This window comes from Brassica napus, chromosome A9, assembly GCF_020379485.1.
Source record: "Brassica napus cultivar Da-Ae chromosome A9, Da-Ae, whole genome shotgun sequence".
Taxonomy (NCBI): domain Eukaryota; kingdom Viridiplantae; phylum Streptophyta; class Magnoliopsida; order Brassicales; family Brassicaceae; genus Brassica; species Brassica napus.
This window is the reverse complement of record NC_063442.1, coordinates 202,914-330,602: the sequence shown is the minus strand read 5'-3', so window position 1 is coordinate 330,602 and position 127,689 is coordinate 202,914. Positions and strand designations below refer to the sequence as shown.

The window sequence follows — 127,689 nt, the reverse complement described above, 5'->3', positions numbered from 1 at the left end:
CCATAAAAATCTGGTGTTTTGCTTGTCCGTCGCCCGTTCAGCTGATATCCTGTTTTAAACCGAATATTTTTCCATTATTTGTGAAATGCCTCCATTCCTATCCACCAATTGGAGTCTTACTCAAAGGAAGACTTTCAATAATTTGAGCGTCCTGGGTCCACCACCAAATCCCGAGGTTACTTGCGACTTCCAATTCGTGAAATTGGATCATCAAAGAGTCCACTGTGACTCATAATATAGAGTGTGTTATATACTGACCATATAATCTTTAGTATTATTTTAAAATTTATAGCTATATTCTACATTTATATTATGTACGCTAAACTCTCTTCCTGGTGCATAAGCATCGTTCAATTTTTTTATAATATTATTTAGTAATTTCATATACTCCCTAATTTAATAGACTAACCATTATAAATCGCTATTCTCTAGAGAAATGAAAACAACAAAGGTTCCAAACCTCTTTGACCATCACAATATGTTAGTACGGATGAAACTATGATTAACAATATTGTTTTATTTTTTGATTTTTTTCCCAAAATTCATGTGTTAACTCTACGAATATTGATTTTACGTTAAACACTCTTATATTGAAGCCTAAACCTTTTAGTGTTGTTTTAACATTTCTAACCACATTCTACATTTCTATTAATGTACGTTAAACTATCTTTCATGGTATATGGGAATCATTAAAATTTTTATCAATTAATTTAGTGAAACTTCATAATTCTCCCTAAATCGGTGGAATAACCGCTATAAATCGTTATTTTCTTGAAAAACGGACACAGCAAAAGCTCCAAACATCTTTCAACATCATCATATGTAGTGCATGATGCAACTATGCATTAAAATAATATTGTCATATTTTTTGAAACTTTCTCAAAATCTATGTGTTAACCCCTATAAAAATATTGAATTTTGGTAAATGATTTATATACTGAACCATATAATCTTTAGTGTTGTTTTAGAATTTTTAACTATATTCGACATTTATATTAATGTATGCTAAACTCTCTTTCATGGTACATGAGCATCGTTCAATTTTTTTTTAATTAACTTAGTAATATTTCATATACTCCCTAAATTAGTGGACTAACCATTATAAAATAGTTATTCTCTAGAGAAATGAAAACAACAAAGGTTCCAAACCTCTTTGACCATCACAATATGTTAGTACAGAAAGCAACTATGCATTAAAACAATATTTTATATTTTCTGAATTTTTCCCAAAATCCATGTGTTAACCCCTACAAAAATAGTGAGTTTTTCGCTAAAAACTCCATATACTGAAACCTAAAATTTTAGTGTTGTTTTAAAATTTCTAACCACATTATACATTTCTTATACTGTACGTTAAACTCTCTTTCATGGTATATGGGAATCATTATAATTTTTTATCAATTAATTTAGTGAAACTTTATAATACTCTCTAAATCGGTGGAATAACCACTATAAAATCGTTATTTTCTTGAAAAATGGAGACAACAAAGCTCCAACCACTTTTAACATCATCATATGTTTGTGCATGATGCAACTATGCATCAAAACAATATTGTCATTTTTTTGAAATTTTATCAAAATCTATGTGTTAACCCCTTACAAAAATATTAAATTTTGGTAAGTGCTTTATATACTGAACCATATAATCTTTAGTATTGTTTTAAAATTTCTAAGCACATTCCACATTTGTATTAATGTATGCTAAACTCTCTTTTATGATACATGATCATTTTTCAATTTTTTTATAAATTAATTTAGTAAAATTTCATATACTCCCTAAATTAGTAGACTAACCGTTATAAAATCCCTATTCTCAAGAGAAATAAAGACAACAAAGGTTCCAAACCTCTTTGACCATCACCATATATTATCACATGAGGTAATTATGTATTAAAGCAATATTGTTATATTTTTTGAATTTTTCTCAAAATTTATATGTCCCTACGAAAATATTGAGTTTTACGTTAAACGCTCTATATACTGAAGCCTAAACATTTTAGTGTTATTTTAAAATTTCTAACCATATTCTACGTTTGTATTAATGTATGTTAAACTCTCTTTCATGGTATATGGGAATCATTATAACTTTTTATCATTAATTTAGTGAAACTTCATAATACTCACTAAATCGGTAGAATAACCATTATAAAATCTTTATTTTCTAGAAAAAGGAGACAACAAAGGCTCCAAACCTCTTTCAACATCATCATATATTAGTGCATGATGCAACTACGCTTTAAAACAATATTTTCATATTTTTAAAATTTTCTCAAAATCTATGTGTTAACCCCTACAAAAATATTGAATTTTGGTAAATGCTTTATATACTAAACCATATAATCTCTAGTATTGTTTTGAAATTTCTAACCACGTTCTACATTTGTATTAATGTATGTTAAACTCTTTTATGATACATGATCATCGTTCAATTTTTTATAAATTAATTTAGTAAAATTTTATATACTTTGTAAATTAGTAGACTAATCGTTATAAAATCGCTATTCTCTAGAGAAATAAAGACAACAAAGGTTCCAAACCTCTTTGATCATCACCATATATTAGGACAGGAGGTAACTATGCATTAGAGCAATATTGTTTTATTTTTGAATTTTTCTCAAAATCTATGTGTCTACGAAAATATTGAGTTTTACGTTAAACGCTCTATATACTGAAACTTATACTTTTTATTGTTTTTCTAAATTTTCTAATGACATCCTAAATTTGTATTAATGTATGTTAAACTCTGAGAATCGTTCTAATTTTTTATCAATTAATTAATAAAATTTCATAATATTATCTAAATCACTGGAATAATCATTACAAAATCGCTATTTTATTGAAAAACGGATACAACAAAGGATCTAAACCTGTTTCAACATCATCATATATTAGTGTAGGATGCAACTATGCTTTAAAAAAATATTGTCATATTTTTTGAAAATTTCTCAAAATTTGTGTTAACCTCTACAAAAATATTGAATTTTGGTAAATGCTTTATATACCGAACCCTATAATCTTTAGTGTTCTTTTAAAATTTCTAACAACATTCTACATTCGTATTAATGTATGCTAAATTAATGGACTAGCCTTTATAAAATCGCTATTTCTAGAGAAATGGAGACAACAAAGGTTTCAAACCTCTTTGACCATCACCATATATTAGTACAGGAGGCAACTATGCATTAAAGCAATATTGTTATAACTTTTGAATTTTTCTCAAAATCTATGTGTTAACGCTACAAAAATATTGATTTTTTATGTTAAACGCTCTATATACTGAAGCCTAAACTTTTTTAGTGAAATACTGCAAGTCCAACACCGATTCCTTAGATAAGAAAAAAGGATTTGTAGCTCCAGTGCTCTGCCAAATAGCCGCAGCATCCGCCATCGTATACATATTCTACTGTCCTCGCCAGTGGACTCCAACGTCTCTTCCCTCAAAGTTTGGTTACTTCGCCGGTATATTAGATATATAATGGTCACAAAGGCGTTCAGGTATGCTGCAGTTTGTAAATCGTTTAATTGATATGAGCAATAGGGAGTTTAAAGGCCAACTTTTCGAAACGAAGGGGAAGGTGGTACTTCGGCGTTTTCTGGTGGTCTTTCAAAACAAGTCCATCAAGAAAAGGATCAAACAAGGGCCCAATGATCAACCTGAAACCACTTGATGTTCTCGAGAGTCTCTCTAATACTGTTTATCTTAACTGTTTATTTGTTTCTATTGTCTGAAATCTTTTAATGGTTTTTGCAGTTGGATGCTCATTTTGTGGAATGTTGGCAGCACAGAGATTATGGTAATGAAAGGTATTATATACTCAAACAACATCAAAGAAGCCAAGTATAACAAAGGCAGTCAAGTCGTCATCATTGCCTTACCCGCTTATTCCCTTCTTAAGGAGCTTCTACGCTATATCAAATCCAGTTCCATCGGTTTGTTGCTCAGTACCTTGCAATATGGTTACACGAACCGTATCTTTAGAGATTCTCTGAATCATAAATGTTGTGCGTTTTCATGTAGATGACAGTGTAAGGGAGGTAACTACAAATAATCTTCCCAAAAGACCATCTTTGATTGGTTTTCAACTCCGTTTCTTATCATTAAATACCAGGCTGAAGCAGAAACCTATCTGAAGAAGAAGAGTATCTTGGAAAGTTGGTATTGCTGTTTGGAGATTAAGAGAGACTTAAAAGCTCTAATTATCTTCATTTGACAGGAACTAAGAAAAGCTGAGCTTCACAACTAAGCTTGCAGGTAAGCATATAATAAAAAACTTCACATGTAAATAAATGTCGTTTCGCTTTAACCTGTGTTCGGTTTTGTTTCAAAGGCTTCAAGGATGCCCAAATCAATATCAAGATATCCAACATTCAGAAGACATTTTAACCACATGGAACTTTGGAAAAACTTTAAGTTATGTTTGGTTGCCGTAGGTTGTATGTATATATGATATGGGTTTTATTCGAGATAGATTTTTTTGCAAGTTGCTATCTAATGTATGATGGCTTTGGTGGAAATAGGATTCTTGCAGGTTTCTTATTATTGTCATGATACAATTCATTTGGCTTTGGCTGAAGAAATCCAACGTCTTAAAGAATAATTTATAAAATAATGTAGATGGGTATGTTGTGGGATATTGAAGATGTGTCAACTGATAATTTTTGTCCCTTTAAAACCACTAATGCTAATAAATTCTGTATTTAATAATGTAATTGGATAGTTTTTTTTTGTTTTAGTTAAATGTATACCACTCCGATAGAAAACTAATTAATTTTGTTTATAATCTCCACTTAGAAAACATACTTCCTCTGTTTCTTAAAAAAATGTCATTTAGAATTTTATTTTTGTGCCGTTAAGTATTTTCAATGCGGAATTTTAAACAAATTTTTATTTTTAACTTTATTGTGTTAGTGAATTAATTAAAAGGCAAAAATTTTAGTGTGTAAACAAAAAATAAAATATAATTTTAAGTGATTTCTTAATTCGTGAAAGAATTTCCGGTGTCACTTTTATTAAATACAAGAAGTATATTTATGTTTTACAAAGCTTTACCTATGATGAAAACAAAAAAGGTTACTATTTAAATGGACAGATATATAGAAATTTCATATAAATGCTAATCTGTAACTACAAAAGCACTTACCAATTTCTTAACATTTTTCAAATTTTTTTACGAATCTTTGACTACAAAAATAAACAAACAATTAGTTACGTTATCATAAATAAAGACACTGTCCTCATAGCAAATTAAATTTAAACTTCTGTGTATGGCCATACGGTATTACGGTTTACACATAGCTCGACAACTTCACATTCACTGACAACGATCTAATAAAAACCGATGACACCACCACTGGGAAAATCAGACACACCCTACCCTCGCAATATATTCATAAATTGATATGATTAACAAATTTTAAATTACCACAGAGGCCGAACATGAACGGAAACCAACCAAAGTTTTTTTTTTGCTGAAACCAACCAAAGTTTCCCCAGATCAGCCTGTAAATTATTAAAAATTCATCAAAAACTTCAACAAATCCACAAATCCACTTGAAATCTGACCTACAACATCATCATCACGGTTAGATCACCTCATATAACCAAAAAAAAAAATCTTGAATGCCCCACCAAATTTTCCTCAAATGAATAAATAATTCCAAAACAATAACATAACAACATTCAAATCTCCCAGAAGAAGCTCACTTAAAACATTCCTCAACCAGTAGAAAGGGAAGCATGGAAACCAATTATCAGAGAGCATCTAAAGAGTTCAGTTCTAAAAACTCATGTCCTGCAACTACGATTTAAAAAAAAAAAATTAAGGGTTTCAACTTCAACACCAGCTTCTACCATCCCAGTTCATTACTATGATAAGAAGTTCAAATCATAAGTGACTAAAAACACTTATTAAACATATAATCAACAAATTCATTCCAACATCCTTAATCAATAGCCCATCATATAATCTCAGCCCACCAACTTCCAACACTACCGTGGAAGAACTCAATTATTGGACCACAACATGAAAACTCTAACCACCACACTAGCTTAGCACATATATAAGTCATTCGTATCTCTTTACAAAACAACCTAAGTTCAGAAGTGGCAATCGATAATGGAATAAAAGTGCCATCATTGACCTTAAAAACTTAACAAGTATATATAATTTTGACATTATCCTTATCAATGGTCATGTTAGCCATTGCCACACTAGCACCTCTCCATACTTGCATTTAAAACACTAGCTCCTCTCTTTCTTTCAAATATTGCTAAAGTATATTCCTCAAAATTTTAATTTGCAATTTTAACAAAATTACAAACATCATCGTAAATTTTATAGAAAAAAAATGAAGAAACAACACACAAACACATGCAAAAAACAATTCATCAAAACAAACCTCCCCCGAGCCCTATTGTTTACAAACAACATTAGGCTACAAGTTTTCAACATCCTTATACTATACAGAATATTAAAAATTGGCAAATATCATAGCAAATACTGTTTCACTATTGGGAAATATCAGAGTTTTTGCTTAGTATTTTCCACAATTTCCTAGTAACATTCCCCCTTCTTTCATCAGTCCCCTCTCTATGACCTTAAAGACAACCCTAAGCCAAAACATTTACTATGTTACACCCACTATATTTACGATATACACATTACATAAAACTTTACACTAGCATGCCAAACACATAAAATACAACCATATCAAAAGCTCTATATCTATTGACAATGAACATTATCCAACAAAATCATAAATTATAAACCGAACAACCTGCGCGAAACGCGGACAAACCTCTAGCTAATATAATATTATTGATCACAATGATGGGTGTTTTGCTTTGATGATGTTAAGCGAATCAAAGTAATGGTGTTTTTCAAAGGTGGAATACATAAAGAACACAAAAACTTGTGAAATTATGAAGAGTTTTTATCTTTCTATGTTTGCCTCAAAATTTTTTTTTTATCTATTTTCTTTTAAGACTTCTTTAATAGCAACTTTGGAATGTGACTCTCTTCAAAATTTACAGCTTGTGGGGGATAAACACCGAAGGAATTCTGTTGAAGAACCAAATTAAAACCGTTTTGGACCATTTGAAAACTGTCTTTTAATTATCACCACATATGCTTGAGTCAAATCTATTGTGCCTAACCTCATGCATCACATCAACTCAAAATTCCAATATACTAACACATTTGTAAAAATGGAAGTAAATTACTTTCTTTAGTCCCAAGAAAGCATAAATAATTTGTTTTTTTATTCTCAAAAGCTAATAAAAAGTAAACATATCTGCCTACAGTTCACAATAGTATGTCTTATACTAGGCGACCATGGCGGGTGCAGCTGCTAAGGCTTTTGCTGCTCTTATTTTCGTTTCTGTTGGAGACTGGGATCTGCAGGCAGACCAACCGGAGTAGACTCAATCTTGTGTGAAGTAGTTCGTGGGTTTTTAGGAGGCTTAAGCGGTTCTTTTTCTAAACCGGGTGGTCGAATGTCCGGTACAATCTCATCTGCCGGAGTCTTGGGATTCGCTACATCATCCAAACCCTACAACAAAAAACATATCACAATTAATAATTAATAATCTTGTTGGTTAAGTGAGTATAGTTATGTTTTAAGACCTACCTCTAAATTTTTTTAGCATGATTGGTAATAAAAACAAAATTTTAAGAAACAATCTACATTTTTTGTTGTGACAATGTAAAGTCAAATTAAAGTGTAATTAATGACAGAAAATGTAAATAAAAGATGGATGATACTTCGGGGTCTGTTGGGAAAAGACTAGGCTCGTCTCCATCGTTACGACCATGGATATCAGGATCAGCAGTTCGACCGGAAGAAGCTAGTCTCTTGGCGAGAAGAGGACGACTGAGAGACGAACGAGACGCTGCATTAAGAGCTCGTGAAGAGAGCATTATATCTGACTATGTTTCGTTATCTCTGAATGGATTTAATTAGAACAATAAGGAGTGTAGTTTTTTTAAATACACAAAATAGCACAATGCTAAACCCTAATTTCCCGGGGAAAGACACACTATGACCATGATAATAACCTCTAATGTATCCTATCTTTAAGGCCAACCCAGAAGCCATCAAAGTTGGATTTGTATGTAAGTTTGACTATAACTCCGCTCTCGTTTTAGAATCTAAGACCTATTCAAGCTCCTGTGTTTTCTACAAAATGATTTACGTCTTAACTGAATCCATATTTATGATTTAGTTAGGCATTTACAAACATTATATAAGTTTAATAATAAAGCAAACAAATGAATTGTTGATATATCGTGAAATTTGGTACCATTCAAAAGAATTAGTTAGCTTTGGGAGTTCGTCATTCTTAGGTCTATGGGACGGTAATGAACAAGCCTATATATACGAAGTGGTTTAAATCTGTTAAGCCCAATTTTGTCCGAGACAAAAGTGAGTTGAACCAATTCAAGAGTTTATTGGACACGAGAGTTTATAGGTATCATAAATGTATATATTTTATTGGACACAGATTCGGCCGAAACAAATCCTCACTTCTGCAAAGTAAATTAATAACAGAATTGGTCGACAGGAAGCAAATGAATGTATTTTAGAAATTTAGTATTATTGCAAACAATTCGTACAAATTAACCATCGACTAGAAACACTCAAACACACTAATTAAATTTATAAAATAAACAAATAGATGATATGTTTTCTTGCAGATTAAATGTTTCGATATAATTAAAGACAAAGACATACCCTAAGAACCTTCCAGTGTGATAAACATGCACATCTCTATGCATGTATAAACCATACGTTCATGACATATAATATGCTTCATCGCTAGACCGTCATCGTCCCTTTGCCTTTGCAACGTCCTGTATAAGCCTGATTTTGCATCCTCATTTGCTCGTAAAATCTCTCAATAAACTCCTCCGCTTTCACGTCAATCATCTCATCACCTCCATCAACGTCACGATAGCAATCCTCATCATCATCATCATCTTCATCTTCATCAAGACAGTCCATATCACGCAACGACTTTGCCGATCCATATCCGGAGATTCCCGAAGAGCAAGAAGAAGACGTCGCCGTGAAAACCTCTACCATCTCTGATAGCCGATCGTCATTACTCGCTGGAGGTTTCTCCTTCACCGGAGAAGCCGGTGGCATTATCGTAATATTAGACGGTGGCTGCATGGTAATCTTATCGTTTTTCAACTGCTGAAAGGACTCAACAACTCGCCGCCAAAACCCATTTCTAAACGGCTTTGTCATCCTACGACGGCGAAGCATGTACAAAACTACACCAATCACGTGCATGCCACGTGATCTTTTCTTCTTCATCTTGTTCTTGATCTCTTCTTCTCTACCATTGATCTGGTTTTTGACTTCCATGGTGAACAAAAGAGATTCAAGAAGGGGTGGGGTGGTTTCCCTGCAATGAGCAGGGAAGAGAGATTTGAAAGAAGAGCCCAAGGAGAAAGGTTTTGTTCTTGATGTCTATTTATATGAAAATAAATACAAGGGTGTAATTTAGTAATTTAAAATATTAGGGGTGAAAAGTATAAGTATTAAATAGTTTAGGGTTTAACGGTGGAAGTAAAAGCTGTCTTTTAAGAAGCTTTCACGTCATAACTAGAAAAGACAGCGCTCTCCATGCGGTAGTTACGTGAAGAGGAAGTTAAGGAAAAGAAATACAGCTAAACGCAAACTCAATTAATGCCTATACTAATTATTCTAGAAATTACTAAATTAGTTACTTAAAAACGCTAGTTAAATCTGTTATTTTTCCCTAATAAACATTTCATGATCGATCAATTTAATTAAGAATTTTTTAAAAGATTATAATTAATAATTATTATTGATTTTACATAAATGATTAATGAGGGAACCCTAAATTGGTATAGTCACTTGCACGAAGGAATAGCCTCAAAACATGGTTCCATGCAAATGGCACTAAGTTCCAATATTTCGCATATATATCACTCTATTCACAATTGGATTTTTCTCTCAAGTTGGTCGGATTATGCGGAAACATTTATTTATATATATTCCACCGCAATTGTCTTACATTTCAATGTTTCTTGTACACGAACAAACTTCAACACATCAATATACCAAAGTCCAAAATTACTTCAGCTTATACGACATGATCTAGTAACTACACTGTCTACACATGGATTTGTAAAGAAAAGTAGGCCATTAATTAGTCTTGTTACCTTGTAATTGTTGTTGTTTCGATATAATTGACTCTTTCAACAAAACAATAAAGACACAAGTTCAAACAATATTATACTATCAAACAAATTAAATAAGAACTGCAACACATATTGATAGATTTTTCTCTACATTTTGAATATTATCAAACAAACGTATAATACGTAGAATAAATCTAAATTAGAATAGTCCATGTTTTATTCTCCTTCTAAAAAAAGTAAATAGTAAACACTAACTCCAAGTATACAGATGATATAATTGGTCTCCACGTTGGTGCAAACGCTCTGATGGCGTGGGAGAAAGTGAGAGCTGGTCAGAAGTTTGCAAACGTTGCAAAGAGGTTCACGTGGGACCAAGGGGCCATAAAGCTCGGCTATGTGGTGCGTTCAAATATGAGAGCTATCAGAACAACCATGACCCGGTTTCTTAACCGGATTTTGGATCTGACCGGTCGGTCAAGCAATCGATGACGTGTGTCACCCCCTTAGAAGCGAAGACCGTTTTGGTGAGCTTGCATTGAAGAAGTGTAGGTGCCGTTCGCTTTACGTCGCTGCGTGTGAAGCTGACATATTCAACCGTGGAAAATTCAACAATGTTTGCTAACGACTAAGAACAGTGGTACTACTATGTTTAGTGGGTGTTTTAGACAAAACCAAAGGATTTGGATTGCATAATGGAGAAACTGACAACGACAGATACATATATTATATTCAGACATAAAGAAAAGTATGCTCTCATCATAGTCTCTCCTTGTGCTTGACTTTGACTTTAATCATGATCAGTTTCTCCATCTTCTTGCTTTTGTTAGTCCTCTCTTAAGTTCAACGATAATCATTTGAGTTATGGGTTCACTGAAGAAGGAAGGAGAGATGGAGCAGATCGGAGACGAGTTTACGGAGGCGATACTGTACGTCAATGGCGTTCGTAGAGTGTTACCTGATGGCCTTGCTCATATGACACTTCTTGAATACCTCCGAGGTGTGTATATTACATGATAATCACTTTACTCTTGTATTTTTGGTCTTTGGTTTCCGATAAAGTTCTAGTGTTTGGGAATGAGTAAATGGTTAAAAAGTACTCAACAAGTTCAGTTTTCAAATCAACTTTAGAGATGCAAAGACTTGAATTGTGGGATTTTTTTTATTTTGGTTTCATCCATATTAGTTTAAATATGAATTGTATACATCTCAGTAAAGACTATATGCTTAAAAGTTTTTATATAATTTGCTAAAAGCATTTCTTGTTACCTGTAGGTTTAGGACTGACTGGGACAAAGCTGGGGTGCGGTGAAGGTGGTTGTGGGGCTTGCACGGTGATGGTCTCTAATTATGACAGAACATCAAACAAATGCATGTGCGTCTCTTTCTCTCTATATGTTGGTTGAGTTAAGCCCTTCTTGTTGATTCTTTCTCCAACAGAGATTTTTATAATTGCAGACACTATGCTGTCAACGCTTGTTTAGCACCTCTCTATTCCGTAGAAGGAATGCATGTAATATCCATTGAGGGAGTTGGTCATCGCAAACACGGCTTGCACCCACTTCAGGTAGATGCTTTTTTTTTTTTGGTTCTAGTTTCCGGAGAATCTATGATGTCCACCTGATATGATCCTTACTCCCTCTCCAAGGAGTCATTGGCATCTTCTCATGGTTCACAATGTGGGTTTTGCACTCCCGGGTTCGTCATGTCCATGTATGCGTTACTGAGGTCTAATAAAACCCCACCTTCTGAAGAGGAGATCGAAGAGTCTCTCGCAGGAAACTTATGTCGCTGTACTGGTTACAGACCCATTGTTGATGCCTTTCGGGTTTTCGCAAAAACTAATGATGCTCTATACAGTGGCTTATCTTCACTTAGCCTCCAAGACGGTTCAAGTATTTGCCCATCTACTGGTAAACCTTGTTCATGTGGTGACGGTAGATTCCAGCCCATCTCTTATAGTGATACAGATGGGGCTAAGTATACGGAGAAGGAGCTTATCTTCCCTCCTGAGCTTTTACTGAGGAAGTTAGCTCCTCTGAAGTTGAGAGGAGATGGAGGGATGATATGGTACAGACCCGTGAGACTTCAGTACTTGCTCCATCTCAAGGCAAAACATCCTGAAGCAAAGCTACTGGTAGGTAACACTGAGGTGGGAATCGAAATGAGGCTGAAGAGGTTACAGTATCAGGTGTTGATATGCGTTGGTCAAGTCCCAGAACTTAACACAGTGAATGTTAATGACAATGGTGTAGAGATTGGTTCAGCTTTGAGACTTTCTGAGCTCCTGAAACTATTCAGGAAGGTTGTAAAGGAGCGTCCTGCACATGAGACATCAGCTTGCAAGGCTTTTATTGAGCAGCTGAAGTGGTTTGCTGGGACACAGATAAGAAACGTTGCTTCCGTTGGTGGGAACATATGTACAGCTAGTCCTATATCTGATCTAAACCCTCTTTGGATGGCTTCAAGAGCAGAGTTCAAGATAATCAACTGCTACGGAGACGTTAGGTCGGTACGTGCAAGAGATTTCTTCAGTGGCTACCGTAAAGTGGATATGGAGAGCAACGAGATCTTGTTGTCAGTGTTGATACCGTGGACGAGGCCTTTGGAGTATGTGAAAGAGTTTAAACAGGCCCACCGTAGAGAGGATGATATAGCTATCGTCAACGGTGGAATGCGTGTGTTTCTCGAAGAGAGAGGTGGAGAGCTGTTCGTTTCTGAAGCAATAGTTGCTTTTGGTGGTGTGGCTCCGGTTACTTTGCGTGCAAGAAAGACTGAGGAGTTTCTGATTGGAAAGAGTTGGAGCAAAGGTCTTCTTCAAGATGCGTTGAAGGTTATACAAAGTGATGTGTTAATTGATGAAGACGCTCCTGGTGGTATGGTGGAGTTTCGGAAGTCTCTAGTCCTAAGCTTCTTCTTTAAGTTCTTCTTATGGGTTACTCATCATTTACGCGATGTAAAGCAAGCTTTAGAGACTTTCCCACCCTCTTATACGTCAGCTGTGCAATCGTTTGCTCGGCCATGTAGAGCTGGAAGACAAGACTATGAGACAGTAAGACAAGGAACAGCTGTTGGCTTGCCGGAAGTCCATCTTTCAGCAAGAATGCAGGTATGTTGGCAGGGGCAGGCCCTGAGATTTTGAAGGGGTATAGACGATTTAGTAAAGATTTTAATAGTTTGAGGACCTAGAATATTTTTTTACAAAAATTTGGAGGCCTATATATAATTTTTTAAAAACATTTGGGGGCCTGAGGCTAATGTTCCATCCAATGTTCTGGTTATTTTCTTAGCCACGCTAGATCAAGTGGTGTGACATATGTCTTGTTGATTGATATATGTGATAAGAGTAGACAAGAGAAAGATGCTTGAGTGTAAGTAAAGTCGTTATTTCCAGCATAACACAATGTCTCAACTCTTCAACACTCTTGAACTTTCATGTAGGTCACAGGGGAAGCAGAATATACTGATGATACTCCAGTGCCTCCTAATACCTTGCATGCTGCTTTAGTGCTAAGCAAAATGCCACATGCTCGCATAATTTCTATTGATGATTCAGAATCCAAATCTTCACCTGGTTTTGCTGGTCTGTTTCTTGCCAAAGACGTTCCAGCAGATAATAAGATTGGACCTGTGGTAGCTGATGAAGAATTATTTGCTACAGATGTGGTCACATGTGTGGGACAAGTAAGAAGACTTGAAACTTTTTCTTTCTTAGCTTTTTATTAAACTGTGTCTGGATTTTTTCAGGTCATTGGTGTGGTTGTTGCGGATACACATGAAAATGCAAAAGCTGCAGCAGGAAAAGTTGAAGTTGAGTATGAAGAGTTACCAGCAATATTATCAATCAAGGAGGCTATTGCTACTAAAAGTTTCCACCCAAACACAGAGAAAATGCTAAAGAAAGGAGATGTAGAGATATGCTTTCAGTCAGGTCAGTGCGATAGGATAATAGAAGGAGAGGTTCAAATGGGCAGCCAGGAACACTTTTACATGGAGCCTCATGGTAGTTTGGTTTGGACAAGTGATGGAGGGAACGAAGTTCATATGATCTCATCCACTCAAGTAAGCATACAACCAGTAGATAGCCCTTAGGTCACTGTAGTTTATATTAACTAATTATGATTTTAAATGAAAAAACGTTTTTTTTCTGCTTGATTTAAATATATGTAGGATCCTCATAGGCACCAGCTATATGTTTCTCATGTTCTTGGACTTCCAATGTCTAAAGTGGTATGCAAAACCAAAAGAATTGGTGGTGGCTTTGGTGGCAAGGAAACGAGATCAGCCTTCATAGCTGCTGCTGCTTCTGTTCCTTCCTACCTATTGAACCGACCAGTGAAACTCATACTGGACAGAGACGTGGACATGATGATATCTGGTCACCGTCATAGTTTTGTTGGAAAGTACAAGGTAGGTATCTTCCCCTCTTGTTTCCATTTTTTGGACTCACCAAAAAAAAAATCATTTTAATTGTTTTTCTGCTAAATTTACAGGTTGGGTTTACAAATGAAGGAAAAGTTTTGGCGTATGACCTTGAAATCTACAACAACGGTGGAAACTCTTTGGATCTTTCCCAAGCTGTTCTTGAGATTGCAATGTTTAACTCTGATAATGTCTATGAGATCCCACATGTGAGGATCAGAGGCAACGTTTGCTTTACTAACTATCCTAGCAACACTGCTTTCCGAGGCTTTGGAGGTCCACAAGGAATGCTTATAACTGAAAACTGGATCCAGAGAATCGCTGCTGAACTTGATAGAAGCCCTGAAGAAATCAAAGTGAGTTGAATGTATCCTGAAAGTTTGTAGGTATATATGTTTCTCATGTTTTGATGCTTTCTTGGGTTTTACTTTAGGAGAAAAACTTTCAAGTGGAAGGCTCTATCACACATTACTCTCAGACTCTTCAGCATTGCACACTGCATCAGCTCTGGAAGGAGCTGAAACTATCTTGCAACTTTCTAAAGGCTCGTAGAGATGTCGACGAGTTTAATAGCCACAACCGGTGGAAAAAGCGTGGTGTGGCTATGGTTCCCACAAAATTTGGCGTTTCATTTACCAAAACGTTCATGAACCAGGTAAGTCAGTCTTGCACTCCTATTTCTTGCACTCCTATTTCTTGCGAAGCAAGAAACAAAGTTTTTGTTTACTTATAAATTTGATTATCCGGTGTTAGGCCGGTGCACTTGTTCATGTGTACACAGACGGTACTGTTTTGGTGACACATGGAGGTGTAGAGATGGGTCAAGGATTGCACACAAAGGTTGCTCAAGTTGCTGCGTCTGCCTTTAACATTCCCCTTAGTTCCGTTTTTGTATCAGAGACAAGCACCGACAAGGTCACATTTATTTTAAATATATCAAAGCTAAAGAGTTGAGATATAACTATTTTTAATTCTCTATATCTTGATAGGTTCCAAATGCGTCACCAACCGCTGCTTCTCTGAGCTCAGACATGTACGGGGCTGCGGTTTTGGACGCTTGTGAGCAGATTAAAGCACGAATGGACCCTGTTGCCTCTAAGCTCAGTTTCAACTCCTTTGCTGAGGTAACTCTTGTTGAATCCATGAAACATTTTTTTGCATTTTTGTTGAATAAAACTCTCTTCATTTTGACTTGTTATGTAGCTGGCAAGCGCATGCTATTTTCAACGAATAGACCTCTCGGCTCATGGGTTTTACATTGTTCCCGACGTTGGCTTTGACTGGATCTCTGGTAAAGGAGACCCATTCAGATATTACACCTATGGAGCTGCGTTTGCGGAAGTTGAGATCGATACGTTAACCGGTGACTTTCACACAAGAACGGTCGATATAAAGTTGGACCTCGGATATTCTCTTAACCCAGCCATAGATATTGGACAAGTACTTGAAACAAAACCACTTGAAATCATTAAGACAAGAGTGTTGTGTTTGTGTCTGAACTCTGAACATGTTTTGCAGATAGAAGGAGCATTTGTACAAGGGTTAGGATGGGTAGCTCTAGAAGAAGTGAAATGGGGAGATGCAGCTCATAAATGGATTAAACCGGGGAATCTAGTCACTTGCGGACCTGGAAACTACAAGATACCTTCCATTAACGACATTCCATTCAACTTCAATGTTTCTCTTCTCAAGGTATATATATGTAACAATAAAAAACTTTGTGACTTTACTTGGAAGGCAAGAAACTTACCCAAGATGTTTTTTTTCTATTAGGGGAATCCAAACTCAAAGGGGATACATTCGTCCAAAGCGGTTGGCGAGCCTCCGTTTTTCCTGGCATCATCGGTTTTATTTGCGATTAAAGATGCAGTCAAAGCGGCTCGAGCCGAGGTGGGTCTTGGCAGCGAATGGTTCCCTTTGGACACTCCTGCTACTCCAGAACGTATCAGGATGGCTTGTTTCGATGAGTTTACTTGTCCGTTTGTGAGTTCAGATTTCTGCCCTGAGCTTAGTGTTTGAGACATGAGGAGGTGTAAACTCACAGGTTTTCCAGACATAAGCAATAACTTATGTACCAAGTTGTGTTTGAGGCGTTTGCTTAGGTGACCAAAATCACTTAAGTGCTCTTTTGAATAATGTATATCGTAAAGTCTCATCCCTTACGTTACGAATATATCATGTGACCCCTCATCCCTTGTATTCCATTCTATTTGACAAGATGAAACCTGCAGTAGTTGCAACTTGGACAATCATTATGAAGCAAATTGTAAAGAGACTCAGAACTGGCTCTCTCAGTCAATTACTAACCGTTACTATCACTCACATTTACTTATTTATATGATTATGCTCTCCACATATACCTTGGAATAGCTGTTTATTCAATATTCAATAAACTTATGTAAAAGCTAGAGCACTTATAATTCTCACTTGCAACCATTCCATATAATGATGAAAGTTGTACGAAAAGAATTTCCCATTACACTATATACAATAGTCACAATTTTTCAACATCCTAAATTACACTTTTTACATTCCACATCATCTCTTTCTTCCACATAATAATTCAACAACCATCTAACTTTTTTCATCTGTAATGGTTTTTTTTTTTGATAATCCAGGTAATCCGGACACCTCAGAAGTAACCCGACTAGCGCCTAAGTGCACCTCCGCAGAAAACATCCTAGAAGACCGTTTTTTCATCTCATTTTAATCGACGGTGTACATCTACAATGGTTTTTTATCATTGTTCTTCTTGTAACTTCACCTTGGATATGCGCTGTGTTCTGAACCCACCACCACAATCTCTTGTTGATTTGAAAGCTCATGGTCACCAACTCACCCTCCTTCCAAGACTCTTTTCTTTTTCATGTAATGCTTGTGGGCTGAAAGGAGACCGAAGCCCCTACATGTGTGTTCAATGTGATTTCATGATCCATCAAGACTGTCTTGGTCTTCCACGTGTCATTAACATCAATCGGCATAATCACCGTGTTTCTCGTACTTCGATTCTTGGTGTTGTGAATTCTGTGTGCGGAGTTTGTCGCAAGAAGGTGGATTGGACTTGTGGTGGGTTTTCTTGTCAAAGGTGTCCTGGCTATGTCGTTCATTCTAAATGTGCTACTAGAGAGGATGTGTGGAACGGAAAAGAACTCGAAGGAGTACCTGAAGAAGACGAAGATGTAGAACCATATGTGGTGGTAGATGAAAACACAATACAACATTTCAGCCACAAAGAGCATTACCTAAGGCTCCACAGGAATGGTGTTCTCTATGAGGATAACAAGTGGTGTAGTGCATGCACCCATCCCATCGGTCTCCAATCCTTTTATGACTGTATGGATTGTGATTTTTCTCTCCATCATAAATGTGCTGAATGTCCTAAAAAGAAATGGCATGTGCTACACAATGAACAGCTTACTTTAGTTACGAACAAGGAGCTACGTGTCTTCAGTTGTGATGCTTGCAATCGAACGTCCAATGGTTTCATGTACAAAGATGGTGATAAGAAGTTAGATGTCTTGTGCGGTTCAATTTCGGAGCCATTTGTCCATCCAAGTCATCCCGAACATCCCTTATATTACATTCCAACAGGAGAACTATGCGATGGTTGCAGCAACATAGAACGTCGGATGCTTAGGTGCGTTGAAGGTGATTGTGAATATGTATTGGGTTTCAAATGTGCCACTCTACCACAAGTGGTAAAGCACAGAATAGATGATCATCCTCTCTCACTATGCTATGGCGAGAAAAAGGCAAGTGGTAAATACTGGTGTGACATTTGTGAGGAAAGAACCTATCCAAATAACTGGTTCTACACGTGTAAAGATCAGCGGGCTAGTTTGCATACAGAATGTGTGCTCGGAGACTTTGAAGGGCTCATGCCAAGAAGCGTAGCAAAGTTGTGGGGCGAATCATATGAGGTGGAGCTCAATAATAGTGTAACTCGCCCATTTTGCAGCAGGTGTAAGTCTCGTTGCATGTACCCTATCAAACTCAAGTTGCTTGGAACCTCAGGAACATACGCTTGCTCTTATTTTTGCTCATCTTAATTAATTTCGAGAGGTCTATAGATATAAATCATTAAAACTATAAAGTGTAATAAAGTACGCCATGAGGCAAGATATTTATTCGTTTTAGAATTTCTTGTATTCTTCCTTGGACAAGTTCACTTCCATTATGAGTTGATATCCCTAATGTACTTATCATACCCATAATGTTTGTTATAACAGAAGGCGTGCTGTTTTCTTTAAAATTATAGGTAACAGATTCTTGAGAAATAATAATAAAAATCACTGTGACCTTTTGAAATTCTGGTGCTTGACTCAGCCTTGCCAACAATCGCTAGTCAAAAATCACTACAAATTTATATTACACCTATGGAGCTGCATTTGCAGTAGTTGAGATCAATACATTAACTGGTAACTATCATACAAGAACAGTCGATGTAAAGTTGGACCTGGGATATTGGACAAGTACTCACTCTTCTCTTTGAAACAAAAACAAAATCACTTGAAATCTTAACAAAAGAGTGTTGTCTTTATGTCTGAAATCTCACCATGTTGCAGATAGAAGGGGCATTTGTGCAAGGGTTAGGATGGGTAGCTATAGAAGAAGTTAAATGGGGAGATGCAGCTCTAAAATGGATTAAACCGGGATTCCCTTCAACTTATAGGTTTCTCTTCTCAAGGTATATAAAAAGCACACACCCAAAGCTTTGTTACTTTACTTGCAAGTCAAGAAACTGACCCAAGATACCTTGGTCAAAAACAGTTGGTGAGCCTCCGTTTTCTTTGCGATTAAAGATGCGATCAAAGCGGCTAGAGCCGAGGTGGGTCTTGGCAGGAAATGGTTCAATCTGGACACTCCTGCCACCCCGGAGCGTATATTAGGATGGCTTGTTTCGATGAGTTTACTTCTCCTTTTGTGAGTTTAGATTTCAGCCCTAAGCTTAGTGTTTGAGACATGAGGATGGTAGACTCACAGGTTACCAATGATGGAGAGAGATATCTTAATTATCTAGATTATTATTTATTCTGGTGTTTATCTTAATTAGTTATAATTATCTTAAGGATTTTTAATAGTTTTAAGATTATTTGGTTTTCATATAAATAGGCGTCTATGCCTAGAGTTGTATTCAGATTATTGTTATTGATATTTTATAAAAGAGAGGTTTGAAACTCTTTATTCCTTGTTTTCGGCTAGATCATAGGTGATCTCAACGAATTTAAGAAGACATTGATCTTAGGCATTCTTAGACTAAATAAGATCTTTGTGATTATCCTAGTTTTCCGGGTATTCTCAGAATCAACGGATCTCTAGTTCTATCTTATAAGGCTTCCGCTACATCAGGTGGTATCAGAGCTGGTGTTTTGGTTTCTTAATCAAAACTCGAGTCTGGAATCATGTTGAATGGGAACATTTATTTTATTTTTTTCGCAAAAAAAAACTTGTTTTCTAAAAGTGAAGAAATCGTTTATATCGATATTGTTGGCGATCCTATATTCGATATCTATGATGATGCTGTTATGGAAGAGAAAGACGCTCATGTTAAAAGTTCTATTTGTGACGATGATGAAAACAATTTCATCAAAATTGCAAGGATGAGCGATGGACATGTGGTGGATGTTTGGGAAGATGGATTCGCTTCTACCAAGAATCTCCATGTCATATCGACAAAAGAAGATGTCACGTATATATTCAACAGCACTAGAAGCCAATCAGATGTCTCCTTAGAGTTGTGGAATAAAACGGGAGGTTTCATGCAGATTATGGAAATTTTGGCTAAAGGCAATACGTGTCTTATAATTTGTCTGGAGAGGAATAATAAGAAGGTCAAGAGATACCAATGGAAGAGTCGCAAAAGAATAAGATTTCGTGTGAAAATTTTAAGTCTCAAAGGTTTTGAGGTTGAAGACCACGGTTAAGATTCGAGGACGAATCTTTCCAACCCGGAGAGAATGATGGAGAGAGATATTTGGATATATCCAAATATCTTAATTATCTAGAGTATTATTTATTCTGGTGTTTATCTTAATTAGTTATAATTATCTTAAGGATTTTTAATAGTTTTAAAATTATTTGGTTTTCATATAAATAGGCGTCTATGCCTAGAGTTGTATTCAGATTATTGTTATTGATATTTTATAAAAGAGAGGTTTGAAACTCTTTATTCCTTGTTTTCGGCTAGATCATAGGTGATCTCAACGAATTTAAGAAGACATTAATCTTAGGCATTCTTAGACTAAATAAGATTTTTGTGATTATCCTAGTTTTCCGGGTATTCTCAGAATCAACGGATCTCTAGTCCTATCCCTAAAAGCTTCCGCTACATCAAGCAAGCAGTAACTTCTGTACCAAGTAGTGTTTGAGACTTTGCTTATGTGACCAAAATCACTGTTTTTTTTTTGTTTGTTTTTTAAAACACAATCAAAATCACTGTCTATTCCGAAATACATGTAACTGATTGTGAATTTTTTGAATTATATATATTTTGTAAAGTCTCAAAGCCCATTCTCCCTTACGTTACGATATATTATGTGACGCATCATCATCCTTTGTATTACATTCCACAATACAAAGATGAAACCAGCAGTGGTTACAACTTCGACAGTATTATGAAGCAAAGTGTAAGGAGTTTTGGCGCACAGAGAAACTGACAACTGACTCTCTCAGTCAATTACATAATCAATCATGTTTACTTATTGGAATAGCTCTTTATTCTTTTTTTTTGAACACAACATACTTTCATTCAATCTCAACTCGTTCGGTTACAATAAACAGAGGGAATAAACCATCCTCTTTGATTAAAATGATAAACTACAATCACAAAAGCAGATAAGTAGGATAGTTCTTCATAGAAGATGACAGCGAATTCAAGACCAAGCTCAAATGCGTCGATAAAACCTTCACGACCGGAAAGCTGAGAAATAGTCACAAGTGACGTTAACATCCAATCTTCACCTCGGAGAATCGCCGAAACGAAACCCGTTGCATCTTCAGGCCCCAAACGAACCGCTACGCAAGATAGCAAAACGGATATAGATATGGATGGACACTTCCATTTAATGTTTGGAAGGGAAACACTCCTTAACAAGGAGGTAGTGGTTTGCTTCTCCAAGGAGAAGGCTGCTAGTGATGATGAAGTCGAACTCGATGAATCCACCGGCAAATGAGTGAATAATAAACTTTTCGCACAAGAGAGATAAGACCATATTTGCACATCTGTTTTGGTAAAGACCCCAAGGAGATAAGAAACCTGACCTCTTCGGAAAGATGACAGTACAGCGGTTGAAGTGCAGCGACGGGTGACTGGATGGGATACATTTGGTGAGTGGTGAGTCATCGGCTCAGGCCTCAGACCAACAGATGGAGAGATGAGACACAGCGTAGGAAGATAGCTAAAGCTTTTCCTATTTTTCCTATTTCGGTGCGGAGATGGCGGCGGATCTGGCTTGTGAGGCTCAACTTGGAGAGGATGAATGGCTTCAACCCCAACAAGGGGTGGGTATTCGTCGAGGGGGAGGTGAGCATAGCAGCACGATGATGGTGATGGAAAACGGGAACTGAAACCGGCGAGAATCTCGACGGGTTGGGGAATCCCCCATGAAAAGTCAGATCCAGTGGAACCAGATCTGTAGTGAGACAGCCAAGATCTGCGACTCACAAGGACAAGCTTTCTACGGAGAGGAAACTTGGCGTGAGCAGAGATGTTGACAGAGACAGAGAACCAGGTCGGAGGGCTAACGTAAACGGTGGAAACGAAACGGAAACGAGAAAGATGAGAAGAGCTAAAACGGAGGACCCGACGCCGGTGGCCAGAGGGCTCACCGGCGTCGAGAGGCGGCGGCTGCAATCGAGTCTCGATACTCGTGTCTGGGAGCTCTAGGGCGAACTTACTTTTTATTCTTCTTCATTTTTGTTGAATAGCTCTTTATTCAATATTCAATAAACTAATACAAAAGCTAGAGCGAAAAGAATTTCCCATTAATTGTATTTGTCGGTTTCTGTCCTAAATATAGTTAACTAATCAACCATGATAATTGAGAAGTACTTTAATTATTATTGAATGACCACCAAAAGTAAAAAAGTAAGTCTATAAGAACGCCTCTCAGACTAACCATCTAACCTAGCTTTGAAATTTTATGCAACTTTGGGATTTAGCCATCTTCTTCCCCTCTCTTCGTATACGACCACCAAATGGAATCTGAGGGAGGAGTGTTGTTACCATTGTTTCACGAGCATCCTATGATGCCTTGGAATGATCTGAGGAGAGGTGATTGTTGTGGAAGATATGAATCACAGAGTGACGGCTACTATTGTAAACTCTGTGTCTTTTTCGTCCACAAGAAATGTGGCAACAACGAGCTCTCTCAATTCATCGACCACCCATCTCACCCCAATCACACTCTCCAGCTTCGACTTGATAAAGGAGGTAACATATGTGATTTATGTGGTTGGAAAATCGCAAAGCTATGCTATCGTTGTCAGATGTGTGACTGCGACTTGGATCTACACTGTGCCAAGTACCCACCACCAGATGTTATTGACAATTTTGAGACTCACCCCCACAAGCTCACACTTGTCAAGGATAAGACCATCTTCAACTGTTCTGCTAAATGCGGGAAGGCTAGTGTTGGACTTACTTACAAATGTGATGAATGCGATGTAGCCTTCCACGTGGATTGTGTATGGCACCCAGCAACAGATCATCCGACAGAGGTAAACCATCCTTACCACTCCTTGCATCCTCTTAAGCTCCTCACAGGTCCGCCACCGGACTATTCTGATGGTAAATGTCGTCTTTGCGGAACAGAGATTGACAAAGAATTGTTTTATCATTGTTCTTCTTGCAACTTCACACTGGATATGCCTTGTGTTTTGAACCCACCACAAAAAACTCTTGTTGATCCGAAAGTGCATGATCACCAACTCACCCTTCTTCCACGACTCGATTCTTTTACTTGTAATGCTTGTGGTCTGAAGGGAGATCGAAGCCCTTACGCATGTTTTGATTGTGGTTTCATGATCCATCAAGACTGTCTTGCCCTTCCACGTGTCATTAACATCAACCGGCATGATCACCGTGTTTCTCGTACTTCGGTTCTTGGTGACGCTGCTATGAATTCTGTGTGCGGAGTTTGTCGCAAAAAGGTGGATTGGACATGTGGAGGGTTTTATTGTAAGAGGTGTCCTGGCTATGTCTTTCATTCTAAATGTGCTACCAGAAATGATGTGTGGAACGGGAAAGAACTCGAAGGAGTACCCGAAGAAGAAGAAGGTACAGAACCATATGTGGTAATAGATGAAAACACAATACAACATTTCAGCCACAAAGAGCATTACCTAAGACGAATCCATGGGAATGGTGTTTTGTATGAGAATAACAAACGATGCAGCGCATGCATCCATCCCATCGGTCTCCAATCCTTTTATGGATGTATGGATTGTCATTTTTCTCTCCATCAGAAGTGTGCTGAATGTCCTAAAAAGAAAAGGCATGTACTACACAATGAACGGCTCACTTTAGTTACAAACAAGGAGCTAGAAGTCTTCAGTTGTGATGCTTGCTATCGAAGGTCCAATGGTTTCATGTACAAGGATGGGGGTAAGGAGTTTGATGTCTTGTGCGGTTCAATTTCTGAGCCATTTGTCCATCCAAGTCATCCCCAACATCCCTTATATTACATTCCAACAGAAGAAGTAGAAATATGCAATGGTTGCAACAGCAAGGAAGATTATGTGCTCAGGTGCATTGAAGATGATTGTAGATTTGTATTGTGCTTCAAATGCGCCACTCTACCACAAGTGGTGAAGCACAGAGTAGACGATCATCCTCTCTCACTGTGCTATGGCGAAGAGGAAGAGGCAAGTGGTAAATATTGGTGTGATATTTGTGAGAGAGAAACCAATCCAAAGGAATGGTTCTACACTTGTAAAGATCAGCGGGCTAGTTTGCATACAGAATGTGTGCTCGGAGACTCTGCAGGGCTCATGCCAAGAAGTATAGCAGAGATTTGGTGCAAATCGTTTGAGGTGGAGCTCAATAATAGTGTAACTCGTCCGTTTTGCAAGGGGCCGTGTAAGGATCGTTGCAAGTACCCTATCTACTTCAAGTTGCTTGGAAGAACCTCAGAGACATACCTTTGCTCCGTTTCTTGCATATTTTGGTTTCGTTGATGAGGAAAGATGTTTATTCGTTTAAGTTTCTTATATTCTTCCTTGGACAAGTTCACTTCCATTATGAATTTGATGATCTCTATCGAACTTATTTTTATTTTATTTTAAAAATGTGAGCTGTTTTCTTATAAATTTATAGGTAACAGATTCTTGAGGACTAAAAGAACAATCACTGTGAATCATAGTGTAACCGAGTGTTGTTGTCCTACACATCACCATTCTTTGTGTTGTCTCTGCCTATTCAAACATGGAAGAAAGATGTGTCTCTCTTCTCTTGGGTAGAAAATGATTGTTTATCAAAGCATTTCTCTATAAACTATTATAGAAGGAAATCGTGAAGTTAATTACCCTGGAAATTGGAACTCTTTTACTCCTTTTGTGAGTTAAGTGTTTGAGACTTTTCAGTTTCATCAGGTGGTAAACTTTACAGATCGACACCAAAATCACAGGTTTCCCCGACATAAACGGTAACTTCTGTGTCAAGCCACGACACAAAAGTGATGTATATCCTTCAACTTAGGTCATGCTCATCAAAATAGTTGCAAGTATAATGTGAAAAAAAATCTATAAGGCTATCCTGAAAGAAACCCTTGGATTACAGACTTTACAGTCTTCCTGCATATGAACAAAGAAAAAACAAAAAAAAAAGAGAGTAGAATACTTTAACTAGCTAGCATGAGCGAACAAAATTCATGTTGTACTTAAGAAAGAGAGAACTATTTGGATCCCTTCAAGTTTGGCAAGAGACTTAGCGAAAGTTATAGGAATCATGAAGCAGGCAATAATTAAGAATAAGAAGATTGTTCAGCAGATAATAAGATTTCAATTGATGACTCGAAATCCAAACTTTCACCTGGTTTTGCTGGTCTGTTTCTTGCCAAAGACGTTCCAGCAGATAATAAGATTGGACCTGTTGTTGCCGATGAAGAACTATTTGCTACAGACGTGGTCACGTGTGTGGGACAAGTAAGACTCACTTTTCACTTTCTTTCTTAGCTTTTCATTAAACGGCATGTGATTCTTGCAGGTCATTGGTGTGGTTGTTGCGGATACACATGAGAATGCAAAAGCTGCAGCATGAAAAGTTGAAGTTGAGTATGAAGAGTTACCAGCAATATTATCAATCAAGGAGGCTATTGCCGCTGAAAGTTTTCATCCAAATACAGAGAAAATGCTAAGGAAAGGAGATGTAGAGCTATGCTTTCAGTCAGGTCAGTGCGATAAGATAATAGAAGGAGAGGTTCAAATGGGCAGCCAGGAACACTTCTACATGGAGCCTCATGGTAGTTTGGTTTGGACAAGTGATGGAGGCAATGAAGTTCATATGATCTCATCCACTCAAGTAAGCATACTATTTAGCTTCTTCTTTTTCTTTCAGCAACCCATTTAAACTAGATCAAGTGTTGGTCAGGCAAGCCGACTATTTAGCATTTATATCATCTAAAATCTCATTGGTTCCACTCTATGACCAGTAGATATTAACTAACTATGATTTTAAATCAATAATGTTTGTTCTGCTTGATTTAAATATATGTAGGATCCTCATAGGCACCAGCAATATGTTTCACATGTTCTTGGACTTCCAATGTCTAAAGTGGTATGCAAAACCAAAAGAATTGGTGGTGGCTTTGGTGGCAAGGAAACGAGATCAGCCTTCATAGCTGCTGCAGCTTCTGTTCCTTCCTACCTTTTGAACCGACCAGTGAAACTCATACTGGACAGAGATGTGGACATGATGATATCTGGTCACCGTCATAGTTTTGTTGGAAAGTACAAGGTATCATCATCCTCTGTGGTTATTAGATAAAACATTTCCTTTTAAATTGTTACTCTGCTAAAATTTACAGGTTGGGTTTACTAATGATGGGAAAGTATTGGCGTATGACCTTGAAGTCTAGAACAATGGTGGAAACTCTTTGGATCTTTCCGAAGCTGTTCTTGAGATTGCAATGTTTAACTCTGATAATGTCTATGAGATCCCACATGTGAGGATCAGAGGGAACGTTTGCTTTACTAACTATCCTAGCAACACTGCTTTCCTAGGCTTTGGAGGTCCACAAGGAATGCTTATAATTGAAAACTGGATCCAGAGAATCGCAGCTGAACTTGATAGAAGCCCTGAAGAAATGTGTAACTCGCCCATTTTGCATTTGGTGTAGGCCTCGTTGCATGTACCCTATCTACTTCAAGTTCCTTGGAAACTCAGCGGAATACATTTGCTCTATTGATTGCCCTTATATTTTATTGGAGAGTTCTCTAGCGAGATAAATCATTAAAACTGTAATGTAATAAAGTATGCCATGGAGGCAAGATGTTTATACGTTTTAGTTTCTTATATTATTCCTTGGACAAGTTCACTTTTATTATGAGTTGACCTAATGTATTGTATCTTATATCCTTAGGTTTGTTATAACAAAAAAGGCTAGCTGTTTTTTTGTATTTACATTTCGATAGTGCTGAATGTCTTAAAAATAAATGGCATGTGGCCATGTGCTACACAATGAACAACTTGTCTCGTTGACAAAAAAAAAAGAACAACTTGTCTTAGTTACGATCGAGGTTGGTTTCTCATATCTGTACTCATATTTTAATCATTGAAAGAGAATACAGCAACCAGCAGGTTAAGGTGATTGCAGTCAATGCTTTAAATCTCATAGTGACGGTACTATTGTAAACGCTGTGATATTTCGTGAACAAGGTGTTCCAGCAGATAATATGATTGGAACTGCTGTTGCCGACGTAGAACTATTTGCTACAGAAATGGTCACATGTGTGGGACAAGTAAGAGGATTTGAAACGTCAGTTTTCACTTCTTATTTTTTACTATCTTTTTCATAAACCGCATTTGGTAGCAAATGGTTCCCTTTGTACACTCCTGCCACTCCGGAGCGTATCAGGATGGCTTGTTTCAATGAGTTTATTACTTCTCCTTTTGTGAGTTTAGATATCAGCCCTAAGCTTAGTGTTTGAGACTTTTAGTTTCATCAAGAGAGTAAACTTTTACGATCGACATTTCGTGTGACACTAAAATGTAAAATCACAGGGTTCCAGACATAAGCCGTAGCTTCTGTCCCAAGTAAATATAGTTAACTAATGAACAATGATAATTATTTAAATAGTTATCGAATGGCCACCAAAAGTCAGATATGAAAAGTAAATCTATTATTATTTTATAGGAACTCCTTTGCCAGTTGCCACCATCCCTCCCATGTAATGGACAAGTTCTACGTTAGTTGTATTGTCAGGTTCTGTCCTAATAAATGATAGTTAACTAATCAACAATGATAACTATTTTAAAATGTCGACCAAAAAGTCAGATACGAGAAGTAAGTCTATTCATTGTTTTATAAGAAGGCCTTTGAGATTTACGATCTAATCTAGCGTTCAAACTTGATCTTACTTTCAGATTACCCATCTTTTTTTTTGAGATTACCCATCTTCTTCCCTTCTTTCCCTTTATCTCTTCATATACGAGAGCAAAATGGAATCTGAGGGAGTCTCGTTGCCATTTATCCACGAGCATCCTATGAAGCCTTTCAATGATCTGAGGAAAGGTGACTGTTGTCAACGTTTTGTATCGCAGAGTGATGGCTACTATTGCAAAACCTGTGATTTTTTCTTGCACAAGGAATGTGGCGACGAGCTCTCTGAGTTCATCGACCACCCATCTCATCCCAATCACACTCTCCAGCTTCGACATGATAAAGGAGGTAACATATGTGGTTTATGTGGAAGGGGAATCGTGAATCTATGCTATCGTTGTGAGATGTGTGACTTTGACGTGGACCTTGACTGTGCCAAGTACCCACCACCAGATGTTATTGACAATTTCGAGACGCACCGCCACAAGCTCCCACTTTTCAAGGAACACTGTAATTTTAAGTGCACTGCTAAATGCGGGAAGGGTGATTATGATGAGTTTCCATACATATGTGATGAATGCGATGTAGCCTTCCATGTGTATTGTGTATGGCACCCAGAAGCATCAGAGCTAAATTACTCACCAGAGGTAAACCACTCTTACCACTCCTTGCATCCTCTTAAGCTCCTCACTGGTGAACCACCAGAATATTCTGATGGTAAATGTCGTCTTTGCGGAACAGAAATTGGTGAATTTTTTTATCATTGTTCATTTTGTAACTTCACTGTGGATTTGCCTTGTGTTTTAAATCCACCACAAAAATCTCTTGTTGATCCGAAGGCTCATGATCACCAACTCACCCTTCTTCCAAGACTCGATTCTTTTACATGTAATGCTTGCGGTCTAAAGGGAGATCGAAGCCCTTACACATGCTTTGATTGTGGTTTCATGATCCATCAAGACTGTCTTGGCCTTCCGCGTGTCATTAACATCAATCGCCAAAATGTTGTTGCTGATTCCTTAGCTAAAGAAGCTTTATGTATGGTTGAGGGTGTTATGACACTCACCTAACTCTTTGCATGAAATTTAATGAAAGTTGTGTTAATGACACGCTGAGAAATAAGAGCATCAACTTAGGGTACAACATGCATATCCCAAGAATAAAATTGGTAAAGTACCTCTTTCTGCTGCTGGAGACGTTTCAAATAAGTAGACTGTTTTCTGCGGAGCTCCATGGAGAGGCTCTGAAGATCTGTTGCAAGAGAACGCTGTCAAAAAACAGTATGTCAAGTCCATAGGAGATCCCCACTAACACATGTACACAGAACAAACTCAAACCAAATAATAGTTAATTTAAAAGGATAAAAACCACACTTTACTTCATACATTTGCTAACTGATGATACTAACTCTCAACTAGATTGGTAATGGCAACTAGATAGGTCAAGTCCATTGGAGAGCCCTACTAACACATGTAGACAGAACTTTAACCTCAAGCTACAAACTCAAAACATATAATAAACCTAACTGATGATAATGTCAACTAGACCGGTAACGAAAATATTTTCTCATCTGAGATATAGTTTAACCAAAATTCCTCTAGAATCTACATGGCCATACACTCTTTAACCTTAACAAGCTCAAAAAGAAAGAAGTCCAGCAATTACCTGCACATTTTTCCTGAGATTAGATTCTTCTGAAGGCCCTCCTCCTCTAGTAGATAAATTGTGCAACCTCTTCTCTGACTTCCTCAACAAATCGGTGATTTCATGAGTGATCATCTCAACAGCACGTTGATCCCCTTTGTTATCTCCAAAGGTAGGCATTAGAGCCTTTGAATGAGCCTTAACTAGCTCACCCATCTTGTCTCGCACCTTCTGTATATTAAATGTGATCTCCTAAGAATCATCCACCCAAGCTGGTGGCAGACCAATTGTGAACGCATCATCGCTACTGCAAAAAACAACATTCACAAATAACAATAAAGTTTGCATTTTTATTCAAACCAATCAAGAAAGTTTGCACTAATCTTCTGCAGAACCCGTGGAATACAGTCTTGCCGTCTAGAATCCGATTGCTCGCAGCTGATAAGAGCCTTGAACAAGAAGGAACCGATATCGGAGCTTCATGGCATGCTCTCAGACATAGCTAGTCTGAGCTCCTCACCTTCCCTCTCTGTATCTTTTGCTTGGATCCCTAGAAATCAAAATGTTGTGGCCGATTATCTAGCTAAAACAGCTCTTTGTATGGTTGATGCCTTTATGGCTCCCACCTAACTCTCTGGTTTTTAAATTAATGCAAGTTGTGTTCAAAAAAAAAAAAAAAAATTGTATTTTTATTTCAAATCACAGCAAGAAACAATTCAACTGGATCATCAAGAACAAGAACCCAGAAACTACCTTGAAGGACCAGGATCATTGGTGCTCAAAGGAGCATAAGAGGAGTGGTTGGACCGAGCAAAAGAGCCACTAACCATTTCGATCACCGGACCACCGAACGAATCGGATGAAGGAGCGCGCGCGCTCTTACACGCAACTCTGTGTTTCCTGTACACCGTTGTTCGGTTCCTCGTCGCCATCAATAGCCAAATCAAACTTAAACACAAGAGAGATTGATAAAGAATTGTTTTATCATTGTTATTCTTGTAACTTCACCGTGTTCATCTACTTTTTATCAATGTACGTAATGTGACTTCATTATCCATGGAGACTGTTTTTCCTTCCAAGACTATTGTTTGTCCTAATGTTTTCAGCTCTACGTTTTCTACAAGATCTTCCTTTGAGAACGAAGAGCACAGTAACCGTCAGTCTTACATTTAAAATGCTTGGTAGAAATGATATCTCAACAATAAAAGGACCCAAAGTAAAGGTTTGTTATAAAAAAAAGTCTGATTGATATGTTTCATATATTATCCCGGGTTTGAAACTCTGGACTCAATGAATCAGAACATGCTCGAGGAAAGATTTGACGACAATGAACCAGAATTATTTCTCAGCTGATCGTCTATCTAAATAACAAAAGTTATGCATATCCTTCAACTTAGGTCATGGTCATCAAAATAGTTGCAACTATAATGAGAAAAAAATCTGTAAGGCTATCCTGAAAGAGGCAAATGCTGCCAGAACTATAGCTTCTTGAGCGTCCACCATCTTTCTTCGTTACGGTTATGCAGCTGATAAGTGACAATACTACGCATTTGGAGAAAAAACAAAAAGAAAACCAGAAAAGTAAAAGAGAAAACAAAGCGGACAACCCCACCTTAAGCATAGGGAACCTTTTCTTTATCGAAATATGAAAACAAAGAAACTTGAGAGGGGATAATGTTTGAGTGGCCAGAGAAAGAGATATAGCTTTGAGAAAACACACCATTATTCAAGAGATCTATCTCCATTATTCAATCTTTCCTTCTTCTTCTTCATCTTCTTTAGTATAATAGAGAGAGCAAAATGGAATTTGAGGGAGGAGTGTTGTTACCATTGTTTCACGAGCATCCTATGACGCCTTGGAATGATCATCATATGAGGAAAGGTGATTGTTGTGATTGCTTTGAACCTCAGAGTGATGGCTACTATTGTAAACTCTGTGATTTCTTCGTGCACAAGAAGTGTGGCGACGAGCTGTCTGAATTCATCATCGACCACCCATCTCACCCCGATCACACTCTCCGGCTTCAAGAAAAACGAGAAGATCACGTATGCTATATATGTGATAGTAAAATCCAGAATCTATCCTATCGTTGCGAGATGTGTGACTTCCACATGGATCTACACTGTGCCAAGTACCCACCACCAGATGTTATTGAAAATTTTGAGATGCATCCCCACAAGCTCACATTTGTCAAGGAACTGAGCGCCTTCCACTGTTCTGCAAAATGCGGGAAGACTTCTGCATATGCTGCAGGATTTTCTTGTGGATTTTATTACCAATGTAATGAATGTGATGCTGTAGCCTTTCATGTGGAATGTGTATGGCACCCAGCAGCACTAGAGCACTCAACAGAGGTAAACCACCCTTATCACTCCTTGCATCCTCTTAAGCTATTCAAGGGTCCACCACCTGACTATTCTGATGGTAAATGTCGTCTTTGCGGAAGAAAGGTTGATAAAGAATTGTTTTATCATTGTTCTTCTTGTAACTTCACCTTGGATTGGCGTTGTGTTGTGAATCCGCCACCACAATCTCTTTTGAACTTGAAAGCTCATGATCACCAACTCAAGCTTCTTCCAAGACTGCTTTCATTCACATGTAATGCTTGTGGGCTCAAGGGAGATCGAAGCCCTTACATGTGTGTTCAATGTGATTTCATGATCCATCAAGGCTGTCTTGGTCTTCCTCGTGTCATTAACATCAATCGACATGATCACCGTGTTTCTCGTACTTTGCTTCTTGGTGATGGTGCTATGAATTCTGTATGCGAAGTTTGTCACAAGAAGGTGGACTGGACTTGTGGAGGATTTTCTTGTCAGACGTGCCCTAACTATGTTGTTCATTCTAAATGTGCTACCAGATATGATGTTTGGAACATGAAAGAGCTTGAAGGAGTACCTGAAGAAGAAGAAGATATAGAACCATATGTGGTGATAGACGACAACACAATACAACATTTCAGCCACAAAGAGCATTACCTCATATTCAATGAGAATGGTGTTTTGTATGAGGATAAAAAACGATGCAGCGCATGCACCCATCCCATTGGTCTCCAATCCTTTTATGTCTGTATGGATTGTGATTTTTCTCTCCATCAGTGCTGTGCTAAATGTCCTAAAAAGAAAAGGCATGTGTTACACAATGAACGGCTCACTTTAGTCACAAACAAGGAGCTAGAGGTCTTCGATTGTGTTGCTTGCAATCGAACGTCCAATGGATTCATGTACAAGGATCGGTATACGAAGTTGGATGTCTTGTGCGGTTCAGTTTCTGAGCCATTTGAACGTCATCACCACCATCCCTTATATTACACTTTCGTATTATCTGACAATTCCATTGAAGAGACGGGAATATGCAATGGTTGCAACAATAAGGAATATCGTCTACTCAAGTGCATTGAAGATGATTGTGGATTTGTAATATGCTTCAAATGTGCCACTCTACCACAAGTGGTAAAGCACAGAGTAGATGATCATCCTCTCTCACTATGCTATGTGGAAGAAGAAGAGGCAAGTGGTAAATACTGGTGTGACATCTGTGAGAGAGAAACCGATCCAAAGAAATGGTTCTACACGTGTAAAGATCACTTGGCTAGTTTGCATACAAAATGTGTGCTCGGAGACACTGCAGGACTCATGCCAAGAAGCGTACCACAGTTGTTGGGCATACCGCATGAGGTGGTGCTGAATAATAGTGTAACTCGCCCATTTTGCATTCGGTGCAAGTCTCGTTGCATGTACCCTATCTACCTCAAGGTGCTTGGGTCCCCAGATATATGCTTTTGCTCTGTTGAGTGCTCTCTTGTTTACGTTTGATATGGGAAGAGGTAGAGCGAAATGAACAATCATAACTACAAAGTGTAATAAATATTAATAAGCCATGGAGGCAAAGCATAGGTTGATGACTATATTCTCTCACTATGCTATGGAGAAAAGGAAAATGGCAAATACTGGTGTGACATTTGGTAAGAAAGATACCATCATACCAATCCAAAGAACTGGTTCTACACGTGTGTGCTCGGAGACACTAGGTGGCTCATGCCAGGGAACACGCTGAAGTATTTTGGCATACCATTTGAGGTACATCACGTCCATTTTTGGCATACCATTGCAATACGCTATCATCTTAAAGGTCTGGTACATACATTTGCTCTGTGAGATGAATTAACAAGCTTCTCTTTGGGGTCCATGCTATAATCAACCTCTCTCACAATTTCAAGAGTAATCTGCAATAGTAACTAAGGTTGAAAAAGATTATAAGCATTTTGATTAGACAAGCGGAAGCGAGTATACAAGTTTGTAATCTACTTTTTATCAATGTACGTAATGTGACTTCATTATCCATGGAAATATTTGAAACAGCTGAAACGATGTCTATATAATGATACATCCAAGAAAGACAGTGACGACAATGAACCAGAATTATTTCTCAGCTGATCGTCTATCTAAATAACAAAAGTGATGCATATCCTTCAACTTAGGTCATGGTCATCAAAATAGTTGCAACTATAATGAGAAAAAAATCTGAAAGAGGCAAATGCTGCCAGAACTATAGCTTCTTGAGCGTCCACCATCTTTCTTCGTTACGGTTATGCAGCTGATAAGTGACAATACTACGCATTTGGAGAAAAAGCAAAAAGAAAACCAGAAAAGTAAAAGAGAAAACAAAGCGGACAACCCCACCTTAAGCATAGGGAACCTTTTCTTTATCGAAATATGAAAACAAAGAAACTTGAGAGGGGATAATGTTTGAGTGGCCAGAGAAAGAGATGTCCACACTGTTCAACCTCATGACTTCTTCTTTTTCTTAATACACGTATTCAACCCCTTCCTCTTTCTTCATCTTCTTTAGTATACGAGAGAGAGAGAGAGAGCAAATGGAATCTGAGGGAGTGTGGTTACCATTTCACGAGCATCCTATGATGCCTTGGAATGATCTGAGGAGAGGTGATTGTTGTGGGAGATATGAATCACAGAGTGACGGCTACTTTTGTAAACTCTGTGTCTTTTTCGTCCACAAGAAATGTGGCAACGAAGAGATCTCTGAATTCATCGACCACCCATCTCACCCCGGGCACACTCTCGAGCTTCAACATGAATCAAGTAACAGATGTGATTTTTGTCGTTGGAAAATCTCAAAGCTATTCTACCGTTGTGACATGTGTGACTTTGACTTGGATCTACACTGTGCCAAGCAACAACCACCAAATGTTATTGACAATTTTGAGACCCATCCCCACAAGCTCATACTTCTCAAGAAAGGGACTAAGTTCGACTGTTCTGCTAAATGCGGGAAGGCTAGTGGTGGACTTCCTTACAAATGTGATGAATGCGATGTATCCTTCCACGTGGATTGTGTATGGCACCCAGCAACAAAGCTAAATTACTCACCAGAGGTAAACCACCCTTACCACTCCTTGCATCCTCTTAAGCTCCTCACAGGTCCACCACCGGACTATTCTGATGGTAAATGTCGTCTTTGCGGAACAGAGATTGGTGAATATTTTTATCATTGTTCTTCTTGTAACTTCACTGTGGATTTCCATTGTGTTCTTAATCCACCACAAAAATCTCTTGTTGATCCGAAAGTGCATGATCACCAACTCACCCTTCTTCCAAGACTCGATTCTTTTACTTGTAATGCTTGTGGTCTAAAGGGAGATCGAAGCCCTTACGCATGTTTTGATTGTGGTTTCATGATCCATCAAGATTGTCTTGGCCTTCCACGTGTCATCAACATCAACCGGCATGATCACCGTGTTTCTCGTACTTCCGTTCTTGGTGACGCTGCTATGAATTCTGTGTGCGGAGTTTGTCGCAAGAAGGTGGATTGGACTTGTGGTGGGTTTTTGTGTAAGAGGTGTCCTGGCTATGTCGTTCATTCTAAATGTGCTACCAGAAAAGATGTGTGGAATGGGGAAGAACTAGAAGGAGTACCTGAAGAAGAAGAAGATACAGAACCATATGTGGTGATAGATGAAAACACTATACATCATTTCAGTCACGAAGAGCATCACCTAAGACGAATCCATGGGAATGGTATTATGTATGAGGAGAACAAAAGATGCAGCGCATGCACCCATCCCATCGGTCTCCAATCCTTTTATGACTGTATGGATTGTGATTTTTCTCTACATCAGAATTGTGCTGAATGTCCTAAAAGGAGACGACATGTACTACACAATGAACGGCTCACTTTAGTTACAAACAAGGACCTAGAAGTCTTCAGTTGTGATGCTTGCTATCAAAGGTCCAACGGTTTCATGTACAAGGATGAAGATAAGGAGTTTGATGTCTTGTGCGGTTCAATTTCTGAGCCATTTTTCCATCCAAGTCATCCCCAACATCCCTTATATTACATTCCAACAGAAGAAGTAGAAATATGCAATGGTTGCAACTTGAAGGAATCACATGTCCTCAGGTGCATTGAAGGTGATTGTGGATTTGCATTGGGATTCAAATGCGCCACTCTACCACAAGTGGTGAAGAATAGAGTAGACGATCATCCTCTCTCACTGTGCTATGGCGAAGAAGAGGAGGCAAGTGGTAAATATTGGTGTGACATCTGCGAGAAAGAAACCGATTCAAAGGAATGGTTCTACACTTGTAAAGATCAGCGGGCTAGTTTGCATACAAGGTGTGTGCTCGGAGACTCGACAGGGCTCATGCCAAGAAGTTTAGCAAAGATTTGGGGCAAATCGTGTGAGGTGGGGCTCAATGATAGTGTAACTCGTCCGTTTTGCAAGGGGCGGTGTAAGGATCGTTGCAAGTACCCTATCTACTTCAAGTTGCTTGGAAGAACCTCAGAGACATACCTTTGCTCCGTTTCTTGCACATATTGGTTTCGTTGATGAGGAAAGATGTTTTATTCGTTCAAGTTTCTTATATTCTTCCTTGGACAAGTTCACTTCCATTATGAATTTGATGATCTCTATCGAACTTATTTTTATTTTATTTTAAAAAGGTGAGCTGGTTTCTTATAAATTTATAGGTAACAGATTCTTGAGTATTTAAAGAACAATCACTGTGAATCATAGTGTAACCGAGTGTTGTTGTCCTACACATCACCATTCTTTGTGTTATCTCTGCCTATTCAAACATGGAAGAAAGATGTATCTCTCTTCTCTTGGGTAGAAAATGATTGCTTATCAAAGCATTTTTCAGTAAACTATTATAGAAGGAAATCGTGAAATCAAAGCAGAATATACTGATGCCCCAGTGCCTCCTAATACGATGCATGCTGCCTTAGTGCTAAGCAAAATGCCACATGCTCGCATATTTTCAATATACTCGAAATCCAAATCTTCACGTGGTTTTGCTGGTATGTTTCTTGCCAAATACGGTCCAGCAGATAATAAGATTGGACCTGTGGTAGCTGATGAAGAATTATTTGCTACAGATGTGGTCACATGTGTGGGACAAGTAAGAAGACTTGAAACTTTTTATTTCTTAGATTATCGCTAAACTGTGTCTGGATTTTTTCAGGTCATTGGTGTGGTTGTTGCGGATACACATGAAAATGCTATATTACCAGCAATATTATCAATCAAGGAGGCTATTGCTGCTAAAAGTTTCCACCCAAACACAGAGAAAATGCTAAGGAAAGGAGATGTAGAGCTATGCTTTCAGTCAGGTCAGTGCGATAGGATAATAAAAGGAGAGGTTCAAATGGGCAGCCAGGAACACTTTTACATGGAGCCCATGGTAGTTTGGTCTGGACAAGTGATGGTGGCAACGAAGTTCATATGATTTCATCCACTCAAGTAACCATAATATTTAGTATTTACAACATCATCTAAAATGTTATTGTTATCACTCTACAACAAGTTGATAGCCCTAAGGTCTCTATAGGTTATAATGTTATATCAACTAATTATGATTTTAAATGAAAAATGTTTTTTTTTTCTGCTTGATTTAAATATATGTAGGATCCTCATAGGCACCAGCAATATGTTTCACATGTTCTTGGCCTTCCATTGTCTAAAGTGGTGTGCAAAACTAAAAGAATTGTGGTGGTGGCTTTGGTGGCAAGGACACGAGATCAGCCTTCATAGCTGCTGCAGCTTCTGTTCCTTCCTACCTATTGAACCGACCCGTGAAACTCATACTGGACAGAGATGTGGACATGATGATATCTGGTCACCGTCATAGTTTTGTTGGAAAGTACAAGGTAGGTATCTTCCCCTCTTGTTTCCATTTTTTGGACTCACAAAACATTTCATTTTAATTGTTATTATGCTAAATTTACAGGTTGGGTTTACAAATGAAGGAAAAGTTTTGGCGTATGACCTTGAAATCTACAACAACGGTGGAAACTCTTTGGATCTTTCCCAAGCTGTTCTTGAGATTGCAATGTTTAACTCTGATAATGTCTATGAGATCCCACATGTGAGGATCAGAGGGAACGTTTGCTTTACTAACTATCCTAGCAACACTGCTTTCCGAGGCTTTGGAGGTCCACAAGGCATGCTTATAACCGAAAACTGGATCCAGAGAATCGCAGCTGAACTTGATAGAAGCCCTGAAGAAATCATTATGTTCCTGAAAGTTCATAGGAATTTTTTCTCATGTTTTGATGTTTTCTTGCGTGTCAATTTAGGAGATGAACTTTCAAGTGGAAGGCTCTATCACACATTACTCTCAGTGTATTCAGCATTGCACACTGCATCAGCTCTGGAAGGAGCTGAAAGTGTCTTGCAACTTTCTAAAGGCTCGTAGAGAAGTCGACGATTTTAATAGCCACAACCGGTGGAAAAAGCGTGGTGTGGCTATGGTTCCTACAAAGTTTGGCGTTTCATTTACCAAAAAGTTCATGAACCAGGTAAGAAACAGTCCACTTTGCACTGCCATTTCTTGCGAAGCAAGAAACAGAGTTTTTGTTACTTATCCATTTTTTATTTTGGGTGTTAGGCAGGTGCTCTTGTTCATGTGTACACAGACGGCACTGTTTTGGTGACACATGGAGGTGTAGAGATGGGTCAAGGATTGCATACGAAGGTTGCCCAAGTTGCTGCTTCTGCCTTTAACATTCCCCTTAGTTCCGTTTTTGTATCAGAGACGAGCACCGACAAGGTAATATTTATAATATAAAGTGTTAAGAAATAAGATGTAACTATGTTTCAGGCACAAAACTGTTCGTTGCTAGATATCTTCGTAGGTTCCAAATGCGTCACCAACCGCTGCTTCTATGAGCTCTGACATGTACGGTGCTGCGGTTTTGGACGCTTGTGAGCAGATTAAAGCACGAATGGAACCTGTTGGTTCTAAACTCAGTTTCAACTCTTTTGCTGAGGTAACTCTAGTTGAATCCATGAAAGATTCTTTGCATTTTGGATGAATAAAACTCTCTTCATTTTGACTTGTTATGTAGCTGGCAAGCGCATGCTATTTTCAACGAATAGACCGGGCAATCTACTCACTTGTGGACCTGGAAACTACAAGATACCTTCCATTACCTGAAAAGTTGTACGAAAAGTATTTCCCATTAGTTGTAGTTGTTGGTTTCTGTCCTAAATATAGTCAACTAATCAACCATGATAACTATTTTAATTGTTATTGAATGACCACCAAAAAGTAAAAAGTAAGTCTCTCAGTCAATTGCATATATAATCAATCACGTTTTACTTATTGATAAGATCAGGGCTCTCAACATATACCTTTGGAATAGCTGTTTATTCAATATTCAATAAACTAATACAAAAGCTAGAGCACTTACAAAATCTCACTTGTTCCCATCCCATATAATAATGAAATGTTGTACGAAAAGTATTTCCCATTAGTTGTAGTTGTTGGTTTCTGTCCTAAATATAGTTAACTAATCAACCATGATAACTATTTTAATTGTTATTGAATGACCACCAAAAGTAAAAGCAAGTCTATATCATTTTATAAGAATGCCTTTGAGACTAACGATCTAACATAGCTTTGAAATTTTGATCTAACTTTGAGATTTACCCATCTTCTTCCCCTATCTTTTTGTATACTGACTACCAAATGGAGTCTGAGGGAGTGTCGTTATCATTGATCCACGAGCATCCTATGATGCTCGTGTAGTTGTGCAAGTGTAGTAAGTAGAGAAGTCTACTATAAAGTGTATGTGTGCATGATGTTGTAAGGTATCCAATTCTAATAAAGAAAAAGACTTGGAGAGAAGTAACAATGTAGACAACTAAAACTTACTCTCTTCTCTCTACAAGAACAACAAACGTAAAGAGAGAGTAAAGAGAGTGCGAGCTTGTGTGATGATGATACACAAGTGATAACAATGAGAGTGAGAAAGAGAAGAGCTGGCCATGCATGAGAGTGGTCAAAACGAACAAGAGCAACAATATCAACAGGAACCATTTTTATCAAAATATAAAAACAAAGAAACTTGAGAGGGGATAGCGTTTGAGTGGCCAGAGAAAGAGATGCCCACACTGTTCAACCTCATGACTTCTTCTTTTTCTTAATACACGTATTCAACCCCTTCCTCTTTCTTCATCTTCTTTAGTATACGAGAGAGAGAGCAAATGGAATCTGAGGGAGTGTGGTTACCATTTCACGAGCATCCTATGATGCCTTGGAATGATCTGAGGAGAGGTGATTGTTGTGGGAGATATGAATCACAGAGTGACGGCTACTATTGTAAAATCTGTGACTTTTTCGTCCACAAGAAATGTGGCAACAACGAGCTCTCTGAATTCATCGACCACCCATCTCACCCCAATCACACTCTCCAGCTTCGACATGATACAGGAGGTAACATATGTGATTTATGTTCAAGGGAAATCGTGAATCTATGCTATCGTTGTGAGATGTGCGACTTTGATGTGGACCTTGACTGTGCCAAGTACCCACCACCAAATGTTATTGACAATTTCGAGATGCACCCCCACAAGCTCATACTTCTCAAGGAACAGACTGAGTTCCACTGTTCTGCTAAATGCGGGAAGGCCGGTGGTGGACTTCCTTACAAATGTGATGAGTGCGATGTAGCCTTCCACGTGGATTGTGTATGGCACCCAGTAACAGATCATCCGACAGAGGTAAACCATTCTTACCACTCATTGCATCCTCTTAAGCTCCTCACGGGGGAACCACCATACTATTCTGATGGAAAATGTCGTCTTTGCGGAAGAGAGGTTGATAAAGAATTGTTTTATCATTGTTCTTCTTGCAACTTCACACTGGATATGCCTTGTGTTTTGAACCCACCACAAAAATCTCTTGTTGATCCGAAAGTGCATGATCACCAACTCACCCTTCTTCCAAGACTCGATTCTTTTACTTGTAATGCTTGTGGTCTAAAGGGAGATCGAAGCCCTTACACATGCTTTGATTGTGGTTTCATGATCCATCAAGACTGTCTTGGCCTTCCACGTGTCATTAACATCAATCGCCATGATCACCGTGTTTATCGTACTTCCGTTCTTGGTGTTGTGGACTCTGTATGCAGAGTTTGTCGCAAGAAGGTGGACTGGACTTATGGTGGGTTTTCTTGTAAGAGGTGTCCTGGCTATGTTGTTCATTCTAAATGTGCCACCAGGGGTGATGTGTGGAATGGAAAAGAACTCGAAGGAGTACCTGAAGAAGAAGAAGATATAGAACCATATGTGGTGATAGATGACAACACAATACATCATTTCAGCCACAAAGAGCATTACCTAAGACGAATCCATGGGAATGGTGTTCTCTATGAGGATAACAAGTGGTGTAGTGCATGCACCCATCCCATCGGTTTCCAATCCTTTTATGACTGTATGGATTGTGATTTTTCTCTCCATCATAAATGTGCTGAATGTCCTAAAAAGAAATGGCATGTGCTACACAATGAACGGCTCACTTTAGTTACAAACAAGGAGCTAGAAGTCTTCAATTGCTATGCTTGTCATCAAGAGTCCAATGGTTTCATGTACAAGCATGGGAATAGGAAACTAGATGTTTTGTGCGGTTCAATTTCCGAGCCATTTGTCCATCCAGGTCATCCCCACCATCCCTTATATCACATTCCCGTAGAAGGTGAAACCATATGCAATGGTTGCAAGGGATATATATATAGGACGGACATCAGTTGCATTGAAGGTGATTGTGGATTTCTATTGTGCTTCCAGTGTGCCACTCTACCACAAGTGGTAAAGCACCGAGTACATGATCATCCTCTCTCACTATGCTATGGCGAAGAAGACGTGAGTGGTAAATACTGGTGTGACATTTGTGAGAAAGAAACCGATCCAAACAACTGGTTCTACACATGCAAAGATCAACAAGCTATTTTGCATACAAAGTGTGTGCTTGGAGACTCTGGAAGGCTCATGCCAGGAAGCGTAGCAAAAGTGTGGAGCAATTGCTATAAGGTGGTTCTCAATAATAGTGTAACTCGCCCATTTTGCAGACAGTGTAAGTCTCATTGCAAGTACCCTATCTACCTCAAGTTGCTTGGAACCTCAGAGAAATACATTTGCTGCTCTTTCTTATGCGCATATGTATGGGGATGAATCATTAAAATTGTAAGGTAATAAAGTATGCCATGGAGGCAAGATGTTTATAAGTTTTAGTTTCTTATATTTTTCCTTGGACAAGTTCACTTTTATTATGAGTTGATCTTCCTAATGTATGTATCTTATCCATAAGGTTTTGTTATAACAAAAGGCTGGCTAGCTGTTTTCTTAAAAACTATAGGTAATAGATTTCTTGAGGACTGAAAGAACCATCACTGTGAAACAGTGTATAACGAGTGTTGTCACACATATATCACCATCATTTGTTCTCTTTGCGATTAAAGATGCGATCAAAGCGGCTCGAGCCGAGGTGGGTCTTGGCAGGAAATGGTTCCCTTTGGTAACTCCTGCGACTCCAGAACGTATCAGGATAGCTTGTTTCGATGAGTTTACTTCTCCTTTTGTGAGTTTTGATTTCTGCCCTAAGCTTAGTGTTTGAGACATGAGGAGGGTGATCTCACAGGGTTTCCCGACATAAGCACTACTGCTGCACCAAGTGTGTTTGAGACTTTTGCTTATGTGACCAAAATCACTGTCTGTTCGAGAACATATACAAGTACTGTTTTGAATTATATATACACCTTGTAATTACATTCCACTAGACAGATGAAACTGAGAACTGACTATGAAACTAAGAACTGACTCTCCCTCACTAAATTACATAGCCGTTAGTATCAATCATATTTACTTCTATTTTTAATATATATAAAACATTTACTTTTTTTTATACGATTAGGCTTTCCACATATACCGTGGAATAGCTGTTAATTCAATCTTCAATATACTATTACAACATCTAGAGCACCTTAGAACAGCTGTGTATTTAATATTCATTATACAATGTACAAATGCAACAGCTAGAGCTCCTTGGGATAGCTGTGTTTTCAATATTCAATATACAATATACAAATGCAACAGCTAGAGCAATTATTACTGTCACTCGCCACCATACAAGTTCAACGGAAAAAAAAAATATTTTCCCATAGGTGTATTACCAGTTTATGTCCAAAATATAGTTAAATAATCAACAACGATAACTATTTTAAAAATGACCAGCAAGGTTCGATATGAATACGTAAGTCTCTATTATTTTATTAAGAACGCCTATTGTGTGACTAACAATCTAACCTAGCCTTAAACTTTGATCTAACTTTGATATTATCCATCTTCTTCCCCTTAGATCTTTGTATACTAGAGAGAAAAATGGAATCTGAGGGAGTGTTGTTACCATTGATCCACGAGCATCCTATGATGCCTTGGAATGATCTGAGGAGAGGTGATTGTTGTGGACGATATGTATCTCAGAGTGATGGCTACTATTGTAAACTCTGTGACTTTTTCGTGCACAAGAAATGCGGTGACGACATCCCTGATTTCATGGACCACCCATCTCATCCTGGTCACACTCTCCAGCCTCGATCTGATCCAGGTAACTTTTGCAATTTGTGTGGATTGATGATTTTGAATCTATACTATCGTTGTGAGATGTGTGACTTCGATGTGGATCCGTACTGTGCAAAGTACCCACCACCGGATTTTATTGACAATTTCGAGAGGCACCCCCACAAGCTTACACTTGACAAGGAACGTATGGAGTTTTCTATTGACTGTTCTGGTGAATGCAAGAAGCCTAATGATGGGTTTTCATATGAATGTGATGAATGTTATGAGTCCTTCCATGTTGATTGTGTATGGCACCCAACAGAAGTGCTAAATTACTCACCAGAGGTAAACCACCCTTACCACTCCCTCCATCCTCTTAAGCTCCTCACGGGTGAACCACCAGAGTATTCTGATGGTAAATGTCGTCTTTGCGGTGAAATGGTTGAAAGAAATTTTTATCATTGTTCTTCTTGTAACTTTACCTTGGATCTGCCTTGTGTTTTGAACCCACCACAAAAATCTCTTGTTGATCCGAAAGTGCATGATCACCAACTCACCCTTCTTCCACGACTCGATTCTTTTACTTGTAATGCTTGTGGTCTGAAGGGAGATCGAAGCCCTTACGCATGTTTTGACTGTGGTTTTATGATCCATCAAGACTGTCTTGACCTTCCACGTGTCATTAACATCAACCGGCATGATCACCGTGTTTCTCGTACTTCCGTTCTTGGTGACGCTGCTATGAATTCGGTCTGTGGAGTTTGTCGCAAGAAGGTGGACTGGACTTGTGGTGGGTTTTCTTGTAAGAGGTGTCCTGGCTATGTCGTTCATTCTAAATGTGCTACCAGGGACGATGTGTGGAACGGGGAAGAACTAGAAGAAGTACATGAAGAAGAAGAAGATACAGAACCATATGTGGTGATAGATGACAACACAATACAGCATTTCAGCCACAAAGAGCATTACCTAAGACGAATCCATGGGAATGGTGTTCTGTACGAGGAGAAGAAACGATGCAGCGCATGTACCCATCCCATCGGTCTCCATTCCTTTTATGGCTGTATTGATTGTGATTTTTATCTACATCAGAAGTGTGCTGAATGTCCTAAAACGAAACGGCATGTGCTACACAATGACCGGCTCACTTTAGTTACAAACGAGGAGCTAGCTGACTTCTTGTGTAAGGGTTGTGATCTAAAATACAATGGTTTCATGTACAAGCATGGGGATATTGAGTTGGATGTCTTGTGTGGTTCAATTTCTGAGCCATTTGTCCATCCAAGTCATCCCCACCATCCCTTATACTACATGCCCACAGAAGATAGGGAAATATGCAATGGTTGCAACAGAAAGGAACTTCGTGTGCTCAGGTGCATTGAAATTGATTGTGTATTTGTTTTGGACTTCAAATGCGCCACTCTACCCCAAGTGGTGAAGCACAGAGTAGACGATCATCCTCTCTCACTGTGCTATGGCGAAGAAGAAGAGGCAAGTGGTAAATATTGGTGTGACATTTGTGAGAGAGAAACCAATCCAAAGGAATGGTTCTACACTTGTAAAGATCAGCGGGCTAGTTTGCATACAAAGTGTGTGCTCGGAGACTTAGCAAGATTCATGCCAAGAAGTGTAGTAAAGTTTCAGAATCGATCGTTTGAGGTGGTGCTCAATAAAAGTGTAACTCGCCCATTTTGCAGCAAGTGTAAGTCTCGTTGCATTTACCCTATCATCCTCAAGTTGCTTGGAATCTCAGAGACCTCCTTTTGCTCTTTTGAGTGCGCAGTTTTATTTTATTGGTTCGGGGAGAAATAGCGATATAAATGGTTAAAACTATAAAGTGTAATAAAGTATGTCCATGAGGCAAGATGTTTATTCGTTTCAGTTTCTTATATTTTCTATTGGACAAGTTCATTTCCATTATGATCTCTCTAATGTGTGTTATCGTACCCATAAGATTTCTTATAAGGTTTAGTCTCTATCTTATCCATAAGGTTTGTTACAACAAAAGGCTAGCTAGCTGTTTTCTTAAAAACTATAGGTAATAGATCTCTTTACGACTGAAAGAACAATCACTGTGAAACAGTGTATAACGATTGTTGTTACTCATATCACCATCATTCTTTCTCTTTGTGTTGTCTCCGCCTATCCAAAACATCAAAGAAAGATATGTTTATCTTCTCTTGGCTAGACAATCTGTTGTAATCACACAAGTGTAGTATTTTACATTTTGATAGTGCTGAATGTCTTAAAAAGAAATGGCCTGTGCTACACAATGAACAACTTGTCTTAGTTACGATCTAGATTGGTTTCTCATATCTGTAGTCATCTTTTTATCAATATCAATGAAAGCTTTCATTTTCTCTGCTGCTGTGTTCATCTACGTGACTTTATTATCCATGGAAAAATGATACCAAGAAAAAGACATGGTAAGGTTTGTAAATAACAAAAGGGCAGCTGTTGTGACTAAAACAATACATTCTTGAGAATTAAAAGGACAATCATTATGAAGCAAAGTATAAGGAGTATCATCGCACATTTCACCATTGCTCCTTCTCTTTGTGTTCTCTCCGCCTATTCAACCATACAAAAGACATGTCTCTGTGAGTTCTCTACCATCTCACAATAAAAAAGAACTTATATAGTTTTTGGTAAAGAATCAAACCTTCTGTAGTTGCTTATAGCCTTCCCCGACAGATGTAGAAACATTTTGGATATTGTAGTCTATCCGATCAACTATTGTGCCCTGATTGACACAAGAACACAATAAACTCATTGACACTTGAGAGAGAGCAAAAACAACAAAAAAAAAAACTTTGTATCCACTTTAGGTATATTTTTATATGCCTTAATGAGTTAAGATTGGAACCTGATCAATCACAAGAGCTGATAAGTCTTTCATTATCTGTGCAAGATCATTCACTGACCCCAACACCTACAAGGTAAATCTCAAGTTCATCACCACTGAAATGTAGAATCAAGCAACTTCTTTAAAAACGGTAAGAGTAATAGTATACCTGCTGTATTTCTCTTTCCCTTTCCGCTGAGACATGTTGCCCTTCCTTCAACGTGACTGTCTGGTGTTCATCAAAACCCTATAAATTTGTTGAGACAGTGTCAAGGGAAGGCAATGATATTTGATTAGGAAAACTAAACTGCTCTAGCTTGATAATTACAATGATATATAAGAACTTACCATGCCACCAAGTTCTTCGTCTTCATCCATTCTTGACATCTTTCCATTCATGTTAAACTCCAAATCTACTCCATCCTGACCCTTTGATTTGAGAAGCCAAAAATAAACAAGAGCATCAACTTAGGGTACAACATGCATATACTAAGAAAAAAAAGTAAAATACCTCTTTCTGCTGCTGGAGACGTTTCAAATAAGTAGACTGTTTTCTGCGGAGCTCCATGGAGAGGCTCTGAAGATCTGTTGCAAGAGAACGCTGTCAAAAAACAGTGTGTCAACGAGTAGGTCAAGTCCATTAGAGATCCCCACTAACAGATGCACACATATCTTTAACCTCAAGCTACAAACTCAGAACATATAATAAACCTAACTGGTGATAATGTCAACTAGAATGGTAATGAGAATATTTTCTCATATGAGATATAGTTTAACCCAAATTCCTCTAGAATATTCATAGATTCTCTACATGGTCACACACTCCTTATCCATAACAAGCTTTCAATATCAAAGAAGTTCAGCAATTACCTGCACATTTTTCCTGAGATTAGATTCTTCTGAAGGCCCTCCTCCTCTACTAGATAAATTGTGTAACCTCTTCTCTGACTTCCTCAACAGATCCGTGATTTCATGAGTGATCATCTCCACTACACGCTGATCCCCTTTGTTATCTCCAAACGTAGGCATTAGAGCCTTTGAATGAGCCTTTGCTAGCTCACCCATCTTGTCTCTCACCTTCTGTATATTAAAAGTGATCTCCTCAGAGTCGTCCACCCAAGCTGGTGGCAGACCAATTGTGAACGCATCATCATTGCTACTGCAAGAAAAAAAATTCACAAATAACAATAAAGTTTGCATTTTTATTCAAACCAATCAAGAAAGTTTGTATTTTTATTCAAACCCATCAAGAAAGTTTGCATTTTTATTCATACCCATCAAGAAACAAATCAATTCAATCATCAAATTTGCATTTTTGTTCAAACCCATCAACAAATTTTGCATTTTTATTCAAACCCATGAAGAAAGTTTGTATTTTTATTTCAAACCCCATCAAGAAACAATTCAATTGGATCATCAAAGAACAAGAACACAGAAACTACCTTGAGGGACCAGGATCATTGGTGCTCAAAGGAGCATAAGAGGAGTGGTTGGACCGAGCAAAAGAGCCGCTAACCATTTCGATCACCGGACCACCGAACGAATCGGATAAAGGAGCTCGCGCGCTCTTACACGCATCTCTATGTTTTCTGTACACCGTCGTTCGGTTCCTCGTCGCCATCAAAGCCAAACCAAACTCCAAACACGAGATCGGGTTTTTATGAGCTTCGAATTTCACGGACTTGTGTCGTCGGAAGAAAAGTAATGAATCTGAATCGCAAACCGTTCTCTGGTTTAGCGCGTGGCTGTAGACTTAACGTAGACGGAGAGTTATTTGGGCTTTTAGCTGTTAATTGGGCCTTTTGGGAGATCAAGTGGTAGACGTTTGAAGTCAGTGACGCACTCACTTTCTCCCTGGCCAGTGGTGCCGGGCATTGGGCTTTCGGTTCTATTCGGTTTATTCGGTTTTTGGATTATCCGGATTAAAGTGTTTAAGAACTGTCCTGAACTGGACATTTTCTTGATCGGTTCAGATAATGTCGAGTCCAGATTGGGTTTCTATTTTGTATAAAATCCGAAGTGAACATAATTATAAATTATAAATTTTAAAAACCAAAAAATCCCGAAAACTTAAGTTAAATCCAAAAAAAAAAACGAAAACAATTTCGGGTAGTTTGAGTATTTTAGATATTTTTATTTATAAATTATATTTTAGAGATATTAAAATTAAAAATAATTAATATTTTTAATATATTCAAAATATTTGGTTTTCGGTTCGATCCGGTTCAGTTTCTGTTTTTTAGAAATATAGAAACCGTTCGGGTTTTGTAATTTTTGATCCAGTTTCGATCTCAGTTTTGTCGGTTTAGTTCCGGACCTTCTGGTTCGGTTTTCGGGTTTCAGATAATATGTCGAGGACTATCCTTGCTGAGGTTATTCTGTTATCTGCAAACCATTAATGGGCTTATACTATGATGGGCCTAACTGTTACGACGTCGTTTCCATCTAGGTTTTCTTGGGCCGAAGTGAGTATCAGAGAGTGTTTCTAACTTCATCGTCGTCTTCGTTCAAGATTGAGTCAAGGTTTATGCAGCAAATTGCAAAACCCTAGAATCAACCCCCTTTCATTTTCAACAACTCAGAAAGTCAAAACCTTTAGCGATGAGCAGCTTCAACGGAGACGATTTCAAGGGCCTCCGAATAACCCAGCTCGACGATGACGACGAAGAACAAGCTCCAGTGGAACCAATAAACGTCGACGAATTCGATGATGATGACGACGACGACGAAGATGACGAAGAAGAGCCTGTGATATTGGGTTTCGTCGAGAGTCCCAAGTTCCCATGGTCAAGTCTCAGACAACTCTTCCCTAACTTAGCAGGCGGTGTTCCGGTACTAATCTTTCATTATTCTCAAACTCAATCAAAGCTTGTCTTTTTATGTTCTTAGGTTTTGATTCTTTGGGTTGATACAGGCGTGGTTGGATCCAGTTAATTTACCATCAGGGAAGTCTATTCTATGTGACTTATGTGAAGAGCCTCTCCAATTTGTACTTCAGGTTTGTGAGTTTCATTACAAAACTATACTTCCTCCAATTTCATTAAGATAGATTTTTTAGAAGAAAAAGTTGTTTCAGAAAAATAAGATTTTTTTTTATGTTTACTGTAAAAAAAAATTGTAGACTTCAAGAAAATGAATTGAGGTTGTTGCATTACTATTGTTAGTTTTTTAGAAAAAAAATAAGTTTTGTTTCAGAAAAATAACCTTTTTTTATGTTTACTGTAAAAAAAATGTAGACTTCAAGAAAATGAATTACTATTGTTAAAAGCTGTTGAAAATTGTTTAAAATGATGCATTTAGGATAGTTATGTAATGTGTTTTTTTAATGTGTGAAAACTCTAGAAAATACTATTGTATTTGTTTAAAACTTTAAATGTTGTTTGGTCGGGGTTTATTGATGGGGTTGGAGGATAAATTTGGCAGCTTTATGCTCCGTTAACGGAAAAGGAGTCAGCTTTTCACCGGACGTTGTTTCTCTTCATGTGTCCATCCATGTCTTGTCTCCTCCGTGATCAACATGAACAATGGAAACGTGCCCCCGAGAAACCTATGCGGAGGTAGAAAGAAATTAACACTCTTTCATTACATTACGTATCTTATCTTTGTGTTTGTTTGTTTATAATTTGTTTGTTTGTTTCTGAAGTGTGAAGGTGTTTCGTTGCCAATTGCCTCGCGTTAATCCGTTTTACTCGAGTGAGGCTCCGAAACACGATGGAACTGACCAGCCCTTGGGACCTGGAGGTAAAACTTATAAACTGATTGATGATAGTTTTGACTCAATTTGATTATGTTTTGTTTCTCTTTAGCTCCTCTATGCACTTGGTGTGGAACATGGAAAGGAGATAAAGTGTGTGGAGGCTGCAAGACAGCTCGATATTGTTCACCTAAACACCAGGTGTGTGTGTGTGTGTGTGTGCATGGTTTGTTATTATTGTTTTGCTATAAAGAGACTAAAAAGCTAAAAAAATAATTAAAGGTTTTTTTTTTCGATTCAAAAATAGTTGAGTGGTTCATTAAAAATATATTTTTAACGATTTTTGTTTTCGAATCTCCAGGCCCTGCATTGGCACAGGGCTCATAAAATTGAATGTCAACAGCTTCGTACCGTTCTCGAAACATCTGACTCAGTCGATAATGGAGTTTCTCTTACTCAAGTGCAGAAAGGTTTGCTAAACACACAAAACCTTTCTTGTTTAGCTAACTTTTATGTAAACTAGTGATATCAATATTTATTCGGGTTTTGTGCAGCTGCGAGTAAGAGTCTATGGAAAGAGTTTGTACTGATCAATGAGGATGAAAGTGAGTACGATACAGAGATGTCAGAAACTGATGAAGTTGCTCAACCTATGGTGGTCTCAAAGAGAGAAGTTGACGACCAAATGAAATCTGTGATGAAGGATTTTGAGGTTACAATGTTACTTTGCTTGCATCTATTTTTGCAAACTGCTAAAAACTGATTCTCAGTTGCGTGTTTTGTACAGGGAGATGCTGATAAGAATAGTTGGGTTAATTTCCAGCAACGTGTAGACAAAGCACCTGAACAAGTTGTAAGGTAGTGATTCAATCGCAGAACCTTTTGATGTTTTGTCCTATGATTCTCTCATATGATCAATGTGTGAAAGTACATTTTTTTGATACAGATACTGCAGGAGCTCTGAAGCAAAACCTCTTTGGCCGATGGCAAGTGGACGAGTCTCTAAATCTGAGGTTCCCAATTGCAAATCTTGTGGTGGTCCTCGTTGTTTCGAGTTTCAGGTAACCTTGTATTAGTCTTGTCTTAGTACTCTTCTTTATAAACCAGTGTTCTTGATCATTTTAGTGGTGTTTTTTTCAGGCAATGCCACAGCTACTGTTCTTCTTCGGGGGGAGCAATGAGAGGGAATCTCTGGATTGGGCAACAATAGTGGTGTACACGTGTGAGAACTCGTGTGACTCGAGTTTAAGTTACAATGAAGAGTTTGTCTGGGTTCAAGTCTATAGTCAAACAACTTAGGAGGCATCGCATCATCTCTTCTGTTGCAGCGAAAGTTTTGTTCTTAACTGGATCATTTGTTAAATTCTCATGTGTTATATACACTGGTTCGTTTCTTTTGTTTGTTATAAAAAGATTTTGATATTTAAAATCCCTTTGACTGAAGTTGAAATTAGGCGATTTCACAACATATAAAGAGTTAAATTATGATGTGATTAGAACAACAAAAGGATCTTCTTATACAATAAAGTAGACTTGTCTCTCTCCTTAGGCTGCCACCTCATCCTTTAGCATGGGGCAAAAGGGGACACGTGTTTCATTCTTAATCTAGTAGGCAATATTATTTTCCCTGCGTTTTACTAGCCAGGCCAGATTTTGGTAATTGATTTAATTATAAGGCCCTTACTTTGTTTGCATACAGGCCCACCAGTATGTAGGTTTCATCGACGGTTGAGATGCAAACCAGAACAACCGTGTCTCTTGAGATCACATTGCTTCTGCATTTACATGATTCACACCATTCCTCCCACTTTCTCTTGCACTAAATCGACATCACCATCCTCCAAAATAACCGATTAAATATCAGTCTGTGTGAGGGTGAGTAAGTTTAGATAGAAATCCTCCAACCTGTTGCTGCGTTTTTTCCCAGGCATCAGCAACATGCTTCATCAGACGAAACATAAACATGGTGGCAGATTTGGCAGAGGCCTATCCAAAATCTCCGCTTCGATGCACGATGATCCTATCAAAAGCTTGAGCAATGCGAGCGTTAAGGATTTTGCAGTGAGTGAATACGTTCATCGTGGTTTCAAAAAAGGTGTGATGTGTAAGAGAGCTGAGATATCCGTTGCTAGCTTACCTATAACACAAATCCAATGGAATTGCAGTCAATTAGATTGAAACCATAAGAATATATTTTTAAAAGACTTATTAAAATCCTGAATTATGTTTTCCTTTAATCTGATTAGTTTTCTTCTATTTTCAGGAATATCCCATGAGGAACGTTGGTATGACATTAAACATTGACGCTTAAAAATATCTGGTTTGTGAATTATTGATTGGGACTTCTAAACATTACAGATGCAAATCCTTATGCAATTGGACAAGTGATTCAGTAAGAAGAATTCTACTAAAATTAAATGTGGAAACAAAGCTGAGACATACTCAAGCAAGAATGATGTTAGAATGAAGAGAATCTCATCATGAATTTTTCGAGACTCTTGTGAAGATCAGAGGAAGAAATAATCAAAAGTTGCTACGGTTTCGGTGTGAAGAACATCTATCGAGAGCAAATCAGCCAAAAAAAGAATTTCTTAAGAAGAAAAGAGGATTAAAGGGATCTTTACATTTTCAAATATTTGTAGTTTTTCTTTGTGATGATTATATCTTTAAACTGTATATCAGCTTCCGCTGAGAAACTCTGGTGTCGACCAAAAGCTGGCTCATTGACTCAACGTAGAAAAGCTGACAAATCAAGTAAGCTGGTTAGAAGTTTCTCCATCGGGTTTCAAGCTCTCAGTGGATTGGCTTTCTGCAAGTTAGGATTCAAAATCATATCAAAAAGTAGACAAACAGTTTTGTTGTAAACAATCTAATTGTGTTTTGAATATCATTAGCAGAGATGATAAAAGAGTCCAGCACCAGATTGTACTCCTTACAGACCAATTGGAGACGATTATTTATGGAATCACTTAAGAACCATACCAAACATCAAGATGTATTATCAAACAGGTAATGGAGCAGCAGCTCCGAAGCTGGTCATCAGTGAAGAAGAATATGATCAAATCGCACAAGCCTTATTCATCAGCCTAAGAAACTGTTAACAAAGGCCGTAAGCAACAACTCTTCAATTCTCCCATACCATCAATTCCTCTCATCCCTTACTTATTAATACAGAAGCATTTAAAAAGAAAAACCTTTATTTTGTAAATTATTTACAAGACTGCCATTTTGCTGATGTGTCGAGCTTACAGTCCTTCTCACTCAAGTTATTTGAAAACCCTTTCATTACTAGAAGATTTACAACTAATGCCACTGGCCTAAATAATATCAACCGACGTGATTTACTAAAATAAAGCGATAGTTTAATGTTCACACTTACTAACCGCAATTGATTAAAGGGATCCCTTGATTAAAACATACCAAATAATTTGATCAAACCAATGCCATTGTCAACTAACGGTGTGCTCCATGCATCCATATTACATGTCGTACCTACAATATCACAATTTGATTTTTGATCAAACTCAGAGCCATTTAGAACGATAGAGCACTTAAAAACTAGGGATCATATTCGAAAGCTTTAACGAACGTGGTACAAAACACGTTCCTTTAATTTATTACTGTAAGGGTCTTATGTGACAGAGCTCCATGATTCTGTTGCCCACTGTTTCAGCCATTTTTTTTATGAACTACTCTGGTCTGGGTAGTTCATAAATCTCTTAATCTCTTGGCTCTGCTCTTATTTTTCACCATGAGGTGACTATCCCAATTTAAAATGTGAAAGCTTTAAAAAAAACTATTTAGCTGAACTATGAACTAATTGCATGGATTACTTTAAACCAATTTGACCCGATGTTTGATTTGGTTATTGATTTTTAACAGATGTCTACTTTAGATTTTCCATGAACAAATATGTTCTAAGGGGTACATACATGATCTATGGGATATGGTAATGAGATTCATAACTCTCACGAAAGGAACGATGTATTAATGTGAAAAATGTGTAAATATTAAATTTTATAACCGGTATTGAATTATTCAGAAATTTTCAACATTTGGAATGTTAAATAAATAAGTAAACCATGATTGCCTAACTCAACATTATATTTAATCATATCATTAGATGCCATGTATAAGTGAAAGTTTCCTCTATTGTTATTTCTAATTATGAATCATTTAGGCCGAAATTTACTCCTTAATGTAAGAAATATTTGCATATTAACTGCTAAGAAATGACGCCTAGCTTTCTCATCAAGGCTCAAGAGTACTATATATACACTCAATTCTCGGCCTGTAAAGACCACAAATACTAGAAACCTTAAGACCTATCATGCAAAGAAACAAGAAGCTTTTCTATTTTTTCTACTTTCAGTTACAATTATGTCATATTATTATCAACGTTTTTGAATTCAAAAAGCTATGTTCTTTAGGCAATTCGATTTGCTAAATAAATATGTACCCCGACGCATTTAAAATCTTATCGAACATGCTCTCTATCCAAATACTAAGCATGTGGTTTGTGTTACGTGTTTTAAAATTTACTAACTCTACACAATTGTTATTCCTTATTATTGGTTTTATTAATTCACAATTTTTTTATGTAACCGTGAGAACTTTCGATAAAATAAAATAATATGTTTACCCTGCGCAAGGCGCATGTCTCAACCTAGTTAACTCTTATTATGCCACAACTAACTATTTTTCTTCTTTAGATTCTCAGTTGCGTGGAATCAGACAAAAAAAAATATGGTTCAATGGTACATCGATAACCGCATGGGAAAAATAAATATAGTTCGCAAGAACAAGTCAAATTCGATGTCAAGAAATTTAGAGCCATCATTGAGGTAAATCTAAAGTTCTCTTATAAGTTAGATCATTTCACATTATACAACACAACATATCCACCCTACAAAACTTGATATGTAAATAAGCGAATCTTATAGTGTTAGCCAGTGAGCAAGATGCCCAAGTAGAAACAAGGAGAAAATTTTCGCAGAGGGATGTGAGGTCTCGGCTGTTGCTCCCAGTTACGTGATCAAAGTGATGTTATGAAGTTTTAGGATACATTTGTAGTTCTAACTAAAAGTCTACTCAAAACCATGTGTTATATCATTTTGAAACTATTTTATTTGATTTTTCTAACTTTTCGCAAGTATAGGTTCAGTGAGCAAAATCAAACAGATATAGAAGCAAATTCTTAACTAAAGATGTATTTTTTAAAAAATTTCCTCCTGATTCAGTTTCCCCCTAAAGAATCATAAATCTATCTATATAGAATATATAAAGTTCTCAATTTGATTAAAAAATAAATAAAATGATTATTCAAGAATTGAATTTAATAAAAAAATACAAAATATATGTGAACGTTATTATATATATTTTTTTAAAGCAGTTGATTATAAATTATCTTGACGACTATGAATGAATGTGACAAACATTAATAAATAATTTCTAAATCTAAATTAATAATTAGTTCAAATGTATACTAATTTTAGAATTAAGAAATATACTGAATTTACATAAGTAGGATTAATTTTTATATAACAAAGGATAGTATTATACTATCATATACACATTTAAAATAATTGAATAAGAGTTGTCTATAAGAAATGTGTATCCATGTTGGATTTTTAAATGCTCAATAAAATTTAAATATATTAAAATATTAAATAATTTTATTGTATATTCACCCGCCCGCAGGGCGGGCCAACCCCTAGTACCTTATAAAACTAAAAAATGCTAGCTATAATTTTCATCATATATGTAGATTCTAGACAATACTGATGAACTATATGGACGACTATTGTGACTATTGACAAACCATACTTTTGTCGAAACAATAGATGTTGGAATCATTCTGATTTCTGACAACCAAAGTTAAAACTAATTTTACCCCATTAGAACCTGAACTAAATTGCATCGAATCAGTAACTAATTTTTACTAATTAAAACTTATAATCTAAACTGGAACGGATCTGTTTTCTAGACAAAACATACAAAAATATGGTTATAATGTTATTGTTAACTATATAAAACATGTTTGATTGGTATATGTTATCATGTAATACTATTGTCTTAAGTATTCTAAAAATCGGTTTAAACTAGATGACAATTTGCTATGAACAAAGCAATTTTCTAAAATGGTCTAAATGGCGATTAAAGGCTTTCTAAACAATAATCTCATGTAACACCGCATAACTACCACCTAGTGATTGATTGAACATTGCTCTAGTGTGATTGATATCGACATTATGTTGCCAATACAAATCAGGTATCCAAAAATACACTAGTGTTGTCTGTAGTCAAAAAAAAATATAATTCACCACCATAACCATTCCATGTTTTGTCTAGTGTTAAATGCTTCAACATAATACATTGAACTTGTGATCAAAATTTTTATATTAAATTCGCCTGAACACAAGAGAACTCATTGTCTCCAAGCAAAATCTTAAAAAGCAAGGATTAGAGAAGAGATTCAAAGTATATCCTGAAACACATAAAATTACTGACAAAACTAATGGCCAAGGTTCTCATATTTGTCGCAAAGAAGTTGTTTTGACAAAAAAACTGAATAACAGAAAAAAAAATGCAAAAATCAATGCTAAAGAAAAATTCACTATCGACCAAAAGCTTTTTCTCCTCACTTCCTAGACCTTTTCGCTAGGACCCTACAAGAAACAAACAACCAAAATGCAAAAGCTTAGCATGTGACCACAACACCAATAACAGTTTGGTCTCTTATGATCAATACTTACTATGCGGTTCGCGCAGTCGGTGCAGCGGCAGGTATATCTCCTCCTCCAGGACCCTTGGCAAGTCGTTCCTCTCTACGAGCATGCTTCCTCTCTCTGCTAGCCTTGTTCTTCGCCCTCTTAGCCTCGAACTGATCAGACAGAGTCTTCTCCCTAGCCTTCTCAGCCTTGGACTTGTGGATGCTCTCCATCAAAACACGCTTGTTCTTGAAGACGTTTCCCTTGACCTTCATGTACATGTCATGGTACATGTGCTTGTCAATCTTCTTGGACTCACGGTACTTCTTGAGAAGACGCCTCAGAACTCTCATCCTCCTCATCCAGAGTACCTTTGTCGGCAGCCTTGCCTCCCTGGTACCCTTCCTCTTACCTTAAACCCATAATTAAACAATTGAATAAATGCGTATGTGGTAATTTCCAAAGAGTATGTGGGTCCAAAATGTTACATACCGTAACCAGAGTGACGTCCCTTCATCTTAGCAATCTTCATACGGCGAGCTCTGGAACGTGAGTGGATCTTTGTTGGCTTCCTGATGATGAATCCATCCTTCACAAGCTTCCTGATGTTTTGACCTATACATACAAACACCAACACAGAATCTCAATCAATCATCAAAACGAAGAATAGATGCAAGAACCACGGCATGCTGGAATCAGTAACAATCAGAAACCATAGCTCATGAAGTCAATGAAGAACATAGTGAATCATAGGCTAATAAATTGACCTAGTGATACATATCAGTTTGAATCAGTAACAATCACAAAACCAATAGCTCATGAAAGTCAATGAAGAACATAGTGAATCCAAAATCCATACTAATCAGATTGAATTTAATACCAATCAACGAATCAGCCTACAAAATACATAAACATCCTTTTCTTCTACCATCGTAACCAATCACAAACCCCAGCTCACGAAATCAAAAAACAATAAAGTGAATCTGAGCTCAAATTTCATCAGATTGAATTCAATATCATTCAAAGAATCAAAGCTACTAATATACACAGCATCCATTTCTTCTACCATCCTCATCAAACAAGCTTCGATCACAGATACGAACATAGTGAATCCGAGCTCAAATTTAATTACTATTCAACGAATCAAGCTACCATACTTATCAACAAGCTTCAATCAGCAGATACGAATGCAAAAGGAGAAAAGGCATGAAGAAGAAGAAGAAACACATACGCGAATTGGCCATGGAGATGTCATGGCTTTCGTTAGGATCGAGCCATACTTTGCCCTTTCCGCACTTCATCACTGAGGCAGCGAGCCGCTTCTGGATCTTCAGAGACACCATTTTTGCTTCTTTCTCCCTTCCTTGTGGAGACTTGTTTTGGTGCGGAGAAGAGCTTTACAAAGAAGAAAATGTGTTTATATATGACCTTCTCTAGGGTTACTTACTACCCCTTCCGCAAAAAAAAAATAATCATGGGCCTTTTAAAAGCCCATTATATGCTTGGAAATTACACACGTGCGTTCTCTTATAACATGAATTTCAGCAGGCCTACTTGACCCATTATCCTCAAACATTTATTTACAAAGTTGACAATAACTCAAATTTTACATGTAGGTGACTGCAAACCCGTTGTAATGTGGAATAGCATTTTGATTGTTAAAACCCGTGGAACAAAATCATCTGGTATAGACTTCATCATTCATATCTCTTGTACTTATATTTGTCGTATCATATTTTCAACGGGTCAGATTATTTTTCAAAAGTTATTTGTGTCATTCTTGATGTAATGTATTATATCAATTTTATGTTGAATAAAAGAAAATTTCGACGAAAAAAAAATTTCACAAATCAAATATTATAACATCACTAATCAATCATTAAACATATTAATAGATAAATGGTTATTTCATTACTTTTTGTAATATCTTTAATGATTAGAAGGTTTTTGGTATGTATAACCATATACTCGTGACCAAACACCCTAATTTCCCAATGTGTTCTCCTTGTTTTTATTCTTTTTTGCCAAGGAAACACAATTATAGGCTTGTAAACCTAAACTTTTCATTAATTTGATATTCACATTTTAGCAAAAAAACCATATACTCGTATAAAGGGAGATCCATAATTATTTAAGTACATTTTCTCCAATAGAAGTTGAACATTTGACATCTAAATATTTTTATTAGGTAATTTAAGAATTTTAACCGTTGGAACATTTTTGGTACCTTCATTTAAATTTTTAGGTTGGATCTATATATTTGAAATTAAGGAACCGAATCCTATAAACCCAAGTAAGAAGTGATAAGAATAACAAAAACCTAATTTGTACATTTTAAGCTCATTACAAATTTACAAACGTGCGTTGGCCTTGTTTCTCGTTACAAAAATGTCTCTGAACCCACAATAAGAAACATGGCAAGAAGCTCTTCGAGCCTAAACCACGAGAATCACCTAAAGATAGACTGGAGGTAGCCAACAAACAAAAACTTCAAATAGAATAACCAAAAATACCTATTTGGTAAACTCCTTATATAACTAACTTTCAGTTTGATCCTTTGTAATAATTACGAGAAGAGAGCAAAAGAAGAAACATAACCTAACAAAAAAAAGATGAAAATGGTCGGAAGGATCTTTCTCCTTTTCCTCTCCATCGTCGTCACGGTGGTCATCGCCGGAAAAGCTCCACCGCCAACATTCACCGAGACAGGCAAAGCTCTAGCCGAGAAACTCTGCGAGAAATCCGAAGACAAAGCGTTTTGCGTTGCGAGCCTAACCTCACGTCACGAGTCAGAAACCGCAACTGCACCTAAACTCGGTGTGATCGCATTAAGCGTCGCGTCCACAAACGCTTCAGACACGTCTTTCTACATCAAATCCAAACTGAAGCAGAGGAACCTCGAGCCGGCTTTGGAGGACACACTCGATGACTGCTCCAAGAACTACTTAGACGCAGTCGCGCAGCTGGACGATTCTCTCGCCGCTTTGCTCGCAAATGCGTTCATTGATGTTGATATTTGGCTTAACACGGCGATTAGCAATGGAGAGGCTTGTGAAGATGCTTTGAGCGAACGTGCTGGTAATGATGCCGAGCTTGCTCGCAGAAACACCAATTTCTTGAAGCTTTGCAAGGACGCTCTTCTCATCAACACTATCTTAACTCCATAAGCTTACTATTGTGGTTACTTGATTTATATGTATGTATTTGTTATAATATCTAAAAACGGTTTGGTTGATTTGTGGGTGTAAGCGAAACGATATGTAATATACTTGTTTTGGAAAAATTTTGAATGAGCATATTGGAGTATATATATAATTATATGGGTTAACGATATATTTTCCCACAAATATTATTATATAACATCATATATCTCTATTGATCTATAACTTCACGTTATTTTTCAAGTTATAAATTTATTCTCCCTAAATTTTAAGTTGTAAATTTACTTCTCTCCAAATTAATAGAATACATATATCCTTGTATACAAATATAATCAAAATATAAATAAAACATAACCAAAATATTCAGACTGCTTTTCACAAATTTATATGTACATATGATTTTTTTTTTTTGAAAAGGAACCTAAAACCTAATTTCAAAAATTCATTATTCTACCCCATCCGTTTTCTAAGATATTTTTTTTGGAAAAAGTTGTTTATAGTTATGTTTTTATTATTTTTTCATTAGTGGGTTATAACAATAAATTTTAAACTTAAAACCAGGTTAGGTTTATCAAACTACTATTGGTTTAATAGCTTTATAAAATATTAAAATAATATATTTATCCAAAAAATAATAAAAACAGAGAAAATTATAATTCTACTGTGTTTTTATCTACATTTCCACACATCTAACAAAATTTAACAAACATATATTTCATTCCCTTTATACTTTTGCAAACACGAAAAAGATTCCAAAAGTTATATCATATGTTTTATTACATAGTCATATCCAAAATTTCATAATTTGTTAATATTTATGTTAACTAATAATTTCCAAAATTTTGGATGGAGTCAGTAACTAATTAATCTGAGAATCAAGACTTTAGTTATTTAAATAAAGACTAAAAGTAACAATATTATAGAGGTTTATGAAGTTTAAATTGCTATGCTTACATCTAAATATAGTTTTCACACACAAAAAAAAGATAATAATTTTTAATATCTACTTTAAAATAGTCGCATTCTTATATGTTATTATTATAAGCATTTAATAAATGAAACATGTTATTGACGAGGCCATCTAAACTATTAAAACAGGAGTATATTTAGTATTACTTCCAGACTTTTCCTAAATAATTATGATCTTCTGCCACTGCCAAAACATTGTCGTTTTATCTGATTCTAAATCAGAATATTATTTTTTACATACCAGAAATCTTCAATTGTCTTTCCCAAATCGCACAGTGGTCCATGAAAGCTTTCCGAGGTGGCTCCTGATCTCGCCGTCGTCGGCTCACTTGCTCTGCCGCCTTGCTGCATAAAGAGTGGCGTCTCCATTCCGTGTCTCTGCTGCATCGTGAGCTTCGTCGTCATGGCCACCGGCATCGTCAAGCTCCAGATCCGGCGAAGATAAAAGCTCGATCCATATCCATGGCTGACTTCTCTATATTTGCACTTTAGGTCCCTAATATGTTTGATTATTTTCAAATCGGCCAAAGGTTTTGTAAATTGCAAAAACATCCTTCCAAATCAACCCAGAACCTTTCAATTATATTATCTAGACCCAGCGAATATTCCATTTTTGTAACCTTGGTACCTGAATTTTCTATTGTTTTCACATTTGCCCCAATACTTCTAAATTCATAGGAATAACCTCACAATTTTGTCTCAAACTTCTCAAGTGTGCATTTTAATCGTTTTATATGCAATTATTCATGCAAATACAATATATACACCTAATATACAATCTAAATGATTAGAATGAGTTAAAACTAGATGTTAAAAGTCATTAAAAACACGATATATCACATACATCTATATGAGTGTTTGTTTTCGATTTATAGTATACAACATTTCTGATAGATCGATGTTTTTAATTGTTTATAATTTGTTGGTTGTTCATATTGTATTTTAATGTGTTTATTTATAAGCTAAAAATAATTAGTATGTTTATTCATATTAACAAATCTATCTTTTCAAATAAAATATTTTACGTAAAATAAAATATTGTATGTTAAATAAAATTCACTCCGGTTTTAGTAAAATAGATTTATCAAATATAAACATATGAGCTTGAATTATTGGAAAATTTTCATTATAATGTACTGACTTGATCATTAAAAATGGCCCAATTTAATAACATTAATTAGGTTTGCTAAATAAAAGTTTTCAAAATCTATCCTTTTTTTTACATTCTTCTTATTTTGTATGTTTTTTGGTAACTCGGTTTTATTATTGTTTTGGTTTGTCTACATAATTAATGTATTTGTTTTAAAAATCTCAATAAAAATTTTGAACTTTATATTCAACTTTAAAACAAAATATTTATAATATAATTTAAAAAACCACAATATACTTAAAACTTTAATATTTTACTATTTAATTTACCAAATAAACTCAATAAAAATATAATAAAAGAAAAACACAATCTCATAGTTTATAAATGAAATCTAATCACATTAAACAAGACACACCAATGTCAACCTGAAAAACCTATGAATCTATAACTTAATAAATACAAACAATTAAATTAATTAAATTTTCAAAAGTTAAAAACATATGATTATGAAGAACAACCATTCGCGCAGACGAGCGGATCAAATTAATTCCGAAATCCTAAAATATTGATTTCAAAAAGTATATTAACACAAACGGGACATATATAATTGTTTAACATTTACCACAAAGGGGGAAAAATATCTTTGCAATTTTCCTCTTCTTAGTCAGTCTGCGGAGGGCATTTGTGTGGTCAGGACTTACCCAAAGAGCTGATTATCTCTCTCTCTCTCTCTCTCCTCTTCTTCTTCCTCACATCACTGTGCGCTTCTCTCTTCTCTCTATATTCTATCCTTTCAAAAATCTCCAAAACTTTCGAAATTTCGCTCGCCCCTCTTCTCCGTCAGAGTTCCCAATCGCCGTCTCTACCCATTTCGGAATTACTTTTCAGATCAAATGGTGGATCGATTCGCTGCGATTGATTTGCCTCATTAGCAATGGCTTCTGCTTCTTCCATGTCCGGTGCGTGCTCCCTTTGCTTAGGACGATTGCTATGTTCTTATCTCCAATTGAATCCACAACGCAATTGTGTGTACTGAGACTAGCGACTTAGCTTATTAGGCTGTTGTAGTGAGAAAGAACGAGACTTTAAACGACTGTGTTGCAGGGAAGCTAGTTTAGTTCTCGTTCTTGCTATCGTGTATGTATTCACGAGAGAAATGGAGAAAGGACGAGCCTTTTTACGACTATATTGTTGAAAGCTAGTTTAGTTTAGTTTCACAATCTTGTTATGGAGTTTACTAGCGATGTGTTTATGTGTTGCTGAGGGAGAAAGAGAGAATCCACTTTGGGTGATAGATACTTTTCTAGTGTTTGTTGGGTCATTGAAACGTAGGAAAAGTGGGTTTAGAGCGATTAGTGCTTCTTGGGGAGGACCACAGTTTTGTATTAGGACCTTGTGGACTAATAGCTGTGAAAATCTCCTGGGAATGAATGGGATCAATCAAGTACCACAAAAATTTAGTTCTCGTTCTTGCCATCGTGCACTCACCTGTGTGTTCTGTGTATATGTGCGAGGGAGAAACAGAGAATCCACTTGAGTGGGTCACTGAACAAACGTAGGAAAGTTGGGTTTTGAACGATTAGGTTGTAGACTAGTGCCTCTTTGAGTAAGTTCTCATGTGCAAACTAAACTCATCCTACCCTTATTGCTGAGGACCACTTTTTTTTTTCTATTAGTAGTTAAGGAACCTACTTTTTATCTGAAAATTAATTGCCTTGAATCTATACATCTACTTTTTTTCCTTTTTGGGCGATGTTTTATTGTTTTGTGGGGGTACATTACTGTGTCTGTGGAATGTGTGAATATATGTAATCTAAATAAAGGAGACGGGAATGTATTTTGAAACTAGTTTAGTTCTCGTTCTTGCCATCGTGTAGTGTACTCACCTGTTCTGGAGTTTTCTAGTGTGTTGCGTGTATGTATGGGAGGGAGAAAGAGAGAATCCACTTGGGTGGGTCACTTAGCAAACGTAGGAAAGGTGGATTGAGAGTGATTAGGTTGTAGACTAGTGCTTTTTGTGAGTAAGTTTTCATGTGCCAACCAAACACATCTTACCTTTCTTGTTCAGGACCACAGTTTAACCTACTTTTTATCTGAAATTAATTGCTTTGAATCCATGCATCCGTTCTTTCCCTTTTTGGTCAATATTTTATTGTTTTGTGTGGCTACGTTGCAGTGTCTGTGGAATGTGTGAACATATGCAATCTAACGAAAGGAGACGGGAATGTAAGAAGTGATTGCAATGCTCTCTCCTGTGCTTGGAAAGCTCCTAGAGCGTTAACCGGGTTTCTAGCTAGCACTGCTCATCCGCCTGTGTGTTCTTTGTATCTATGTGGCAGAAGTGGAAGAAAGAGTAGAGTAAAATCTGTAAGTATTCTTCGTTATCTTGCTTGGCTTTAATGTTTTTGCTATCTCATCGTGAGGTTCCTTACGGTCATTCCTTTGGCTAATGTAGTGCGCTTGGCAGAGTTATGAATATGAAGTAGGTTTCTCTGAGGTTCATCACTTTGTAAATGTGAGAAAAATCTTGAGTTCCAGATCATCTTGTGGTGGTCATAGAAGATGTGAACTGTATTGCTTATCATCTGAATCTTCTGGTGCTTCCTACGATGTTACCATCGAAACATTATGGGAGGTAGTAGATCCTATCCTCGTCTTCATTCTTAGTGGCACTTACTCCCACAGTATCTAATTATTTTGATTGGTGGGTTATCTCTGTAGGATCTTTTCCCAGCGATATCTTACTTATCCTGTAAAGAATTAGAGTATGTTCAAAAGGGCCTCAAGGTATGATGATATAAGTTTCTTTATATTTAATAGGCCTCTTTCACCTATATCCTATATTGGAGTATATTTCAGTTTTCGGGTATTCGTTTCTTGATTCAATAAGAAAGGTTTATGCAGTTAGCGTTTGAGGCACATGATGGTCAAAAGAGACGTAGTGGAGAATCATTCATTATACATCCAGTTGCAGTTGCTCGTATCCTTGGGGAACTTGTGAGTTGCGTGATACATTATGAATATTGTTCACTTGAGGATAAGTTGGAAAGCTTTGATAAGTTAATTTTTGTTCTTGTTTAGGAATTGGATTGGGAGTCTATTGTTGCTGGATTACTTCATGACACGGTCGAGGATACAAATTTTATTACTTTCGAAAAGATAGAAGCAGAGTTTGGTGCAACTGTACGTCACATAGTAGAAGGGGAGACTAAGGTTTGAATATTTGTGTTTCCTGCAGTATTTTGCCTATCCTCTAACCTTATAGAGAAAGAATTATTCATTTCTTTTGACATGAAGTTCCATCTATTTATAAAAGTTTTTTTTTTCTCTATTAGGTGTCAAAACTGGGAAAGTTGAAGTGTAAAACCGATACTGAATCAATACAAGACGTTAAAGCAGATGATTTGCGGCAGATGTTTCTGGCGATGACAGACGAGGTTTCAATTTTATAAGATTGTGTCAGTTGGTGTGGTTGTATTATTCATAAGCAAAACCTAACTGCTTCGTTCCAGGTCCGCGTCATTATTGTCAAGCTAGCTGACCGGTTGCATAATATGCGAACTCTCTGCCACATGCCTCCTCATAAGCAGGTGATTCCATCAAATAGTTGAGATGTATTGCCCATGCCGCTCTCAGCTCTATATTTCATTTGTGACAACTAATGATTTTTTTGAATTTTGTTCAGTCCAGCATTGCAGCGGAAACTTTACAGGTCTTTGCTCCTTTAGCGAAATTGCTTGGAATGTATTCAATAAAGGTATAACCCTTTACTTTTTTTTTTGTTTGCTATTATTCTTAATACAATATTATTCCACGAGGTAGCTTAGTTTTTCTGGTCACGTCAGTTGAAATGCATTCTAGTGTCTATATGAAACCTAATTATCTCAGTTGCTGTGTCTACGGCGTTCTAAGTTTTGTGGTGTTAATCTTGCAGTCTGAACTGGAAAATCTGTCTTTCATGTACGTAAGTGCCGAGGATTATGAGAAAGTCACAAGCAGGATCGCTAACCTCTACAAAGAGCATGAGAAAGAACTCACTGAGGTAACTTCAACTTATTATAGGCTCTTAAGTTATATTGCCAAAACGTTGATTATAAAGGGAAATAAATTAGAGAAGGATGCACATAACCTGCAAATTCATTTGGTCGTTTATTTAATTCATCTGTATTCACATAGTCCTAATGTGTATCTTAGGCAAACAGAATTTTGGTGAAAAAGATTGAAGATGATCAGTTTTTGGACCTTGTTACTGTGAACACCGATGTTCGATCTGTCTGCAAGGAAACTTACAGGTGAATTCGTTAAGTGGCTTCTTCATTTTGCTCTGTAACATACCCTTTTCTTCAGCATCTGAAGTCTCTTATTATTACATGCAGCATATACAAAGCTGCACTCAAATCAAAAGGATCAATTGATGATTACAACCAGATTGCTCAGGTTTGTGTTGTACACTCATCTCCAAGTTGTATCAAAGGTCTCCAATACAGAACTTCCGTTTGCCAGCCTAATCTGATTGTTAACGTTGCTTCTCTAAATTTGTATATTTTAGCAGTTACGGATTGTTGTAAAGCCAAAACCTTCTGCGGGGGTCGGGCCTCTGTGCAGTCCACAACAGGTGAAGCCACAATGAAAAGGGTATCTTTTGGTCCAATTCTTTCTGGTCGCTTAACTTTCTCACTCTTTCATCAATGCAGATATGCTATCATGTTCTAGGGCTAGTTCATGAGATCTGGAAACCTATTCCTCGAACTGTATGTATTTGATCTTTTGTTCTTTCAGGATTATTTTGACTACATTACATCTGAGCATATGTCTTTCCTTTATCTTACAGATGAAAGATTACATTGCGACACCAAAGCCTAATGGATACCAAAGCCTCCATACTACTGTGATTCCGTTCTTGTATGAGAGTATGTTTCGGCTGGAGATTCAGGTATTAGATGATATATTTCATCACAGTTCTTAGGAAAACGCTAAATACGAATATATTTGAGTTTGAGTTATGGGGAAATTTCTAAAAGGCTGATTTGATTGGGTGCATTTCTCACTGCAGATCAGAACCGAGGAGATGGACTTGATAGCTGAAAGGGGAATCGCTGTTTACTACAATGGCAGGGCTCTTTCTGCTGAGTTAGCTGAAAATCCGATTCCTTTAAGTAGAAAGTCAAGGGGGAAGACAGGTTGCCTCAACAATACAGATTTTGCACTCAGGGTACTTTTCTTACCATACTCACAAGTAAAAATGCAGAGAAACGTTCTAGAAGTAGGCGGTGATATATCTTTATTTTTTGCCTTTCACAGTATGATGTTAGTTATGACAGTTTCTTTTTCCAGATCGGGTGGCTAAATGCAATTAGGGAATGGCAAGAGGAGTTTGTGGGTAACATGAGCTCTAGAGAATTTGTGGATACTATTACGAGGGATCTTTTAGGTAGTCGTGTGTTTGTATTCACACCTAAAGGAGAGGTAAAGACGAAGCCTCTGGAAACATTCATCTTAAACTTTCAAGTCTTTGCTTAGATGCTTTGGCATTCTACTTGCAGATAAAGAACCTTCCTAAAGGGGCCACCGTTGTTGACTACGCTTATCTGATTCACACGGAGATCGGAAACAAGATGGTAGCAGCAAAGGTATTTTCCACTTTCATGATATTATCTTTGAATTCTCTATTTATCATCTTTCACGACGGACAACAACTGCTTGAAACTGTAGGTGAATGGTAATCTTGTTTCCCCAACGCACGTTCTTGAGAATGCCGAGGTCGTGGAGATACTCACCTACAACGTGTGTAACTTTTCTCTCTTGCATGTTTGCCATTTTCTTCTTATCATTTTGTCCTGCGTAGGGAAATTTTGATTGCCTTTGTCATGCTCTAATAATACCTAGGTTCTGTGAGCTCTCATGTTTTTGTATTATTGTCACATCACAGGCCCTCTCAAGCAAATCTGCTTTCCAGAGACATAAACAGTGGTTGCAACACGCCAAAACAAGGAGTGCAAGACACAAGATTATGAGGGTATGTTATTTTTATTTTCTTAAGTTATACTAATTGGCTCACCCTTTACTAATTGATGATACCTCTCAACTTTATCCAGTTTCTAAGGGAGCAAGCTGCGCAATGTGCTGCAGAAATAACCCAGGATCGAGTCAATGACTTTGTGGCGGACTCCGACAGTGACGTGGAAGACCTCACGGAAGATTCAAGAAAGAGCTTACAGTGGTGGGAGAAAATTCTCGTTAATGTTAAGCAGTTTCAGTCACAAGAGAAAAGCAGAAACGCAACACCGGCTTCTCAAAACGGCAGCGTTTGGGTCCCAAAGGTGAATGGGAAACACAACAAAGCCGTCAAGAACTCGAGTCTGGAGAGTCCAGAGTTCTTCTCACCTGGAGATGGAATTGCCAAGATTTTTCCTGCTAACATCCCTGCTTACAAAGAAGTGTTGCCCGGTTTAGACAGCTGGCGAGCCAGTAAAATCGACTCGTGGCATCATCTCGAAGGCCATTCCATCGAGTGGTTGTGTGTTGTATCCATGGCTCGTAAAGGTATGTTAATCCACAACCATCTCTCTTTATCTTATAGTCAAATCAAAATTGTTTTGTTTATATATTTTGCAGGCATAATCGCAGAGGTTACAACAGTCCTTGCAGCTGAAGGCATCACAGTATGTTCTTGCGTGGTGCGTGCTTCAACTGTAAAACGTTACTTCTGAAACTTTATAGGTTCTAACGACTTATCTGACAAACGTCGTGTTGTTTTTGAAGGCTGAGATTGACAGAGAAAGAGGATTAGCAGTAATGTTGTTTCAAATAGAAGCAAACACTGAAAGTTTGGTAATATATATTTATATGTCCCAATGTACTAAAACTCTCTTTTGGTTTGGATCAGTAAACCTAACCAGTGTCACTATGTATCTATACCTCTCAGGTTAGCGTTTGCGCAAAGGTGGATCTAATCTCGGGTGTGTTGGGGTGGTCCAGTGGTTGCAGCTGGCCAAGATCAGCAGATAATGCTCAAGTTCTTGAGTGTTAAAAGCCAAAGGGTCATGTTCTTGGCCATGAAGTTTTGTCATGTTCTCTGGAAAAGATAAGCAAGGGTCTGGTTGCTCGAAGTAGAGGTAGAGAGAGCTCTTATAATATTCTTGAAACATATCATTTTGTTTTGCAAAGAAAAAACAAACTTAAAAAGAGTCAAATTCTTTTTAGATGTTTTTGTGTCCAGTAAATCTTAAGTCATTGTATATAGAGACCAGAGAGTGAGATGAACATACAAATGTAATATGTAGATACTCTTGTAAAACCTTATACATGCACATAAGAGAAAGATGGGATGTATTTCACAAAACGGTTTATAGATATATTCAGAAGGTCAATAAAAGTTAGATGAAGAGTCGTGATAGGATACATAGAAAACATTCTTAAGAACTTCCTACGCATTTGTTTCCACTTTCAAATTGATGCAGCATATGTATATATGTCGGTTTGGAACTACGCTAGGTGCTAATCGGGTGGCAACTACGGACCTACTGAGTTACCGAAAAATCAGAGATTATACGGAACTTAGTTTTAAATATAATTTAATATATTTATAATATAATTAGTTAATTTTAAATATGATGACACATGTTCTTAGACATAATTATATAATTTTTTATATATAATTTTAAACATTTTCTTTTTGATTCGTCGAACATTTAGATTATGGTGTGGTTGGTGTAAAAAATCCCTAAATGAAGTAGTTATGTGTTTGTTTCGGATTTAATAGCTAACTAGACCTTGACCCGCTCGACCAAACGGGTATCAATTTTTTTTTTAATTTTTGTTTGTCATAAATGTTATACATGATTTGTAATGTGCGTACTAATATAACATTTTAAAAAATAACAGTGTGTTTAATTACATTGAATAATTTTTTTTTGCGTTTACCGTAAATTATATGATTGATTTTATTGGATATCATATAAACAAAACTAAAATTTACAACAAAAAAAAATTTATGTATAAAATATCTAGAAAATTAATTTTCTGAATTAAACAGTAGATGTTAATTTTTTTGAAAATCAATCCAAAATTGTTTTCTATTTTAATAAAGTAGATGTTAAACATAAATGTTGATTGATCTGTAAGATTAGGGGCGGGAATGATTCTTGTAACTAATTATATGCAAGATATATTAGGTAACATGATTTTAGCAGTGCATATATCGGTTTCCAAAGTTTTAGTTGATTAACCAAAGATTTTTTGCAATTAAAAATATTCAGTTTATGAAAACGATTTTCTATATATTCATAATGATTAAATAGTAAAGATTTTGAATATATGCATATCAAATATCGCTTGTAAGTAGGATCATGTTTACTAACAAAGATCTAATAATTTATATTTTTAAATTTGGACTGGTTTGTTTCTGCAAGTCTAGGTGCGGTGATGCTCAAAATGCTGTGTATGATGATAATAATTTAGTATCAAAATTGTAAATATTAACTTTTATATTAAATATATATTGGTATGGTTTGCATAAATTAAATAGAAAAATGTTTATTATACATTGATTTCTATGGTTTATAAAATTATAATAGGAAAAGAGGTTCAAACATAATGATATAACCAATGTACTTTTGATGTATGGAGCGTTTGTTTGCTTTGTAAATGACATAAATATATATTTTAATATAAAAAATAAATAAATAAACAGTGGAGACGTGGACTTTAAAGCAAGAATTTATTTTTGTTAACATATAATTAATTCGTAAAAATAAAGTATCCATAAATATAGCTTCATTTAATATGTCAATGGCAAGGTATGGTAAATATTGTGGAAAACTAAAGGGTAATCTAATTTTGTACTTTCCTTTTAATAGATTAGATTGTAATTATTTAGTAATGAATAATTACACAAAATCTGTCAATAATGAGTAAAAACTAATCAATCGTGTTTTAACTTTATACGAACGGAAAAAAATAATTAAGCGGAAATTGGATAGTCAACGTAGGAATTAGACGATTTTACGCAGATCAATACTTAACTATACTGATTTAGGTATATTCGCGGAGGTTAACTTCCGAACAACAAACAACGCCTGGGCTGCCACGTTTTTTTAAGAGGGGGTATATATACGCAATTCCCATATTACCACATAGGCCCAACAAGGATCAGTTAAGCCCAAAATGTATAAACCGCTGGGAAGTAATAATTTGATGATCGGTCACTGATATTAGTTTTCAAAGAAAGCAGGAAAAAACAAAACATTTCTAGAAACAACGTGGCGCGAAAACAGAACACCACTTGTCTTCCTCCTCTGTAATTTCTACTATACTACTCGATAAAACCGCTTTCAAAACAGAGCAACAACACTCGCAAGCCGGAGCCTCCATCCACCACTGGTTTACTATTCCTAAAAAATTGTAAAGTATATATACACCTACTTACAAATATACAGCATTACATTATCACACAATCACATGCTTTCTCCCTTACACAAACACGTCACTTCGATCAGAAACAGAGCAGATCAAACACGTCTTCTTCCTCTTCTCTCTCTAGAATCACTCAAAGCTCTTTCCTTTTGTAATAGCCCTCGTTGCTGATTCGATCATTCAAAGCCAGAAGCAATCAATTCATCATGTCAAACCCTAAACTCACTAGGATCCTAAGCATGAGAGACCGCGTGCAGGACACGCTCTCCGCTCACCGCAACGAACTCGTCGCTCTTCTCTCCAGGTAAAGCCTGATCCTTTCCGGCAAAGTTTTTCCTTTTTTTTTCCGGGAAAATTTTATTCTTTTACCTGAGAATTGAATTGTTTGTTTGGTGTGAAAGGTACGTTGATCAGGGAAAAGGGATTCTTCAGCCGCACAACTTGATCGACGAACTCGAATCCATCATCGGAGACGACGACGCAAGGAAGAAGAGTCTCTCCGATGGTCCTTTCGGCGAAATCCTCAAATCCGCAATGGTGAGATTGAAAGTTTCCACTTTTATCACTCTTTCCTTTCTGGGTATAATTATAGTTTTGTGTGTCTATTTTATAGGAAGCCATAGTGATACCACCGTTCGTTGCCTTAGCCGTTAGACCAAGACAAGGTGTTTGGGAATACGTTCGTGTCAATGTCTACGAGCTAAGCGTTGAACAGTTAACTGTCTCCGAGTATCTTTGTTTCAAAGAAGAACTCGTTGATGGAGCTAGCAGCAGCGACCCTTTTTGCCTTGAGCTTGATTTCGAGCCTTTCAACGCAAACGTGCCGCGTCCTTCGAGGTCGTCTTCCATTGGGAATGGAGTTCAGTTTTTGAACCGTCACTTGTCTTCTGTTATGTTCCGTAATAAAGATTGCTTGGAGCCTCTGCTTGACTTCCTAAGGGTTCATAAGTACAAAGGTCATGTAAGTTAGTTAGCTCCTATAAAGCTTTCGTGTTCCTTGTCTGCTTGATATGAGCATGGTTCTAAAAATCGGTTTCGGCAAACAGACACCAAATCGGTTGTAATCGGTTTAAACATTTTTAAATCGATCAAAATAGTTTAAATCGGTTAAATTTAGTATTAATGTTAATTCAAATCCACAAATTGATCTAACTTCTTTTGTTTTGTATACATACTTTTGAATTCATCAAAATAATTTTATAATTAAACCTAAAAAATGTATTTTATGTAAATATAAAATATATATAAAATAAATCAATAATTCATTAACTAGCTCTGAATAATCGGGTCTACTTATGATGTTTATCTCTATGTGTGTAGCCATTGATGTTGAATGATCGGATTCAAAGCATATACAGGCTTCAAAGCCAACTTAGTAAAGCAGAAGATCACATCTCTAAGCTCCCAGAAGAAACTCCATTCTCTGAATTCGAGTATTCGATTCAAGGAATGGGGTTTGAGAAAGGATGGGGAGATACCGCGGCACGAGTACTCGAAATGATGTATCTCCTCTCTGATATACTTCAAGCTCCTGATCCTTCCTCCTTGGAGAAGTTTCTTGGGATGGTGCCAATGGTTTTCAACGTTGTCATCTTATCTCCACATGGATATTTCGGACAAGCTAATGTCCTAGGCTTGCCTGACACTGGTGGACAAGTATCTATCTCCCAAAAACCCTTGTCTTTTTCGGATTTCGATTAGTCTTTTAAAGATTTTTTGATGTTTTTTCAGGTTGTTTACATTCTAGACCAAGTTCGAGCCCTTGAGACTGAAATGCTGTTGAGGATAAAGAGACAAGGACTGGACATAACACCTAGGATTCTCATTGTAAGTTTTGATTGTTTGATAATAACTTATCTCTCAAGGTAGACTACAGCTTTTCTTCCTTGCCTCCCAAGGTAACAAGACTAATACCAGACGCGAAAGGAACTACATGCAACCAGAGGTTAGAGAGAGTAAGCGGAACTGAGCATACACACATCCTCCGAGTTCCCTTTAGGTCTGATAAAGGGATCCTTCGCAAATGGATTTCAAGATTCGACGTATGGCCTTACCTAGAAAACTATGCTCAGGTTAGCTTTCTTGAGGTTTTTTTTTCTTATGTAAGAGTTCACTGATACATTCTCTTTAAGAGATCAGGATGCAGCAAGCGAGATCGTCGGCGAACTACGAGGAGTTCCTGACTTTATCATCGGTAACTATAGCGATGGAAACCTTGTTGCATCGTTAATGGCACATAAAATGGGTGTTACACAAGTAAGTTTCTTTTATTTTTTTAACCTATAAGAAGCATCACAGTTATGGACTCTTGATATTGTTTGTGACATAAACAGTGCACTATTGCACATGCTCTGGAGAAAACAAAGTATCCAGACTCGGACATTTACTGGAAAGACTTCGACAACAAGTACCACTTCTCTTGCCAGTTCACTGCTGATCTAATCGCCATGAACAACGCAGACTTCATCATCACAAGCACTTACCAAGAGATCGCAGGAACGTAAGTGACACTACTTAATATCTAGAACTGTTTTTTTTTTTTCTTATGTGCTAGTTCTCATTTAATTGGTGTTTTGTTCAGGAAGAACACGGTCGGTCAATACGAAAGCCATGGAGCTTTTACGCTCCCGGGGCTATACAGAGTAGTTCACGGCATCGATGTGTTTGATCCAAAGTTCAACATAGTCTCACCTGGAGCAGACATGACCATTTACTTCCCTTTTACCGAAAGTGAAAAGAGACTCACAGCTTTACATGGTTCCATTGAAGAAATGCTCTATAGCCCTGAGCAAACTGATGAGCATGTGTAAGTAATATTGAAAAAATAAAAATTAAAAAAAAAACAGTACTATTGACATTATTTTTTTGAAAGAATAATCTCATGTTTGTGTTATTTCAGTGGTACATTGAGCGATAGGTCGAAGCCATTACTCTTCTCTATGGCAAGGCTAGACAAAGTGAAGAACATCTCGGGTTTAGTTGAGATGTACGGTAAGAACACAAAGCTGAGGGAGCTGGTGAACCTGGTCGTAATAGCTGGCAACATTGACGTGAACAAGTCCAAAGACAGAGAAGAGATCTCAGAGATTGAGAAGATGCATGGCCTTATAAAGAACTACAAGCTTGAAGGACAGTTTCGTTGGATAACGGCTCAGACTAACCGAGCTCGAAACGGCGAGCTTTACCGTTACATTGCGGATACAAAAGGTGCTTTCGCTCAGCCTGCGTTCTACGAGGCCTTTGGGCTTACGGTGGTGGAAGCAATGACTTGTGGGCTTCCTACTTTCGCCACTCTGCACGGTGGGCCTGCTGAGATTATAGAGCATGGGGTGTCTGGTTTCCATATTGATCCGTACCATCCTGAGCAAGCTGGTAACATTATGGCTGAGTTCTTTCAACGCTGTAAGGAAGATCCTAACCATTGGAACAAAGTATCAGATTCTGGACTGCAGAGGATATATGAAAGGTAAAAAAAACGTTTAGGATTATTTTTGATACAAAAGTTATTTTTACTATTTCAATTATTTATTTTTTCAACCTTTTATTTTCATTATGAATATAATTTTCCCTTTTTATATTAAAAATACTAGAGGGTCTCCTGCACTACGAGCAGAAATAATAACTTTTAAAAATGAAAAAAATATTTCCGTTTATATTTAGTTTGATGTTCATTAATTTTTAAAAGTATAATCATTTATAGCTTTTTATTTAGTCTAATAACCACGTCATGTAATAACGTTTAGGATTATTGTATGTTGATCCAAAAGTTTTTGAAGTCAATATGGTATGGGTGTAGGTACACATGGAAGATATACTCTGAGAGGCTAATGACACTAGCTGGTGTGTATGGTTTCTGGAAATACGTATCGAAGCTGGAGCGTCGTGAGACTAGAAGATACCTTGAGATGTTCTACATTCTCAAGTTCCGCGACTTGGTCACATTTTCACAAACTCTTTGATTCATTCTTCTTCAGTATAATAAGCTCTCATTGATCTTAGCTCGTTACAGACTTATGATTTGTTGTTTTGTTTTTTTCAGGTGAAAACTGTACCTTTAAGCGACGATGAATGATTGATCCAGTTCTGCGTTGAATGAAAGAAGTAGTTAGTTGGTGTAAAAAAGAAGAATAAAAAGATGAATAAATGTTGTGTTTGTAAGAAAGGATGATGACTTTGGTGGGATGGAGTTATTACGAACTTGCTTGTGTTGTGTTTCATGGTACTTTTGTGTGTTGTGTTTGGTCATGTGTTACTGACATGTTGAAAGTCACGTGAAGTTTGTAGCTTACAATAAAAAGTCTTCTCGAGAATATTTTCATTTCACATCTATGTCGTCTCAAAATAGAATAAACCAGATCGATTTCAAACACTGACGTTCTAGATGATCGATTTTTTCTCTCTAGAAACAAAACTGGTTGGTTGATCAAACTATTTAAACATTTTTTCTATAAATACAGAAGTTTACATTAGTCTATAATTCACCTATATTCTAAAATGAAATGAGTTTAAATATTATTGATGATCCATATTTTTCTAAGAGAGATTGAACTGTTTATCAATACAAACTTATTTGATAACTTTCCTTTAAAAATATTACAGTAGTTTCTAGCGGAAACCAAAACTCTAAAATCAAAACTTATTATGAAATTGATGAACTAACAAAAACAAAAAAAATCTTTAAATTACAACATTCTCATAAGCCAAAGAGGATTTGGTGCATATAAAAATGAAAGAATTACACTCAAAGACAGTTTTAAGTTATTTATAACACAATAAGACAGTTTATGCTACACACACACTTTTCTCTAACTTCATCACATGTCGTTGGGTTTTCCAAGTTAAAACAGAACTATATTGTAAATAGTAGGACCCACTTTCATCTCTCTCTCTTATCTTCTTGATCCACTTTCAACTATCTTTTATCTTCTTCTTTTTTTCTCTCGAACTTTTTCATCTTCTTCATTTTAAAATCTCTGACTTCTAATCTTTTTATTTTAAAAGATTTTTTTGCAAAATTCAGATTGAGCCACAAATTTAGCTCATAATGACTGATTTACCATCACAAACCATAGATATCATGATTGACGTAAGTCAATAAGTGTTCCACCGTAATTCACAAGTACGACGAGCTCTACTACCATCTCTTTTCTTCTACACAGATCTTCTCTTTTGTAATATCTCAAGTCCGATGGAAAACATCAACCTTGTGCCCTCAGACTATCTTCCACGGTGTCCCAAAAGGTGTTTGTGGTGATCTCAGCCTGTCTTTGTGCCTCCGGTGGACCGTAAAGGGAAGCCGCCGCCGCATCTGAGATTATATCGCCATTGTTGGACCTTGAAATTAATTTTTCTTAATTTTCGTATGTGGTCTTTGTAATTTTAAATATTTCCACTATTGCCCTAAAACTTTCAGATTTGCAAATAAGTCATCTTCAGTTAAATTAAAACTTTTAAATTTGTATTTTAGACCCTTTCGAATGAAATGAAGAAAAAAATTTACCAAAAACCTATAAATACATCTTTTTAGCAACTATTCTCAAAATCATTAAAATTATTAAATATCATAATATGAAAAATGTACAAATGATTATGTGTACATGTATCATTTCATATAATATTGTACATATGGACAGTAGAATATATGTGTACACGTTGACGATATTTAACACACTAAGTACCTTTCAAGTATCATTCAAAATTTGATTTTTTTTTGTTTTTGGATTTTTAACCAGACAATTTGATTTGCGGTTTTAGTGAAAAAACATGCTATCTAATTGTGATCTAACTCTATAATTTTATTTTAATTATAATATTCTATGCAATTGTGGTGCAATTTGTTTATATCTAAAGAACATATGCAGTGTACACATGTACACTTTGAAGTTGATGTACATATGTACATCTATGAAATAGATGTACATGTACAATATGAGCATTTAGATGTTATTATTGCATCTTATTACTTAATTTTGATTATTTAAGTAGTATTTAATTGTTAATATTGTATTTGTATACATAATTGCATAATCAGGGTTTGGAATGCATACATGTGTAAATTTGTACATGTTAACATGTGTACACGTGTACATGTTTATATGTGTTTATGTGTCCATCTTCACTTGTGTGTATATTATATATCATTAAAGCAATGTACTGTACAATCATGCTTCTCCACTAAAACCGCAAATCACATTGTCTGGTTAAAATCTCAAAATCACATTTTGAATGATACATTAAAACTATTCAGTGTGTTAAATATCCTCAACGTGTACACATATATTCTACTGTCCACGTGTATCATATTATACGAAATGATTCATATACACCGATTCATTTGTACAAATGGTTGTTCCCACGTTGTCCATATGAACATTGAACATGGAAATGTACATATTTACTTATATTACACAACATGGACATGTTCAAACTTACCAATATCAAAACACAATTGAATGCAATATATCTGATAAAATAGTGTACATACTTGTAAATTTCTTTTATAAATAAATGTTAAACACGCAAACACTTTTATATGTGTTTACAAATTATTAATATAATAGTGTACATACACATTATTATCCATGTGTACGACCCATGAATGTGTACATATTTTGTTTATTTTCAAATTTTTTAATCAGTGGCATTTTAGTAAATATATTTTCGTCTTCTTCAAAATTTTAGGGTTTTCTCCAAAAAAATTACGGCCGCCATTGATTTCTTTCACATAATCTTTCATTCTTTTATATTTTAATTATATGTTATACTTCAAGATCGTAGTTTTATCATCTATAAAATATTTTTCACATTCAGATTTCAAAAATAATGAGTTTTTTGTCAAAGAAGATGAGTTAAAGAGCACAAGTGGAGATGAACTGAACACAAGGGCTTTGGAGGTATATATTATAACGGGTCTGAAGTGTTTAAGATCTTCGTGTCTTCTTTTTTTTGTTTGAAAAGATTAAGAGATAATAAAATTCATTTTTGGCTAGAAACAAAAAAAAACAACGACAAAAGAAGAAGAAGAAGAAAGAGAAACAGATGGGTCCCACTAGTTGGAAAAACCAATGTTTCGTTCTGTTTTAGTTGAGATAAACTACCTCAGTAGTTGAAACTGTCTCTGAGTGTAATAAAAACTCAGAAACTGCCTTTAAATGTAAATCACTCTATAAAAATGGGCTGCTAAAGATTTGACTGGATATTAAAATTTAAAAACAAACAGAACAGTATGGGTTCCTCAATATATTTTAAATTAAACTGTCACATTTATTGATAAATATCGAGATACACAACTGATGCGTGAGTACTATAGATACTCTAGAGAAAACCTGACAGAAGAGAAGAGATGACAAAAGCAGCTTTAATTGACCAATGAGAAAGTACACTTCTCTCTCTGGTCAATTACTCGCTTCTCGTGCCGTGGAAAATTGTTCTCCCAATGCAATAAACATCAATCATCATTCTTTTCTCTCGTTTAGTATTTAAAAAAACAAAAATACTTGCTTACATTTTCAATAAAAGTACTATTCAAGGGTTTGAAAATTTATTTTACTATTCCAATTCTTTATTTTTCAACTTTTTATTTTAATATAAATATATTATTTCATTTTCATATTAAAATTATCATTTAGTTATGTTTTACTTAAATAATTACTGACGCAAATCCATTGTTAAAATTTAAAAAATCATTTTTAAATTTTAAAAAATCTATTACATCAATCTTTCAACTTATGATGAATGTGAAAACTAAAATCTTTGTCCGATCACTAGACTAAAAAGTATTCTCGTTAAAACTTTTATTTTTAGGATATTGGTCTCTCAAATGTGAGATTGTAAATTTTAGCAAAAAAAAACAAAAAAACTATGTGAGATTGTTTAATAAAACCAATGAATCCCGGAACTCGAAGTTCCACTTGAGCTGTTAAATTAGATTCTTGTTAAATCTTTATAATGTTCCCTCCACGCTAAAGCATAATTTCGCTCGTTTTTATGTAAGTTCTCTTACGTTTTTGTTCTGCTTTAAGACATTATTCCCACATAAACACACAAAAGACTACATATTCCACTAATGCAATCATTTAACTGTATATAACTTCACGCTAATTCTACTAATATTACGTTCCAAAATTGTTGTATTTGTTTTATAATTTCTCTATATTTCCCAACACTCCAAGAAGTTGGGAGCCAATCAAGAAATCACAATCGCCATGTTATGGCTCAAAACAGCTGTGGATATAGTAAAATTATCACACAAACGTACAAAAAACATGGATAGAATAATTTAAAAGAAATTTAAAAGACGATAACATTAATAACCACGATAAGATTACACTTGACGTAATATAACGAACCGAATAAAGCCATCCCTTGGACCAATGTCCTCTTGTGATCAGATTTTCGACCAAACATAAAAAACATAGATAACTTCCTTGACGTTTATTTTTTTTCCTTAACTAAACACTCATTACTAGATTGAATCCAAAGGTTACAACTAGAGTTGACCATAGGAATGAGCGAAGTAGGCAAGAGCTCCAACGAGTGGTGCATTGATGTAAGTAGCTGGCTCAGACTGCTCGTAGTCAGTCCGTTCGTCTGGGAAGCGATCGTGCTGGTCAGGACCACCAACCACTGCACCGTCGAGGATATTAGGGTTTGGAGATTGAGAGTTCAAGATGGAGAAGCCTTCGTGACACTGAATCTTGGCCGGGTGGCTTGCAACGCAAGGTAAGGAGGAGCCACGGTGGTGGATTCTCCGTGGGAATTTCGGACCGTAACCAACCATGTAAGACATCCCCAATGGGTTGTCTCCAAGTAGATAATCCACCTGCTTTTTGGCGATTGAGCGGAGGCGGCCAGGAGTGTAGACTGAGCCACCGCAGTGGACGACAGTTCTTGCGGAGGTTAAGTATTTGGCGTAGGTCAAGAGCAAGAACGATGTAGACGTCACGTATTGCATGTTAGCATCTGACATTTTAAATAATAATCCACCTGCATAATATATGTACAAAAATGTTTAGTATTGCACCAGTATTATATTTCCTCTTATTTAGCAAATAAATAACATATTTATCAAAAGAATATCACCCTAAAATGGAAAAGAAATCAGCATAAAGTAAATACATAAAAAATTACATGGTTTCCGGAAAGTATAACATCACGAAATAATTACCATGAAATAAGGGATAAATAACGTTCTTTACTGGAGATTAAATCCCTAAACTAAAGGAAGATGAAGGGGTAAAAATGTTGGTACCCGGTGTGTACTGAGAAGAAGAGAAAGGAGCACCAGGAATAACAGAGCAGATGAAATTATCAGCATGACCTTTGTATTCACTCAGTGTCTTCATTTTCTGAACTAGAAACGCCTTCACAACAACAAATCAAACTTAGTTATAGACTTTTTTTATCTAACATAATTATTTTGTAAAGAAAATTTCTACCTTTGTAAGAAGGATTCTGGCTCCAGCATGCTTGTTGTCCCAACCAAAAGTGTTGTCATACTCAGCAGCTCCAAGGACTTGTCCATTCATCTTTATGTAGTTCAAATATTTTACATTCTTTGTAGCTTTTTGTAACCAAGCAGCTCCCCACAACAACTCATCCTGCAAATCAAGAACCAAAAAACATTCTTGAATCAGCCTTTAGTAAAAAAAAAAAACATTCTTTAATTTCTTTATTTTTTCCTAAAAATCATTATTTTATTTTTTACAATTTAATTTATTTATTATGTGTGGAGAATCCCATTTACCTGATAACCAGAGTAAGAGCAATAAAATGGACAAACTTCTGGCTTCAATCCTGCACTATAGGTTCCTCTGTATTTGTCAGCAAATGCAAAAACCTAACAACAAGACCAATCAAGTTTCTTGTTAAACAACTTTTGTCTGAAAAAGTTTGGTTTTCACAAGTTTTTTTTTGTACTTACTCTAACGGCTCGTTTAAGGAGGATCTTGGAGTAAGAAGGATCAGACTTCTTGAAAACGATAGCAGCTGCGGCGAGAGCGGCGGCTGTTTCGGCAGCGACATCAGAACCAGGAGTGTTCTTGTCTACTTTAAACACACTTCTCTGTGTATCCATGTCTTCTGGTCTTTCCCAACAAGAATGGTCTTTGTTCGCATCACCAACTTGGACGTAAATGGTGTCAGGACGTGCAGTGGCTTTGAGGAGATAGTCTGTTGCCCAGCGAATGGCTGCTTTAGCGTTTGGTAGTTCAGATTTCATGAGACCACCGAACTCAATTACACTCCATGAGAGCATTGTTGTTGTGAACGCCATTGGGAAACCGAACTTGATGTTGTCTCCTGCATCATAGTATCCTCCAACCAAGTCCACCTAACAACCAAACAAAGATTAAAAAAACTAACTTTATACTCTGTTTCTGTAGAAAACTAACTTAATACTCTGTTTTTGTAAAAAAAAACAACTTTTAATTTACTATGTTTTTGTAAGAAAATCAACTTTTACTCTTACTATGTTTTTGTAAAAAGATCAACTTTTACTCTTTTTCTATCCAAGAAACTAACTTCATACTCTGTTTTTGAAAAAAAAAACTGACTTTTACTCTGTTTCTGTCAAAAGTAAACCCATGAATAAAAAAGGTTGAATCTTTTGATGATATTGGTACATAGTTTAACCCACATTGATGAAAACTCTCAGTAAATAAGCAAACCCAGTTCATAATTTCCATTAAACAGAACAATAAAACTTGTAAAATTGAAAAGAGAGTTGAGGAAAGTTTACATGAAGAGCAGAGCCATCAGAGAGGCCAGAGTCTCTTCTCCAAGTCATTCTCTGGTTGTGAGGAAGCTTCCCAGACCTTTGGCCTTCGAAGAAGAGGATGGATTTGGTGAGAGCGTCTTTGTAGTTGTGCTTGGCGATGTGGTGACGATGGTGGTGAGTGCTGAGAAGAGAAGAGGAAGGAGAAGAAGAAGAGTAGGAGGAGCCATTGCAGAGAACGATGAAGAAAGAGAGGACAATGAAGACTCTGAAGTCAAAGGAGGAAGAAGAAAAGAAAAGGAGAGCCATTTCTCTCTGAGAGAGCAGAGCTTCAGTTAACTAACCAATGAGCTAGACAGGTAGCAGAAGCTGCTTTGTGGGAAACAGAGGAAGTAGCTCTGTTCTTTTATAGGGGGAGAAAGGTTTGTGTGTCTCTCACTCTCTCTCCTCTCTTCTCTCACTGTCTCTGTGGCATGGTAAAAAATGTTCTTGACTGCTCTTTTTTTATCAACATATATGGTAAATAAAAATTTGCTTTGTCAGAAAAAAGAGAGAAATGACTAGTTGGATAGTTTGGGACAAAATCGGAATAAATGAAAACTAGAGGGGGTTTATTGATAATATTCAATAATAACTCATTGTCCGTACTCCTGCTGCTTGTTTGGACTCGGTGGGAGATGGGGAAGCCCATTCGCAAATCTAAGTTATGACTAAAGATTCATTTTACTTGTGTGTCTGATTCTATTCTTGCATGTACTTGATTACGTATCTGATATTTAGATAAGATTCGGTGCTTCTGAATTTTGTAAAAGACAAACCGATCTAACTTTTATTTATTCCAAAATATCATTCTTTTTATTAATATTCGAGATTTTATCATTCAAATTTGTTTACAGTAGTTCAATCATAGTTTCAGACTGATGAGTCTAAATGGAAATCGATATCAGAAGACTTTGACCAATATAATGAGCGCATAACCATTTGAATTTTGAACAACAATATAATGGAAATAGTTTAATTATTGTTCAATTTAATTTACTACTTTTTCTGTGGCTGATTTAATTGTTACTTTAAGTTATTATATGAAACAGTTTAAATTGTTTTACTAGATAAATTTCAGGGGACAAATTTCTAAAGTGTGGCTACTCACAATATAACTTTTGGACTCTGTGGTTTGGGATTATGTTTAACAAAATGGGTACATCATTATTTGCTGAAATATCACCGTTATATAACTTTTTTATTACATAAATAAATATAGTTATCATATTACCAAATAAATAATTATACCATTATTAATATGCTTTGAATCTCTTATAACTTGTTACTATAGATAGTTACAGGTTTCAATTAGGGGTTACTATGTAAATTAGTTTAGTTATTGTAGACCCGAGAGTTAATTAACATTATGGTTTCGAATCAGAATATATTATGTTCATGTAATTTAATAAACAATCGCTTGGATTTGGTCACGTGAAATTTCGTGTTGAAACTTGAAACTAAAAATATCAAATCATATCTATACTATTATTTGCGAAGTAAATTTTTGGAATCGTGCTCTCACGTTAAAAGTTAGAGTGGTTAATATCGTTTATATCCTTAATGAATAAAATGTATAACTAAATTAAAAAATAAAAACGAAATTTTAATTGATTTAATTATATAATTGAATAAAATTAATAATAGTAAGAATTATCCAACATCTGAAAATATAATTTTAAAAAGAGTTAATTTCTGTATATATTGTATTGTTATCTAAAGGTCTTTTAGTAAAAATTTAAAAACATGAATAATATAACTAAATACTAATCAAATAAAATTCTTACTTACATAATTAAAAATAGAATATTGAATTATTAATAATAGTTAGAATTATCCAAAATCTGAAAATATAATTTTTAAAAGAGATAATTTATGTATATATTGTATTGTTATCTGAAAAAGTATTTTAGTAAAAAGTTAAAACATGAATTATATAACTAAATACTTATCAAATAAAATTCTTAATTATATAATTAAAAATAGAATATTGAATTATCCAAAATCTAAAAATATAATTAAAAAAGATAATTTCTATATATATATATATTTTTTTTTATTGTATCTGAAAAGGTATTTTAGTAAAAAGTTAAAACATACATTATATAATTAAATATTAATCAAATAATATTTTTCAATTATATAATTAAAAATATAATACTAAGTTATTTGAAGATTTATTTTAGTATAATAAATATAGTGTACAAAGAACTTTTCAAAAATTATGAAAATGTTTAAGCCCGCATCGCGGGCAAAATACCTAGTATAATATTATTTTTGATATTAAATTTAGTGTCATCGTTGGAGATGACCAAAAGGTTTTGACACCAAAATACTAAATTTAGTGTAATTTCCACACCAAATTTGGTGTCATTGTTGAAAATGCTCTAAATAAATATTTTTAGGTGTTCAAAGGTTTATAAAAGATTATAGTGATTTAAAAATTGTAATCCTTTTGATTTCTCGTATAATGAAATTGTAGATACATGACACAAACGATCACTTTTTATAGTAAACTTCACCTTCAAACGCTATTAAGCTGGATTTATCTGTCACGAATAAAGGATAAGCCACATACATCGACGTGCCAATTACTTTCGTTTATTTCTGCATTCTCTTATAACGATCAAATTTACATCAAACCGTTGCCTACTCTTAAACAGTTAACCGTTTTTTTTTAACTTAGCTTTAAACAGTTAACAGTTGCCTAGACAATCTCGTGAACATACTTTTAGTAGATTGTTCGATAATGATGATGGATTTTCAACGTGACTTTGTAATCATTCCACATACATGTGTGCATGTGACAAGCTTTTTCCATACGAATCTATGATGAACAATAAGCTCTGGCCATTATAAACAATTATTAGGCATTATTAGTGGTTTCTCTTTAAGAGGAGTCCGTAACATATGGGAGTGCTATTGCATATTGTTATGTTTTATGCTAAAAAGGTTACAATTATTTGAATGATGCTGTACAAGTAAATGCGATAGAGTAATGATTGTCATAACTTATCAACAAGCCAATCACTTAATTTACGGAAAATTAAAATAAACGTCGAGGGCCCAAATTACATTGCAGATGAACAGTGTGATTTACTTTATCGAGACAATCCTTTATATTTTCACTAATTTCAAAACTATTATTTTTAGATCTTACAAGGATCACAAAGTTAAAACTGTTTTTAGATTTTGTTGCGTCTCAAACATTTGTCGTTTTTACTTGATTATAAAACAAACGTGATGAAAGACAAAACTGATCAAATCAATCTAATGTAGCATCTTTTCTTTTTCAGTTGAACATATTCTTAGTGGTAGTGATTGGTTCATAGATTAGTAGTACTTTTACACATTTATGTTGATTTTCAAGTCCAGATTTTTGTAGTTTTGTGTTCAGTTTTTTTGTATGAAGACCTCAGACCACAAACAGACAAAAAAATTGTTTTTTTTGCGTTTCATGTTAACAGTCTCTGATCCTATATTGTTAAATTATGTGTTGTGAATGATAATCGACATTAGTAACATTCCACTGTTTTAATATATAAGTCATTTTAGAAGTTTTATTGTTTTATAATATTAGTTTTTTTAAATGTAAAAGTTAACTAAGCAAATAAGATTTAATTAAAACTTATAAATAGAATTTGAAACATGATTTATCATTAGCGATTTTTTAATAAATAAGTTCCATTTCTTCCTATCTAATCTAATGGATTTTCCTCCACTCCTTTTACTTTTCCTAAAATATGATAGAAACTTTAGGTTAAAGACAAAATAATATTTTTATAGAAAATATATAAAATAAAGTATCTTCGGTAGTATTTAACCAACAAAATTATAAATAAAAATAGAAGGATTATGTAATAATGATGTAACAAGGCAAACCACATACTTTTAAAATTTCAATAAAAATTTACAACTAATTAAAACATTAAATATATGCATATCATTTTGCCAAAAATATATGCATATAATTATTTTGAAATTATACTTTTGTTTAGCATAAACAGAGATAACAATAAGCTAAAATAAAAATAAAAAAAATCAACAAAATGCTATCACATCATAATATAATATCTGTAATTGGTGTCAAACGCATGCAACATGGTATTTTTTTTTTTTTTGCTAAACTGTAAATATCATATATGAAAATAGATTCTACAAAAAGTATTATCTTGGTTCTGAACCATCTTGGCAAAAAAAAAGAAAAACAAGATGGGTCAACATTTTAACTAGAAACTAAGGGCTTATCAAAGCCACATTGCCATAAGATCTTTGAATCTCTTATACTCCCTTCTAGCAGAGATAACATTTCTCAGCTCTTTGTCAATGCTCCTGAAGACCGCGGTCGCCGGGAGAGAGATCTTGTTATGGATCAAGTTATTTCGCTGTTTCCACAACTGAAACACCACAGTTTGAGTTGTTAATTTCCTAAGCAGAGATAGTCTCTTAGAGCTAGGGGCTCGGATCCAAGAGAGTAGCTCTGCCCAGTCCGTGAGTGGAGAGGTAGGAGGATGGCATCTGCTGAAGACGTAGCTCCAGACTTCGAGACTGTATTCGCATGTCAAAAACAAGTGCTCCCTCGTTTCTGGTTCTCTTGAACAGAAGGAGCAAAGGGGTGAGATCGGGAGACCCCACGTAGAAAGCCGGGCCTTTGTTGGCAACCTGTCATAGTTAGCTGTCCACATTGTAAAGGCATGCTTCGGTATTGATCCTTTGAACCAGACCACGTCATGCCAGTCTTGAATCTCCTGCTTTGGTCTCAGGGCTTCCCATGTGGTAGAGGCACTGAAAACATTTGAAGGAGAGTCATCAACAATCCATTCGTATTCATCAACAATATCATGAGATAGAGGAAGAGCTATAGTAGTGAGATGAGAGTGTATATCAAATTCCTGTTGAGATCGGGGGTGAGGTAAAGACCACGCTGAGTCTCTAGCAACATCCGCTACCACTGCCTCCTTTCTGACTCTTAAAGCCCTTGGACCGAGAGGCCCCAAGTAAGTGATCAGTTGGCCCAATGGCGTCCAAGCGTCAAACCAGAAACTAGTTGTTCGTCCATTTCCTAGCACAGATTTGCAGAATCTAATAGCTAGAATTCTGAGCTTAAGCAATCTCTTCCATGCCCAGAAGTCCGCTTGAACAGGTTCGATGGCCCAAAAAGACTGAGAAGATAAGTGGATGCTGCAACATGGTATTTGCGGACGGGACTGTTGAGAAAAAAAGAAAAACAATCACGGGTAGCTCATGGCACATTTTCTAACTGGATACTAATCGAGCACTAACTCCCCTCTACTCTTCGAGTAATTAATAAACCATATATGGATAATGTTGGTTACATATTTTAGCAAGATTGATACCCTATATATCTATATGTACATGTATAATTAGCTATATCTATATAGGTATGAAGAGTAGCATTGAATAATAATAATGGAGATGATGGGAATGTCGTACTTATCATGTGCGCTCCTGTGATGATTCCACATGCCTCATGACCCCCAGAACAAAACACGTTATCTATAAAGAGCAAAAATAACTTTGGATTCATGTTCTTATTCTCCTTTTCCTGCTTCTCTGTAAAAGTTTATCCATTATTGATGAACAACCAAGAAAACAGATGGTAAAGGCTATAACTTTTATCTCAAAACTAAGTTTCATATATTGGAAACTAAATTTCTTTGACTAGATTTTAGTTTAATTTAATGATATATGTGAAATTTAATAGACCATTAAACGTATATAGATAATTTATTCTCACTTGCTAGGGTATGTCATTTTTCGAGTTGGATACATAACTACACACCCACCAGACCTGTAGTGATAAAAAAATTATAGAATGTTGATCATATTAATTTTTAGGTACAAGTCTAAAGTGACTTGATCTCATGTTTACAATCAAATCTGTGATTACAAACCGGTATTAAATGGGATGCCGGTTGAATTAAGCCACGTCCCACCATCAATAAATGGACCGACTGTGAATTGGGTTGCTTCCGTTTCGTTTAGTATGGGTCTATAGCCAGGCCATTTGACCCGGTTTGTAATGTTTGATCCAGGTCCTTCATTCATGTACTCTCCATAATGTAGGGTTTCAAGAGCAAAATTTCCGTTCCACTCCAACCATCCGGCAGGAACAACCAGATCGTCAATAAACGATTTCATGATGATAGTCCTAGAGAAGTTTTTCCACGGTCGACCTAAGTACGCCTCGAAGCTTCCTTTTACAGGGATCAAATCAGGAGCGGCCAAGAATCTACAGTTAATCATAGAGATACCAGTAGACTGGTTCGGACAAGTGCGACTTTGAGCGGTGTATACGATTTTCTGCCCAGGATTTGGTTTACGAGCAAAAAGACTACAGTTTTGGAACACAGCAGCCGCGTTACCACATATGAAATCGACCGTACCATATATATCACATTCTCTGTAGAACTGTTTGCCTGAATAGACATAAAGAGTGTCTTGGTAGCCTTCGAACGAGCAACGGTAGAAAGCAGAGTGGTCAGAGCCGCTTCGCAATGCCACGGCTTGTGGTGACGGTCCAGCAAAATTCACGAATGATATATCCTTAGCTATGAACCCTTCACCTTTCACGCCTGCATGAACAATTGTCTATTAGTTACTCGTTATACTACAACCATATATAATATGAAGATTACATTAGGTTGGATTTTTTTAGCAAAAAAAACATTAGGTTATATTTATTTTTTGAAGAAAGAAAATTTGGATTTTATTTGGGCTCGACATATCATTCGGCCCCAGCCTAAACCCATAAGAAATCAAGTATGTGGCCACCTGGACGACGCCATAAAACTAGAATCGTTACTCGTTATAAGCAGCTTATTTTTCTAGATGTTTAGCAATTAGCATTTGAAAAAAAAGCCAAAGTATTTTGATCAAAGGCTAACCTACGGTAGCAGTTTGAAATGTTCCCAAGTTACCCTTCCTGCGGTTTGCTTTTATGACTGTTCTTCCGATACCGTCTCCCACAAACATTATTATTGTCTTATTCTTCGGTATCTCAACGTTCTCAAAGTATACCCCACGTTTTATATATATCATAAACCTGTAAAAAAAATTTTGAAGGGTGTATACTAAAACAATAAATTAATGAAAAAGGAATAAAGTTCAAAGAAAAATTAAACGAAAACAATGACATGGCCCAATTCACATATAACATTTGAAAGAAAAAAAAATCATATTTATCAACATTGATAAACCGAAAACATGCATGTGCATATCTTTTCTTTGTACTAACATCACCAATTTTACAACTGGTGTTACTTGAGAATAATAAATAAAATATGTATGAATGTAGATTTGCATTTTTAAAACTTTTGTTCCTAATGTTAATGTTGGTGTATATTAGAACCATAAAGCTGAAGAAAAAACAATGACATCGTGAAATTTTCATAAATCACATTTGAAAAAAAGTAAGAAAAAAATCATATATTATCAACATTGATAAGCCAAAACATGCATGTACATATCTTTTCTTTGTTCCGACATCACCAATTTTACTACTGGTATTACTTGAGAATAAATAAAATAGTACCAATATAGATTTTATAATTTTGTTCCAAATGTTAACGTTGGTGCTTTACTACGTTGAGGTAAGATGTATGTACCTTGTTACACTCGAGGTAGGAGCGGCCGAGACCGCATCGTTGATGGTAGTGAAGTTTCCGGTACCATCTTGAGCCACCATGAGATTAAACTTAGTTTTTTCCACCGGAGCGTGAAGGCGTCTCTTGTCATTCTCTAAGACCCAACTCGGGAACTCAACGTCAACCTCATACGCTTCCGGGGAGAGTTCATGTCCTGGAATCTTCTGAAGCATGCCCAGAGAGTTACTGAGGTTGCTAGAGATCTTTAAGATGCTATCCTTCAAGCTATCAGTCAATTTATACGTGTTATCACTATTTTTTTCATGAATTCCACTTGTCTTGAAACCCTCGAGACACGTGTCTTGGTTCGTCATGGCGTCGCTGAGCAACATATTGACATCGTGGGCCCCAAGAGAAGAAGTTTGGAGCTTGGAGATTGCAGTTTCAAGATCGAAGATAGTGTCATCGAGTAGACCGAGACAGTCTTCGAATGCGCAGCGGTAACGGCGAGCTATGTTTGGACCAAGACGTTTTTGGAGGTTGTAGAAGGTAGTGTAAGAGACATTGACGTTTAAGATAGTTTGGTTTAAAGTAGCGACGATGAGCTCAGTGATGTTATTGGGTTCGGCTAGACGCTGGGTGGATCGTGAATGAACGGTGGGTATTAAGAAGATTAGGTGAAAGGTCAATGCTAGTAAGTTGAGATTTATGTGTTTTGACGTTTTTCTACTTGGATTATGCATCTTCTTTTTTTTTCAAGACTGTAGTGAGAGCTTGTAGTCTTATATATAAACCCTTAAAGGTAACTAATGATATAGAGGCGAAGATTAAAATAACAGAGAGACTGCGAATAATATTACTTTTTTGACAAAGGAATAATATTACTTTACTCATCAACCTCATTTCCTCTAGACAATGGTAATTCTTTCAACTTATGATAAATGTACTCAAACATAAACATACGAGTATGGACGTCTTTCTTCAATTTGAATAAATTATTTTTAAAGATACACATTAAATACATCAAGATTTTCACAAAATACGTAAAATGCATAGATGTATAAAATTTCCAAATATATAGGCACCAGCTTCAGTCAAAATATTAATTATTAACTCACCAAAAACTGAGTTTTACGCATGTTTTTATGTTCTTAAAAATGTTGTTTACAGATTCAGTCCAACCTTTTTATTTAATATATAAAAATAGCACGTCAAAATTACCAAACAACAATAAAATTAAACTAAGCTCCAAATTAAAAAATTATTTGTTTGATATAATAGAAGCAGAAATGATGAGAATGGGAAAACATAATTAAAAGATGATAGTTACTTTCTTTTAGGGCTTAGCTATGGACAGTACAAACAACACTGATTGTTTTCAAAAGAAGTTAGTATTAGCTGTAATATTCCACTTTGAACAAAGAGTTAAAGAAGGTAAGTAACAAAATTTAATGAATAATTCGTTCAAAGGTCTTTTTCGTTTAACATGCATGCACCCTTCTCATACGTAAAACCCAATTTGATCACCCTCCTGTCCTCCACAATCGGCCACTTTGTTTTTTTCTTTTCTTTTGGATAAATTAAATCAACGGATGAAAAAGAGAGATTAACCACTACAAAACGTTACAAGAGTATTGTAACTTGGTGATGGAAAATCATTTTTATTGTAGCTTAAACCAAGATTATATGTCAAGTTGAAGAGCTAGTTTAATATAAGGACGGTTTGTGGTTAAGCAACCAACTCATTACTTGTGATTGATCCCTACATATAAACAGGGCTTGTGTGACTTCGCTGTTTAAGTTGTTGATATGTTGATTGTACATATATTTTAGTTTACAGAGTAGTTGATTAATTGGTTGTGACAGACCGAAACATAGGGATCGCACATCGAGTTCATGAACTTGTTGATTCTATTTGTTCACCGTTATAGTTTTGCTCTATTTCTCGTTTCGGAACAACTAAAATTGTTTCTTCAAGTTTTCTTGTATCTCTTTGAATTAATGATTAAAAAGTTCTGAATCCCAAAGCTTATACATATTTCTACCTCGAACGAGATCCATATCATTTTAAATTAATTATTTTAAGAGAACATATTCTTTCCAGTGAAATTTAAACAAATAAACAATTAGACCTCTACTAGGTGATTCAAGAATTTTAGCCATTATGTCAACTTTTTGTTGGTAAGTTTTTTTTTTTTGTGTTTACGAGATCGCGTGGTGATTTTGTGAGTTCTTTAGATTATTGCGATCAAATCGATGTATGGTTTAACTAGACTAAGTTCATTACAAAGAGGAAATACATTAGTCTAAAATGATTTGATCACCTTACTTACAATTGCTATGTAAGTGTTACCAAACATTTTGCTTACATTTTAATATTATTGCAAGATTTCTATATATAAGATCAAGCTTAGAGATCAAGAGTAAAAGGAATTCCTGTAGAGTTAAGCCATTTGTTACCATCAATAAACGGACCGACAGTGAACTGAGTTGCTTCCACTGCGGTTTCGATACGCTTAAAACCGGGCCATTTGACCCGGTTTGTCATGTTCGAACCGGGGCCTTCATTCATATACTCTCCATAATATAAAGTGTCAAGAGCAAAATCGTCTTTCCATTGCAACCATCCAGCAGGATCAACCAAATCATCAATAAACGATTTTATAATAACCGTTCTAGAATATAATTGCCATGGACGACCTAAGTATGCTTTGAAGTCAGTCTTCACAGGGACCAAATCGGGAGCAGCCAAGATCTTGCAGTTTATTATAGAAATACCCGTGGGTTGACGAGGATCTTCTCGACCTTGAGCAGTATATGTGATTCTCTGGTTAGGGTTTGGCCTACGAGCATAGAGACTACAGTTCTGGAACACAGCCGCTGCGTCACCAAATATGAAATCGACCGTGCCATATATATTGCATTCTCTATAGAACTGTTTGTGTGAGTGGACGTAAATGGTGTCTTGGTAACTTTCAAAGCTGCATCGGTAGAAAGCAGAGAGGTCAGACCCGCTACGCAACGCCACAGCCTGGTGCTTGGTCGGTCCAGCATCGTTCACGAATGATATGTCCTTAGCTATGAAACCACTACCTCTTACGCCTGCATAAGCAAAAAAGAACGTATAACTAATAGATTTATAAATTAAAGTTATAAGTTTTTTTTTTTTTTTTGAGAAAGGGCTTGATTAAAGTTATAAGTTGTAACTAAAATATAAAGAAAATTATCAAGAAAACTTACCCACAGTAGCAGAGTTAAATGCTGTCCATCCATCTGCGCCGCTGCGGTTAGCTTTTATTACTGTCTGTCCGATTCCGTCTCCGAGGAACATTATCGTCGTTTTCTCCCTCGGTATTTCAATGTTTTCGAAATATACTCCACACTTTATATATATCACAAATCTATCATAAAAAAATTTCAATATTACTCTCATAGTATTAAGTTATTAATAAATAAAGCATTATTATGTATAACTAAACTGTTGACAAAAAATGTATTACTAAACCAAAATAATAATATTGTCGAAGCAAAATTTTTGTTGTTTTTTTGGAGGGTCAAACGACTATTTATTGTTTATCGTTATAAGAAAAACTATTTATTGTTTATAAATAAAAATGAGAAATTTGGATTTCTGTTCAAAATAGAAGATCAAATGGCTATTTAGAAATAAACAAGAATCTAAAGACTGAATAAAATGAATGAATTTCAGGTAGGATTGAAAGTAAATATGATAGCAAATGTGTTCAGTTTTGGAAGCATGCATCTTAAAAGAATAAAATGAATAATAATTAATGAAAAAAGTAGTGTAAGATGCACCAAGATCATTTGTAGTGATCAGTCTCCCAGATTTAATTAATTTTTATTATATTAGCATTTTAAGTTAGTTTTATGTTTTATTTTACTTTATATTAAAATTAAATGGTTAAAAACTAATTGTACCAAGAGAAGACAAGTGTAAAACCAGTGTTTTCAATATTTTTTATTCTTTACAAAGAAACGGTTCTCTTGAATTTTTCATATTTAAAGAAAAAAAATCAATAGTAATATTTTGGTGAGAAATTTTTGAAAGAGCTTCCTATCAAAAATGTATTAAGGTGAGAATGCAATAACTTTTCTACGTCTCTCATTCAATGTTCTTGAAGTAAAAATATGTATAATTAATGTTCTACGCAATTTTTTCATTAATGTTTTTTTTTTGCACTTCTACTTAAACTATCTTATAAGTAGGGACAGTTTATTTGGAGATATTAAAAATCTAGCTTTTTTACTTACGTTTATGAGAATTTGGGGTGGCGTTGTTTATGTGTAGGAATGATAAAAATTGATGAGACATTTGTGATGACTTGACACTAATTGTTTTTTTTGTCAACACTTATTGGTATTGCCATTGATCACGTGTAGGAATGATAAAAATTGTCTGGTTCTTCAAGTTTAAGATTTGTCGTTGTTAGATCCGTGACGATTACTACATAAGTTTAAGATATTTTGAGAAAAAAATCTCTATAAAGAAAGAAGTAATTCATCGAAAAGCTCTGATGAACATTTCACCACGGTACTCTCTGAATTTATTCGTAAGTGTTTATGTGCACAATTTTAGATATTAAATAAAGAACCACCCGATACCTTAGAGTTAGATATTAATATGCTTAACTATTCTTTTGAATCGAATTAATCTGTTTTTTTTAAAAGAAGCAAAATAAAATCGACCCAAAAGATAAGAAGGAAAGTAATCATTAAACTGGCAAAAAACAAAGAAACACTAAAATTATTTTTAAAAGCTTATTTAATATAATTTCATAATTTGTAAAACATGCAAAAGGGATAAGCATGTAACATTACCAATAATAACCTAACATGTAACGTTTTCATACCTGGTCTCGCTCAAGTTGGGAGCGGCCGACACGGCCTCTCCAATGGTTGTGAAGTTTCCAGTACCATTTCGAGACACCACCAGATCAATCTTAGTCTCATCTGTCGGATCCTGAAGGAGTTTCCGGTCGACCCACGTCGGAAACCCAACATCATTCTCTAATTTCCCCGGAATATTCTCAAGCATAGCTAGTGATTCCCTGACATGTCTAGAGATATTGTAAAGACTCTCCCTCATGCTCTCAGCAAGTCCATACGTTTTACTATTGCCATAAGTATTCTCGTCCTCGTCGTCGTCGCTAGAAGCAAAGCCATCAAGACACGTTCGTGTATTCGTCATAGCGGCGCTGAGCAACATACTGACGCTGTTGAACACCGGGTAAGGAGACTGGAGCTCCGAGACAGCGGCGATAAGATCTAAGACGGTGTCATCGAGTAGCTCGAGACAGTCACCAAACGCGCAACGGTCGCGATGTGTTAGGTTTGAGCCGAGACTCGTTTGGAGCTCGGAGAAGTTTGAGGAAGAAAGATTGACCTTGGAGATGGTTTGATTTAAAGTGGCGACGAGGAGGTCGGTGGTGTTACCGGAGGATGTAAGATGCTGCGTTTTGTGGAGGGTTGGTGAATGAGATGAAACGACGGTTGATAAGAATATTAGGAGCAAGGCAACTGGTAGTAATAAGCTGAGAGTTACAATGTATTTTGGCACTTTTCTTAGATGAATCATTTTTTTTTTTGGAAAAAAAAAATAGCGGAAAGGGAGAATCTAAAAGAGTAGCTGAAATGTGAAGTGAAAGGTGAAATCATACAAGTATACTTAACACTCAAGGCCACCGCGGTAACGTAAAAGGAATTTATATTTGATGTATTTGTTATTTGTATGTGGAAAGGAATTTTATTTCAGTCAGATTTCCAATTCATGGAACGCAGACAGAGAAATATCATTTGAAAACTGAGATTAAAAAAAAAAGGAAAACACTAGATAACACTAAATTACTTATTTGTTCAAAAAATAGTACACAAAATATTTTTTTTGAAATAGCATTAATTAAAAAATATATTCTTGTTTTATATTTGGATGGGAATTAGTGATTAGGGTTTAAAATTTATTATTTAGGAGGGTATTTAAAATAAAATTATAGAATATGAAGTAATTTAGTCATTTTACCCTTTATTAATGGTATTTAGAAGATTGTTTCTTTATATGTAATTTTTTTCATAATTTTTGTGTTATAGGGTTTGCCAATATAAAAGTTATGGTAATTCCTTGAACATATATACGATATATTACTTCGTTTATGATAATATCATAATTTTTGGAAGTCTTTGTTCAGATAGAGTAAGCTTGCAAAATGTTACTAACAATAACATAAAATACATGGTATCTACAAAAACTGACTAAAACTTCCATAAAAGTTCTCTAAAGGCGTTATAAATATAAAGATTCATATATATATTTGACATGCATTGAATTTGATAGTTTTATTTTATATTTATTGAACTAAATAAACATACAAAATAGAGATGAGTATGAGATAGCACAAAAAAATTTATTTCTAGTAACCAAATTTCATATGAAATCTTGTTAATTTTTTTTGTGGATTGTAAAGTTATCTCTCTTAATATTTGATGAATAAAATTTTTATTTCTAGTAGTCTAATTTTCATAATTCTGCTAAATTAAATAGTTATAGTTTTTTAGATCTGAAACTTTTAATTAGGGTATTAAGACAAAACACACCAAAACATAATGGTAAAGGCAAAGGTATGAGTGAGTTGTTTAAATAGTAGCGACATAGTTCATCGGTTCTACTCCTAAGTATGCTTCCTCTTCCTCACATATATACATGGCTCTGTGGCTTTTAATTAGGGTATTAAGACAAAACACACCAAAACATAATGGTAAAGGCAAAGGTATGAGTGAGTTGTTTAAATAGTAGCGACGTAGTTCCTCGGTTCTACTCCTAAGTATGCTTCCTCTTCCTCACATATATACATGGCTCTGTGGCTGTTCTGGAGATGAGCAGCTCAATTCCAATTCCGTCAACACCTGTACGCATCGCTCTTCTTCGTGTACTGGTTTGATTGATGGATGGTATTCAGGATCTAGATATCCGGGGGTGCCGTGCCTATCACTATTGTAGTGAGATGGGTTTGATCTCTTACATACAATCACTATTAAATACCTAGTATGGGTTTTAGGATCTACATGGTCCGAATTTAGTGACCATCCTCCAGTCTAGTGCAGCATGGAAGACCCCGAGACGTCTAACAACTTCACTGTCCAGTGTAGAGTCAACTGCTACTCCTCTACGACCTCCAAATGGCATTTTTCAAACATCAAACGTCTTTCATCCTCCCTTTAAACCCTCATTTTCTTATCTCAGTTATCACATACCTGAAAGCTTCATTTTCTCTTGTTGAAGATTCCTCACGAGTCCACAAAAATTCACTGCTGCAGGAAAAGGGAAAGGTCTCCAGTCAGCTCAGTTCCACCAACATGTAAGAGAGTGTGTGCTCTGGAGTTTGACAACTCCTTCCTCATCCAGAACAATACTTTTAATCAAAGGCTCACAAACCCTAAGGAGCAACCAATCTCTTGATTCATCAAGGAACTCCCTAAAATCTAGACTTCCAAAGGCAAGATCCTAGGTTCGGATCTAGGCAAATACTGTTTTAAGTTTAGATTTGAATATGAGGAAGGTATGCAAAGCGTCCTCAAAAACAGACCATACCACTACAACCACTGCATAGTTATTTTGTAGAGATGGAAATCAGTCATTTTGTCTTCTTTTCCCTCAAATCTTTTTCTAGTACCTCTTCACTTCTAGCATGATAAAATGATATACAATATCGGCCTAGAACTCGGTGTCCTTGGAGATTATGAAATTTCTCAATACGATTGCTCATATCAGGGTTCTACTGAACGGCCTGACGCCAATAGCAAAGAACACAATAGTTGAATTTTTCTCAGGAGAAAAAGATCTTGTTACCCTCAAGTAATATACATTAATACAAATGTAGAATGTATTTAGAAATTTTAAAACAACACTACAGATCATAGGTTTCAGTATGTAGAACATTTACTGAAAAACTCAATATTTTCGTAGGGGTTAACACATAGATTTTTAAAAAAATTCAAAAGTATGAAAATACTGTTTTAGTGCATAGTTGCATCTTTCACTAACATATGATGAAGGTCAAAGAGGTTTGAAACTTTTGTTTTCTACGTTTCTCTAGAAAATAGAGATTTTATAGTGGTTAGTCTACCAATTTAGGGAGTATTATGAAGTTTTACTAAATTGATTGACAAAAAATTAAAATGATGTTCATGTACAATGAAAGAGAGTTTAATATACATTAATACCAATGTAGAATGTGAATTAAAATTTTAAATCAACACTAAAGATTAGAGGCTTCAGTATATAGAGCATTTACTGAAAAAATCAATATTTTTGTAGGGGTTAATACAAAGATTTTGAGAAAAATTCAAAAATAATGTTTTGATGCATAGTTACATCATGCACTAACATATGATGAAGGTCAAATATGTTTGGAACTTTTGTTGTCTCCGTTTCTCTAGAAAATATCGATTTTATAGTGGTTAGTCCACCAATTTATGGAGTATTATGAAGTTTTACTAAATAAATTGACAAAAAATTAAAACGATACCCATGTACCATGAAAGAGAGTTTAAAAAACATTAATACAAATGTATAATATGTTTAGAAATTTTAAAACAACTCTAAAGATCATAGGGTTCAGTATATAGAGTATTTACCAAAAAAGTCAATATTTTCGTAGGGGTTGACACATAGATTTTGAGAAAAAAAAAACAAAAAATATGAAAATACTAGTTTAATGCATAGTTGCATCATTCACTAACATATGATGAAGGTCAAAGAGGTTTGGAACTTTTTTTGTCTCCGTTTTTTTAGAGAATAACGATTTAATATTGGTTAGTCGACCAATTTAGAGAGTATAATGAAGTTTTACTAAATTAATTGATAAATAATTAAAACGATACCTATGTACCACGAAAGAGAGTTTAAGATACGTTAACAAAAATGTAGAATGTATTTAAAAATTTAAAAACAAAACTAAAAATCATAGGCTTCAGTATATAGAACATTTACCAAAATATTCAATATTTTTGAAAAAAATGAAAAAAATGTTTAAATACATAGTTGTATCTTTCACTAACATATGATGAAGGTCAAAGAGGTTTAGAACTTTTGTTGTCCCCGTTTTTTTAGAAAATAGCGATTTTACAGCGATTAATCCACCAATTTAGGGAGTATTATGAAGATTTACTAAATTAATTTGCAAAAAATTAAAACGATGTCAATGTACCATGACAGAGAGTTTAATATACATTAATAAAAATGTAGAATGTGATTAGAAATTTAAAAACAACACTAAAGATCATAGGCTTCAATATATAGAGCATTTACCGAAAAACTGAATATTTTCGTAGGGGTTAGTTAACACATAGATTTTGAGAAAAATTCAAAAAATATGAAAATTCTGTTTTAATGCATAGTTACATCCTCCACTAACATATTATGAAGGTCAAAGAGGTTTGGAACCTTTGTTGTCTCCATTTCTTTAGAAAATAGCGATTTTATAGTGGTTAATCCACCAATTTAGGGAGTATTATGAAGTTTTACTAAATTAATTGACAAAAAATTAAAACGATGCCCATGTACCAAGAAAGAGAGTTTAAAATACATTAATACAAATGTATAATGTGTTTAGAAATTTTAAAACAACACTAAAGATCATAGGATTCAGTATATAGAGTATTTACCGAAAAAGTCAATATTATCGAAGAGGTTAACACATAGATTTTGAGAAAAATTCAAAAATATGAAAATTTTGTTTTAATGCATAGTTGCATATTTCACTAACATACTATGAAGATCAAAGAGGTTTGGAACCTTTGTTGTCACCGTTTTTCTATAGAATAGCGATTTTATAATGGTTAATCCACCAATTTAAGTAGTATTATAAAGTTTTACTAAATAAATTGACAAAAACTTAAAACGATGCCGATTTACCATGAAAGATAGTTTAATATACATTAATTTAAATGTAGAATGTTTTTAAATTTTTTAAAACAACACTAAAGATCATAGGCTTCAGTATATAAATCATTTACTGAAAAAATCAATATTTTTGTAGGGGGTTAACACATAGATTTTGAGAAAAAAATCAAAAATATGAAAATACTGTTTTAATGCATAGTTGCATCTTGCGCTAACATATGATGAATGTCAAAGAGGTTTGAAACTTTTGCTGTCTCCGTTTTTTAGAAAATAGCGATTTTATAGTGGTTAATCCACCAATTTAGGGAGTATTATGAAGTTTTACTAAATTAATTGACAAAAAATTAAAACGATGCCTATGTACCATGAAAGAGAATTTAATATAAATTAATACAAATTTATAATGTGTTTAGAAATTTTAAAACAACACTAAAGTTCATAAGATTCAGTATATAGAGTATTTACCGAAAAAGTCAACATTATCGTAGAGGTTAACACATAGATTTTGAGAATAATTAAAAAAATATGAAAATTCTGATTTAATGCATAGTTGCATCTTTCACTAACATATTATGAAGATCAAAGAGGTTTGAAACCTTTGTTTTCTCCGTTTTTTATTGAATAGCGATTTTATAGTGGTTAATCCACCAATTTAGGAGTATTATAAGGTTTTACTAAATAAATTGACAAAAACTTAAAATGATGTCCATGTACCATGAAAGAAAGTTTAATATACATTAATACAAATGTAAAATGTGTTTAGAAATTTTAAAACAACACTAAAGATCATATGATTCAGTATATAGAGTATTTACTGAAAAACACATAGATTTTGAGAAAAAATCAAAAATATGAAAATACTGTTTTAATGCATAGTTGCATCATGCACTAACAAATGATGAAGGTCAAAGAGGTTTGGAACTTTTGTTGTCTCCGTTTCTGTAAAAAATAGCGATTTTATAGTGGTTAGTCCACCAATTTAGGGAGTATTATGAAGTTTTACTAAATTAATAGACAAAAAATTTAAATGATGCCACGTAGCATGAAAAAGAGTTTAATACACATTAATACAAATGTAGAATATTTTTAGAAATTGTAAAACAACACTAAAAATCATAGGATTCAGTATATATAGTATTTACCGAAAAAGTCAATATTTTCGTATGGGTTGGACACATAGATTTTGAGAAAAATTTAAGAATATGAAAATACTGTTTTAATGCATAGTTCCATCCTTCACTAACATATGATGAAGGTCAAAGAGGTTTGAAACTTTTGTTGTCCCCGTTTCTCTAGAAAATAGTGATTTTATAGTGATTAGTCTACCAATTTAGAGGGTATTATAAAGTTTTACTAAATTAATTGACCCAAAATAAAACGATACCCATGTATCATGAAAGAGAGTTCAATATACATTAATACTAATGTAGAATGTGTTTAGAACATTTTAAAACAACACTAAAAATCATAGGATTCAGTATATAGAGTATTTACCGAAAAAGTAAATATTTTAGTAGGGGTTGTTGACACCTAGATTTTGTGAAAAATTGAAAATATAAAAATACTGTTTTAATGCATAGTTGTATCATTCACTAACATATGATGAAGGTCAAAGAGGTTTGAAACCTTTGTGTCTCCGTTTTTCTAAAGAATAGCTATGTTATATTGGTTAGTCCACCAATTTAGGGAGTATAATGAAGTTTTACTAAATTAATTGACAAAAAATTAAAATGATGTTCATGTACAATGAAAGAGAGTTTCATATACATTAATACAAATTTAGAATGTATTTAGAAATTTAAAAACAACACTAAATATCATAGGCTTCAGTATATAGAGCATTTACCGAAAATTCAATATTTTCGTAGGGGTTAACACATATATTTTGAGAAAAAATCAAAATATGAAAATACTGTTTTAGTGAATAATTGTATATTTCACTAATATATGATAAATGTCAAAGAGGTTTGGAACTTTTGTTGTCCCTGTTTTTTCTAGAGAATAGCGATTTTATAGTGGTTATTCCACCAATTTAAGGAGTATTATGAAGTTATACTAAATTAATTGATAAAAAATTAAAATGATGCTCATGTACCTTGAAAGAAAGTTTAATATACTTTAATTTAAATGTAGATTGTGTTTAGAAATTTTAAAACAACACTAAAGATTATATGCTTCAGTATATAGAGCATTTACCAAAAAATTTAATATTTTTTAGGGGTTAACACATAGATTTTGAAAAAAATTCAAAAATATGAAAATACTGTTTTAATGCATAGTTGCATCATTCACTAACATATTATGAAGATCAAAGAGGTTTGGAACTTTTGTTGTCTTCGTTTTTCTAGAGAATAGCGATTTTATAGTGGTTAGTCCACCAATTTAGGGAGTATTATAAAGTTTTACTAAATAAATTTACAAAACTTAAAACGATGCCCATGTATCATGAAAGAAAGTTTAATATACATTAATACAAATTTAAAATGTGTTTAGATAGTTTAAAACAACACTAAAGATCATAGGCTTTAGTATATAGAGCATTTACCAAAAAATTTAATATTTTTTCTTACGGGTTAACACATAGATTTTGTGAAAAATTCAAAAATATTGTTTTAATGCATAGTTGCATCCTGCACTAACAATTGATGAATGTCAAAGAGGTTTGGAACTTTTATTGTCTTTGTTTCTCTAGAAAATAGCAATTTTATAGTGGCTGACCCACCAATTTAAGGAGTATTATGAAATTTTACTAAATTTAATTTACAAAAGATTAAAATGATGCATATGTATCATGAAAGAGAGTTTAATATACTTTAATATAAATATATAATGCTTTTAGAAATTTTAAAGCAACACTAAAAATCATAGGCTTCAGTATATAGAGCATTTATTGAAAAATTCAATATTTCGTAGGGACACAAAGATTTTGAAAAAAAAATTCAAAAATATGAAAATATTATTTTAATGCATAATTCCATCCTTCCTTAATATATGATGAGTGTCAAAGAGATTTGGAACTTTTGTTATCTCTGTTTCTCTGGAAAATAACGATTTTATAGTGGTTAGTCCACCAATTTAGGGAGTATTATGAAGTTTTACTAAATTAATTAACAAAAAAATAAAACGATGCCCATGTACCATGAAAGAGAGTTTAATATACATTAATACTAACGTAGAATGTGTTTAGAAATTTTAAAACAACACTAAAAATTATAAGATTCAGTATATTGAGTATTTACCGAAAAAGTAAATATTTTAGTAGGGGTGTTGACACCTAGATTTTGTGAAAAATTGAAAAATATGAAAATACTGTTTTAATGCGTAGTTGTAACCTTCACTAACATATGATGAAGGTCAAAGAGGTTTGAAACTTTTGTTGTCTCCGTTTTTCTAGAGAATAGCAATGTTATATTGGTTAGTCCACCAATTTAGGGAGTATAATGAAGTTTTACTAAATTAATTGATAAAAAATTAAAATGATGCCCATGTACAATGAAAGAGAGTTTAGTATACATTAATACAAATGTAGAATGTATTTAGAAATTCAAAAACAACACAAAATATCATAGGCTTCAGTATATAGAGCATTTGCCAAAAAATTCAATATTTTCGTAGGGGTTAACACTTACATTTTGAGAAAAATTCAAAATATGAAAATAATGTTTTAATGTATAATTGTATCTTTCACTAACATAAGATAAATTTCAAAGAGGTTTCTAACTTTTGTTGTCCCCGTTTTTCTAGAAAATAACGATTTTATATTGGTTAGTTCACCAATTTAGGAAGTATTATGAAGTTATACTAAATTAATTGACAAAAAATTAAAATGATGCTCATGTACCATGAAAGAGAGTTTAATATATATTAATTTAAATGTAGAATGTGTTTAGAAATTTTAAAACAATACTAAAGATCATAGACTTCAGTATATAGAGCATTTACCGAAAAATTTAATATTTCTTAGGGGTTGACACATAGATTTTGAGACAGATTCAAAAAATGAAAATACTATTTTAATGCATAGTTGCATCTTTCACTAACATATTATGAAGATCAAAGAGGTTTAGAACTTTTGTTGTCTCTGTTTTTCTAGAGAATAGCAATTTTATAGTGGTTAGTCCACCAATTTAAGGAGTATTATAAAGTTTTAATAAATAAATTTACAAAAAAAAATAAAACGATGCTCATGTACCATGAAATAGAGTTTAATATATATTAATACAAGTGTAGAATGTGTTAAAAAAATTTAATACAACAATAAAGATCATAGGCTTCAGTATATAGAGCATTTACCGGAAAATTCAATATTTTCTTAGGGGTTAAAACATAGATTTTGAGAAAAATTCAAAAATATAGAAATACTGTTTTAACGCATAGTTGCATCCTCCTCTAACATATTATGAAGATCAAAGAGGTTTGGAGCTTTTGTTGTCTCCGTTTTTCTAGAGCATAGCGATTTTATAGTGGTTAGTCCACTAATTTAGGGAGTATTATAAAGTTTTACTAAATAAATTTACAAAAACTTAAAACGATGTCATGTACCATGAAAGAGAGTTTAATATAGATTAATACAAATGTAGAATGTGTTTAGAAAATTTAAAACAACACTAAAGATCATAGGTTTCAGTATATAGAGCATTTACCGGAAAATTCAATATTTTCTTAGGGGTTAACACATAGAATTTGAGAAAAAAAAATTCAAAAATATGAAAATAATGTTTTAATGCATAGTTTCATCCTTAACTAACATATGATAAAGGTCAAAGAGGTTTGAAACTTTCGTTGTCTCCGTTTCTCTAGAAAATAGCGATTTAATAGTGGTTAGCCCACCAATATAGAGAGTATTATGAAGTTTTACTAAATTAATTGACAAAAAATTAAAATTATGCACATGTACCATGAAAGAGAGTTTAATATACATTAATACAAATGTAAAATGTGTTTAGAAATTTTAAAACAACACTAAAGATCATAGGCTTCAATATATAAAGCATTTACTGAAAAAATCAATATTTTTGTTGGGGTTAACACATAGATTTTAAGAAAAATTCAAAAATATAAAAATACTGTTTTAATGCATAGTTCCATCATGCACTAACATATGATGAATGTCAAAGAGGTTTGAAACTTTTGTTATCTCCGTTTTTTTTAGAAAATAGCGATTTTATAGTGGTTAATCCACCAATTTATGGTGTATTATGAAGTTTTACTAAATTAATTGACAAAAAAATAAAACGATGCTCATGTACCATGAAAGAGAGTTTAATATAAATTAATACTAATGTAGAATGTGTTTACCATGAAAATTTAAAACAACATTAAAGATTATAGGATTCAATATATAGTATTTACCGGAGAAATTAATATTTTCGTATGGGTTGACACATAGATGTTGAAAAAAGTTCAGAAATATGAAAATACATGAATAGTTGCATCCAAGAACATAGTTGCATCATTAGAGCTTCTGATGATAATTGACGCTTGTAACCATGACTCATAATCACTATATTCATAACCTGGAAGAGATATCTTTACAACTTCTATGCTACTAACTCCGAGAATAGGAACATGTTTCCCCGCATGATTTTGGCATTCAATATCGTACCCGTTTTCTAGAGAGCATCCCTCTCCCACTCCAAACGGGAAGGGGATCTCAGTTTGTCCACAAAAATGTGGACAAGATTCCAAAGCTATGAGAGCAGCTGAATCAAGGATCAGCAAAAGTGAAAAAAAGAAGAGAATGAAAATGGAACAGCTCATGGTTTATGTTTCAAGAAACGTTTTCTCTTTTTCTTTTCCTGGTAATAAATGTAGAGACAGGCTCTTGAGAAGTGTTTCTGAGGAAATCAAGCTTTTCCTTTTCTTGCATCTTCTTCCTCGGTTATTACATTCCTCAATCAAGTTGTAGTTACAAGCATAAACTTAGTCATTCATTAGATCGTGTTTGTCTTTCCTTACCGAAATCACCTCAGCCTAAAAGTTTGGTATGCCTACTTGGGTAGCAGGAAGCATGTATCATGAGTATCTTTGAACTTGTCCCTTTGCAAACATAAATGTACGAGGAAAACCAAAGAAAGGAAGCACAAGTCTCCATAGACAAGCCAAACTTTGAATATTGCGCCATAATGTTAAGTAAGTTTGCGATGAAAGATTTGAATTCATTTGCATTCAGTCTATGTCTCCGACACTGTGTTATGTTCAAGGCCTAACTGAGAAGAAAATCTCTATCAGCTGGTATGGTCGGAGAGAAAACTGGGCTACAGAGACGCTAAACGGGCCTACAAGACAAGAAGATTATGCCCAATAGTTACAGACCCAATTAAGTCTCGAACTCGGTAATGACTTTCTGCCACTGTTACCAATTAACCCACACATGTTCTCATGTACAAATAAATAGATTTGGTATGAATAAATTCATGATCGATTTGTATTGGAAAAATATGTAAATTTGACCAAGCATGACCATTACTAATACTTTGATCCATTGGACATTATCTATAAAGTCCTAATTTCTATGGACCTGTATTAGCAGAATAAAGCTCATCAAAACCCTTAATGGGTCTGAGTTAATTATTAACAGTTTTGGAGCATTTGTAGAAACAAAAGTCATTTTCGGTCTGAAAATGTTAAACCGACAAATTTTATTTGGTTGTTCGATAAAAAAGTAAGGGAGTCGGTTTTTTGTTCGACGATTGGTTTTGAGATGATTTCAATTCGAACGAAGGTGATTCTCGTTTGAGGATAATCTGCTATGATCCTTTCCGATCAATCCGTTGCGCTTGAATTTTTTTTCCTGCGGTTGTTCAGCATTCGCCTTCTAATAAATATGTATAGTACACCTACTCCGACCAACGCTATTCCACATTAGTCGAATGATTGGAGGTCCTCCGCAAGTGTAGTGATTTTTCTTCTTTATCTAGGAAGCTCAGCTCATGATATTAATTAGTCTATGTGCTGCATATCGTATGCATGGATTAGAAATAAGAATATAAGAAGTTAGGATGTTATTTAAATATTTTTCTTACAAGTAGCAATTATGTGTACATTATGAAGAAAATAGATTACTCGAACTTTCTCTCTTATCACTCTGTTCCCATGTGACGATGATACGGTTAATTTTAGATTAAAAGAAATAATAATTGACTTATCTTCTAGGTTTTGATTTTGTTATGATTTGTGTGTTTTGAATTGTCTTCCAATTATTAAAAAAAAAATATAAGACGATTGTTTTTGTTTTCTTTAACTAATTTCCATGTAAGGTTTTATCATCATTCTTTTCTCTGAAGATGTTTTGTGTTAAAAAGAAGTTTTAAAAATTAACAAAATAAGAGGTTAAAAATACGTGATTCTAAATTGGTTTTTTCTTGTTGTTGGTTTCTTAGTTGGATTCTTTCAATAATATTCAAAGACGTTAGGAAAATAATGTATCCCTTGTTTGCCAATTTGTCATCATCAAGCATGTCTTATGATCATTCCTAGCGCTACCAGTATTTTCAACGTGACTATATATCTATTTCCAGGATTAGAATATCTATAACAGATATATAAATATTTTGCTTACGTTGCAGCATTCTATATTTAGGGGGCGACTGGTTTTTCCGCTACCACCCGCAAACGCAGCTTTTGCGGTTGGTAGCGGTTGTCGGCGGTTTGCAACAATCATTCGAATCGTTCTAAACCGCTTCAAACCGCTCTGAATCTCATAAATTTAAAAGTTGGCTCCAACTAGCGTTTGCGGGAGGGTAAATTTTTTTTTTTTAAACAATATATATACAAAAGTAAAAATATTTAATAAAAAATTTAAAATTGAAATTATGAAATATTAAAATATATCTATTATATTTTAATAAATATTATAAAATTTTATAATAAAAACATTTTCAATAAATTTTCAAAAATTAAAATTATAACTTTCTAAATATAAATTTTATATTTATTATAATTTTATGATTTTTGATATTTTTATAATTATATTAAATGTAAATATTGTTAATTTATTATTTGACTGTTACCGTATTTGGTAGTTAACCAGTGATAAGTCACCCGCAAACGCACCAATTTTTAACCGCAGTACCAGTCGTACAAATTTCTTAAAACCGTTAGAAACCGCAATTGCCCGCATCCACAAACTCCCGTAATCGTAACCGCAACCGCTGCGTTTGAACCAGTCAGGCCCTTAGTTGTTAGAGAATCACAAGTTCGATTTCTCTTGAAACTAAATTGTAAATCTACGATTTTTTAAATAATTTATATTTATATTTTTACATATCCAGGAGCAGGAAGCATTTTAAGCTGCATTTATATAACAAGTGTCTCCCAAAATATATCGATGTAGATGTCAACTGTATATTCACTATTCAGACAGAAAAATAATAATGTAAAACTAAAAATAAGGATGTACATTTCAACTATATATTTAGAAAGAAAACTATAATGTAAAAGTTGGAGATTTTTGTATAAATAAAATTACATTGGTTATAGATCAATTTGCAAGATAAATGCTCCCTTATCTTGTGGTTGTATGTTCTTAAATTTTGATACGTTCCTTCATAAAGATTTTCAAAGCTTCCCATAATGACATTACATACACGTAGAATTGCAGATTATATAATGCGTGCCGTTTTTGTATGTCTATCTCGGTATAATTATGTCGGCAAACAAATTGAGTTAAATTGACGAGAGAAAAAAGTTGAGGATGACATGCGTGCCATTTTTCTCCATTCCTTACATTCTTATACGTGTCACTGTTTTCCATTAACTTTTTACATTTAATCAAACTCAAAGCATGGCGCAATTCTTCATTGCTTAACGATACTTTAAATTTGGAATTACGGGGTAAACTTTACTTAGAAAATGAGTGTAATTAGCTATCGATTTGACTATAGAACCGTACCTAGGAAACTGAATTCAGTTAATTACCACGTCTACTTTTTCAATGAAGTAGTATTAATGCGTTTAGTTGAGTATATTTAATAAACAAGCAATTGCATTTCTATCCAAAAGTATATGGCCAAGAATTTTTTTTAAAAGATAAAAATTACACTGAAAACATAAAATTTTATCTTTTTTTTTGTCATCACAAAGTTCTAATCTTTGTGAGACGAATTTTTTTTGTAAAACTTCTATCTTCATAAAGCAATAAAAAAATATTTATAATGATTGTTGGAGATAAACTATGTTCTATTTACAAACATAATTGTATTTTAAGATAATTATAAATTTCTGTTAAATTCAGGAAATACATATGTAAGAGAATAGAGTAAAATTCTAATGTAAACTTTTACTTAGAGTAATTCTCAAATGGAGTGAATTTTCTTCGAATGATATTCCATTTTAGAATAAGCTCATTTTTACACATTATAAAATAAAATGTAGAATTGGGTTAGTACATATTTTACCCGAAACTCAATTAAAAAAAAATATATAGTGAAGTTGCAGATGCTCTAAAACTTGAAACTCTATATACATATAAGTTTTATATTAAGCTTTCTAAGATTTCACGGCATATTAGGATTTAATAAAGCATTTTTAAAACTTCACCTTTAAAACTTTATTATCTTTACATAGAACGAATTCAAATTCAATAAGTAGTTCCTAATTTTTCCATGTATGATCATATTGTACTTACTCAAATACCAAGAATATAAAATTACCACAAAAGAAATCATATTTTGTGAATTTCCACTAACACTGAGAACTTGGACTCTTTCTAGTATCCCATAAATCCATAAAGATTCCAATGCTTTTGATACTCCCTCCGTTTCAAAATAGATGATGTTTTGGAGAGTTTAAAATGTTTCAAAATACTTGATGTTTTGATATTTTTATATTAGTTTTAGTTTTACAGAAAACTGTGTCATCAATGATGTTTTATCGTAGGTTTTGTGATTGGCTGAATTAGTTTTACTTTATATTTTTAATGTTACTTTTTAGAAAAAAGAGTATGTCTTAATTCTTGTGCATTCATCTAAAACATCAAGTATTTTGAAACAGATGGAGTATTTGCTAATGTGGAATCTATGATGGAATCTATCAAATAAGAATAATCAATTTACATAGATACTACGGTATATTTAAAAAGAAAGAAGTAATAAGTCGTATAAAATATAGATCGAGACCCCAAAACATTTTAACAAACAGATTACATTCTTTGGACGGAATCCTATTTTGGTATCCGACAGTGAGAATTAAAATGCATATCAGATGGATATAGAGAGAGAATAACCAGACCCACACACATGAAGATAGTGTTATATAAATAGGTTTGGAAAGAATGTGATCAGTGTACATGATTGGTATGGTATTGCTCGTTATAAGGATATGATGGATTGATGAGATAAAGAATGTACATTGTAGTCTTTCTCCATTGTTTTCGAAAATGAGCCATGAAATATATGAGCACTTTAACTTTGCGACAAATTATTTGGAGTTAGTGAACACCATAAGAATAGACCGCGTTCGCCATATACGTTGAAGAGTACCAAAGATGCAAAGAAAAAATCAACTCTTTTGCTATGAAACATGTATCAAGAGCGACCAAAACAATGACACACAAACTAGCCAGAAGTGTTAGGATTCACCCTATACACATGTCCGCATAGACATGTGCTATCAGTTTGAATTTTAGAGTCTGTAATTGTTAACAAAAAAAAATTATACAAATATAAGCAATTAAAACTAACGTAAAAGGATTACTATGATGACATGCAAGTTTAATAAAATAAAAACGCAACCAAAGAAATGAAGGTTATATTAAAGAAAAGTGTTTGACTAATTTGATTCCACAGCAAGTCTTTGCCTATAGTCTCCATCGCTTTCGGACCGTCTGCAATTTTATCATTAACACATATTCTCTTTTAAAGGTCCCCAGCAAAGAAAAATATGCAGTACTGTCCAACTAATGCGACAAACAATAATATTTAGATACAAACAGAATAGTACTAGCAAAATAACATTAAGGAATGCTAACTACTGAATAACCAGTTTAGTCAACACAACTGCAGAATTTTTAAGTTTTCATGAGGTTTAGGAATATTTATTTAGTTTAAAAATGCAAAATCTTAAGGTGGACCAGGACGTGATTAGAATGTGGCTGGACAGTTGACACTTCTTCAGTCTCAATTATTTCTGCGTGTTGACCCAAAAAGATATTCCTGCTCATACAATTTTTCTACACCACATTAAATACATATTTTAAAATGTTGAAAAATGGGAAAATGTTCTTAAATTCTTATGCTACTCTTAACTTAACGAGATCTCTCTTCTACTAAAAATAGGAAGCTGCATAAAACTATAGTTTTGGTTTGATAAGATGCATAATAGCGAAATGACGTTTTAAATACCATTTCATAAATATTTTATCAATCAAAAGTCACGTTTAATATGGCTTGGATCTGGTTAAAATAAGTTGCAGATTTTTTCTTTCAATCCCTGGCAACACCAAAAACTAGAAAAAATCAAACAGACGAATATCTTTGTAATTTACAAGAATAGTTAATGTTAATCCCTTTTGAACAAAAAAAAAGAAGTTAATGTTAATCCTTCGAATATACAAAACCGACGTTCATTCTTTTATTTTTCCTTTTGAATCTGCTGGTGTTATGATAATTGTGTAGTAAATATACACCTACAAAAATGAATTATGGTAATGGTTGTAAATTTGTTTGACCAAAAAAAAGAGGTAATGGTTGTAAATTTACAAGCTAAATGTGTGTGTATAACATGCCGGTGCATATAGGCGTACAATAATAGATAAATTATCACAACTTTACAAAAGAAAAAGAAAGTAATTAGACAATTATTGTTTAATTATTTGAGCTCATAAGTCAAATAGTCCATACCTAATATAGTTAATTTAGGCGAAACAACGAAAGTTTTATAGAGAATATACATTAATAGTAATACTTTTTTTTTTTTTGAAACACATACATTAATAGTAATACATTATATGCATACTATTGCCTAACACATTGCCACCGCCATCGACAATAATTATTCTACAGGATCTGAGCAGTTCATAAATTGATTTTATTTTATTTTAACACGAAATACGCATAATATTCAAGCTTTATATTCATTGTAGTTTTACGCATAAATATTTATATATAATTAATACACTGGTGAGTTAGTTATACATATCCCGATATCTCGTAATATAGTATTCCATCATTATCCGATTAGAGCCAGGACATGAACGGACATAGATCTTTACCAAAAACAGCTGGGCAGCTTTGGAGATGCAATGTCCGATGAATATAATATATACGTAACAACGCGTTTTTCTCACACAAGACTCCATGATATTGACTTGGAAAAAAAAACTACATAGATCGGCCATTATTGTTGTTTTGTTATATTATAATTAAAATAAAAAGGGGAAACATTTAAATAACACATCACATAACTTAGATTTTGAATAAAACAATTGAAAATATGGCCACAACAGCTACATTTATACTAGATTATTTGTGAAAATTTTCTCCATGTCAGTAACATTTATATGGACCACCTCCCAACCTCCTCCACTCTATATAAACCCACTAAACCTAATTCTCCAAAATACAAAACATTCATTTAACAAATACAATAAACAGAAACATGACATTTCCAAAACTCTTGCTCATTACACTCTTCTTGTCTCTTCAAACACTCTTCATTGCTTCTCAAATCCTTACTTCTTCATCAAACTCTTCCTCAAGCATCTGCAAAACGACTCCGGACCCCAAGTTCTGCAAGTCAGTGTTCCCACAAACGTCACAAGGGGACGTTCGGGACTACGGCCGCTTCTCCCTACGTAAGTCACTAACGCAGTCGCGAAAATTCACACGCACGATAGACAAATACCTCAAACGCAACAAAGGCTTATTATCACACTCCGCCGTTGGAGCTCTCCAAGACTGCCGTGACTTAGCTAGCCTCACTACGGACTATCTCACAACGTCGTTCGAGACCGTCAACGTCACCGCATCGTCCAAAACGCTGTCGTTTTCGAAAGCCGATGATATCCAAACGCTTCTTTCCGCGGCGTTGACCAACGAGCAAACGTGTCTCGACGGGGTCAACACCGCGGCTTCCTCCTCGTGGACCATACGGAACGGCGTCGCATTGCCTCTCATTAACGACACGAAGCTTTTCAGCGTTTCCCTCGCTTTGTTCACCAAAGGGTGGGTCCCAAAGAAGAAGAAACAAACCGGCTACTCTTGGGCCCACCCGAAGAACACTCACTCTCACAACAAGCCGCTCCGTCACTTTCGTAACGGAGCTTTGCCGTTAAAGATGACGGAACAGACGCGCGCCGTTTACGAGTCTTTAAGCAGGAGGAAGCTCGCCGACGACAATGACGATAACACGGTGCTTGTGAGTGACATTGTGACGGTGAACCAAAACGGAACAGGGAATTTCACGACCATTACGGACGCAGTTGCGGCGGCGCCGAACAAAACCGACGGTACAGCTGGATACTTTGTTATCTACGTGACGTCTGGTGTTTATGACGAAAACGTATTGATCGCTAAGAACAAAAGGTATCTAATGATGATCGGTGACGGAATCAACCGTACGATTATTACCGGTAACCGGAGCGTCGTTGACGGTTGGACCACTTTCAACTCCGCCACTTTTGGTACGTCCATAAGAGATATGATATGCTTTATTCCACATGCATGAATGACTTTAGTTTGTAGCTATATTTAGCTAGTTAAAATACTATTGGTGCATAGTTTTAAAAGTTCTTCAAAAAAGCTAGTTAAAATACTACTAATTATATCTGAAAAGAAAATTAATATTATGAATTTTGTAGTATAATATTATGAAAATAGCTAATGTTGTCAAAAGTGTCAAAATGACATTCATAATATAAATATAATACTAATACTAATATTGTGTAGTTGTTTAATCAAAACAAGTACCTTGAAGTAACATTTAAATAAATAAGTTTTTTTTAAATATAAATAATTAAGTTTAGTTCCAATAGTACCACAATTAGTTTTGAACTGTATATGAGTTTTAAAAGCTAATGATTCGAATTCAAAGAGTTACTAAATTCTTTAAGATTCATGTCTCATTTTATGAATTTTAATATGCTCAAAGTTTATTTTCACAAATTTACAATTTTTATGATACTTAAAACGAGTATTTTAAAAATAATTACTATATTTGTCATATTTGCAATAGAAATACAAAAACACTTTTGCATGTTGCCGACGCATATTTTTGGATTGACTTTAACCAAAAAGAATTGAACCCAACCTTTAAATGCGTTGTAGTTCAACACGTTTCTCACTATATGACACACTTTGTAGTACTTCTAGGAGACTAGTGAATAAGTGACAAGACGCATTAACAATTCTTTTTCATCTTGGGTCAACTATTATCGTTTTGTTTTATAGTATTTGTTAGAAAAAAAGAATAATCGTTGTGTGTTTATTCTTTCAGCCGTGACATCGCCGAACTTCGTCGCGGTAAACATGACTTTCCGGAACACGGCCGGACCAGAGAAGCACCAGGCCGTGGCGTTGAGGAGCAGCGCCGATCTCTCCATCTTTTATAGCTGCAGTTTCGAAGCTTACCAAGACACTTTATACACTCACTCACTAAGACAATTCTATAGAGAATGCGACATATATGGAACAGTCGATTTCATATTCGGAAACGCAGCTGTTGTCTTACAAAATTGTAATCTGTATCCGAGACAAGCGTTACCGAACCAGTTTAACGCTATCACAGCTCAAGGTCGTACCGACCCGAACCAAAACACAGGAACTTCGATCCACAATTGTACGATTAGACCTGCGGATGATCTGGCTTCGAGCAACTATACGGTCAAAACGTATTTGGGACGACCGTGGAAAGAGTATTCACGTACGGTTTTCATGCAATCGTACTTGGATGGTTTTGTTGAACCGGTTGGTTGGAGAGAGTGGAATGGAGATTTTGCATTGAGTACGCTGTACTATGCTGAGTATAACAATACCGGACCCGGTTCAAGTACCACGAATCGGGTGGTTTGGCCAGGTTATCACGTGATCAACTCAACCGATGCGAATAACTTTACGGTTTCGAATTTCTTGTTTGGAGATGAGTGGATGGTTCAGAGTGGCGTGCCGTATATGGCCGGTTTACTTTCGTAGTTTCTTGTATTTGATTATTTATTCTTACTTTATTAGTCCATAGTAGAACTTTAATAAACCGTTGTAGTTTTGGACATTTATGTGAGAATACTATAAAATAATAATTATAATTTCAGTTACATTTTTTTGACATATGATTTACTGAATCCAAAAGTTGGAAGATATTGTTAGAATAAATGATGGATACAATACAAAGACATTATACATTGTTTTAATAGTAAACCCTTTCTCAAAAAAAAAGAAAGACATTATACATTAATTGTTCACGAGTAAAAATGTTCCATTCCAAATCATCTTCATTTGCTTTCCTAGCTCTGTTTCCAGGGATTCCAAAAAAACGTTCCACAGACGCCACATTAACCAAAAGGCCAGAGATTGTTGATCTGATTTTGATATATGCAGTACCGGTCATGAGTTGTTAAAAAGAAAAAAAGGACCTAAAATAGCAGCATTAAACTAACCTACTTTACCTTTAAACTGAAATAAACTTTGTAAATTGAGAATTGAAAATATTTGATGATATTGACTATTGAGAGCCGGAAAGCTCATGTTTCCCCCCTAGCTTCCTCCCATAACCGGACCTGGTTGTAGGCAATATAAGTAGTGATAACATGGATGTTATGTTGTTCTCTAGACTTTAGATATTAGTTGTAGACACATTGTTGATATAGTTGATAGATTCCAAGTGTCAAGTACATACGAGCAATTGAAAAGGATGTGGTTAAAAATTTTCCCTCACTTTGTAGGCATGTATATGCGTCTAGCTGCATTACAATCGTCTTCTGTTAATAGTAGGTAGCAGATTATCTTCATTCCACTGTTTTGCTATTGGTTGTAGTGCTTCAGCCAATGCAAATTTAGGTTGATGTGTTGGTAACCACTGAAGACATCTCCAATCCTACTTTATTTTTTACTAGTGGCATGCCCGCCCGGGGCGGTTGCATTTTTGCTGTAATTCTTATGTTTTTTATGTAGCCATGTTTTGGAGTTAGTTGTTTGTGCTGAATTTACTTCATTTTTGAAAGTTAGGTAATGTTTGAATGAATATTAGATAGGCCGAGGCCTAAATGTAGATAAGTCGTAAGTCATTTTAATAACCCTGAAAACTTGGTTTCAAATAGTCATCAAGATTGTTGCGTACTGATTTTGTTTTTCCACGTTCCTGCGTTCTTCAGTGAAAGCAAGCAACAACAATCCAATAATAAAGTTTTTTACTTTTTCACGATAAGAAATGTTATAACTTTTTTAAGTATCCATTAACTTTTTTAGCATGGAAATCTAAATCTTTATAGACAAAACAGAGTAATCTTCCACAAACAGAAAAAAACAAAATAAAAATAAGAGGAAATGCCAGCAAACAGAAGAACAGAAGTTTGTGAATAACAGACTTGCTTTTCTTATGTAACCACTCTTCTTGACGGTTGATGCTGTTGAACTCGATGCTTCAGACTGAGACTGATTATCTGAGACACCTCCTTTGCTGTTCTTGCATCTAGCTTTAGCGGTTGCCTTAACCATGCTTAAGAGTTTGTAATTTTAGAATAGTCTTGGGATATGTAATTGTGTTAGGTATATTAGATATTGATCCAGTAAAAGTACGTAACAGCTGAGTAATGTGTATTTAATTGACTCTAACGTTAAATGTAAAATAATGATGGTGTGTAGCTGAAAGACCTATCGTTAACCGTTACTGTTTTCTATAAACTTTTTTACTCTGCATGGTAAAGAGGCTAATCTAATTTTTTTTTTCTTTTAAGGTAAATCACAAAATAGCTCATACTTTATTTTAAAGTTAGTGCCAATGAATGTACGTTCGATCTTAAATAACTTCAGTGCCAAGCAATATCTGCTCCATATTAGAACAATATAAGTTAGTGTGCAGCGCATATAATAATTAGGTTCCTATTCATTGTTTTTTTTATCAGCACAGATACATGGTGAAAACTTTAACACATAATTAGTTGGTTTAGAATTTAGAGTGTATTTGGTTTATAATTTACACGGAAAGCCCAATTTACATGATTTTAATATTTTATGGTTGATTCAACATGGCCACAAATATTAAACTTCGCCTTCAAATGATTTACATGATCTTTAAATTTAAAAATTGTTATGTTTTTATTTTATTTTTGCAAACTGAAAGTACAATGTGTAGCATAAAGGATAACAAATATTTTGAGCATCTTAGGTTAATATCAAAGCACCAAAACGGAAGACTGTATAATATCGAAAGAAAAAGATCAGATTGCATTCGTTAAAACATCCACCAGACATAGAATTCAAATCTATAATATTAGGAAAAAAGAAACTAAAGAGTTTAAATTAAAAAGATGAACAAAAGATAAAGCATTTTTTGATAGGTAAGCGGTGGGAAATGATGCAATCCAGGTTGATCTACTCCTTGTGTGCCTTCTTCTTCACGTTCCCATCATTGACAAGCTTCTGTTTTTTGCAGCCTGAGAACCGTGATATGGGACATTTGATGCCGATGCATTGTTGCTGACAACGGTACTCTCATCAATCTTTGGTGCCACACCATCTCCATTGTCAGCTGGTCCATGATCACCCCCCTGAAACCATTGTAACGGTGTCAATATAGTGCTGTAAATTTTGTAAACTATAACTTTAAAAATACTAACATCGTTAACAAACGCTGGCAATGGCGCTCTCTCGTGTTCACTTATTATACGGGAGACAGTGAAACTCTGGTGCTTGGAGGTGAAGTTGAACTGACCCAACTTGAGCTGGAAAGTGAAAGTTTTTCCAACTACTTCATTCAAGAACGGAGGGAAGTCGCTGTCGACCCTAGCATTCACACCCGCACCCTGCAAATAGAAGCTTAGGATTATGGAAATGGATCAAAGACACAGAAGCATGAGCTACTGTTACATATGCTGAGTGCTTACAAAAATATGTGCAGCCTCAGATGCTTGGATGTTGGTTAGCTTAGCAATCTCTGTATCAAATGCTACAAATACAGCCTCATCCGTATGGTCCGCCACCGAGAACTCCACCCGATACCTGTAAACAGAGTTGAGATAATGTGATAAACTAACGCACATGCTATGAGACAACTTATCTGAAACAATTGAATAAGATCAGTGAAGAATCTCAACCTTAACACACCCGTAGCGTTCTCCCTATCACACGAGAGACAAGTGAAAGATGTTTCATCCCGCTGAAGCTTCTTTGCGCTTTTGGAGCATCCGATATAGCACCATCCCTTATCCGACTGAAGACTGGTCACCTCGGCCTTGCATAGGAACTCAATATCCTGAGACCAAAAAGAATGCTCGTAGAATTAGAAGGAAACACACGAAATAAAAGATTCTGTTTGGAATAATTTAACCTGTGGGTCAGCGGCAAGGACATATTGGTTCAGTTCAGCAACGGTCAAGGGCTCGATTTTCTGAGCTGAGACCACTTTTGATTTAGAAGAGCTCGAATTGGCTCCATCACCAACCAGCCTAGTGTGCAAACAACACCCAAGATAAATCAGTTGAAAACAAACCAATGAGGTGAACTATATCAATCTCAGCATAAAACACTTACTTTTCATAATGCTCTTTTCCAGCTGATGTTTCACGGTCGAAATAAAAGTGCGTACCAGACGTAGCGTTGAGAAAAAGCTTCCCTGAAAGTGGAAAATGCGTAAGTGAACCGTGCTAATGAAGGGCTCTTAGGTGAAAACATGTATCTTACCTCCAACAACTTTGGGATTGATACTTGTAAACAGTATAACCCTTGGCTTAGAGACGTGCTCGTCAAACTTAGTTTGGAAAGTTACAGCACGATCATCAAACATACTGACACAAACATTGACATCCCTGATGCAATTTGATGTCGTGTTAGCAACAAAGACTATGTCAATTACTGGATAAACAAATATACAGCTTACCCTTCCAAACGTAGAGTCACCATTACACGCTGAGGACCGCGTAGACCGTCGGTGATCGTGCTCCTCACGGAACTTACTCCACCAACGATATCTTGAAATTTTTTTTTTTAATAAACGTCAGTAGAGGTGAGAAGGATAAGTGTATTAGTACAGAAGAGATAAACCTGGGAGTTCTCTGTTAGTATTTGCCAATGCCAGAAACTGTTCATGGCTGCGAAACCTGAATAACTCAGTCGGAATGTCCTTGTCCGAGTCAGTTTTTGGCTCAAAAAAAGTTCCATCATTGAAGCGTATGGACACCGGAGAGTCAGAGAGTCGGTATTTTGGGTTAGCCCGTGCCACGTCGAAACCACTGAGAGAGTAGACGGAGCCTTCACTGAGCCGCCTCCGGAAAGTGTCAACGCGGCTTGAGTTGATGCTCCCGTGTATCAGCGTAGACTGCGACGAGTCAAGAATAAACCAAACAATTAAACATCAAGATCTAACTGACATAAATAAGAAACAGAACACAATCGGATTTACCTGTTCATCAAGGAGAAGCATGTCAAGGCTCATAAGCTCTCCATCTTTCCTGACGTTGCGAGCTTCCCAGAACCTCAGAAGACGAACTTCAGCGGTGTTTGAGCAACGGCCTGCTCTCAAGTTAGCGAGAAGAACATATGAAGACATATCGGAAGGCGCGTCGGATTGCTTAAGCTATAAATCTCAGAGCTGTAGATCCTCATCGCTCCAAGACACACGTATTTATAGCGCCACCTCCGATCTGTTACAAAACCGGGTCGTCCATAAGAGCAAATGAGATGGAGTGGGAAGAGAGGTGGGGTGAAAATTGATGATCGAATTAAAGATCGATTTCAATGAAGACTACGTTACAGAGAGGTGAGAAAGCAAAAACGATGGAAAGAGGAAGGCGGAAATGGCAACGCCGTGAGCATACGTCAACCCTAGCAACATCACTTGGGCCCAAAGTAAAAACAAAAGCCCAAACAAAACCAAATCTCCTCCCGTAACCAAACTCTCGCGTAAGAAAAAAACGAAATCCCCTCTCCCTTCGACACGTGTCAGCAAAACGAACGGGGTCTGCTGACGTGGCAGCCTCTGGAGTGTTTCTGTTCTACTTTATTAGTATAGACTAGGGATTAACCCGGGCTACGCCCGGGATTTTTATTTTTTTCTAATTTAATTTGTTAAATTATTTATATTTAGGCTATGATTTATATTTATATAAATGTTAAAATGCATGTCATAATTAAAATTTATTTTTAAATTTTAACACGTTAAATTAACATATTTTTTACTATTTAAATATTTTTTTGTAATTTTATTGGCTATTTAGTTATCATATTTAGCAAAACTATCTTTTGAGTGTTGGAATAAATGTTTTAGAGATTTTATTAAACTGCAGAGTATTTTTGGATCGACCACATGCTCAACATTCGATCGATCCGTAAAAAGATGGTCGATCTCCTTGGCCAGGTAAATACAATTTTAGCAAAAATATCTTTTATTTTCAAATATTAAGTATATAACTATTCTTTTTAATATTTTTTTAATTGTATTTTTGATTAAATTATTGTATTATAATGGTTATGTAAATATTTTTTGTGATGTTTGAATTTTTGTTGTTCGTATACTTAACCGAGATGATATTGATGTTTAACAATTTATTGTTTTCTGGGAATAGAAAATAATGATATATCAAAACGTATCTAATACTTGTTAAATGATAGTATAATGTAAATTACATCCATTATTTGTAAATAAACATTTGTTGTTTTTATTTTTATTTTAAATCAGAAATTATTTTTATTTAAAAACATTATTCATATATAATATAATAGTTTAAGTTTGGAAGATTAATCTATATATATAAATTATGTATATTTTTTTAAACATAATTTAAGATATTATATATTGAGTATCTGAATAAAAGCTAAATTTCTTATCTTGAAAATCAGATATTTATATTTTTGTCTTCATGTTATACTCACCAATCCATCATTGATATTTATAACTCAGTATGTTTTTTAAAAAACTTAGTTTTAAGTAATAAACGAATTTAATAAATTAAATTCATCACCTATAATGTTCTGTAAACTATATTTGAAAACTCTCTAAAATTATATTTTAAGCATAATATTATTATTATTTAATTTAAGTTATTTTAAACATAATATATGCTAAACCAACTTAAATTATATTTACAATAAGACCATCCTAAACCGGTTAGTAAACCAAAAACAATACTAAACCAATATGAACCAATACCTGATTCGGCGAGGAAGGAAGTGTTTCGGGATAAACGCTTGAATGGTTATCAACTGAAATGGTTTGATCATGAAAGAGTTAGTATGAATATTAACAATAAAATTATAGATTAGATTAATTTAAATTTGTAAGAATACCTTTGAGTTTATGAAAAGCAATTCAATTCCCATGAATAAGTTTGGCTTTTGGAAGTTGCGGGTTTCCCAACAATGAATCCACCTAACAAAAAGTTTGTTGTTATAAAAAAATCTCATTCAATGTCGTTAAAGGTTTTTGGGACGGCAAGAGTTGATAGTGAAACCATTTTTTTGTAAGAATACCTTTGAGTTTATGAAAAGCAATTCAATTCCCATGAATAAGTTTGGCTTTTGGAAGTTGCGGGTTTCCCAACAATGAATCCACCTAACAAAAAGTTTGTTGTTATAAAAAAATCTCATTCAATGTCGTTAAAGGTTTTTGGGACGGCAAGAGTTGATAGTGAAACCATTTTTTTGCTCGAGTGCTTTGAAATTTTACTTAATAGTGTGAGGTTGATGTGGATGGAATAATGAGTTTTATAGGGACTTTCTTGATGTAAAATTATACATTTTTTTTTGTTTAATGTGGTATTTCCATTTTTATATAATTTACTACCATTTAAAGATAGAAGTACATTTTAAGATAGATGCTTAAATCTTAATGTACTTTTTCCATTTTTTTAAATGTTTATTTCCATTTCTTATATTTTTATTTACGTAATATCTAAATTTTATATTTTTAAATAGATATTTAAATATTAATGCACTTTTTCCATTTTTTAAATTGTGTATTTACTTATATTATATATTTTACATTTTAAGATAGATGTTTAATGCTTGATGAACTTTTTCCATTTTTAAAAAAATAGTGTATTTACTTATTATTACATATATAATTCATATATTATATATTTACATTATTTACTTATTATTTATTTTCATGTATATGTATTTCCATTTCTTGTACTTTTAATTTACTTAATATCTATATTTTACATTTTTAGATAGATGTTTAAATCTTAATGTATGTTTTCCATTTTTTAAATTGTATATTTCCATTTGTTATACTTTCTATTTACGTAATATCTTTTTTTTTTTTTTTTTTTTTTTGACAGCAAAGAATTTACAGACTCATGTTGACTCTGTAAACCAAATCGGTAACTCCGCATCCATGTGAACGACAAAGGACGATTGTTTCCTAGCACTGCGTGCTAGACTATCCGCCCGAAGATTCGCTGTCCGAGGTACATGAACGATATCTGAGTTGAGGAAACTTCCTTTGAGAAACTGTATGTCTTCCAAATAGCTTTCGAATGCTGGCCATTCTTCTGGTTCCGAAACCATCTTCACCAATTGAGAACAATCCGTTGCAAACGTTACCTGAAACTGTCTTAAATTCTTCATACATTCCATTGCCCAAATCAACGCCTCTATCTCCGAATGAAGGGGTGAAAGACATGCCCTTACATTCCTTGCCCCTAGCAGCCCATCAAACCCTGGTAAAGTACTATACCAGCCTTGTCCTGAGAATGTATCCTCATCCTTCCATGAACCATCTAGGAAACACCATCGACCTTGTGTCACTAGGGGAACATTGGTCTGTACCGAGAGCCCTCTCGTTGGGTCATTTCCCACCTGTGCTTCTGCCCAAAGTGATGATTCTATTTCAGCTAATTGAAGAGTATCCCTCGGATCAATATCCAAATTACTGAAAACTTTGTTATTTCGAGCTTTCCAAATATACCATAAAATCCATGCAAACTGATGATCATCCATCTTTGGCCGGACTCTCCAAAATAGATGATCCATATTAGCAAACAATGAAGAAATAGGAAAAAAATTCGGAGCTGACGGAATCTTGGATAATGCCCACACTTGGCGTGCCGGTGGACATTCAAAAAATACATGGTTAATTGATTCTTCAGGTTCTCCGCATCGAGCACAATATGTATCTCCATTTATCCCTCTTGCCTTGAGATTTTTCATGACCGATATACATCCTGAGAGAAGTTGCCATAAAAAATGCCTTATTTTTGGGGGACACCGAACTTTCCAACAGAAAGCTTTAAGTATATCCACTGTAGGGCCATAAAAAACTGGCGGTTTTTCCTTATCCGGATAGACCCGTTCCACTTGATAGCCTGATTGGACTGAATATTTTCCAGTTTTAGTAAAATGCCATCCATTCCTATCCTCAAACTGATTCCTACTTAAAGGAATACTTTCAATTATTTTCGCATCCGTAGGATCCACAAGAGTCCTAATTACCTGTAAATTCCATGAGCGAGATTCCGAATTTATGAGGGAATCCACTGTAAGATCCGGATAAAAGTTGGGAAAATTTTTGGTTGCTGGTCTCGGGCGAGATTTACGTAATATCTATATTTTAAATTTTAATATATATTTTTAAATCTTAATGTAATTTCCCATTTTTTAAATTTGGTATTCACTTATATTATATATTTACTTATTATTTATTTTTCTTTATATTGTGTATTTATATTTTTTATACTTTCTATTTACTAATAATTTTATATTTTAAGATTGATTTACATTTTAAGATAGATGTTTAAATACTAATGTATTTTTTCCATTTTTTTAAATTGTGTATTTCCTTTTCTAATACTTTCTATTTACTTAATATCTATATTTTACATTTTAAGATAGATGTTTAATATTTAATATACTCTTTTCATTTTTTAATAATTGTGCATTTACTTATTATTGTATATATAATTCGTATATTTATATATTTATAATATTTACTTATTATTTATTTTTCTATATATTGAGTATTTCTCTTTCTTATACTTTATATTTAGTTAATGTATATATTTTATATTTTAAGATAGATGTTTAAATCTTTACGTATTTTTCTATTTTTAATGTAAAACGGCAATGTTTAATAGAAGAACTTGGACAAATAGTCAAACATATTTATGTTTAATGTAGTATTTCCATTTTTATGTTGTATGTTTTACTTATATTTATTATTTTCAAAATTATATATAATGTTTTTTGTTTTTTTTTATAAAACGGTAATGTTACATTATGGAGATAAGTCAAACATATTTATGTTTAATGTAGTATTTCCATTTTTATGTTGTATGTTTTACTTATATTTATTATTTTCGAAATTATATATAATGTTTGTTGTTTTTTTTTTATAAAACGGTAATGTTACATTATGGAGATAAGCCGTCTTTTTTTTTAAGTGAAAAATAGTAATCTTACATATGTTTAATGTAGTTTTTCCATTTTTTAATGCTGTATGTTTACATATTTTTTACAATTTTCGAAAATAATTAATATTAAAATGTAAAACTATATTTTATGCCACGTATCATCTTTCGGGATAAATTTTTTCCGCTGATGTGGACGCCCTATGGAGCCTCAAAAGCTCCCTTTTATTAGTAGAGAAGTCAAACATATTTATGTTTAATGTAGTATTTCCATTTTTATGTTGTATGTTTTACTTATAATTATTATTTTCGAAATTATATATAATGTTTTTTGTTTTTTTTTTATAAAACGGTAATGTTACATTATGGAGATAAGCCGTCTTTTTTTTTAAGTGAAAAATAGTAATCTTACATATGTTTAATGTAGTTTTTCCATTTTTTAATGCTGTATGTTTACATATTTTTTACAATTTTTGAAAATAATTAATATTAAAATGTAAAACTATATTTTATGCCACGTGTCATCTTTCGGGATAAATTTTTTTCGCTGATGTGGACGCTTCCATTTTTTAATGCTGTATGTTTACATATTTTTTACAATTTTCGAAAATAATTAATATTAAAATGTAAAACTATATTTTATGCCACGTGTCATCTTTCGGGATAATTTTTTTCCGCTGATGTGGACGCCCTATGGAGCCTCAAAAGCTCCCTTTTATTAGTAGTTTTTACAATTTTCGAAAATAATTAATATTAAAATGTAAAACTATATTTTATGCCACGTATCATCTTTCGGGATAAATTTTTTCCGCTGATGTGGACGCCCTATGGAGCCTCAAAAGCTCCCTTTTATTAGTAGAGAAGTCAAACATATTTATGTTTAATGTAGTATTTCCATTTTTATGTTGTATGTTTTACTTATAATTATTATTTTCGAAATTATATATAATGTTTTTTGTTTTTTTTTTATAAAACGGTAATGTTACATTATGGAGATAAACCGTTTTTTTTTTTAAGTGAAAAATAGTAATCTTACATATGTTTAATGTAGTTTTTCCATTTTTTAATGCTGTATGTTTACATATTTTTTACAATTTTTGAAAATAATTAATATTAAAATGTAAAACTATATTTTATGCCACGTGTCATCTTTCGGGATAAATTTTTTCCGCTGATGTGGACGCTTCCAATATAATGTTTTTTGTTTTTTTTTTAATAAAACGGTAATGTTATATTATGGAGATAATCCGTCTTTTTTTTTAAGTGAAAAATAGTAATCTTACATATGTTTAATGTAGTTTTTCCATTTTTTAATGCTGTATGTTTACATATTTTTTACAATTTTTGAAAATAATTAATATTAAAATGTAAAACTATATTTTATGCCACGTGTCATCTTTCGGGATAAATTTTTTCCGCTGATGTGGACGCTTCCATTTTTTAATGCTGTATGTTTACATATTTTTTACAATTTTCGAAAATAATTAATATTAAAATGTAAAACTATATTTTATGCCACGTGTCATCTTTCGGGATAATTTTTTTCCGCTGATGTGGACGCCCTATGGAGCCTCAAAAGCTCCCTTTTATTAGTAGTTTTTACAATTTTCGAAAATAATTAATATTAAAATGTAAAACTATATTTTATGCCACGTATCATCTTTCGGGATAAATTTTTTCCGCTGATGTGGACGCCCTATGGAGCCTCAAAAGCTCCCTTTTATTAGTAGAGAAGTCAAACATATTTATGTTTAATGTAGTATTTCCATTTTTATGTTGTATGTTTTACTTATAATTATTATTTTCGAAATTATATATAATGTTTTTTGTTTTTTTTTATAAAACGGTAATGTTACATTATGGAGATAAGCCGTCTTTTTTTTTTAAGTGAAAAATAGTAATCTTACATATGTTTAATGTAGTTTTTCCATTTTTAATGCTGTATGTTTACATATTTTTTACAATTTTTGAAAATAATTAATATTAAAATGTAAAACTATATTTTATGCCACGTGTCATCTTTCGGGATAAATTTTTTCCGCTGATGTGGACGCTTCCATTTTTAATGCTGTATGTTTACATATTTTTTACAATTTTCGAAAATAATTAATATTAAAATGTAAAACTATATTTTATGCCACGTGTCATCTTTCGGGATAATTTTTTTCCGCTGATGTGGACGCCCTATAGAGCCTCAAGCGCCTCAAAAGCTCCCTTTTATTAGTAGAGAAGTCAAACATATTTATGTTTAATGTAGTATTTCCATTTTTATGTTGTATGTTTTACTTATAATTATTATTTTCGAAATTATATATAATGTTTTTTGTTTTTTTTTTATAAAACGGTAATGTTACATTATGGAGATAAGCCGTCTTTTTTTTTAAGTGAAAAATAGTAATCTTACATATGTTTAATGTAGTTTTTCCATTTTTAATGCTGTATGTTTACATATTTTTTACAATTTTTGAAAATAATTAATATTAAAATGTAAAACTATATTTTATGCCACGTGTCATCTTTCGGGATAAATTTTTTCCGCTGATGTGGACGCTTCCATTTTTAATGCTGTATGTTTACATATTTTTTACAATTTTCGAAAATAATTAATATTAAAATGTAAAACTATATTTTATGCCACGTGTCATCTTTCGGGATAATTTTTTTCCGCTGATGTGGACGCCCTATAGAGCATCAAGCGCCTCAAAAGCTCCCTTTTATTAGTAGAGAAGTCAAACATATTTATGTTTAATGTAGTATTTCCATTTTTATGTTGTATGTTTTACTTATAATTATTATTTTCGAAATTATATATAATGTTTTTTGTTTTTTTTTTATAAAACGGTAATGTTACATTATGGAGATAAGCCGTCTTTTTTTTAAGTGAAAAATAGTAATCTTACATATGTTTAATGTAGTTTTTCCATTTTTAATGCTGTATGTTTACATATTTTTTACAATTTTTGAAAATAATTAATATTAAAATGTAAAACTATATTTTATGCCACGTGTCATCTTTCGGGATAAATTTTTTCCGCTGATGTGGACGCTTCCATTTTTAATGCTGTATGTTTACATATTTTTTACAATTTTCGAAAATAATTAATATTAAAATGTAAAACTATATTTTATGCCACGTGTCATCTTTCGGGATAATTTTTTTCCGCTGATGTGGACGCCCTATAGAGACTCAAAAGCTCCCTTTTATTAGTAGAGATTCTAAACTTTATTTTGGAGTAAAATCTTCTCTAGTCTCATTCAATATTTAATTTTAAAATGTAGTAATGACTAGGATTACTGCATTTATGGAATAATCTTACCCATTATTCTATTTTGGAATGAAACTTTTTTTAGTTATGAAATAGTCCTTTTAATCTTGAATATTTTTATTTCATACTCAAATAA

At 34.8% G+C, this 127,689-nt stretch overlaps 24 protein-coding genes and 1 pseudogene across 27 annotated transcripts; 16 read left to right on the top strand and 9 right to left on the bottom strand.

The window, feature by feature from the left end:
* Positions 1 to 7,185: 7,185 nt before the first annotated feature.
* On the bottom strand, positions 7,186 to 7,956 carry LOC125577633. Its single transcript, XM_048739125.1, has 2 exons — positions 7,764 to 7,956; positions 7,186 to 7,551 (listed from the first exon to the last, which is right to left on the bottom strand). The coding sequence occupies exons 1-2, from the start codon at positions 7,917 to 7,919 to the stop codon at positions 7,369 to 7,371; spliced, it is 339 nt and encodes a 112-aa protein (XP_048595082.1). The 5' UTR covers positions 7,920 to 7,956; the 3' UTR covers positions 7,186 to 7,368.
* A 621-nt stretch (positions 7,957 to 8,577) lies between these two features.
* On the bottom strand, positions 8,578 to 9,830 carry BNACNNG46680D. Its single transcript, XM_013819283.3, has one exon. The coding sequence runs from the start codon at positions 9,370 to 9,372 to the stop codon at positions 8,818 to 8,820; it is 555 nt and encodes a 184-aa protein (XP_013674737.3). The 5' UTR covers positions 9,373 to 9,830; the 3' UTR covers positions 8,578 to 8,817.
* A 1,088-nt stretch (positions 9,831 to 10,918) lies between these two features.
* On the top strand, positions 10,919 to 16,949 carry LOC125575486 (xanthine dehydrogenase 1-like). 2 transcript variants are annotated; one of them, XM_048739120.1, is made up of 14 exons: positions 10,919 to 11,172; positions 11,448 to 11,547; positions 11,631 to 11,739; positions 11,824 to 13,281; positions 13,614 to 13,856; positions 13,920 to 14,234; positions 14,343 to 14,582; positions 14,666 to 14,950; positions 15,028 to 15,249; positions 15,348 to 15,509; positions 15,584 to 15,718; positions 15,798 to 16,034; positions 16,113 to 16,286; positions 16,368 to 16,949. In XM_048739120.1, exons 1-14 carry the CDS (start codon positions 11,037 to 11,039, stop codon positions 16,611 to 16,613), a joined length of 4,062 nt encoding a protein of 1,353 aa, XP_048595077.1. In that variant the 5' UTR covers positions 10,919 to 11,036; the 3' UTR covers positions 16,614 to 16,949. The 2 variants fall into 2 exon arrangements, with proteins under 2 accessions (XP_048595077.1, XP_048595076.1); XM_048739119.1 differs by having other exon boundaries at positions 11,821 to 13,281.
* A 383-nt stretch (positions 16,950 to 17,332) lies between these two features.
* Positions 17,333 to 18,742, top strand: LOC111200821. The gene has a single exon (XM_022692204.2). The coding sequence runs from the start codon at positions 17,366 to 17,368 to the stop codon at positions 18,641 to 18,643; it is 1,278 nt and encodes a 425-aa protein (XP_022547925.2). The 5' UTR covers positions 17,333 to 17,365; the 3' UTR covers positions 18,644 to 18,742.
* A 3,753-nt stretch (positions 18,743 to 22,495) lies between these two features.
* LOC111200822 lies at positions 22,496 to 25,141 on the top strand. Its single transcript, XM_022692206.2, has one exon. The coding sequence runs from the start codon at positions 22,791 to 22,793 to the stop codon at positions 24,768 to 24,770; it is 1,980 nt and encodes a 659-aa protein (XP_022547927.2). The 5' UTR covers positions 22,496 to 22,790; the 3' UTR covers positions 24,771 to 25,141.
* Positions 25,142 to 25,847: 706 nt separating this feature from the next.
* Positions 25,848 to 27,223, top strand: LOC125577631 (xanthine dehydrogenase 2-like). Its single transcript, XM_048739124.1, has 3 exons — positions 25,848 to 26,112; positions 26,308 to 26,547; positions 26,618 to 27,223. Exons 1-3 carry the CDS (start codon positions 25,942 to 25,944, stop codon positions 26,666 to 26,668), a joined length of 462 nt encoding a protein of 153 aa, XP_048595081.1. The 5' UTR covers positions 25,848 to 25,941; the 3' UTR covers positions 26,669 to 27,223.
* A 695-nt stretch (positions 27,224 to 27,918) lies between these two features.
* Positions 27,919 to 34,208, top strand: LOC125577958. The gene is made up of 2 exons (XM_048740172.1): positions 27,919 to 29,199; positions 31,559 to 34,208. Exons 1-2 carry the CDS (start codon positions 28,252 to 28,254, stop codon positions 33,590 to 33,592), a joined length of 2,982 nt encoding a protein of 993 aa, XP_048596129.1. The 5' UTR covers positions 27,919 to 28,251; the 3' UTR covers positions 33,593 to 34,208.
* A 240-nt stretch (positions 34,209 to 34,448) lies between these two features.
* LOC125577630 lies at positions 34,449 to 36,838 on the top strand. Its single transcript, XM_048739122.1, has one exon. The coding sequence runs from the start codon at positions 34,654 to 34,656 to the stop codon at positions 36,625 to 36,627; it is 1,974 nt and encodes a 657-aa protein (XP_048595079.1). The 5' UTR covers positions 34,449 to 34,653; the 3' UTR covers positions 36,628 to 36,838.
* A 171-nt stretch (positions 36,839 to 37,009) lies between these two features.
* LOC111200824 (xanthine dehydrogenase 2-like) lies at positions 37,010 to 37,525 on the top strand. The gene is made up of 2 exons (XM_022692208.2): positions 37,010 to 37,198; positions 37,262 to 37,525. The coding sequence occupies exons 1-2, from the start codon at positions 37,010 to 37,012 to the stop codon at positions 37,523 to 37,525; spliced, it is 453 nt and encodes a 150-aa protein (XP_022547929.2).
* A 243-nt stretch (positions 37,526 to 37,768) lies between these two features.
* Positions 37,769 to 38,732, top strand: LOC125577957 (xanthine dehydrogenase 1-like). The gene is made up of 4 exons (XM_048740171.1): positions 37,769 to 37,946; positions 38,027 to 38,323; positions 38,376 to 38,597; positions 38,691 to 38,732. Exons 1-4 carry the CDS (start codon positions 37,902 to 37,904, stop codon positions 38,730 to 38,732), a joined length of 606 nt encoding a protein of 201 aa, XP_048596128.1. The 5' UTR covers positions 37,769 to 37,901.
* Positions 38,733 to 38,735: 3 nt separating this feature from the next.
* LOC125577632 lies at positions 38,736 to 39,363 on the top strand (annotated as a pseudogene).
* A 224-nt stretch (positions 39,364 to 39,587) lies between these two features.
* LOC111200815 lies at positions 39,588 to 42,371 on the top strand. The gene has a single exon (XM_048739123.1). It carries the CDS (start codon positions 40,288 to 40,290, stop codon positions 42,250 to 42,252), a length of 1,965 nt encoding a protein of 654 aa, XP_048595080.1. The 5' UTR covers positions 39,588 to 40,287; the 3' UTR covers positions 42,253 to 42,371.
* Positions 42,372 to 42,599: 228 nt separating this feature from the next.
* Positions 42,600 to 45,555, top strand: LOC125577629. Its single transcript, XM_048739121.1, has one exon. The coding sequence runs from the start codon at positions 43,459 to 43,461 to the stop codon at positions 45,445 to 45,447; it is 1,989 nt and encodes a 662-aa protein (XP_048595078.1). The 5' UTR covers positions 42,600 to 43,458; the 3' UTR covers positions 45,448 to 45,555.
* A 450-nt stretch (positions 45,556 to 46,005) lies between these two features.
* LOC111200441 (syntaxin-42-like) lies at positions 46,006 to 48,257 on the bottom strand. Of its 2 annotated transcripts, none has more exons than XM_048739118.1 (8): positions 47,923 to 48,257; positions 47,351 to 47,636; positions 46,992 to 47,081; positions 46,829 to 46,909; positions 46,650 to 46,727; positions 46,502 to 46,567; positions 46,298 to 46,378; positions 46,006 to 46,206 (listed from the first exon to the last, which is right to left on the bottom strand). In XM_048739118.1, exons 1-8 carry the CDS (start codon positions 48,099 to 48,101, stop codon positions 46,099 to 46,101), a joined length of 969 nt encoding a protein of 322 aa, XP_048595075.1. In that variant the 5' UTR covers positions 48,102 to 48,257; the 3' UTR covers positions 46,006 to 46,098. The 2 variants fall into 2 exon arrangements, with proteins under 2 accessions (XP_048595075.1, XP_048595074.1); XM_048739117.1 differs by having other exon boundaries at positions 47,351 to 47,639; positions 47,923 to 48,256.
* A 707-nt stretch (positions 48,258 to 48,964) lies between these two features.
* LOC106345301 (programmed cell death protein 2) lies at positions 48,965 to 51,596 on the top strand. The gene is made up of 10 exons (XM_048739116.1): positions 48,965 to 49,312; positions 49,395 to 49,478; positions 49,904 to 50,037; positions 50,124 to 50,221; positions 50,287 to 50,375; positions 50,536 to 50,644; positions 50,729 to 50,886; positions 50,962 to 51,032; positions 51,121 to 51,235; positions 51,315 to 51,596. Exons 1-10 carry the CDS (start codon positions 49,082 to 49,084, stop codon positions 51,471 to 51,473), a joined length of 1,248 nt encoding a protein of 415 aa, XP_048595073.1. The 5' UTR covers positions 48,965 to 49,081; the 3' UTR covers positions 51,474 to 51,596.
* A 5,059-nt stretch (positions 51,597 to 56,655) lies between these two features.
* Positions 56,656 to 58,334, bottom strand: LOC106365507 (60S ribosomal protein L19-1). The gene is made up of 4 exons (XM_048739115.1): positions 58,116 to 58,334; positions 57,377 to 57,499; positions 56,930 to 57,296; positions 56,656 to 56,842 (listed from the first exon to the last, which is right to left on the bottom strand). Coding segments are annotated over exons 1-4 (603 nt in total). The 5' UTR covers positions 58,228 to 58,334; the 3' UTR covers positions 56,656 to 56,841.
* Positions 58,335 to 59,435: 1,101 nt separating this feature from the next.
* On the top strand, positions 59,436 to 60,235 carry LOC106362472 (putative pectinesterase/pectinesterase inhibitor 26). The gene has a single exon (XM_013802369.3). The coding sequence runs from the start codon at positions 59,497 to 59,499 to the stop codon at positions 60,049 to 60,051; it is 555 nt and encodes a 184-aa protein (XP_013657823.3). The 5' UTR covers positions 59,436 to 59,496; the 3' UTR covers positions 60,052 to 60,235.
* A 2,563-nt stretch (positions 60,236 to 62,798) lies between these two features.
* Positions 62,799 to 69,446, top strand: LOC106365508 (putative GTP diphosphokinase RSH1, chloroplastic). Of its 2 annotated transcripts, none has more exons than XM_013804926.3 (24): positions 62,799 to 63,063; positions 64,281 to 64,471; positions 64,560 to 64,739; positions 64,826 to 64,891; positions 65,009 to 65,101; positions 65,186 to 65,317; positions 65,440 to 65,541; positions 65,617 to 65,694; positions 65,790 to 65,861; positions 66,039 to 66,146; positions 66,299 to 66,396; positions 66,481 to 66,541; positions 66,657 to 66,719; positions 66,799 to 66,855; positions 66,936 to 67,037; positions 67,158 to 67,316; positions 67,439 to 67,570; positions 67,648 to 67,734; positions 67,817 to 67,888; positions 68,034 to 68,120; positions 68,200 to 68,647; positions 68,720 to 68,781; positions 68,867 to 68,935; positions 69,030 to 69,446. In XM_013804926.3, exons 1-24 carry the CDS (start codon positions 63,039 to 63,041, stop codon positions 69,132 to 69,134), a joined length of 2,649 nt encoding a protein of 882 aa, XP_013660380.2. In that variant the 5' UTR covers positions 62,799 to 63,038; the 3' UTR covers positions 69,135 to 69,446. The 2 variants fall into 2 exon arrangements, with proteins under 2 accessions (XP_013660380.2, XP_013660379.2); XM_013804925.3 differs by having other exon boundaries at positions 66,654 to 66,719.
* Positions 69,447 to 71,528: 2,082 nt separating this feature from the next.
* Positions 71,529 to 75,845, top strand: LOC106345241 (sucrose synthase 3). Its single transcript, XM_048739114.1, has 12 exons — positions 71,529 to 71,822; positions 71,920 to 72,055; positions 72,132 to 72,479; positions 72,839 to 73,174; positions 73,250 to 73,345; positions 73,417 to 73,590; positions 73,658 to 73,774; positions 73,852 to 74,018; positions 74,100 to 74,324; positions 74,418 to 74,984; positions 75,315 to 75,453; positions 75,558 to 75,845. The coding sequence occupies exons 1-12, from the start codon at positions 71,725 to 71,727 to the stop codon at positions 75,588 to 75,590; spliced, it is 2,436 nt and encodes an 811-aa protein (XP_048595071.1). The 5' UTR covers positions 71,529 to 71,724; the 3' UTR covers positions 75,591 to 75,845.
* Positions 75,846 to 79,804: 3,959 nt separating this feature from the next.
* LOC125577628 (endoglucanase 17-like) lies at positions 79,805 to 82,629 on the bottom strand. Its single transcript, XM_048739113.1, has 6 exons — positions 82,257 to 82,629; positions 81,441 to 81,848; positions 81,264 to 81,356; positions 80,956 to 81,117; positions 80,769 to 80,880; positions 79,805 to 80,503 (listed from the first exon to the last, which is right to left on the bottom strand). The coding sequence occupies exons 1-6, from the start codon at positions 82,539 to 82,541 to the stop codon at positions 80,007 to 80,009; spliced, it is 1,557 nt and encodes a 518-aa protein (XP_048595070.1). The 5' UTR covers positions 82,542 to 82,629; the 3' UTR covers positions 79,805 to 80,006.
* A 3,889-nt stretch (positions 82,630 to 86,518) lies between these two features.
* On the bottom strand, positions 86,519 to 88,046 carry LOC125577956. Its single transcript, XM_048740169.1, has 2 exons — positions 88,030 to 88,046; positions 86,519 to 87,452 (listed from the first exon to the last, which is right to left on the bottom strand). The coding sequence occupies exons 1-2, from the start codon at positions 88,044 to 88,046 to the stop codon at positions 86,519 to 86,521; spliced, it is 951 nt and encodes a 316-aa protein (XP_048596126.1).
* A 132-nt stretch (positions 88,047 to 88,178) lies between these two features.
* LOC106363883 (probable pectinesterase/pectinesterase inhibitor 39) lies at positions 88,179 to 90,621 on the bottom strand. Its single transcript, NM_001316254.1, is given in 3 exon segments — positions 88,179 to 88,867; positions 89,180 to 89,337; positions 89,900 to 90,621. Coding segments are annotated over 3 exon segments (1,569 nt in total).
* A 1,632-nt stretch (positions 90,622 to 92,253) lies between these two features.
* Positions 92,254 to 96,183, bottom strand: LOC125577627 (probable pectinesterase/pectinesterase inhibitor 40). The gene is made up of 3 exons (XM_048739112.1): positions 94,750 to 96,183; positions 93,119 to 93,279; positions 92,254 to 92,980 (listed from the first exon to the last, which is right to left on the bottom strand). The coding sequence occupies exons 1-3, from the start codon at positions 95,472 to 95,474 to the stop codon at positions 92,289 to 92,291; spliced, it is 1,578 nt and encodes a 525-aa protein (XP_048595069.1). The 5' UTR covers positions 95,475 to 96,183; the 3' UTR covers positions 92,254 to 92,288.
* A 16,156-nt stretch (positions 96,184 to 112,339) lies between these two features.
* On the top strand, positions 112,340 to 115,041 carry LOC106365512 (probable pectinesterase/pectinesterase inhibitor 41). The gene is made up of 2 exons (XM_013804930.3): positions 112,340 to 113,415; positions 114,228 to 115,041. Exons 1-2 carry the CDS (start codon positions 112,392 to 112,394, stop codon positions 114,920 to 114,922), a joined length of 1,719 nt encoding a protein of 572 aa, XP_013660384.2. The 5' UTR covers positions 112,340 to 112,391; the 3' UTR covers positions 114,923 to 115,041.
* Positions 115,042 to 115,418: 377 nt separating this feature from the next.
* LOC106365513 (replication protein A 70 kDa DNA-binding subunit A-like) lies at positions 115,419 to 120,060 on the bottom strand. The gene is made up of 10 exons (XM_048739111.1): positions 119,343 to 120,060; positions 118,985 to 119,258; positions 118,821 to 118,911; positions 118,625 to 118,749; positions 118,475 to 118,556; positions 118,272 to 118,389; positions 118,039 to 118,196; positions 117,829 to 117,943; positions 117,562 to 117,747; positions 115,419 to 117,492 (listed from the first exon to the last, which is right to left on the bottom strand). Exons 1-10 carry the CDS (start codon positions 119,487 to 119,489, stop codon positions 117,340 to 117,342), a joined length of 1,449 nt encoding a protein of 482 aa, XP_048595068.1. The 5' UTR covers positions 119,490 to 120,060; the 3' UTR covers positions 115,419 to 117,339.
* Positions 120,061 to 127,689: the final 7,629 nt, after the last annotated feature.

Bases quoted from the DNA above. Each gene is read 5' to 3' on its own strand.
- LOC125577633 (XM_048739125.1), bottom strand. From the start codon at position 7,919: ATGCTCTCTTCACGAGCTCTTAATGCAGCGTCTCGTTCGTCTCTCAGT. The intron at 7,552-7,763 runs GTATCATCCATC...TTTTTGTTGTAG, and splicing joins TTTTCCCAACAGACCCCGAA to GGTTTGGATGATGTAGCGAA.
- BNACNNG46680D (XM_013819283.3), bottom strand. From the start codon at position 9,372: ATGGAAGTCAAAAACCAGATCAATGGTAGAGAAGAAGAGATCAAGAAC.
- LOC125575486 (XM_048739119.1), top strand. From the start codon at position 11,037: ATGGGTTCACTGAAGAAGGAAGGAGAGATGGAGCAGATCGGAGACGAG. The intron at 14,583-14,665 runs GTAGGTATCTTC...CTAAATTTACAG, and splicing joins GTTTTGTTGGAAAGTACAAG to GTTGGGTTTACAAATGAAGG. The intron at 16,035-16,112 runs GTACTTGAAACA...CATGTTTTGCAG, and splicing joins CAGCCATAGATATTGGACAA to ATAGAAGGAGCATTTGTACA.
- LOC111200821 (XM_022692204.2), top strand. From the start codon at position 17,366: ATGCGCTGTGTTCTGAACCCACCACCACAATCTCTTGTTGATTTGAAA.
- LOC111200822 (XM_022692206.2), top strand. From the start codon at position 22,791: ATGGAATCTGAGGGAGGAGTGTTGTTACCATTGTTTCACGAGCATCCT.
- LOC125577631 (XM_048739124.1), top strand. From the start codon at position 25,942: ATGCTAAGGAAAGGAGATGTAGAGCTATGCTTTCAGTCAGGTCAGTGC. The intron at 26,113-26,307 runs GTAAGCATACTA...AAATATATGTAG, and splicing joins ATATGATCTCATCCACTCAA to GATCCTCATAGGCACCAGCA. The intron at 26,548-26,617 runs GTATCATCATCC...TAAAATTTACAG, and splicing joins GTTTTGTTGGAAAGTACAAG to GTTGGGTTTACTAATGATGG.
- LOC125577958 (XM_048740172.1), top strand. From the start codon at position 28,252: ATGGAATCTGAGGGAGTCTCGTTGCCATTTATCCACGAGCATCCTATG. The intron at 29,200-31,558 runs TAACTCTTTGCA...CATCTTCTTTAG, and splicing joins AGGGTGTTATGACACTCACC to TATAATAGAGAGAGCAAAAT.
- LOC125577630 (XM_048739122.1), top strand. From the start codon at position 34,654: ATGGAATCTGAGGGAGTGTGGTTACCATTTCACGAGCATCCTATGATG.
- LOC111200824 (XM_022692208.2), top strand. From the start codon at position 37,010: ATGCATGCTGCCTTAGTGCTAAGCAAAATGCCACATGCTCGCATATTT. The intron at 37,199-37,261 runs GTAAGAAGACTT...GGATTTTTTCAG, and splicing joins TGGTCACATGTGTGGGACAA to GTCATTGGTGTGGTTGTTGC.
- LOC125577957 (XM_048740171.1), top strand. From the start codon at position 37,902: ATGATGATATCTGGTCACCGTCATAGTTTTGTTGGAAAGTACAAG. The intron at 37,947-38,026 runs GTAGGTATCTTC...CTAAATTTACAG, and splicing joins GTTTTGTTGGAAAGTACAAG to GTTGGGTTTACAAATGAAGG. The intron at 38,324-38,375 runs GTTCATAGGAAT...GTGTCAATTTAG, and splicing joins AAATCATTATGTTCCTGAAA to GAGATGAACTTTCAAGTGGA.
- LOC111200815 (XM_048739123.1), top strand. From the start codon at position 40,288: ATGGAATCTGAGGGAGTGTGGTTACCATTTCACGAGCATCCTATGATG.
- LOC125577629 (XM_048739121.1), top strand. From the start codon at position 43,459: ATGGAATCTGAGGGAGTGTTGTTACCATTGATCCACGAGCATCCTATG.
- LOC111200441 (XM_048739117.1), bottom strand. From the start codon at position 48,101: ATGGCGACGAGGAACCGAACGACGGTGTACAGAAAACATAGAGATGCG. The intron at 46,568-46,649 runs GTATACTATTAC...TTTACCTTGTAG, and splicing joins GGGAAAGAGAAATACAGCAG to GTGTTGGGGTCAGTGAATGA. The intron at 46,379-46,501 runs GTTCCAATCTTA...TGTGTCAATCAG, and splicing joins CAGCTCTTGTGATTGATCAG to GGCACAATAGTTGATCGGAT.
- LOC106345301 (XM_048739116.1), top strand. From the start codon at position 49,082: ATGAGCAGCTTCAACGGAGACGATTTCAAGGGCCTCCGAATAACCCAG. The intron at 50,222-50,286 runs GTAAAACTTATA...GTTTCTCTTTAG, and splicing joins CCAGCCCTTGGGACCTGGAG to CTCCTCTATGCACTTGGTGT. The intron at 50,645-50,728 runs GTTTGCTAAACA...GGTTTTGTGCAG, and splicing joins TCTTACTCAAGTGCAGAAAG to CTGCGAGTAAGAGTCTATGG.
- LOC106365507 (XM_048739115.1), bottom strand. From the start codon at position 58,227: ATGGTGTCTCTGAAGATCCAGAAGCGGCTCGCTGCCTCAGTGATGAAG. The intron at 57,500-58,115 runs GTATGTGTTTCT...TTGTATGTATAG, and splicing joins CATCTCCATGGCCAATTCGC to GTCAAAACATCAGGAAGCTT. The intron at 57,297-57,376 runs GTATGTAACATT...TATGGGTTTAAG, and splicing joins GGGACGTCACTCTGGTTACG to GTAAGAGGAAGGGTACCAGG.
- LOC106362472 (XM_013802369.3), top strand. From the start codon at position 59,497: ATGAAAATGGTCGGAAGGATCTTTCTCCTTTTCCTCTCCATCGTCGTC.
- LOC106365508 (XM_013804925.3), top strand. From the start codon at position 63,039: ATGGCTTCTGCTTCTTCCATGTCCG. The intron at 65,695-65,789 runs GTGATTCCATCA...AATTTTGTTCAG, and splicing joins ACATGCCTCCTCATAAGCAG to TCCAGCATTGCAGCGGAAAC. The intron at 68,782-68,866 runs GTGCGTGCTTCA...TTGTTTTTGAAG, and splicing joins TCACAGTATGTTCTTGCGTG to GCTGAGATTGACAGAGAAAG.
- LOC106345241 (XM_048739114.1), top strand. From the start codon at position 71,725: ATGTCAAACCCTAAACTCACTAGGATCCTAAGCATGAGAGACCGCGTG. The intron at 74,019-74,099 runs GTAAGTGACACT...TGTTTTGTTCAG, and splicing joins TACCAAGAGATCGCAGGAAC to GAAGAACACGGTCGGTCAAT. The intron at 74,325-74,417 runs GTAAGTAATATT...GTGTTATTTCAG, and splicing joins GAGCAAACTGATGAGCATGT to TGGTACATTGAGCGATAGGT.
- LOC125577628 (XM_048739113.1), bottom strand. From the start codon at position 82,541: ATGGCTCTCCTTTTCTTTTCTTCTTCCTCCTTTGACTTCAGAGTCTTC. The intron at 81,357-81,440 runs GTAAGTACAAAA...TCTTGTTGTTAG, and splicing joins TCCTTAAACGAGCCGTTAGA to GTTTTTGCATTTGCTGACAA. The intron at 80,881-80,955 runs GTAGAAATTTTC...GTTGTTGTGAAG, and splicing joins CCAGAATCCTTCTTACAAAG to GCGTTTCTAGTTCAGAAAAT.
- LOC125577627 (XM_048739112.1), bottom strand. From the start codon at position 95,474: ATGATTCATCTAAGAAAAGTGCCAAAATACATTGTAACTCTCAGCTTA. The intron at 93,280-94,749 runs GTATGAAAACGT...TTTTTATGATAG, and splicing joins CCCAACTTGAGCGAGACCAG to ATTTGTGATATATATAAAGT. The intron at 92,981-93,118 runs GTAAGTTTTCTT...TTGCTTATGCAG, and splicing joins ATTTAACTCTGCTACTGTGG to GCGTAAGAGGTAGTGGTTTC.
- LOC106365512 (XM_013804930.3), top strand. From the start codon at position 112,392: ATGACATTTCCAAAACTCTTGCTCATTACACTCTTCTTGTCTCTTCAA. The intron at 113,416-114,227 runs GTACGTCCATAA...TTATTCTTTCAG, and splicing joins TTTCAACTCCGCCACTTTTG to CCGTGACATCGCCGAACTTC.
- LOC106365513 (XM_048739111.1), bottom strand. From the start codon at position 119,489: ATGTCTTCATATGTTCTTCTCGCTAACTTGAGAGCAGGCCGTTGCTCA. The intron at 118,390-118,474 runs GTAAGTGTTTTA...TTTGCACACTAG, and splicing joins GGAAAAGAGCATTATGAAAA to GCTGGTTGGTGATGGAGCCA. The intron at 118,197-118,271 runs GTTAAATTATTC...TTTTGGTCTCAG, and splicing joins TCCTTGCCGCTGACCCACAG to GATATTGAGTTCCTATGCAA.